Raw genomic sequence first — 121,896 nt, forward strand, 5'->3', positions numbered from 1 at the left:
AGGAAGATGTGGTCCTGCCCCTCCTTCAGTCCCTAAAATCTGGCTCTCCATCTGACCCATGTCCGGCCTGGGTGCTGTCGGAGGTGGCAGATTTGGTCTGTGATGAGACCACGCAGATAGTGAATCTCTCCCTGGCTTCGGGCGTTGTTCCTTCTGTTTGGAAACGGGCCAAACTTCTGCCGCTCCTAAAGAAGCCCGGACTGGATGTGGCGACTCCGGGGAATTATCGCCCGATTTCCTTGCTACCGGCACTTACCAAAATTTGTGAAAAGGTAGTATTCCAACAACTGGAGAGCTTTGTGGAAACCTCTAAAGCTCTCCATCCCGCTCAATCGGGCTTCAGGGCTGCTTACAGCACCGAGACGGCCTTGGTGGAAATGACTGAGGCTATTCGGGACTGTTTAGACGGGGGTGGCAGAGCGGTCCTAATTTTATTGGACCTCTCTGCTGCCTTCGATACTGTCCCTCATGACCTCCTCCTCTGCCGACTGTCGGCTATAGGCATTGGGGGTGTAGTCCTGGACTGGCTGTCCTCTTTTCTATCTAACAGGACCCAGCAGGTCTGGCTGCCTCCCCATGCCTCGCAGCCTAAACCTCTGTGCACAGGTGTCCCGCAGGGGTCAACTCTTAGCCCCTTACTGTTCAATATTTATATCACTCCCTTGGTTTATCTAGCGGAACAGTTTGGGGCTAAGATCATAGGGTATGCAGACGATACCCAATTGCTGTTTACCTGGCCCGATGCCGATCTGGATACATCCACGGTCCACCTGTGTCTGTCCTCTGTTTTTCGCTGGTTTACGGAGGCCCAGCTGAAGTGCAACGAGGACAAGTCAGAGGTGCTCTTTTATGGTACCTTCCCCCCTTCGTTCAGGAGCTCACTGTGGCCTTCTAACATTCCTGGCCCTAGTGAGATGGGGAGACCTGCCAAAAATCTTGGCATTTGGTTTGCGGAGGACCTGAAATTTGAGCATCACGTTAAGAAGCTGACAGGCACCTGCTTCGCCACCTTGAGAATGCTACGCAAATTCTTCCCCCTACTTCCTAGGGAGGCGAGGGAGTCGGTTGCTAGGGCGCTCATCTTGGCTAGGTTGGACTATGCCAATGCACTGTTTAGTGGCATACCCGCCTACTTAGTGCAGCGTCTGCAAATTATTCAGAATGCTGCCGTCCGTCTACTTTTTAACATACCTAGATGGAAGAGCGTTCGCGTGGAGATGCGCACGCTTCATTGGCTCCCGGTCAAGCAGCGCATTATGTTTAAATCTTTGGTGCTGGCTTTCCGGGCAACCCATGATCAAGGCCCCAGCTACTTGAGAAAGAGATTTGTCAGATATGTTCCTACACGTACCCTGAGATCCTCTACTCTATTTAAATTGACTCTTCCACGTTTTAATCGGTTCAGACTTGGTGGTCAGTCGATTTCTGTGATTGTGGCCCGGGCCTGGAACGCTCTCCCTTTCCATCTGCGTTCCATGCCAACAGTGGCTGCATTCAAAAAACATCTGAAAACCCACCTCTTTAAGAGTACAAGCTGACATGCTTTTTTTCACTCCCTAAAGTCTTGATGTCTGTTTCTTTTTCCCTCGTTTCGCGCCAGGATACTCCCCAGTAATTGAGCGCGTTATAAAATGGTTTAAAGTAAAGTAAAGTAAAGTAGACTCTCCTAACCCCCTGGAACCTCCTCTCCCACAATTACTGCCGAGTCTTATCGAGGGGGGAGTCCCCACCGGGGAGGACTGATCGTACACACTGTCGACACACCACACTTATGAGCGGACACCACACCGTGATTCTTTATCAAGAAAGACTTTATCAAGATTAAGTAAAGAGCAATACACAGTGATCGAGGGATCGCGAAAGTCTCGTAACGAGGGGTTGGGGAAGCGGGACAGTCTTAGGAGGCCAGCTGGCACGCCACGTACCCGGCGCACAGTTCTCAATCCTCGAACTGGGGGGTACGGGGGCTGGTGATGGGACTTGCTGTCCTACTCACTTCTGGTTCAAGCTGTTCGTGAGGGTAGTGTCGATGGTCCAGCCGGACCAGAGTGTTCGTCAAGCCGCGACGAGGTCAGCAGGGTTTGGGCAGGAGTACTCCGTCGTACTCGTAAGTAGATGGGGCCGCGACAGCGTCAGCAGGGCTCCGATGTTCAGGTCTTGTGCTTCAAGAGGGAGCCGCGACAGCGTCAGCAGGGCCCCGATGGTTCAGTTCCGTAGGTTCTAGGGTGAGCCGCGACGGCGTCAGCAGGGCTCGGTGGGTCAGAGTCTGTTCTCCTCGAAGTCCGCCGCGATCAGAGCAGCAGGGCTTTCTTGACCAAGATACAACTGCCGATTAGGTGGAAGGCAGGCTGTCTTATAGTCGTCAAGCTCTTTGATGTCTGGACCCTCATAGGCAGGAGGCCGGAGGTCCGAGGGCCAGGCGCCTGATCGTCTGGGCGGTTGGTTCTTTGATGCTTTGGACCATGCGCCCATGGAATCCCAGACGCCCATCAGGGCCTGGAGCCAGCTTACTAGGAGGCCCAAGGTGCCATCGAAACCAGCCCCCAGGGATAGTTCAGAGGTGTGAGGGAAACCAGTTCCTCGGAAGGGGGCCGGAGGTGTGATGGAAGTCTTGGTTTCGGGTACTTGGTGAGTCGTTCACCCCCCGGGTGGATCTGGGCGCGCCGGACGCGCAGGCTTAGCGGCCGTCAGGAGCGGCCAGGGCTGCCGAAAGGAAAGAAGGCGGCCGGCCGGCGTGGCCAAACATGGAGTCCGATGGTTACGTGCACGGGTGCAGGCACGCGGTCTGGGGATCGTCTCAGGTCCAGTGTAGGAGGGTCATGTACAGTTCCGGGTGGACGGGAATCAGTTCCACCCGTAGATCTGGGGCTGCGGAGATCAGCGAGGACCACGCCACGAGGCCGGGTCCAACACTAATAGTAAAAGAAAACTACCCTCTTACATGGTCAGATCATTCTATAATCTTATTTGATGATACGATTCCAAAAGTCCACTTGGGTGGGGCAGCCAAAATCCATCAAATAGCTTATAAAGCCTGGAACAAGGTTGACAAGGCTATGCTCCAGTCCCAATTGGCTTGACGCGGCCACTTTTAAATGTACATACAGGCCAGGCAGTCAGCAAATACACGGAATGGGTAAACAAAGCCTTTAGGGCTACGGTACCCATCTGTAAAAATTCAGGGAATCGCAACTTACCATCGGTCTCCTAATTTATAGAGGTCTTGCGACAGGAAAAACAAAAATGCTGCTGTGGCCGGGCATGCCCACCTCAGAGGCCCCGTGAAGAAGAATGGTGGACCGTGTCACCCCCGTCACCCTCTCTCTCTCGTTCCCAACAGGACAACTGGTCATGGGACATTGAGCATGAAGAAAAAGAGCAGGGAGCCTTTAACTGGGCTTACTTCTGTGACGAGGCTCCGCCTACGACGAACGTCAGCAGGGAGTCACTGGATATAATCCCGGAAGCCTAACAGATGGTGTGCGACTTCCCCGACGCGGAGAAGGAGGAGAGTAGCGGAGCCGCGGGAGAATCGACAACAGCCAGTATGTACAGTCCGGGGAAGAACGAAGGGCAGCATACAGAGTAGGCGGAAGCAGAGCCCGGAGGGCAACGTCCCCACTCATCCCCGAGCCACGCTCACAGGAGAGCGTGGCTACTCCAGGTACGAGACCGTCTTTCGGGTTGAGCAGGGAGGCAGGGTCGCCCTTAGTTCGACTAGGAGCACGCCGCTCCGACTCACACGGCTAACCCCTCCCGACTCCATCACCTACCTTAACCGTGTCCCGCCACCTCACCCCCCCCACCAAATGCCACTGTAAATACAAGTGCACGGGTGTTGCAGGTCTCCTCACCCCCGGTCCTTAGTAGTGGGAAACGCTGACAGCCAACTGACACCTATTTTTGTCTTGCTTGTATTGCTCGGGAGATGACACCGCCCTCGCTGAAGTGGTCCAGAAGAGGTTGCCCCAGTCCAGAAACCATCAGGAAGACCCGAACACTACACACCACCACGGATCCAGCACAGTTTGCCGCTGAAAGACTCACCAGCAGACACAAATGTGTATTGAAGAAAATAAAACCATACTTACCTCGAGCCAGTTTCCGTCCTGTTCCTTCCACGCCCCCACAGCTGCAGACTCGAAAGAGGCTGGAGAGCAAAATATGATAAAGCAGACAAAAGCAACTATAAATCCACATTGGTTCAATATAAAACCATGCTGATTACACAAAAAATTGCCTTTTTTATCAGGCAGATTGAGAGAGCCAAGAACTTGCCCAAAGAATGGTTTGGGGTACTAAAGAAACTCTCCTCCTTACCTAAGAAAAAATCCACTAAGAACATTCAACGCTTCTGTGATGACATTGCTGATGCCTTTAGAAATAAATGTAAAGACATTTATGTCTCCTTTGAAGCCACCTTCACACATGTACCTATTGAGGTACTCCCGAGTTTAGATACCAAAGGAAAGATTTTTCATAGCTTTTCACAGATATCTACTGAATTTTTTGAAAAACACATCAGAGAAATTAAATCTGGATCCCTGTTGGATGCTTGTCCCCACGCATTTCTGAAAGATATAGCAAAGGAAGGGAGTCCTTTGATCACAGTAATATATAACAGCATGTTCACGTCTGGTATCTTTCCGGCTCAATGGAAGGATGCGTCAATACTTTCATTGATAAAAGAAAAACAATCTGGACGCATCAAACCCAAACAACTATTGCTCAATAGCCAGGCTGCCTGCCACTCCCAGCCAAGATAGTGGAGAACATCATGAACAAACAGTTAGCTCATTTTATCCAAGAAAATTATTTACTTGATTCCTTCCAATTCGGCTTCGACCTGAACACAGTACGGAAACTGCATTGATCAAGGCCACCGAGGAGATTAGGACTGTGATGGACAGAGGGGGTGCTGCCACCCTCATCCTCCTCGATTTGTCGGCAGCTTTCGACACTGTTGACCATTACTTACTGCAATTGCGTCTGGAAAAATTAGGGGTTAAGGGTATGGCACTGGTCCTGCTATCCTCCTTTTTGAAGGAAAGAAGACAAACAGTCACTTTGGATCAGTTTAAATAAACCCAGTATGTGCTTCCATGTCCCACAGGGCTCATCACTTAGCCCATCCCTTTTTAACATCTATGTATCAGAACTGGCCCCTTTGATCCAGCATTTCGGCTTCAGTCTTACTTCATATGCAGACGACACCCAGATTTTGGTTGACGCGTATAAAGATCAAGCCTCTCCAACACTGTAGTTTAAAAACTGTATGATGGAAATAAACAGATGGATGGGCAAGCACAGTCTCAAACTTAACTCTGAGAAAACCGAAGAAGTGGTCTTTGGGAACCTACAATCAAGATGGGATGGCCTATGGTGGCCCGCTGAGATGGGTGAACTGCCATAACCAGTACAAAAGGCAAAAAATCTCAGGGTACTGATTGATAACAAACTAACCTTATCTCAGCAGACCAATGCTATTGTGTCGGCCTCCCATCATTTGATTAAGAAACTGAAGAAGATTCTGCCTTATATCCCTATCGATTCCAGGAGGACGGTAGTGACTCCACTTGTGCTGTCAAAGTTAGACTATTGCAATGGACTCTACCTGAATATGCAGAAACAATATAAACAAGCATTAGGAATGCATTAGGGCTCGGATTGTTTGAGTTTGAGATAATGGCATTGTATATGGTAATGTGCACTGACAGCTGCTGATGATTGTGCCAATTGAAAGAGTGGCTGGTGTACTGTCAGCTGTTGGTGTGTGTGTGTGTTTAATAAAAGTTGCACTGACATTGTTTGTTGTGTGCGTGGGTGTTTAGCGGCACGGATGCATGGTGGAGTTTTTTTTGGTGAAAGCGTACATTGATGGTTGTTGGTGTTTGTGCATGTTGAAAGCATTCATTGACGGCTGGGGGTGTGGTGTTGTGTGTGTTGTTTTCTGTGTACTGGTGAGTGTGTGGTGGTGAGTCTGTGGGGGTGAGCCTGGGGAGAAAGTGTGGTGGTGAGTGTGTTGTGGTGAGTGGTGACGAGTGTGTGGTGTTGAGAGAGTGAGGTGTGTGGTTTGTGTGTGTGCTATGTGTGTGTGGTGTGTGTATGGTATGTGTGTGTGTAGTGTTTTCTGCACACTCACACACTGCCCCTACACATTCACACACTGCTCACCCACACACTCCCAATGTCACCCTGCATAGTCACACACTGTTTATACTGCACACTCGTTCTGCACACTCACACAATGTGCACCCTGCACCCTTACACACTGTCTCTGCAGTCACTCTGCACGCACTCTGCACTCATTCACTCTGAATCTGCACCCTGCACTCTGAATTCTGCACTCACTGCACTCTGAATCTGCACTCTGCATTCTCAATCTGCACTCTGCATTCTCAATCTGCACTCTGCACTCGCATTCTGCACTCTGAATCTGCACTCTGAATCTGCACTCTGAATCTGCACTCAGAATCTGCACTCTGCACTCTGATTCTGCACTCTGAATTTGCACTCTGAATCTGCACTCTGCATTCTCAATCTGCACTCTCAATCTGCACTCTGCACTCGCACTCTGAATCTGCACTCTGCATTCTCAATCTGCACACTGCATTCTCAATCTGCACTCTAAATCTGCACTCTGCCTTCGCACTCTGCACTCTGAATCTGCACTCTATAGTCTCAATCTGCACTCTGCACTCTCAATCTGCACTCTGCATTCTTAATCCGGACTCTAGATTCTCAATCTGCACTCTGCATTCTCAATCTGCATTCTGCACTCTGAATCTGCACTCTGAATCTGCACTCTGAATCTGCACTCTGCATTCTCAATCTGCACTCTGCATTCTCAATCTGCACTCTGAATCTGCACTCTGAATCTGCACTCTGATTGTGCACTCTGAAACTGCATTCTGAATCTGCACTCAGAATCTGCACTCTGAATCTGCACTCAGAATCTGCACTCTGAATCTGCAATCTGCACTCGCACTCTGCATTCTCAATCTGCACTCTGCATTCTCAATCTGCACTCTGCACTCGCACTCTGAATCTGCACTCTGCATTCTCAATCTGCACTCTGCACTCTGAAACTGCACTCTGCACTCGCACTCTGCATTCTCAATCTGCACTCTGCATTCTCAATCTGCACTCTGCACTCGCACTCTGAATCTGCACTCTGCATTCTCAATCTGCACTCTGCACTCTGAAACTGCACTCTGAATCTGCACTCTGCACTCTGAATCTGCACTCACAATCTGCACTCTGCATTCTCAATCTGCCCTTCTGCACTCTGAATCTGCACTCTGAATCTGCACTCTGATTCTGCACTCTGAATCTGCACTCTGAATCTGCACTCTGATTGTGCACTCTGAAACTGCACTCTGAATCTGCACTCTGAATCTGCACTCTGAATCTGCACTCTGCATTCTGATTCTGCACTCTGAATCTGCACTCTTATTTATTTTATTTATTTATTTATTTTATGGAGCTTATAGAGCGAGCAGCTACCTCCAATGGAGGTGTCCCGGCGCTAAGATTACATGACTGTCCCCATGAGGAGTAATCAAAATCATATCTCACAAAGGAAATGGGAAAAAGCGAGGAGCTGACAGTTCCAAGTCCTACCGCTTAGTGAACAGCCAGGTCTTGAGTTTGCGGCGAAAGGCTGGCTCAGATTCGCAAAACCTGAGGTCAAGGGGGAGGCTGTTCCAGAGCTTGGCGGCAGTGACGGTGAAAGATCTGCCGCCAGTCCGAGAAAGCCTGAATCTAGGAACCAACAGAAGACGAAGGTTATTGGATCTGAGATGTCTAGCTGAAACAGAGATTTTGAGACACTTTTTCAGGTAAAGCGGGCCAGTACCATGAATAGCCCGAAATGTCAGGATCAGAATTTTGAAGTCTATGCGTCGTGAAATGGGAAGCCAATGAAGTTCTTCTCGGTAGGCTCTGACTGAAGTGCGGGCAGGGATGTTACCAATGAGCCGGGCTGCCGCGTTTTGGACTATTTGCAGGCGGTCAATAAGATAGTGCGGGGCACCTGCATATAGACTATTAGCATAGTCTAGATGGGTGGTGATAAGGGCCTGGACTACAGTTTTGCGTGAGGATTGAGGGAGGAAGGGGAAGATTTTTCTGATCATGCGAAGTTTGGAGAAACAGGCCCCTACCACTTTGTTGACTTGGGCATTTCCGGACAAAGAGTTGTCAAAAATGAAGCCCAGGTTACGAGCTGCCTTCACGGGAGAGGGTGGGGGATTCAGGATGGTAGGCCACCAGAGGGTTGCAGGGGGGGGGATTTTTTACTGAAAAAAAGAACCTCGGTTTTGTCGGTGTTAAGGGCAAGGTGATTGGCTGACATCCAGGAGCATATGTTACCAAGGCAGTTTCTAAAGTTGGAAAAGAGGGAGTCAGAATGGTCTCGAAAGGAAAAGATAAGCTGAGTATCGTCAGCGTAGGAGACCACCCTGACACCCCAGGATTCAACTACCTTGGCCAGAGGAGCCACATAAGCATTAAACAGTAGAGGGCTCAAGGCAGAGCCCTGGGGCACTCCGCACAGGAGGGGTTTGTCCTCAGATTCAAAAGGGTGCATCGTAACCCTTTGAGAACGGCTAGACAGGAAAGAAATAATCCAGGCCAGCACTGTCCCACCGACCCCTAGCTGCTGTAGGCGGGTGGTAAGTATTTTGTGGGAGACAGTATCAAAAGCAGCGGATAGGTCGAGGAGGACCAACATGGCCTCTTCGCCCCTATCCACTGATTCCCTGATAATTTCAGAGACTTCAAGCAGCGCAGTCTCGGTGCTATAGCCGGATCTAAAACCGGACTGAGAGTCGTGTAGCAGCTGATTTGACTCTAAGTACAGTGCCACTTGTTTCTGTACCACCTTCTCCAGTATCTTGGCAGGTTTAGGAAGGAGAGAAATAGGTCAATAGTTGCTAAAAAGCAGAGGGTCTGCACCAGGTTTTTTCAGTATGGGGACCAGCCTGGCCTGTTTCCAAACTGAGGGGAATTGACCTCGCGACAAAGAGGCATTCCAGATGGAAAGAAACGGGTTCACAAGGATAGGGGCGAGATTGCCCATGACTTTGGCAGGAACTGGGTCCAGGGGGGAACCAGACTTAACGTTGCGTAATAAGGCTAACGCAAGATCAGGAGTTAGCTCGCTAAAAGAGTTAAAAGAACAAGAGGGGAGGCAAGGGCGATCATCAGGGAGATCAGGAGTCGTTGCTGCAAAGGAGGAGGAGAGTTTAACTATCTTCTCTTGAAAAAAATCAGACAATCCATTGCAGAGATCTTGAGTGGGAGTAAAGAGGGATTTCAAAGCAGGAGGGTTTACGAAGTCTTTCACTATGGAAAAAAGAGTTTTGGAGGAATTCTGCGCCTGTTGAATCAAATTAGAAAAGTAATCTCTCATAGACGAGCGTATTAGTTTGTGGAATTTACTCAGGGCAGATTTGTAGGCCAATTTGGCTACAGGATCATAGTTCAATCTCCATTTACGTTCCGGCTGCTTACACTTGCTCTTTTCCTCACGCATCAGAGGGGAGAACCAAGGGGCAGAAGGGCGGGATCTGGAGGAAGTGACGGGGGCCAGAGGGGAAACCGAGTCAAGTGCATCGGAGAGAGCCGAATTGAATCTCAATGTTTCTAAATTGAGGTCATTTAGCTGGTTAAGATGAAAATGTAGATGAGCTTCCAGGGAGTTACATGTAACTTTGGTCCATTTACGTCCTTTAACTCGATTAAGGGGGATAGGGGGAGGAGGGGTGGGGGCCGTGAAAGAAAAAGGGATGAGATAATGATCGGTCCATGTCAAAGGAGTGGGGGGGAGGGTGGAGAGGGAAGGAAGATTGGAAAAAATGAGGTCAAGAGTATGGCCTGCTATATGAGTAGGGCCTGTCACTAGTTGGGGCAGGGTGAGTCCTTGTAAGGTTTCTAACAGAGAGGAGGCTAGTGTGCAGGAGGGATTATCAATGTGAATATTAAAATCTCCTAAAACAGTAAAATGGGGGTGTTTGAGAGAAAAATCGGCGATGGAGTGAATCAGAGTAATAAGGGAGGAAGAGGTGACTGCCGGGGGGTTATAGACCAGTATGCCTGCACAGATGGAACAAGCGGGGTCCATAATTGAAAAGTGAGCGGCTTCGATGATGCCAAGGTTGGGAATTTTCGTGAGGTTTAATTTGAGATGGGATTTAGCAATAATCGCAAGACCTCCTCCGGTCTTAGAGTTGTCTCGATTGATGCCAGTGAAGTGATAACCAGGGGGAGTAGCAAGAGTGATGTCCGGTTTGGAGGAGTCTTTTATCCAAGTTTCAGTAAGAAACAATAGGTCCCAATTGTGGGTTTCAAGAGATAGCCATATGTCATGAGCGTGGGCTGGGAGAGATCTGCAATTGACTAATGCGGCCTTTAAGATGGTGGATGGCTGATCATTGATTTTTGAGGATAGTCGCGGTGCTCTAGGTACCATAGGAAGAGAAAAGTTACAGTGAGGGCAAGAATAAGCAGTAGTATCTAGGCTTGCAGTGTTACAGCAAGTAAAGGGGGCACAAGTATCAGGACGGAGGTGAAGAAGTTGATCAGAGGACCAACGAATTTTTGGGGCAAGTGGAGCAGGGGTTCCGGCGCTGGGCGCGGGTCCGGCGCGGACGGGCTTGCCTTAGGCGCGCCTTCAGCGCGCCATCGGCGCGCCCGCCCGCTGCGCGGACGGGAAAGCCTCTTACTTATATCCATAACTTGCTGGGGGTGGGAGGAGGGTGGGAGGCGTCCAGGAGCTGGAACGCTACCCTGCCTCCCCCAAGATGGCGGTTCCGTTTTACCCAGCCGGCGAGAGCGCTGTGCTCGGCTGCACCGGTAAATGAATGAAGTTCGGGACCCCTGAGACGACTAGATCTCGTCACAACATGCAGGCGGTCAGTGTCCGCTAATTAAAATATCGCCATTAAAATATGTACAATTTTTAAAAAGTGCCGGTCAGCGTGACTGTAAAGGTCGTTAAATCACCATACATACAGTTTAAGGCTTAGAATGCATACACTCTCACACAGAAAAGGTTTAAATCAGGTTAGCAATGAGAAATGCCCCCGGCTTCCGCCTCAGGGGAAAACAAGTAATCTGAGTGAAGTAATACCAGGACTCCTTAAGTAGTGAGGGAGGGCGGGAGGCGTCCAGGAGCTGGAACGCTACCCTGCCTCCCCCAAAATGGCGGTTCCGTTTTACCCAGCCGGCGAGAGCGCTGTGCTCGGCTGCACCGGTAAATGAATGAAGATCGGGACCCCTGAGACGACTAGATCTCGTCACAACATGCAGGCGGTCAGTGTCCGCTAATTAAAATATCGCCATTAAAATATGTACAATTTTTAAAAAGTGCCGGTCAGCGTGACTGTAAAGGTCGTTAAATCACCATACATACAGTTTAAGGCTTAGAATGCATACACTCTCACACAGAAAAGGTTTAAATCAGGTTAGCAATGAGAAATGCCCCCGGCTTCCGCCTCAGGGGAAAACAAGTAACTCTGAATCTGCACTCTGCATTCTCAATCTGCACTCTGCACTCTCAATATGCACTCTGCACTCGCACTCTGAATCTGCACTCTGCATTCTCAATCTGCACTCTGAATCTGCACTCTGCATTCTCAATCTGCACTCTGCACTCTCAATCTGCACTCTGCACTCTGAATCTGCACTCACAATCTGCACTCACAATCTGCACTCTGCATTCTCAATCTGCACTCTGCATTCTCAATCTGCACTCTGCATTCTCAATCTGTATTCTGCACTCTGAATCTGCATTCTGCACTCTGATTCTGCACTCTGATTCTGCACTCTGATTCTGCACTCTGCATTCTCAATCTGCACTCTGCATTCTCAATCTGCACTCTGAATCTGCACTCTGCATTCTCAATCTGCACTCTGCGCTCTGAATCTGCACTCTGAATCTGCATTCTGCACTCTGAATCTGCACTCTGATTCTGCACTCTGATTCTGCACTCTGATTCTGCACTTTGAATCTGCACTCTGAATCCGCACTCTGCATTCTCAATCTGCACTCTGCATTCTCAATCTGCACTCTGCATTCGCAATCTGCATTCTGCACTCTGAATCTGCATTCTGCACTCTGAATCTGAATCTGCACTCTGATTCTGCACTCTGATTCTGCACTCTGATTCTGCACTTTGAATCTGCACTCTGAATCTGCACTCTGCATTCTCAATCTGCACTCTGCATTCTCAATCTGCACTCTGCATTCTCAATCTGCACTCTGAATCTCCACTCTGAATCTCCACTCTGAATCTGCACTCTGAATCTGCACTCTGCATTCTCAATCTGCACTCTGCACTCGCACTCTGCACTCTGAATCTGCACTCTGATTCTGCACTCTGAATCTGCACTCTCAATCTGCACTTTGAATCTGCACTCTGAATCTGCACTCTGCATTCTCAATCTGCACTCTGCACTCTGAATCTGCACTCTGATTCTGCACTCTAAATCTGCACTCTGCATTCTCAATCTGCACTCTCAATCTGCACTCTGCACTCGCCACTCTGAATCTGCACTCTGCATTCTCAATTTGCACTCTGCACTCTCAATCTGCACTCTGCACTCGCACTCTGAATCTGCATTCTGAATCTGCACTCTGCATTCTTAATCTGCACTCTGCACTCTGAATCTGCACTCTGCATTCTCAATCTGCACTCTCAATCTGCACTCCGCACTCGCACTCTCAATCTGCACTCTGCACTCTGAATCTGCACTCTGCATTCTCAATCTGCACTCTGCATTCTCAATCTGCACTCTGAATCTGCACTCTGAATCTGCACTCTGATTGTGCACTCTGAAACTGCATTCTGAATCTGCACTCTGAATCTGCTCTGTTGCTGCTGCTGCCTTGGCACAGTACCTGCTGTGAGTGTGTAAGGGAAGCTTGCACCACTGCTGCTTGTGATCTCCTTCTTGTGAGTGTGATAAGCTTGCACCGCTGCTGCCAGTGATCTCCTTCTTGTGAGTGTGAGAAGCTTGCACCGCTGCTGCCTGTGATGTTCTTCTTGTGAGTGTGAGAAGCTTGCACCGCTGCTCCCTGTGATGTCCTTCTTGTGAGTTATGTCCTTCTTGTGGGTGTGAGAAGCGTGCACCGCTGCTGCCTGTGATGTCCTTCTTGTGAGTGTGATAAGCTTGCACCGCTGCTCCCTGTGATGTCCTTCTTGTGAGTGATGTCCTTGTTGTGACTGTGAGAAGCTTGCACCGCTGCTGCCTGTGAGTATGAGAAGATTGCATTGCGCATCTCTGTGCTGTGCCTGTTCTTTGTAAGGGACTCTTGCTCTGTTGCTGCTGCTGCCTTGGCACAGTACCTGCTGTGAGTGTGTAAGGGAAGCTTGCACCACTGCTGCTTGTGATCTCCTTCTTGTGAGTGTGATAAGCTTGCACCGCTGCTGCCAGTGATCTCCTTCTTATGAGTGTGAGAAGCTTGCACCGCTGCTGCCTGTGCACCCGAGCGGCAGAAAAGGGAAAGAAGGGACTGCTTGCGCTGTGCAAGGTGCTGTTCGCCAAGATTGTACACCGCGGACAAGCATCTGTACTGTGCAATCACCGCAAACAGCATTTTTCTATGGAACTCCGCCACTTGTGGAGCTCCGCATAGCGCAGCAGAGTTTTTTTTGCCACTTTGCGGAGTTGCGCGTAGCGCAACTCCACAAACTCTGCCCAGGGTTAATATTTACCACATCTTGAAATCTGCCTGATCTTGGTATGCGTTTACTTGGGCAGGTTTTGCAATATACTCTGGGCGTGCACTTGCTGTCAAAAATATCTGAGTCATGCAGTGAAAGGCATGGGAGGCGAAATTGGTGAAAATCTGTAAGTACCTGTGACTCGATGTTCTAGGTCCTGCAGAGGAAATTGGATTATAAACTGATGGGCAAGCTGTGCATAATTTTTGTCCTGAATTTTGACCTCCTGTCCTGAATTTTTGTCCTGAATTTTGACCCTTTGTCCTGAATTTCTACTCTCACTGACCTGAATTTGCACCCATGCTAGTGTTGGTCACCCTATGTGTAATGCAAACGGTGCTCATGTTAAGCGCTCCAATACCTTCGAGTGGAGCTATATATATATATATATATAAAACTGCAATAGAAAATGTGAACCATTGATCAACATTTCTGATATAGATGTCAAATAAAAGTCCAGTAATGGAAAAAACATGTCTGTCCGAGTGACGTGAGGTCACCTGGTCACTCTAAGGAGGAAGGGGTCTCTTCCAGACCTTCAAGAGACAGACACACACTCTTCCACTCTTTCAACCTGTAACGACCGGATTCTTGGACCAGATGAGATCAGCTCCTCAGAGCACCTCCAACCCAGTCGGAACGTAATCACCTCCCTCCTTAGAACGTATTTACAATAGGTATATATATATATCTTGTACCTAAGGATGGGGAACTAGCAATATACATGCATAGGTTTTCTACAATATCCCACTCATACCAGTTAGTCTCACGGCGACTTAGGCCCAGACTAGTCTACCCTAGGGCAGTTCTGATCAGTTACCATTACACACTGACCACAGTCAGTGCTCGCTCGGCAAGTCGCAATCCTGCGTGCCTACACACTAGTCTGCAGCCCTAGTGCTCTCTTCCTCACAGCCCGGTCCACAATCCGGCGGACCTATGCACTAGTGTCCCCCCTAGTGTTCTCTCACTCACAGCCCGGTCCACAATCCGGCGGGCCTATGCACCAGTGTCCCACCTGGTGTTCTCATTAACGCCGCTTACCAACGACGATCGCTTTCCTATGAATACCTTTGGAAGGAATCTCTCATTGGCTACTCGGGATATAATACTACAATAATAGGAACTTACCAAATTAAAGCATGTACCATCTATTCTCCACATCAAGGGGTCCCTCTCTCCCTCATTGCTCAGTCACCTCTTACCTGACCGGGGATTACATCCGTTCATGAAAACAATGCCTGACTAGAAGACCAGGTTACCCTGATTGAACAAGAATACGAGGCACATGTTGGTTCACTAAGAACTGGGGTATTTTATTACAATGATCATAAAAACACAATACTACACTATAACATATATCCTGCAAAGAAAAGTGAAAGGTTAGAATGTGCACATTATAGGTTATGGACAGACGTCACCTTATGGACACGAAGTCGGGGTTCGGCAGTCATCTAGGTTCCCTTCTCGTCTGTGCCTTGGCTCGTCTTAGAATCACACATCAGCAGTCACGAGTACACGTCTGCACCGCTATGCTCTGTCTTCTCTGCTTTCCTCCAAGTCACTGGAACCTTCCTTTTATTAGCTGCTGTCTCTCTCTCGCTGGCCGTTCTGCACTACTTCTCTCTCCTCTTCAATCTTTCTCAGAGAGTATCAGCTTCATGATCTTTCTCGGACTTCAAAATGGCGACTGTCTGCCTGGAAATAATTAATGGCATTGATGCTAACGGCTAGCTGCCGCCTACAGACTGACTGACTCACTGCCTCATGCTTTCGCTAATATGGAAGCTTGTCCTTTCATGGAAGGTTACGGCCAGTAACCTGCCGCCCACCAAATTCTTGTACCTCCCCGTACCAAGGACACGTTCCCAGCCGGCCGGCCTGATATTGTGTCTTCGGAGTGGAGAAAAATACAGTCTTTCGATAAGGGCCAGCCTGAGCCGGTTCTCTCCAAGCGAACAACACTTCGAAACTAAAACATTACACTTGACCTAGAAGCATCTCAAGCTGCCAGGGCAGAAAGCAAGATGAAGTCTCTCCCGTTTGAGGCCTACAAGGCCCAAAATAAGCATAACTCCATAGAAGGTATACTAACACTCTTGCAAAAGGACGGATTATCACTAATACTAATGAATCTATCCCCTAACATAAGTTTATAAGCCCTGATCTAAGGAAAAGGGTACGAAAGTGCATTACTGTGCCTTATGAATAGGCCCTGTCTATAGTTCTAATCCTTGCACTAGAATGATAATAGACTAGAGTCACATCCAATCATCCTCCCTCAAAGGAGGGCCGAAAAAGTCGGGCAGAACACAACCACAATACGGGAAGTGGAGGTTGACTTGAGAAAGCAGCACGTGATCCACCGCAGGGCATTGTGGGAATGTTATCAGCTTTGCCCGCATGTTTACTGGTAGAGGCCAACTGGCAGGAATTAAAGCCTCCTGCTATAAATATTCATGAAGGGGAGGGGAGGGCGGACATCTGCACGCTGTGTCCCATCATAGAGGAATGTACCATGTAACATGGGCCGTACCAATGCAAGGGGGAGCTCCCTGGCTACCAGATCCGCACTTACATTGAGCTAATTAGCCCCATAGTAGTTACTATCGTGACACCCAGTTCCTTTTCTTTCGACCATGTCCGCGCGGAAGTAGCAATTGTGTCCTCAACCATTGACATAAAGTCTGGAAAACTGCATTGTGGGAGCTGTAGTCTAGTCGCACTTCCATTAGACCGATTCCGCGGAAGGCAATGATCTGTAGTGGAAAATCCCCGGGCTAGACACGCTGCTCCCAAATCCTGTCTAACAGAGCTTGCCACAGCAGAGCGCCTCGATACGGTTTAGAGTAGGCGCTTGACAAACACATTAAACTCTACATTGGAGTGGCTGTGCCAGATTCTTTTGTACTGATAGGGAGTTTGCAGAGGCATCTCTCGTGCCTTTATATGACAGCCCACTCATCCCAGGTTAGCAGAGGGCACGACAAGGTCTTCAGTCCTTGCTAGGGCATGTGGAAATGTTTATTTTATTCGTGTTTGCTGATTGGAAGAGAAGAACGCGCGCACACAATGGGCACGTGACGACTTTGTGGTGGTTGGTGACACACGGCCGGGTGCCTAGAAGCGCTGTTAGCTGCATGTGGCGCTTTACACAGACAACGGGATACACACTAACTAGTGCTTGTTTGGGAGAGTGCCAACAGCAGCACATGATGGCTGCTATATTGCGCGTGAAATTCGATTTCCTTGCACACCCCGAAAATATTCAACGGGGTGTTCTGTACCTAGCATTCCCATCGAGTGCAGAAGGGAGGCGTCTGGGCTGAATTTGTATGAAACCTCCGACAATGTTAGTGAGAAGTCCGGGCAGGTGATCGGCGCTCTGTACACCGCTCCCCACGCGGCTCCAGTGACAAAGAAACGTGGCCGAGGCGGATTGGGCAACACGGAGTCCTGCATGTGTGTTCTTGCGCTTCTGAAGGGGCGGACAGTTAAATGCCACGTGATGGCACATCCAGCCAATGATGCAACTACCTGTCACATTTAGCGGATGATGTCACAAAGGGTCCCATCCAGACAGTATACATTTCCTCCGGCGGGTGATGTTGAACTCGGTCTCGAATGTATCTCATTAATCGAATGACGTCACAATGCGCCTATTCCACCGAATGATGTCACAAGCGTCTTTATCGGCTGTCACAATGGACATCGGTCTCACCCAGCAGGTGTCGGTGTCGCTACCTCACTGAAAGACGTCACAGTGTGTCTCATCACCGAATTATGTCACAGTATGCACTAGGCAGCGGTTGTCTCAGCGGATATGGGTCTCATCCAGGGGAAGGTGTCCGTACATCTAATTCAACATGTGCATTAGACTGCGGGTGTCTCATTAGACCTCCAAACAGATCTCTTCACAGCCCGTTTTATCTAGCCCATGATGTGTCGTCCAGGAGCTGTCACAGTACATCGGGACACATCGGTCTCACCAATTGAAATACGTCGTCGCGTGTCACGTTCAGAGAATTAAGTCACAGTAGGTCTAATCCAGGAACCTCGTAATCTGTTTTTATCAAGGGGGTGTCAAATGGGTTTGAAAACCAAAAAGAGGTCATCAAACAGGAAATATTTATCATTACAGACTGATTGTGACGCAGGACTACGTGAGATGCATCTCCGTTGATCCCCGCACCCCCCTCCAAAATAAAGAAGCATATCAAACTCTACCGAGCATAGATAAATGATGTCTCTGACCTAATTATGTCCCTTATTCCGACTGTGTGTGTGTGCGGGGGGGGGAGGTGGTGGGGGGGGTGTTATTGGTAGCACAAGAGCAATTAGCAAACATTTATATTTTCGACCTCTGACGGTTTCTATTTTTGGATGTACTTTTTAGAGAACAAAAAGCTTCGGTGTTTTGTTATCATGTCTTTCAGTAACTGGGGTTCGACAGATAGATTGCTGTCCACACAATTTCCTACATGAAGGAGCGGCTCCTCGTCGACGGGTGAGGTTGAGACATAAGGCTTACATTGTATAGGTCGTCGGTCCTCGTGTTTTCTCCGCTTTGCCAAACCGTGTGATCTTTGGCGCGGCAGCGAATGCCCCTGTTTCTATTGTCGTATCTGCTGGGCTACAACTGTCGGTGCTTAGAATGAAGGCGAACATCTTATTGGGTGCTAAGTGCCAAAGCTGCTTTAAATGACACTTCGCTGAGAGCTTCCACTGGCCCTTCTTTTCTATTTTATTTTAAATGCACGGTGTTGTGTAAATAAAGTTGACCGTGTGTCTCCATCGCTGGACACGTAATTTACAGATGGGTGTTTCTTACAACGGTAATTTTTAACTAAAATGCACATTTCTGCCGAGTGACCGCAAAGTCCAGATGTGCTTCATATGCCCTTGTAAAAGCTTCACTTTAATCAACTTGTAACTGTCCACGGATAAATAAAAAAATAGAAGAATAAAGAAACATTTACGTTTATAAACACCATATTTGCTGGGTTCTCGCACGCCCCCGCAAAACTCACTGCTGAATGGTGAACGCGCCCCGGCCATCTGGATTCACTTACCGAGGCACCCTGACAGCTCCTAGTTGATATTTATGGACTGCCGCGCTCGTAACCGCACACAAAATGCAGGAAATGCCCAACTGGAAATATATATGGCCTATTGCGTTAAGGGTATTACAAACACGGCACCGCGAGGACCAATCACCATAAAGATGGTAACATAAAGCACTGAAAATGCTCGCGCATTGAGGAATTTTTCCTGCACGATTCAGAAACCCCTTAACAATACGGCTTGCAGCTCCTCCCCACTTCTGACGAAGTGGTGACGTCGCCGAGCGCTAAAAAACTACAGATGGTACAAAATGCAGCTGCAAGACTCCTACTTAATATAACCTAAATATGAGTCAGTAGCTAAGGAAATTCGTAGACTCCACTGGCTTCCTGTGGCACACTGTATCAAGTTCACATAGCTATGCTTCGCATATAAGGCCCTGAATAACACCGGACCAGTGATTCTTAAAAATCTCATCTCTTGGTACCATCCTGCCAGACAGTTATGCACCACTGGAGCCAGACTTGTGATGGTTCCGAGGATCCGGACCTCCAGCTGGGGAGGCCGAAGCATTTCTTATGGTACAGCGAAATTATGGAATACGCTTCCAATTGATATCAGAGGTGCGAGCTCACTTACCTCTTTTGGAAAGGGTCTCAAAACATGGTTATTTCAGAATTAGGTACTCCTGCTAAGGGCTTACTAAAGTCACAGCACCAAGACACCTCCGGGTATTAGTGCGCTCACGTTTTTTAAAACTTATTATAACATGCAGCTGTTGATTGGGAGCCCCCAGGGAACCAGGGAAGGCAGACAGGCCCACAGCACCGCCTCCGCTCTAAAGTTGTCCGCTCTGCAGCAGGGCACTTTGGACAGCAGTTAATCCACTGGCCAGGCCACTCCAGGGCAGTGGCAATCAGAATATCAAATCACCTTCACAGGGCATCGGGAGCTCACCTGGCCCCGATCATCAGCTGAGGCACATGGCGGTCACCGTAATCAGCAGGACTGTGCGGGTTCGGAACCACTACAGGAATCTGCTGCACTCGCCGCTCTGGGCTATAATAAGCCCACCAGATGCCTCTTCTCTCCACGCATGTGCAACACATTCGGGGCACAGCTGCAAGGTGCAATGCGATGCACTGTATTTCTGCTAATTCCACAAGGCCTCTAATACCCAAGATAAGCTGCTCCCAACAATAGACTGGTGCAGCACCGTGGTCTTGTCTGGTCGTTTCTCCTCATGCACTGGCCGCAATGTTGTGCCCCTTGCAACATTCCACTCCAGCGTTCTCCTCTGGCCTCTGCGCTGCTCAGCCCTGAGTATTGACTCTGGCCAAGAGCTTGTTGGAGCCACACGTTAGTTACTTAGAGCAGTCTAAACCCACATGCTGCAAACTTGTTTATTTAAAATTACGATGTACACACCACATCCAGCTTTTGCACTGCACGTGAGTACTTATCTAATTTACAATGACCTCATAGGTCCTCCATCATGTCTGAAGAGCGCACTTCCGCTTGGACGAAGATTCGCTGTCAAAATATGTGGAAATCACAAGCAGTAGACTAATGTATTTGAAGTTTATTGGTTTATTCAGGTAAAGCTCTTCATCAACGCGGTGCTCCACTCATCAGCCAGCGACAGCTACTGGTTTGAGTCGAGCACCATGATGACAGAACCCCAGACACAAAAGGCTCTAAATGTTATGTCTGTGATAGGCTACAATGGTTCGAGGGACACAGGGTCGCCCCATTGTAGCCATACTAAATGTTATGAAAAATAGACGGAAGAGGACAACGCAGGGCAGGTCCGTGACATTCCCCCTGAACAAGACGACTGCGGACCAGGAGGAGAAGCAGATGACCTCTCACTGCGTGCCTTTAAATTACTGACACTTGCAAAAAGTGCCTAGGAACTTGCACAAAGAAAAATATTTGTTGGACACTTACGGCTGGTATCACAACAGCCTGCTGATATAATATTGATCTCATCAAGATGTATCAATGTGACATAATAACCAGTACCCAAAACAATAATTGAAACAAGTCAAATGGGGAGTCCTCTCTATGCTCCATCGCATAGCCCATTCCTACTCGTGCACTCAGGTTATATTGAGCTGTTATGTTTGTACTAGTTGATTCAATGCCCATTAGAGTTTAGACTAATGTTCTGATGTGTTACCTTTGCCTCAAATTGTAAAGCGCTCTGATATCCTTCGGGATCAAGTTTGCGCTATATAAAACTTTATAAATAAATTAAATATGTGGGCAGCCTTCGTGACAAGATTACAACAGATCTCCTTGAGTTAGTATAATCGTGTTGAAAGCTCGAAGGCCCAAGCAGGCAAAATAGTAGGTTGTCAACGTACGCCTGGAGTCTGAAGGCTATTTGAGAGCGAAAGAGAATGGAGGCCCAGCACGTGTCAGCTGAATCCCCGGAGCATGGTAATGGGTATGAGTGAAAACTTGAGCCTTGCATTGACGTATGCCTCGCTCTACTGCCGCGTCCTGGTGACTGATAGACTCAGCCTGGGATCCTTCAGTTGGGCGGCTTTCATCGAAGGTTTTCTCTCTCAACCCTCCATGAAGAGTATGGGGCCCCGAAAGCTCCTGAACTATAATAGACTCTCAGCACCAGCAGTACATTCTGGCAAATGTTAACAAAACAACCGATATATTTATCAAATACAATAAAATTTAAAAAAGCTCGTGTACAGTTTACCACCGGGCTCTTTCTTTTTAATACTTATCTGCGCCCTTTAAAGCCCCTTTCACTCTCGCTTCAAAAGATGAATTTCGGAATGCACCACTTCCGCTTCTGCCAGTAACACTGACGACGGACCGGAAGCGCCGCAGGATTTGCTTGCTGGTGCTGTATATTACCGAGTGCTCTAGCTGTCGGCCAGCGCCGCGCGCTGCCTGTCCCTGGAAGGTTCAAGTTCACCTTCTCTCAAAAAATTGGTAAGGCGTCCCTCGCTTCCTCTTGATGCAATTGTCCTGCGGGCCTTGACTTTTTCATATTGGAACTTTGAATTTTTAAACAGTTCTTGTTGGTTTATAAATGTAATTTTGCATAGTTCACAGCGAGTCGCAACTTAGGCAATAACATCAGATCTTTGACATTGTGTATACGAGGGTGACCTGATATTCTAAACTAGGCATTGTCATGTTTACACGCGCCTTCTCACGTGCTTTTCATTATGTTTTCATTCAAGTGTTTATTTCTTGTGCTATTTCTCGTGCTTACTTGTCAACTATAGTATGTTGATATTCAAGGGTCTATGTCTCATGCCACGGCACGATCTGTGATCGGGCCGTTCACCTGGAGACATACGGTTAAGTCAGTTGTTGTGCGCTGACCGGTACTGCAAGTCGTGTAGCCGGTTTTCTTTTAATAAACTTATAATTATTTCTACAAATTGAGTGCGTTTATACTCTACAGGCATGCTTCAGTAGTAGCCGCTCAGGTTCTGAGTGCTGAATCTGCTAATGGGACTTGGGTTCCCACTAATATATATATATATATATATATATATATATATATATATATCCATGGTTTGGCAATACCTGTCACGTTGTTTGCGGTCCGAATTTACGCGAGGTTCGCGCGTTCCAAGTCTTCTTCTTTCACAAAGACTAGATGCGAAAGAGTGATCAGCATTTCCCATGGGGAATGGGATATCGAAGGCATATAAGGCTGCATTTCAAATCCATCTTTGATGTCCCATACATTGAGCCCCCAAGCGTCATAACAGTCAAGGCAGAATATATATTTTACTTGATGAAAAGATGCCTCATTTAAATGCACCAAGCAAGTGCACTTCTTGTATGGAATGTCGCGTTGACACATTTATAAGGTTAACGCCTCACTGTGTGAACAAATGTGCATGTAATCCACAATAGTAAAATAACTTACATTTTCTTTTCACATTTCCAGTTGGGCTAATATCCATTGTATTTTGCTGTGGTGCAGCCTCTACAGAGTACCAGTAAAAATAGAACGTGATCAGAAAGCTCTTAGACCTCTGTAAGTGGATTATATATGAAAAAATGCATTGTGAATCGTATATTTAAATTCATATTACAAACATATTTCTACGTTTTTGATGGCAATTCTTTTGATCAATTGACGTTGACGCATATCAACTACACTATTTCCCCCCCCAGCTATTATATTCTTCAAACTTGGTATCTACTTTTGGGATTCAAGGATGGCAACAAGCTTCCAGCACTGATTGCTTATTGTAGTTCAAACGAAGGCAGAACCGGAAGTAGAGAGATCTTATGTTCCTTAGAGGGGCTCTTTATCCCGCCTATAATTTTGGCTCTCTCCCATTGGCTCGCTTCCTAAATGGAGCCAGCCATTGGAGGGGAGAGCCGTCACTCCAAATAGGCTCCGTCCTTTTCGGATTTGGAGGTGTGTTTTTTCGTTTCTTTCTATTTACTTTCTCTCCTCTTCCCATTGGCTGGAATTTTACCCTCCAGCCAATAGGAAGAGGAGAGAACGAAAACACGCCCCTCAATCCGAAAAATGACCCTGGTTTCACCGAGGCATTTCTGCTTTGCCTCGGAGAAATGTGGTCGCAGTCGTGATCAGGCGCTGCTCCCGCACCACCGTCCGACCTATGGTGTCCATCTGGACTTTGCACCCACCAAACCACGGAGGACCGAACTTCACTGCTGCCTTTCTCCATTCAGCAGAGCTGTGCAAGGGGCTGGGACAAGACAAGCTGCGCCGGGGCTGCGGGACTCCCTTCCTCCTCGCCCGGTCTGCTAAGTCACGTCCCCAATCCAGCACTCACCGGGTTCTGTGGGAAGCAGGCAACGTGTTTAGCACAGTCCGACCCCCGAGCCTGGGGCGTCCAAGGTCAGTCTCGCAGCAGTCCTAGGGACAGTGATGCCACCATGCAGCCACTGAACGTCCTGGTGAGAAATCAAGGCCCCGGCGGAGTTTCCACTCTCCGGCGGCCTCCAAAACCATCCGAGGGATCCATCGTGCATTCGGGTCTCCACTCACCCCTCCAAGCCAGAAGCCTCCTTGGATCAAGCATCGGGCCGCTCACTGCAGACGACGTCCCCTGTAATGTGGTCTGTTTGTCAGGGGTCGCCAGCAGCCCAGCATAGCAATACGGTATACCCAGTCCCACTCACAATCTGTTGTGATTATAATTAGGGCTCCCGGTTTTGTGGTATTTATTTTTTTGCCATTTCCGTCTGTATTTATCCACATTTATTTTTGCCACAAGCAAAAGACTATGCTACAGCTAGTATTTTTCCACATTTATTTAAAATGACAATGCACACATGCGCTCACTTAAACTAGCGATTTGTTGTGGCTTTAGCAGTGCTTTAAATGGTCCGGTACTGAGTAATTTGAAAAGGAGAGAACCTGTGCTTCTCAGTTCTGCTATAAAAACACCTTAGGATAGAGTACAAGCACTTATCAGGAGCAAACATGTGCCAGCGCTTCTGTATTTCCATCTAAAGTCAGGTAGAAATCTGCCTTCAAATGTCTATGGTTTGCACACAGAAAGTACGTACGGTTACCTGTATTGGTGGTGGTGTGTTTATGTGTAGATAGACAGACAGATTCCAAGCTACACGCCATGTGCCCTGAAAGTTACTATCTCAGTCTAAGGTTCACCAACTGAAAATAGATGCTAAACCACTCTAGGGTGATCCCAGCAAGCAGAATAAATTGTCGTATTCCACTCCATCCATGTTTTCTCACACCCACAGCAAAGTTCGAAGGGCATGAACATATGAAGCTGTGCCAAAAAATTATCATTCTCAACTACAGAATGCTGTGTGAAATTGGTATTCCACAGCAGATGGCCATTTTTTGACAAATTGTACTAGTCATACTTTGTAGATGGCAGAAGAACTGCATTTGATCTGCCTCATGAAATGCTTCATCACATCAAGCTTTCCCTTCAAATTTAATATATGGACAGAACTCCTCCGGTGAAAAATTACCTGATGCTTGTTAACAGAACAGATGCGCTATCCAAGGTCCCTGGGCTAAAATAGAACACCCTCCTAGTATCAAAATAGATTGAAAAGAAAAGGCATCATTTTTTAGTATTGGGGTCAAAGGGTGTTGGATTTCATCAAGTGAAGTAAAAGGGCACCACTCCTGATTAAATGGAGAAAAAAAATAAAGAAATGCAAAATGCCTCTCACCGTGATTAAGGTAAAATGATAACGTTAACTTTCTAAGGAATAGTCGTTTTCCTTATGTTTTTTACATTTTAAGTGACGATGATAACTGAATGTTTTTGCATCTTAATAATTGCAGAACAGGTCTTACGGCAGCAGTTATGTGGCACACTGTGTTTTAATTGTCCTTAAACTGTGTCTGTTTTTTCGTCGTCAAGTCGAGGGTGCCATCCTGTTTACTTTTCATAAAACGGTAGTTAAGAAAACATTTTACAGACTTGCACCTAAGATTTACCTGTGCAAGACATATTTTTTACTGAAAGCAATACTCCCGAGCCCCTGACATCTCGCGGGTTGAACGTGAAGTCAAAGGATATGGTTTATCTGTGAAATAGCCCTGATGTCTCTCAACTTTCTTCAGGCTATCAACATTCTGGGGAGTTGGAGTAGAAACACCATGCCCTATGGATGCAACCATACACCGCAGGGTTTGTGTGGAACAGTACTAGACATCCATATTTAAGATTTCAATTGTACCCATAGTGTTGCTTCAGTTGGAGGCTAGCCAAGTGTTAAAACTGCCATGTACCTAGAGAAACAAGCAATTCATACAAGAAGAAATACTAATAAGAAATAACGCGAGGTAACACCTAATGCCCCTCTAGTAACATATATGGACTATTAGCCCTCATGACTAATCGGGTAATAGGGCCATTAAGCATAGCCAATGTTTTATTATCCATGTGTACCCAGATAAAACAGTCGAACATACTATTAGTCTAGACTCTTTATAGGAAAGTGAAATCCCATTTAGCAGTACGTTTTGAGATCTCGGACTTAATTTCACCAAAAGCTTACACCTCAGACGTTTGGGAAACACTTAAAGGATCGCACAGTTTTAAAGTTTATTTTAACTTCGATTTTTAAGCTCCATCTCAGTACGAGCATCATCGTCTAAGCCTTTAGACAAAAATCCACAGATGTGAAAGCATTTTGAGAAAAATAAACACTTTAAAATAGTTTAAATCTAATCCATAGTTCGGTAGAGTGCAATAGTTCTTTAATACGCCACAAAGCCATTACCAAAGCAAGTACAGTTACTAACCAGCCACTTCAAGTAGCATTTGTTAATGTAGCAGAAAATGTTTATTTTAGAGGAAAAAGCTTTCATTTGAAGATGGTTTTGCATTTAACAATTAGTCCCCACCTAAAGCTGTAGTTTAAAAAAAAAAAGCGGAGTGCCAAGATGCACTGATGCTGCTTAAAACGTGCACTGTGTGGGGCCTTGGACAGGAGGAGTCAGGGGCGTTGGGGGAGGCTACGGCGTGGGGTGAACAATAAAGCCTCATTAACAACTAAATGGTCTGTCAAAAGACCTGTGAAGTACTTTGGCGCGGCTGTGTGTGCCCGGGAAGGAATTTCCAGCAGCAGGAAGGGGGCCTGGAGAGAACTCTGGATTCGAGCATGGCAAAGTTTTCTAGTATTTTGCCGTTTCTAAATATAAATACAGACAAAGGAAATATAAATTTCCGTCTATATTTATATGTAGAAATCCGGAAAACCGGGAGCCCTAATTATAATACAGGAGTTCTTAACACAATCCATCCGCATCGGGGGCGCTGAGGGATTTTCTTTCTCTTGTGCACAGCACCTATCTGATAGTTTTATATCTCAGTGATTCATGTGTCTAGTGCTCTTATTTCCAGCGATTTTCGAGCCCTTCTGCTGATTGCTGTGGAGCCCTCGTGGATCATGTCCACACGGCCATCTTGTTGGCCATGCAGCGCCCAAGGCCCAGGAGAACCGAACTTCACTGCTGCCTTTTCCATTCAGCAGAGCTGTGTGAGGGGCTGGGTCAAGACGAGCTGCGCCGGGGCTGCGGGACTCACTTCCTCCTCGCCCAGGCTGCCGGGCCCTATTCCGCCTCCCTCAGATCTAACGCGGGTCTGTAGCGCAGGGGACACTGACACCCCGGTGCCCTCTCCTTCAGGTGCCCTGCTGATCTCTGCCGGGCCCCGGGCAGCTGCGGCGGGAGCGTCAGCCACTCTCTGCCATTTTCGGCGAAGAATAAAAGCTTTCCTGAGGAGCTGGAGTGGAGTGTGAGCGCCGGACCCTCCTCCTTCCTCAGACAGCAGGCCGGGCAGAGCCGAGCTCAGTCTGTCCGAGGTGCTGCGGGACCGGAGAGCGCGATTCGGGGCTGCGAGGAGCTAGGGACGAGGGATCCGTGCGGCGGCCGGAGGACGGGACTTTGTGCGCCCGGGATTCCCGGCCCTGTCTGGCCATTGTTCACCCGCAGCGCTGTCCCCCGGCCACCAGGGAGACGGGACTGTCCCGTAGAGTGAGGTGAGTGATCGAGGCCCAGCCGCCTCCAGGGGTCTGGGGTACAGATCCGAGTGTTCACCCTTTGTTGGTGAAGCTTCCCTGACTCCTCTCTCCTTGTCCGGTGTTGGCCGAAGCTTACACCACGGTCCCTTGGACACCCCCACCCACTGTTGTGGGGCCTCCCGGGGCAGAGCAGGGCTGCATCTGCCTGGCACCACCACCAGCAGGAACCACAGAAATGGCTGCAGGCTCGGAGCTTTAGGAGCTGTGACTGAGACACGACCACATTTCAGTGCACATAATTGAACGAAAACTGAGGAAACAAAGTTCTGAAACAGGGCTTTGCTGGCTAGATTTGTTCAAAGGTGTAAACTATGCCGGACGCGTAAAGTTGGTTGGCAGGCAGGACCTTGTTTGTGTGTTCTTATAAGTGGAGACCTGCCAGCACGTTTCGTCCCCTGCGTTATTTCCCATCTGGACACTCTTCCCTCACACTGTATTCTCCTTTTAGTATAACGTGGGCCTCCTACATGTTTCCTTTGACTATCATACCTTAATTATCTTCCTTCGTTATCAATTCCTATTCTGCTGAGCTTACCCTTTCAGCATTCGCCTGTCCTCTTCTGGCTCCAAAGCTGCTCTTACCTCCTGGACTTTCCGCTGCCCTTACCGTCTTCTTGCCCTTTCTGCTGACGTTATCCTCTGTGTATTCTACTGCACTTACCTTGTGTCTTCTGCTGCCTTCGCCCTTTGTGCCTTCTGGTGCCCTTACCCTGTTTGTCTTTGCTGCCCTTACCCTGTTTGTCTTTGCTGCCCTTGCCCTGTTTGTCTTTGCTGCCCTTGCCCTGTTTGTCTTTCCCCAGTGAGATCGGGTGTCAGTCTGGCGACACAGAGCTGAAGGTGAGTCTGTACCCGGGCAGGGGGCTATCTCCTCCCTGCTGATACCGGTCCACTGTGTGTACAAGAGGGCGGGGTGAGTGCATGGCTCATACCTGGGAAGTAATGTGGTCTGACGCAGAGTACGTGGCCTTTGTACAGAAATGGGGCTTTGGCGACGGACAGCCTGACCCCTGACCTAGGTTATGTGCGCATTTGTGGGGGAGATGGGGGAGGGAGAACCTAATTCTACAATTGAAGGTAGTAATGGCTCACACCTTCGCTGTCTGTCAGCCAGGGTATTCTTGAAGCACATGTACTGACTTCCTACGCACCATGCTTGCTCCAGTGGGTGGCATAACTGCCCAGGCCAGTCAGAAGCTTCTATTGGACACAGGCCAAGACAAGTAGCGTGGCTCTGTCTTTGTGTGTGGGTGGCTCTGTCTTTATGTGTGCGTGGCTCTGTCTTTGTGTGTGGGTGGCTCTGTCTTTGTGTGTGGGTGGCTCTGTCTTTGTGTGTGCGTGGCTCTGTCTTTGTGTGTGCGTGGCTCTGTCTTTGTGTGTGCGTGGCTCTGTCTTTGTGTGTGCGTGGCTCTCTGTATGTGGGGGGCTCTGTGTGTGTGTGTGTGGCTCTGTGTGTGTGTGTGTGTGGCTTTCTGTGTGTGTGGCTCTGTGTCCGCGAACTACTCTCTACTACTCTCTAATGCTCACCTATTGCCATCGTAAAAGACAATACCATTTATTTGTTTTTTAAAAAAATGAAAAAAAGTCATGAGCAATGCCAATAGCTCTACCTTTAATAATGCCGAGACCATTGCATTGTAAATGCTTGTTTTTAGTGCTAGACAGTTGTCCTAGCTACTGGCCCAACCTGGAGAGGGTTTTAAGGCCTGAATTGACGCACTAAATGTAGCCAATGTCCTGCAGCTAACGGAATGCAGTATTGTGCCATGCATCGCTCACACACAATGTTATGCTGATGATATTGCGTTTGTTGACCACACAGGCCTAGACAAATCAGACATTTTTTACCAGACCTATAGATTTAGTGACTTGAATAATCTACTCGATCTAATGCACTTGACCCGTAATCTTGTCTCAAATTGTGTGATCCTTGGCAAATATTTGATTTCACTGTTGTCTTTTTCTTCATGATCACATACAAGAACATCTAAAACTAATGAGTACATCCTGTATGCTGTTCTAAAAACTCTTTCATTTGGTTTAATAGACTAAAATGTTGCCTCACGTATAATATAATATAATAAAAATATAGCCCACAAATTGGGGAACACATGACCTCTCAGTTGTCTTTTAGTTCAATATTGCACTGTCATCAGGGTGGGGCGGTAATGTTTCTCATTTCATATTTAAAAATTCTCTCTTTTAATAACTATGTCACTAAAACAAGATGTGGTAGTGCCATTTACAGATCGATATTTTCAATTTAAAGGGTTACAAACTTCCCCACTCACATGCCCTTTACAGATAAAAGTAAATAGCAAACTGACAAGTGTGGAAATCGGGTTTCAGCAAATATGTACCATTTGCACATCACCAAGTAAAGTATTCTGATTTGTTTTGATCCTATTTAAAGCTTTGTTTCTATCTCAATTCAGAATTACAAAAGAGGTGATTTCCGAAATACTGAAATCAATTTAGAAATATTTGCATAGCTCATTTACCAGCTATTTAAAAGTAGTAAAAGAAAATGAGGTACAGTGGACCATAGCAAGATGCCGCTCCCACACAGTTATGTCCCCAAAGTCATTTAAGGAGATGTATATCATATAGTATGCACTCCCAGTAAACACTCATGACGAACTTAGCAAACACAAAAAGTGAGTAAGACTGAAGCAGCAGATGAGCGGTTGCAGCTGCTGAGACAAAAGGCAAAAGGTGGCTGAAACGAAAAGCCTTGAAAAACGAAAAACCTGAAAGGCAGTGGCATTGCTCAGCTAGTCAGCCCTCAAGCCCTTTGCTGAAAACGGAGCAGAAAGGTGGGGGGAAACAGGGAGAAAGTGAGCCTGGCTGAGTGCGAGCCCGGTAAGTCCGCGGAAGCGGCCCAACTAGGTTGGGCGCAGCTTGCGGTTCACCAGTGTGCCCTGCTCACTTGCCCACTCACCATTCGCCCCCCCCCCCCTTTCCTCTCAACAGCACCTGAACAGCCCCTCATTGCCAATCCTCAGGTAAAAGTGGCAACAGGGAGCAGTAGGTGCTGGGAGCTGAGGTTTGGGCTGCACAGGGAAGGCAACCCACCCACCCCAACTGATTACACCCCTTATACCTTTCTGGCCTCTCTGTGCAAGTATCGCAAAGGAATTTCTTGTAAATTGCAGCACATCCATTTGAAGCATGGGAAGGGGGCAACAAAAAAGAGAAATGGGGCAAGTTTACAACTTCACGGAGAGAGTTTTTTGCTGCCCCAATTAAATCAAGAGAGCAGCCCAGCTATTGCAATGTAACCAACATCACAAAGACGCAAAAAGTAGAGATAAGATCTATAAAAAATACAATCAATAGTACGCTGCGGTACTTCCGACTAAATCCAAATGACATTACATATTCGGCCGCATTGCACCAGCAGAAAGTTAGGCTAAAGCAAGCAACATGGGCAGCCAAGAGAGCAGCAGAAGACGCGTTCTGGGCAAAACTACACACAGATATTAGACAGAGTGACAGGGCAAGATTCTGGGGGACAATAAATTGATTCATCCGACCTGCACACGAGGGATTATCATCCAACATATCAGAAGACGATTGGGCAACATATCTTGGAAAACACTTTCAATAAGATGCCATCCCACCACCTAACAGAGCAAGGGCGACTGCAACCCTGACAAAAATCCCGCTAGAGACCAGACTGGAGCACTGTAGCACTGCATGGGGAAGAAGGCACAACGTGGGGAGCCTTCCCAGCATTCACTACAAAGCAATTAAACAACAAATGGGGAAGGGAAGAAGAGACACCCGGCTCAAATGGAGCCAGCGCTTTACAAACAAGATACAGAAAATTGGGCAAAAGCACTCACCCCTCGCCTCACTAAAATACAGCAAACCGGCCAACACCACCCTCCTGGAGGGCCTCGATAATTGCACCAAATTTTAAGTCACAAGACAAAGCCCTGCCAAGAAGCTACCGCTTAGTTGCCCTTTTGGACAACCGGGCAACATTTTTTGCAGGTACTCTCCTTAAGGAACTCCAGCTATGGGCCGAAGGCAATTCAATCATTCCTCTAAATTAGACTGGCTTCTCTAAGTCTGTTGGTACAGTAACAAATATAATGGCCATGGCTCTGCTGATCGATAAGGCAGAAAAAACAGAGAGGCCACTATACCTATGTTTCATCGACTATAGGGCTACCTTCGACCATGTAAACCGTTACGGATTATGGGCAATATTTGGCAATTGGGGCATATCACAGACATTGCTTAACTTGTTAATAAACTATCATTCTGACACCTGGATCCAAATAAAGCTGTGAGACCGATCAACCCTCTCAAGACGGATACCAACAACTAAAGGACTTACACAAGGTTACATGCTGGCACCAACTCTTTTCAATCTGTTCCTTGCGGGCCTTGTTGCGCTATTAAATGCCAGCAATTCACACGCTCCAAGGCTAGGGAAGTCGGCACCACCATGCCTACTCTAAGCAGACCTAGTCTTAATTAGCCAGACGAAAGTGGGTTTACAGAACCTCCTTAACACCACATTCGAATATTCTAAAGCCAACAGTTTGAACATCAACCTGGAGAAACTAAGACTATGGTAATCAAAAAGAATCTAAATAAATCACCTGCCTGGTTCTGGGGACATATCTGCATTGACTTTGTATCGGAATATAAATACCTAGGGGTGGTTATTGACTAAGGCGGCCACTTCACTGCTCAAAGGGACTCAATTAGGAGAAAGGGCACAATTCCTTATTGAGAACTTGCAGTCTCAATAAGGAATCTCAACTCTAAACTAAATGGCCCACCATCACTCCTCCCATTAGTCGAAGTCATATAGGTAAAACTCTTACCGACAATAACCTAAGTCAATGAGGCACAAAGGGGTAAGGACTACCAACCACTGCCTTTTAAAAAAATTAGTATGAAAAACGTAAATTGTTATCATGGGTCGAAGATGAAGCATTCCTATCAAGAAGGTTAAAACACAGCTGGATGACTCTGAGCACCTCTATCACTCCCGCTGCTAAAAAATATCTAGCCCTGGGGTATGCTAGATCTACCAAAAAACAATTTTTAAAGTTCCCACTAGGTCTGGTACCCTGCACAAAGCACTTTCCACATTGGCTGAAGGCCCAAACTGACTGCACCTGCCGTTTATGTGGCACAGCACAGGAGGACATGTTGCACCTACTTTGCACTTGTAAAGAATTGAATGCTGAACAGAAACCGCTTCTAAAACCATTTTTCCACCAAAGAGGTATTCGTACACAGAGACAAGCTGTGCTGTCCTGCTTTGCACCAGGGGACCCACAGCTGAAATGCCGCCTGGTGAAATTTTTGAGACCGTGGGGAATAAAGCGCTATAATTACGGGACGGTCATTCAGCAAATTAACTGCTCATTACAAACTTCAATGGACATGATTGTGCAACTGTTTTAACCAAACTTCTTTTAATTGTTACCTATAACATACCTCACAATGAAATTTGTTTTAATTGATACATTTTGTAGCAATGGTTTTAAGTAACCACGCTAATAAAAATAAACTTGAAACCAGTAAGCACCTTCTGCTATTTAAATGTTGTGTGCCCAGCACCATTTCCGGACAGTTCACTTTACAAAATCCTTTAACTTTGCAGTTAGAGAAAGAAAAGTAAACACCAATGTTCTGGTGAAAATTAGCAGCATTTGTAAGAAGACCTAAGATGATATTTGACCTCTGTCTTTGAAAGCACAGTATAAGTTACAAGAATGAATAGAATACCTGTTCTTTGCCAGCTCGAGCTCTGTCCAGAGCGGACTAGTAGCCCCGAAAAAAAAGTTCACCTTGATCAAATCTGAACATCATAGCAAAGTGGGAGAGTAGATTTCACAAAACCTCCAATGCTAGGAGAAATAAGAGGACACCACACTAAACGAGGCACAGCTAAATGCATTGGCTTTAAAGATGGGCATGTTTTGAAGGGAGCCACTCTAATCTCTTAAACTGACATAGTTTGACTCGCCTTTAGGCCTAATGTGTGATCCTACAAAATCTGAAATCTTGGATAAAGAACCTAGCAGAAAAATATCGCTCAGTTATAGGTGAAAAATCTAGCTAAGAGGGAAAAATGTCCTTTCTTGATTCCCCTCACTCACCAGGGTTTCCCCACGGTGACCTGCTTCATCATAGGGGCCATCTCAACCCGCTGCGGGTTGAGGCGTGCTACGACTTGCGGAGATATGTAGGAGCACTATTTTTGAGGAATTATTATTATTATTATTATTTTAAACCGTTTTTATTACAGCTCCAAATCATACTTACATCATACACTTATGAGCACCTTACATGGTTATTATCAAAGCTCAGTCCTTGTATGGGTGATTCGTTTACACGGCCTATAAGCCCACAACCCGGGGGTCAGGCGGCGTCAATCAGTGAATCACCCCATCTAACAACCCCAGAGCACTTTCAAGTCCGCATGCAAGGATTCCTTCAGGCTGCTTTTACATTTTTTCACCCCTCCCCTCCCCTCAAACCCCTTCTCCCCCTGTAACGGCGGGACTAAGAATAGGCAGTAGGCGGGTCTTTGTTATGCCAGGTTTTATTTTCTCTAGTAAAGCGTCAGTACAGGTCTTTCTTGTTGCTCCTCTGCTTGGGGATCTACTACGTTCCTGGCGAGTTTTCCGGAGTACTCCCTCCTCCCTTCTCCGGACGGGGCTCCTCCTTCTGCTGGGCTCCGGAGGCTCCGTTGTCCGTGCTCGCCCGACACCCAAAAGGAAACAGAAGAGAGGCTCGTATCAGAACGGAAGCGGAAGAATTACCAACTCTCAGGGTAGGGTAGGGGTAGGGGAAGTGAGGGAAACACCAGGTGCAAATCCTAGCAAGACGGGAGTGAGCGTGAGGGGTATGTAGGACAGGGGTCCGAGGATTCTCAGGGAAAGTTGCTATTCTCTAAGTTAGGCGTCTGCCTTTCCTTTTCCACCACCCCAGGAAGCGATTACGCACCTCTGTTAGCCATACCCCTCCTGGAGTACGGCTGGGCGGCTCGTGGTGTTGGCCTCCGGTCCGATCTCTTCTCGTCCTCCCGCCGTCTCGTAGGTCCCCGCTGGTATTTGGGATGATAGATCGGTTCCCGCTGCCTTGATCTCCGGCTCCGCCAAGCTCTCCTCGCTGATCCACCTTATTCCGCTCTTCCACTCCACGCTGAACCGCCGTACTCCGCTCCTCTGCTCCTCCTCGCTGCTTCCCTCCACTCTGCTTCTCACTGTCCGCTCCTCCGGTGTAGTAACACACCTGGGGGTCATCGGCGCCACCCTTTATCGCAGTCCGGGGCTCCTCCTCCTCCATAAGGCCATCGGTCCATTTAAAGGGCCCCCACTCTTCTTCTTCATCGCAGCTGTATGTTTCCATTCCGGACCATCCTGACTGCTGCGGGGGCTGTGGAGATAAGAGGGGGTCACAAATGGTCAGTGCACGCCCATCCTCTGGGCCAAGCGGAGGGCCCTGGTTACACCCCCCTAACTTCTTAACTCCCCGGCTCCAGCCCCCACCCATCTCCCAGTGCCTACGCCTACGCCTGGACTTGCAGTCAGTGTGTGTGTGTGTTTGTGTGAACGATGTCAGGAGTGAGTTGATATTCACAGAGAAAGTGCACCTGGTGTGTCAGTGGGATTCTCATTTCCTGAGTCGGATAGTCCTTCCTCCTCCCCTAGCATGCTATCTCGTAGTACTTGCACTAGTGCCTCCCATGCTGCTGCTGCCTCCAGCGCCCTTTCGTCAGAAGTGCGGCGAGCCAGTTGATACCTGAGCGTACTTTCGCTCGCTGCCCATTTGAGACATTCATTAAGCCATCTTTTGTGCGTAGGACCCGTTTTTGATTTCCAGTTCCTAGTGATTTCCCTCTTAGCTAGTATTAGCCCCATATCTATAAACTTGCTCGTGATCCTATTCTTGGGTGTGTGCGGGAACCAATGCAGCACTCCAACCGCCTTAGTGTATTGTAGCCCTCTATCCGTTGCGTTGTTCAATGTCTTGCCAATCTCCCGCCAATAGTCTCGTAGATGTGAGCAGTCCCATAGCATATGGCCTAAATCCGCCCCCACTGTATTACACCAGGGGCAAGCTGCATTTTCTACTCAAATATTTTCCTATTTTCCCCGGTGTGAGGTAGGCTCTATGGAGGATGTAAAAATGTATCAATTGGAAGCGTGCATTCCTCGTGCTCTTCCTCGCCTGCCTAAGGAGCTGCGCCCATGTCGTGTCCGGGATATCCAGCTGAAGATCCAGCTCCCATTTAGCCTTCAGTGTAGTCATTGGTTTTAAGGGTTCTCGCAGCATTCTGGAATAGAGGCATGTTACTGCCTTATAAGTACCAGCTGCCATCATTGCGTACTGGCAGGCCATGGACGTGGTGGGCTTCAACAGCCCTCCCCCCCCCCCCCCCGCACCCCCCCCAGTGCGCCTGCATGGCTCTGGTCACAGCGGCGTGCATCAGATAGTCTCCTCTCGGGAGGTCGAATCTATCCTGCAGGGATTGGTACGGGAGTAAAACCCCATCTTCGTACAAATCTCCCAGCACTTGTAGGCCTGCATCTTCCCAACCCTGCAATCGCGACCAGTCACCGCCGTGGGGGAGAGATGTCACCATTCCCAACGGTATCTCGAGTGCATACATATCCTGCACTCCCGCTCTTCGCCGTGTTCTATTCCAGCAAAGCCTAAACGTCTGCTCCTCTAGGTATTGGTCTGTGAGGATGAGCCTCTGCTGCAGGGTAATGTATGCAAGCACATGTCGGGGGGGTACCCTCGTCCCTCCTCTGCTCCGGGCCTCGAAAGACCCTTGCCACTTCCTGCGTGAAGACTTGCAATTGAGCCGCCAGGTAGTAGAGCTCGAAATCTGGCACTGCCATTCCTCCCTCGTCCTTTGGTGGAGTCAACGTGTCTAATGCTGTTCTCCGTCTACCCGTACCCCATAGGAATGAGATCAATAGCGATCTCAACTGCCGGAAGATAGAGCCAGGTATCCACACCGGCAGCGTTCGGAAGTAGTAGAGGAGGCTCGGTAGGGCTACCATCTTTATTAGGGAGATGCAGCCTGTTACCGAGAGTGGTAGAAAGGCCCAAAAGTACATACTTCCTTTCAATGCCCGGATACACCGGCTCACATTGCCTTCTAGCATATCTGCCGCCTTGTTGTATACATACACTCCCAAATATTTCAAACAAGTAGGTTCCCAGTTGAGTAGCGGGTAAGTGGTAGGTCGCCTCTCTCCATGTCGCAGCGGGAATAAACGGGATTTGGACCAGTTAACCTTTAATCCTGATAATTTCCTGAAAAGTTCGAGAAGTCTTTCTGCACCCTCCAGTTCCTCGCTTGCATCACCTAGGAACAATAAGAGGTCGTCCACATATAGCGATATAGCCTGCAGGTTCCCCCGGTAAACTATCGACCCGTCCGTGCTTCCGCTGCAAATGGCTCAATCGCTAAGACAAACAGTAGGGGGGACAGCGAGCACCCTTGCCTGGTGCCACGGCACACTTGGTACTGGTGCGATATTAGGGTGCCTATCCGGACTCGCGCTTTCGCCGATGTGTACAGCACTTTGGTCCAGCCTATATAGCCATCGCCAAGGCCAAAGTGTCTCATGACCCTGTATAGATAGTCCCATTCTAGACTATCAAACACCTTTTCGATATCAATTGACAACACTAAAGGCGTTCTCACTTCCGGCATCGGGTCACCCATTAGCCGCATCAGCCCGCGTACATTAATGGTAGTGTTCCACGTGGGTATGAATCCGGACTGATCGCTGTGGACTAACTCCGTCATGTGGGCCAACAGCCTAGTGGCCAGTATAGTACTCAGGATCTTATAGTCCGTTGTTAGCATGGACAGCGGGCGATAAGAGGCCAGTTAATTATTCTCTCTCCCCGGCTTCAGCAAAGGGATCATCAGGGCTTCGCTCATAGATTGAGGCAGTCTTCCCCTAGCCTTAGCTTCATTGTAGACCGCCTGGAGCCGCGGAGCTAGCTGCTCTAGGTATTTACTGTAGAAATCTATAGGCAAGCCATCCAGGCCCGGGGTTTTGTTTCGAGCCATCTGCTTCACCGCGCTTCCTATCTCCCCCAGTGTGATGTCTCTACCCAGGCCATCTGATTGTTCCTGATCTAGCTGTGGCAATTGCAGTCCCTCCAAGAAGGTGTCGATCTCGCTCTCTTGACCTGCCAGTCCGCTTTCGTATAGCGTTTCGTAATACGTTCGGAAGTTGTCCAAGATTTCTGTTTGGGTGTTGCATATGTGTCCCCCTTCCTCCTCAATGGTCAAGGTCGGGTGGCTACGTCTAGTTGGGTTAGCCAACCAAGCGAGCATCGTCCCCGCCTTATCCCCCTCAGCGGGCGCTCTCGTCAAATAAGCCTTATAATCAAAGCTCCGGAGCCGCTCCATTTCAACCGCCACAGCTTCCTTGGCCTCACTAACCACTTCCTGTAGCTCGGGATGGTTAGACCGCGCCAACTCGGCCCTCCGCAATGCCCCTCTGCCTTATCCAAATCGTCTAAAAGCGTCTTGCGGACTCCTGCATGTCTCCCGATACAGTGGCCGCTGATGACAACCTTGAAGGCATTCCACTCCATCGCTCAGGAGGCCGTGGTGCCATTATTTTACTCAAAGTATTGCGTGCTTCTCTCCCCTAGTGCCTCCCTAATCAGTGGGTCGTCCAGAGTAGCCAGGCGTAGTTGCCACGTCGGGACCCGTGAGGTCTCAGTCATCCATGACAGCGTCAGCAATAGGGGATTATGGTCGGACAGCGTGCAAGTTAAGTACTCAGCGTTTGCCACCGTAGAGACCACGAGCGGGGAGCACAAAACCACGTCTAGTCGGACGTGAAGATCATGCAGACTAGAGTAGTACGAATAGTCCCTCAAGGTCGGATGTAGCGCCCTCCAAGCGTCTATCAATTCCCATCTCTCCTGCCATTCGAGCCTTCGGTTCGCTAGCCGACGAACCGGCGACGTTCCCGGCGGTGGAATGAGACCTGTCCAAATCAATGTCTACCACTGAATTAAAGTCCCCTCCCATGACAATGGGGCCCGCCAGGTAGCTTGCCAGCGCGCCAGAGAGCTTTGTTAAAAAGGCCGGGTGATCAACATTGGGTGCGTACACACTGCATAGCACTATATCACGGCCCCTAAGTTTCCCCTCTATGGCAACAAATCTGCCCTCTGGGTCTAATACTTGCTTAGACACCCGGAAGGGGACCCCCGTTCGGATCCAGATCATCGCCCCCCTCGCAAATGCAGAGTATGTGGTGTTGAACAGTTGTCCTTGCCACCTTTACTGTAACGCAATGCCCTCCTGTTTCGTCAGATGTGTTTCCTGTAATAATGCTATCTGAACGCCCCTGCGGACTAAATGAGCATGCACCTTGTGTCTTCTCGCCATGGTGTGTAGTGTCCGCACATTCCAGGTCACACATTTCAGAACTCCAGAGTTAGCCATGATCCCAGGTTAACCAATATGAAATAGCATAATTCCGCTGCCAGGCGCATGTGGCGGCATCCTCCCACCCCAGTCCCCCCCAAACAACAACAGTCCCCCACACCCCATGTTCCTCACCTCGAGTCACCCCAACTACTCTCGGTATCCTCCCCACCCAGAACAGGATCTAACTTCGCAAAAGCAGCTCCCATCCAAACTTCAGCAAAAGGGCAAGCTAATCCAGCCGCTATTCCCTTAATCCGCAGTCTTCACTACGGTGGCCTTATGGGCCTACGGGGCGTGACGCGTCCCCGAGGGTGGTTACCACAATCCCTCCCCCCTGCCCCACAATCCCCTCATAGTCCCTCACGAGTTCCCGGACTTCTGAGTTGTATACATTTGTGTCGGAGGGCTCCGGTCGCCCCGGCAATTTTATGTAGACAATTCTGTACATCTCCCCACTCAGGCTTCTATGATTTCCTCCGACGTTTGAGGCGTCACCACTGGACCTTTGGCGCCCCCAAGTTCCGAAAGGTCAGTTTCCGAGCCCGTAGCATGGCCCTCCGAGTTTGAGCCCCTATATGATCGGCTGCTCACTGTCCCCGACAAGTCGACCACCGCTTGTAGTGCCGCCCTTCTCTCCTCCTCCGTTTGCGATTCCGTCGGCATTTTAGTTCTTTGTCGATGCCTGCGGAGCCTCTGCGACTTCCGGACCGGCTGTTTACGCTTCTCCTCCTCGGCTCTGAATTTGGCTGCGTCCGTCCCGGCTTTGTAGGTGTCCCACCACGCCCAGGCCTCCGCTGATGTAGGGAAGAAAAGTGCTTTGTCGTCCACCACCACCCTGAGCTTAGCTGGGAAGAGGAGTGAGTACTTTATACCTTCCACACGTAGTTCATGCTTGAGTGACAGGAAGGAGGCTCGCAGTTTCTGTGTTTCAAATGTGAAGTCAGGGAACAGTGTCACGTTGTGATTATCCACTTGGAATGGGCCCTTTTCTCTGGCCCTTTGCAATAACCAGTCCCTGTCCTTATAATGCAGCAGTTTTATCACCACTGGACGGGGTGGTAGGCCCGGTTTCGGTGGTCTGGCCGGACCTCGGTGCGTGCGTTCCAACGTAAAGAAAAGTGAGAGTCCCTCTGGCGCCACTTCTGTCCGTAACCATGTGTCCAGGAAACCCACCATGTCGTCACCTTCTTCTCCGGCAGACCTACCAAGCGTACATTATTGCGCCTGCTATGGTTTTCGGCATCCTCTGCTCGCCGCTCCAGTACCAGTATTCGTTCTAGAGCATCCCCTAAGCGTCCCTCCATGGATTTATGCCCTGGTACCAACTCTTTGTAGGGTATCTTCTGTGTTCTTGACCCTGGCCTTCATATTCTGTCCAACACGTAATAATTACGCCATATTCAAGAAATACATGACGTTGGCGAGTGTATCTACACTTCGAGTCATACTGTTTGGTAGAACGTTATTACGTAGTGCGCATGACTGTGGTGCACTACATATTGTCAAACACGTAATAATAATGCCGTATTCAAGAAATACATGACGATGACCAAATGGTGCACGTGACTGAAATTTACCACAATTAGTTTCAGCATTGACGGAAAAACACACCTCACAAACAAAATCATTGTAAACACTGAAAAAACATACTGGTTAAAAATAGTCCTTCCTCCTCCCCTAGCATGCTATCTCGTAGTACTTGCACTAGTGCCTCCCATGCTGCTGCTGCCTCCAGCGCCCTTTCGTCAGAAGTGCGGCGAGCCAGTTGATACCTGAGCGTACTTTCGCTCGCTGCCCATTTGAGACATTCATTAAGCCATCTTTTGTGCGTAGGACCCGTTTTTGATTTCCAGTTCCTAGTGATTTCCCTCTTAGCTAGTATTAGCCCCATATCTATAAACTTGCTCGTGATCCTATTCTTGGGTGTGTGCGGGAACCAATGCAGCACTCCAACCGCCTTAGTGTATTGTAGCCCTCTATCCGTTGCGTTGTTCAATGTCTTGCCAATCTCCCGCCAATAGTCTCGTAGATGTGAGCAGTCCCATAGCATATGGCCTAAATCCGCCCCCACTGTATTACACCAGGGGCAAGCTGCATTTTCTACTCAAATATTTTCCTATTTTCCCCGGTGTGAGGTAGGCTCTATGGAGGATGTAAAAATGTATCAATTGGAAGCGTGCATTCCTCGTGCTCTTCCTCGCCTGCCTAAGGAGCTGCGCCCATGTCGTGTCCGGGATATCCAGCTGAAGATCCAGCTCCCATTTAGCCTTCAGTGTAGTCATTGGTTTTAAGGGTTCTCGCAGCATTCTGGAATAGAGGCATGTTACTGCCTTATAAGTACCAGCTGCCATCATTGCGTACTGGCAGGCCATGGACGTGGTGGGCTTCAACAGCCCTCCCCCCCCCCCCCGCACCCCCCCCCAGTGCGCCTGCATGGCTCTGGTCACAGCGGCATGCATCAGATAGTCTCCTCTCGGGAGGTCGAATCTATCCTGCAGGGATTGGTACGGGAGTAAAACCCCATCTTCGTACAAATCTCCCAGCACTTGTAGGCCTGCATCTTCCCAACCCTGCAATCGCGACCAGTCACCGCCGTGGGGGAGAGATGTCACCATTCCCAACGGTATCTCGAGTGCATACATATCCTGCACTCCCGCTCTTCGCCGTGTTCTATTCCAGCAAAGCCTAAACGTCTGCTCCTCTAGGTATTGGTCTGTGAGGATGAGCCTCTGCTGCAGGGTAATGTATGCAAGCACATGTCGGGGGGGTACCCTCGTCCCTCCTCTGCTCCGGGCCTCGAAACACCCTTGCCACTTCCTGCGTGAAGACTTGCAATTGAGCCGCCAGGTAGTAGAGCTCGAAATCTGGCACTGCCATTCCTCCCTCGTCCTTTGGTGGAGTCAACGTGTCTAATTCTGTTCTCCGTCTACCCGTACCCCATAGGAATGAGATCAATAGCGATCTCAACTGCCGGAAGATAGAGCCAGGTATCCACACCGGCAGCGTTCGGAAGTAGTAGAGGAGGCTCGGTAGGGCTACCATCTTTATTAGGGAGATGCAGCCTGTTACCGAGAGTGGTAGAAAGGCCCAAAAGTACATACTTCCTTTCAATGCCCGGATACACCGGCTCACATTGCCTTCTAGCATATCTGCCGCCTTGTTGTATACATACACTCCCAAATATTTCAAACAAGTAGGTTCCCAGTTGAGTAGCGGGTAAGTGGTAGGTCGCCTCTCTCCATGTCGCAGCGGGAATAAACGGGATTTGGACCAGTTAACCTTTAATCCTGATAATTTCCTGAAAAGTTCGAGAAGTCTTTCTGCACCCTCCAGTTCCTCGCTTGCATCACCTAGGAACAATAAGAGGTCGTCCACATATAGCGATATAGCCTGCAGGTTCCCCCGGTAAACTATCGACCCGTCCGTGCTTCCGCTGCAAATGGCTCAATCGCTAAGACAAACAGTAGGGGGGACAGCGAGCACCCTTGCCTGGTGCCACGGCACACTTGGTACTGGTGCGATATTAGGGTGCCTATCCGGACTCGCGCTTTCGCCGATGTGTACAGCACTTTGGTCCAGCCTATATAGCCATCGCCAAGGCCAAAGTGTCTCATGACCCTGTATAGATAGTCCCATTCTAGACTATCAAACACCTTTTCGATATCAATTGACAACACTAAAGGCGTTCTCACTTCCGGCATCGGGTCACCCATTAGCCGCATCAGCCCGCGTACATTAATGGTAGTGTTCCACGTGGGTATGAATCCGGACTGATCGCTGTGGACTAACTCCGTCATGTGGGCCAACAGCCTAGTGGCCAGTATAGTACTCAGGATCTTATAGTCCGTTGTTAGCATGGACAGCGGGCGATAAGAGGCCAGTTAATTATTCTCTCTCCCCGGCTTCAGCAAAGGGATCATCAGGGCTTCGCTCATAGATTGAGGCAGTCTTCCCCTAGCCTTAGCTTCATTGTAGACCGCCTGGAGCCGCGGAGCTAGCTGCTCTAGGTATTTACTGTAGAAATCTATAGGCAAGCCATCCAGGCCCGGGGTTTTGTTTCGAGCCATCTGCTTCACCGCGCTTCCTATCTCCCCCAGTGTGATGTCTCTACCCAGGCCATCTGATTGTTCCTGATCTAGCTGTGGCAATTGCAGTCCCTCCAAGAAGGTGTCGATCTCGCTCTCTTGACCTGCCAGTCCGCTTTCGTATAGCGTTTCGTAATACGTTCGGAAGTTGTCCAAGATTTCTGTTTGGGTGTTGCATATGTGTCCCCCTTCCTCCTCAATGGTCAAGGTCGGGTGGCTACGTCTAGTTGGGTTAGCCAACCAAGCGAGCATCGTCCCCGCCTTATCCCCCTCAGCGGGCGCTCTCGTCAAATAAGCCTTATAATCAAAGCTCCGGAGCCGCTCCATTTCAACCGCCACAGCTTCCTTGGCCTCACTAACCACTTCCTGTAGCTCGGGATGGTTAGACCGCGCCAACTCGGCCCTCCGCAATGCCCCTCTGCCTTATCCAAATCGTCTAAAAGCGTCTTGCGGACTCCTGCATGTCTCCCGATACAGTGGCCGCTGATGACAACCTTGAAGGCATTCCACTCCATCGCTCAGGAGGCCGTGGTGCCATTATTTTACTCAAAGTATTGCGTGCTTCTCTCCCCTAGTGCCTCCCTAATCAGTGGGTCGTCCAGAGTAGCCAGGCGTAGTTGCCACGTCGGGACCCGTGAGGTCTCAGTCATCCATGACAGCGTCAGCAATAGGGGATTATGGTCGGACAGCGTGCAAGTTAAGTACTCAGCGTTTGCCACCGTAGAGACCACGAGCGGGGAGCACAAAACCACGTCTAGTCGGACGTGAAGATCATGCAGACTAGAGTAGTACGAATAGTCCCTCAAGGTCGGATGTAGCGCCCTCCAAGCGTCTATCAATTCCCATCTCTCCTGCCATTCGAGCCTTCGGTTCGCTAGCCGACGAACCGGCGACGTTCCCGGCGGTGGAATGAGACCTGTCCAAATCAATGTCTACCACTGAATTAAAGTCCCCTCCCATGACAATGGGGCCCGCCAGGTAGCTTGCCAGCGCGCCAGAGAGCTTTGTTAAAAAGGCCGGGTGATCAACATTGGGTGCGTACACACTGCATAGCACTATATCACGGCCCCTAAGTTTCCCCTCTATGGCCACAAATCTGCCCTCTGGGTCTAATACTTGCTTAGACACCCGGAAGGGGACCCCCGTTCGGATCCAGATCATCGCCCCCCTCGCAAATGCAGAGTATGTGGTGTTGAACAGTTGTCCTTGCCACCTTTACTGTAACGCAATGCCCTCCTGTTTCGTCAGATGTGTTTCCTGTAATAATGCTATCTGAACGCCCCTGCGGACTAAATGAGCATGCACCTTGTGTCTTCTCGCCATGGTGTGTAATGTCCGCACATTCCAGGTCACACATTTCAGAACTCCAGAGTTAGCCATGATCCCAGGTTAACCAATATGAAATAGCATAATTCCGCTGCCAGGCGCATGTGGCGGCATCCTCCCACCCCAGTCCCCCCCAAACAACAACAGTCCCCCACACCCCATGTTCCTCACCTCGAGTCACCCCAACTACTCTCGGTATCCTCCCCACCCAGAACAGGATCTAACTTCGCAAAAGCAGCTCCCATCCAAACTTCAGCAAAAGGGCAAGCTAATCCAGCCGCTATTCCCTTAATCCGCAGTCTTCACTACGGTGGCCTTATGGGCCTACGGGGCGTGACGCGTCCCCGAGGGTGGTTACCACAATCCCTCCCCCCTGCCCCACAATCCCCTCATAGTCCCTCACGAGTTCCCGGACTTCTGAGTTGTATACATTTGTGTCGGAGGGCTCCGGTCGCCCCGGCAATTTTATGTAGACAATTCTGTACATCTCCCCACTCAGGCTTCTATGATTTCCTCCGACGTTTGAGGCGCCACCACTGGACCTTTGGCGCCCCCAAGTTCCGAAAGGTCAGTTTCCGAGCCCGTAGCATGGCCCTCCGAGTTTGAGCCCCTATATGATCGGCTGCTCACTGTCCCCGACAAGTCGACCACCGCTTGTAGTGCCGCCCTTCTCTCCTCCTCCGTTTGCGATTCCGTCGGCATTTTAGTTCTTTGTCGATGCCTGCGGAGCCTCTGCGACTTCCGGACCGGCTGTTTACGCTTCTCCTCCTCGGCTCTGAATTTGGCTGCGTCCGTCCCGGCTTTGTAGGTGTCCCACCACGCCCAGGCCTCCGCTGATGTAGGGAAGAAAAGTGCTTTGTCGTCCACCACCACCCTGAGCTTAGCTGGGAAGAGGAGTGAGTACTTTATACCTTCCACACGTAGTTCATGCTTGAGTGACAGGAAGGAGGCTCGCAGTTTCTGTGTTTCAAATGTGAAGTCAGGGAACAGTGTCACGTTGTGATTATCCACTTGGAATGGGCCCTTTTCTCTGGCCCTTTGCAATAACCAGTCCCTGTCCTTATAATGCAGCAGTTTTATCACCACTGGACGGGGTGGTAGGCCCGGTTTCGGTGGTCTGGCCGGACCTCGGTGCGTGCGTTCCAACGTAAAGAAAAGTGAGAGTCCCTCTGGCGCCACTTCTGTCCGTAACCATGTGTCCAGGAAACCCACCATGTCGTCACCTTCTTCTCCGGCAGACCTACCAAGCGTACATTATTGCGCCTGCTATGGTTTTCGGCATCCTCTGCTCGCCGCTCCAGTACCAGTATTCGTTCTAGAGCATCCCCTAAGCGTCCCTCCATGGATTTATGCCCTGGTACCAACTCTTTGTAGGGTATCTTCTGTGTTCTTGACCCTGGCCTTCATATTCTGTCCAACACGTAATAATTACGCCATATTCAAGAAATACATGACGTTGGCGAGTGTATCTACACTTCGAGTCATACTGTTTGGTAGAACGTTATTACGTAGTGCGCATGACTGTGGTGCACTACATATTGTCAAACACGTAATAATAATGCCGTATTCAAGAAATACATGACGATGACCAAATGGTGCACGTGACTGAAATTTACCACAATTAGTTTCAGCATTGACGGAAAAACACACCTCACAAACAAAATCATTGTAAACACTGAAAAAACATACTGGTTAAAAAGCATCAATGTGCTTCATGGTCTTGGAGGGGCTGGGAGGTTCTTGAGCGCTAGAAAGAGGACCATGAGTGGTCAATTGCCTCCATGCTAAAAAAAAGGAAAAACTGGTGACTTGAGGAAGCGTCCGCAGGCTGCCCGGTTCTGCAAAGAAAATAATTACTTATGGGAGAAATCCTCTCTGGCTTGTTCACCTGGTGTGTCCCACTAGACCGCATTTTGGCGAGTCTCTAACCGGCACTGGCTTAAGAAGGAAGTATTTTCACCTAGTCATACTAAAAAGACTAGACCGAGACCATCCGAAAATGGCAGCTGCACTTTGGCTAAACGGGAGGCCCTCTTGGGAGGGAAAACGGGTGGCGGTTCGAAACTGCAACTACGGATATAGTATGGAAATAGTATTTAAGAAAAGTATTAATATCCAAAGTATTTATCGGAAAGGATGAAAAATACGGTGAAAAAAGGGGGGGGGGGGAGAGGGGAACAGATGATGTTTCCTCCAAAAATGTTTAAATCAAAAAGAGGCTAGCTAGGATGAAAAGGAAGGGGGTTGTTTAAATAGTATTCTTATTTAAAGGTATGCGTGACTCAGTATTGTTTTGTCAGACGGTTATGGCACCTGGTAGGTGTGCTCATGAAGCCCTCGCCCACCAACCTAGTTGGTGGCATGCTTAATCATCGGGCCCACCCAGTGACACCTAACGTGTCCCGGGTGTGCTACGACGCCTGGAGACAGCGGAGCAGGTATATCACTGTGTGTGCGGTGAAGAATGTTTTGAATGTGAGTTTAAAATGGCTTTGCGGGGGTCCCAGTACCCGAGGGTAGGACAGACTTTAATACCTGGGCCTCCGTCAGCGGTTAAAAATAAGGCAGGTGGACGTTAGAGGCGAGTTACGACCTCCCACGTCCTTGGTACGTCAACATGTTTCAGCCAGTGCCTTATGGATATGCTGGCTTTCTTCAGGACGATTAAAAAGTGTGTGTGATTAAAACTAGTGGACGTGTGATACAAACTATGTGTCTACACGCCCTAAAGTGTATCTATGTGTGAGAGGGGGGATTCCCTTCTCAAGACCACCTGTACAAATAACAAGTAGGACAAAGACAAAACATACAGGGAGAAAAAGAGTCACTAGGAAGGTATGCATGAATACTCATGACAGCCGACTTTATATCGAAGGAGTGCGGGCTATAAGCGGCTAGGGTGTAATGGTATTGGTGGTACCATTATTGTGAGAGTCGCACCAGAACAACGTAGGTGGGGTGGTTAAAACAGCGGTTTTCACAGTTGTGAGAATGGTGAAAAGGTGAGAGAGCGTAAGTGATTCTCTTACGCTAGTTTTAAGGAATTGTTCTTCAAGGTTATTGAAGAGGCAAAGTAGATGATCCTATTGGGAGAAAAAGGAGGTAGTTCCACTGAGATTAGGAGACATGTAGGGAGAAAAATGACAACGCTTACCTATGGTAGGTGGTGGTTGTTCGATCCTACTCACAGGATTACTGACCAGAGCTTGCTGTGGACCTGTAGTGCCTTCTTCGCAGAACCGGTGAGTAGTGGCCGGTTCCATCTGGGTTTTATACTGTGGTTGATTGAAGGCGTGTACATGTGTAGTGGTAGAGATGGTAGATAGACTCGGAATGCCGAGTCATGATGCTACTCAGGTGAGTCAAATGGGCTATGCGCATGCTCAGAGTGTGCTCGCCAGGCTCGGCAAAAGTAGCGCATGCGCAGGTGGTGGTGGGGTTGTGCATGCGCGTGGTGACAAGCATGTTTGGGTCTATCAAGCTAGAGTTTTAAATAGGTACACTAAGCGGTCATTTATTGTGTAATCAATACACCATGGGTGTTTTTGCCGGAGCAAGTGTTCCTGGTGGTTCATGGGGTGCCATGTCCCCTCACTCAGAACTAATGAATTGTTGTCAAGGGGTTTGGGATGACAGGCTGATGATTATACTGTAGACAGGGAGTTTGTAATGGCTGCCCTTTTCTGGCTCCTCTAAGGGGAAGAATGATGGAGAGTGACTCCAGCCTATCACCCCCATAGCATAGGGATTAGGACTATAAGACAGGGTCCCTGCCTTCCATATATTAGAGTATTTTCGTGTCACTTTCCTTAATGTAGGGCTTATGAATTTAAGTTAGGGGATAGATACATAAGTACTAGTCATGATTTGCCCATTTGCTAACATGTTAGGATATTTTCCATGGAGTTACGCATATTGTGGGCCCTGTAGGCCTTAAACGAGAGACTCCATTTTGCTTTCTGCCCGGTAGCTCGAGAAGGCTTTTTAGGTGAAGTGTAATGTTTTAGTTTTAAGCTGTTGTTCGCTTGGAGAGAACCGGCTCAGGCTGGCCCTTATCGAAGGAATGTATTTTTCTCCACACCGAAGACACAACTTCAGGCCGGCCGGCTGGGAACGTGTCCTTGGTACGGGGAGGTACAAGAATTTGGTGGGCGGCAGGTTACTGGCCGTAGCTTTCCATGAAGGAACGGGCTTTGATATTAGCGAAGGTGTTAGTCAGTTGTCAGTTAGTCCGTAGGCGGCATCTAGCCGTTAGCATCTCTGCCATTAATTATTTCATGGCGGACAGTCGCCATCTTTGAAGTCCGAGAAAGATTTAAGACCGAAACTCTCTGAGACAAGACTGAAGGAGAATTAGCGCGGAGCGCACTGATACAGAGAGAGAGAGAGACGGTAGCTAATAACCAGCAAGGTTCCGGTGCCCTGGAGGGAAGCAGACGAGGTTGAGCCTAGCGGTGCAGACGTGTACTTGTGACGGCTGGGGTGTGACTGCGAGGCGAGCCAGGACACAGAGACGAGAAGGGAACCTAGATGACTGCCGAGCCCAGACTTCATATCAACCAGGTGACCTCCGCCCTTTTCCCATTTAGCGTGCACTCTAATCTTTACCTTTTCTTTGCAGAAATTATGTTGCATAGTAATGTGATATGTGTGTATTGCCAATAAATATCCTAGTTCTTATAGAACTATTGTGTGCCTTGTGTTCCTGTTCAGTCGTGGTAAATGCATCTCCTAGTCGAGAATTGTTTATGCGAGCGGATGTGAAATCCCGATCAGGTAAATAGTGATCGAACAAAGAGGGAGTGAGTGGACCTTTGATGCCAAGAATAGGAGGTACATCATATAATTTGGGAACCGTATTAAAAGTCATTATTATAGTTTTATCCCGAGTAGATAACTGAGACCTTGTCCTGATGACTGTTCATAGGAATGTGGTCGTCGTTGATATGCGGCGTTAGTGAGAACGCTGGGGAGGATTACCAGCGCGGATACCCACAGGATTGTGGCTTGCATAAGTGAGAGCGCCAGGGGGGACACTGGCGTGGAGATCTACAGGATTGTGGATCGTTTGGAAAAGGGAGCATCGGGTTCTGCAGGCCCATGTGTAGTCGCACCGGATTGTGCGCCATATCTGCCCTAGGGTAGACCGGTCTGGGTCAGGGTGGCCGCGAGACCAACTGATGTGAATAAGATATTGTAGAAAATCTATGCATGTGTATTGCTATTCCCCATCCTTAGGTGTGATTTGTATATATACCTGTATATCTATCCATTGTGAATACGTTCTAAGGAGGGAATGTGAGTACGTTTTGGCTGGGTCATAAGGGGCCCCTGGGGGCTGATCCCATCTAAGCGGAAAATCCAGCCATAACCGAGTTCCATGGGATGGCGGCATTCAGGCCGTCATTTGCTGTGGAAAGGCGATATATCCATCGCTGTTCCTTATTGAGGAGTTTTTTGTCATTGTTGATGGGGCTTTCAGGGATCTGTTCAATGACTGTCCAACTGAAGTCATTGGGAGTGTGGCAGTGAGTGATGAAATGGTTGGTCAGTTTGCTAATGTTTTTCTTGCACCGTATCGTGCTTCGGTGTTCAGTAATTCTGGTTCTGACTTTCCGTGTTGTCATTCCCACGCACCGCAGGCCACACGTGCATGTGAGCATGTATATCACATTACGTGAATTACAATTGGTGTGGTTCCGTTGGGTCCAGGTTTTGTGTGGTTCCAGATTGAGAGTTTTGGTATGGGTAGTGAGATGACACACACTGCAGTCATTGCACGGGTAATGTCCTGTGACTTTCGGCAGGCCCCAAGCATTCAAGATCGTGTTGTCTTGGGGTCTGGGTGGTGGTCTTGGTCGGGTGCTTACCAGCTGGTCTTTCAAATTGCTGTTCCTTTTGTAGGCAAACCTGGGAGCTTCCCAGTTCCTCTGTCCGGAATTGATTATTCTCCAATGCTTTTTGATGATCTTAGCTACCTCGTTGGATGCTTTGTTGTAGGTTGTGACGCAAGTTATAGGTGGTTCCTCGTCTTCCTTTTGGATGGTTTCAAGGAGTGCGTCACGATTTTGATTTCGGGCTCTCTTGCTAGTCTTCCGAATGATGGACTTGGGGTAACCACGGTTTTCCAATTTGGTTGCTAGATCTGCCGATTGGGATTTATAATCACTGATGTTGGTGCAGTTTCTCCGAATGCGGAGAAACTGCCCGAATGGCAAGTTTTCTCTGAGTGGTCGAGGGTGAAAACTTGTATAGAGGAGCAGTGAATTCCTTGCAGTCGGTTTGTAATAGGTTGTGGTAATGAGGATTCCATCTTTGGCAGTGATTGCCCGGTCTAGGAAGGGGAGTTGTTGGTTGTTAGCAGTGCAGGTAAACTTCAAGTATTGGTCTCTGGTGTTGAGCCAGGTCATGAAGTTGTTCAAGTCAGTATGAGAGCCTTGCCAGATGACCAGGATGTCATCTATATACCTGTGCCACTTCAGGATATGATGGCTAAACGGGTTGGTTTCAGTGGAGATGTTGGTGCTTTCAAAATGGTGTACGTATAGTCCCGCCACACTAGGGGCGAAAACACTGCCCATCGAAGTCCCGTTTGTCTGGAGGTAGAAGGTGCCCTCATACTCCAAAATAGTTTTCTTTGAGGGCCAATGTGGCACACGCTAGAATGAAACTCCTCGGGTTGTGGTAAGGCCAGGGCGATTCTTCCAAGATGTCATGGAGAACTCGTAGGGTGGCATCTTGTGGAAGACTGGTATACAGGCTTTCCACGTCTAAACCTACGAGTAACTGGGTGTTGGGGTCAAACTCCATGTTGTTTATGACCTGTAATAGGTGTTTGGTGTCCTTTTATATACGTGGGTGTTTTTTGCACCAAGGGATTCAGGAAGAAATCGCAATATCGGGACAATGGCTCTAGTAGAGAGTTTATGCCGGATACTATGGGTCTGCCAGGTGGTGGGATGGTGCCTTTGTGTACTTTAGGTACGGTGTAAAAGTACGGTGTCCTGGTATGTTCAGGGCAAAGGTATTCCGCTTCTTGCTTGGAGATGTGCTCCGCATCCGCTGCCCTCTTAACGAGTGCGTGGATGGTGGTGCGCAGTTGGTCCGTCGGATCATGATCCAGCCTGCGGTAGTTCCTGTTGTCACTTAGAAGTCTCCGGCATTCGGTGTCGTAATCCACTTTGTCAAGGAGAACAATGCCTCCTCCCTTGTCTGTTGGTTTGATGATCAAGGTGGGGTTATTTTGTAGGCGTTGGATCGTCTGTCTATCGTTCCAAGACAAGTTGTTGAACTGGTTGGTCGGTTGGAGGTTCTCAATGTCGTTGTAGACTGCCTGTTCAAACGCGGTGATTTCGACAGGGACAGTGGAGGGTGGTGGGACAAAGGTTGACTTGGTCCTTAGGCCCGAGATGTTTGGATTGTCCTGAGGTAGGTCATTCTCTGGGGTGGGTCTTTCAAAGAACGACTTCAGTTTTAGTTTTCTGAAAAATTGTGCCAGTTCAGTGTGGAGTTTGAATTTATCCAATCTTGTGGTGGGCACAAATGACAGTCCTTTTTCCAGGACTGATTGCTCTTGTTGCGACAATGGTGTACTGGATAGGTTGAAGACCAATGAAGGCTGAGCAGCGGTGTTCGTTATTTGCTCGGTCCCGGTGTTGCTTCTTTTGCCTTTTGGCGCGTGTTCGCGCTGACTGGGTTCTCTTCTTCGGCCCAGTGAACCTGTGTGTTGTTGTGTTGGGTTGGTCTTCTGCGGCCCCGCGCTCTCCTGCCCCGTCCTAAAAAAGGCATGTTGGGGCCCTGGTTGCCCGCAAACAGAGGCATTGGTCCTGGGGGGAACATGGTTGGGAAGCCGTAGTACGGGTGCTGCATGTGGCCGAAGTTGGGTGGGAATCCGTAAAACTGGTTTTGTTGTCCTCTTTGCCAAGTGTTTGGCCAAAGTTGTCCTCTTCGTCCTCTGCCGCCTCCTCCTCGTTTCTGTGATCCATTGCTGGAGTCACTCTAGATAGAGCTGTCGTCTCCTGAGGAGTTAGACATGTTGCTCTCTTTGGTTGGTGGTGTGTAGCTTTCTTCCGAATATGGGTACACCTTTGCATAGCTGAACTTCTTTAAATCTTTTTCAAATTTTTTGATTTTGGCCTGGGTCAGATAGTCCTTGTATTCGTGAATCTCTCTGTTTTGGTCATCTAGCTTCTTTTTGTATGAGGTGATAGTGGCTTTAAAATGGCTCTTAGTGGCTTGAATTTCGACCATTATGGCATCCGAAAGGCGTTTAGCTGTTTTCAGTATGAGTAGCATCCAGTCCCTGGTACAGTGCCAGGCAATCTGGGCCCAGTCCTTCCTGAACGTGGGGTCATCGAGGAAGATCCTGGGTGCATTGCTCACAAGGAGGCCCCTTGGGGCTGTGTTAGGTCTGAGATATTGGGCCAGGATGGTCCCGTGAAGGATGGTACGTATTCTGTTTCGCTTTTTCTCTGTGAGGGTCTCCCAATCAGTGGTCTGTGCGATAGTGCTGGAAATGTTAAAATCCACTTGGAACGACGGGTCAGAGAGAATGTCTGCCGCGTCACTTTCAGTGAAGGTTAAGCCATGGTTTTCCTCCATGGTTGGGATATTCTCTCGCAGCTGTGCGCTGCCTGTATAGTCGTGTATCAAGAGGGAGAGAGAGGACCATATAGCTAGCCCGTATCCCCTTATTATATATATGTTTAAATCAAAAAGAGGCTAGCTAGGATGAAAAGGAAGGGGGTTGTTTAAATAGTATTCTTATTTAAAGGTATGCGTGACTCAGTATTGTTTTGTCAGACGGTTATGGCACCTGGTAGGTGTGCTCATGAAGCCCTCACCCACCAACCTAGTTGGTGGCATGCTTCATCATCGGGCCCACCCAGTGACACCTAACGTGTCCCGGGTGTGCTACGACGCCTGGAGACAGCGGAGCAGGTATATCACTGTGTGTGCGGTGAAGAATGTTTTAAATGTGAGTTTAAAACGGCTTGGCGGGGGTCCCAGTACCCGAGGGTAGGACAGACTTTAATACCTGGGCCTCCGTCAGCGGTTAAAAATAAGGCAGGTGGACGTTAGAGGCGAGTTACGACCTCCCACGTCCTTGGTACGTCAACATGTTTCAGCCAGTGCCTTATGGATATGCTGGCTTTCTTCAGGACGATTAAAAAGTGTGTGTGATTAAAACTAGTGGACGTGTGATACAGACTATGTGTCTACACGCCCTAAAGTGTATCTATGTGTGAGAGGGTGGATTCCCTTCTCAAGACCACCTGTACAAATAACAAGTAGGACAAAGACAAAACATACAGGGAGAAAAAGAGTCACTAGGAAGGTATGCATGAATACTCATGACAGCAGACTTTATAGCAAAGGAGTGCGGGCTATAAGCGGCTAGGGTGTAATGGTATTGGTGGTACCATTATTGTGAGAGTCGCACTGGGGTGGGGTTTGCTGGGTCAGTAACGGATTCAGAAGACTTGAATAGTGCTTTTAGAGAGGGTTTTATTTTCAAGTATGATTTCTTTCTACGAGAAGTTAGTCTTATTCGGGCAAACTCGTCGGGCTCCGTTCTGACGCCCCGAGGAAAAGCAGGCAGTTCCAGGGTGTTCCGGCGTCGTCCGGGTGGTGTTGCAGCCAGAGTGGAAAACGTCAGCTTCGGTCTCCAGGTGAAGTCCGGGAGAGTGCCGCCCAAAAAGAAGGAAACAGAGAGACAATATTAGGGAGACGCTCAAAAACGCTCCACACAGGGACCGGGAGTGAGGGAAACCAGGTGCAAGTAGTTAACAAACGAGTGGTCGAAGTGTACGTGAGGGAAGGGTGCAGGGAATCGACTAGGCGGTTTACACAGTGGTCTAACCACTCCAACCCGCCCACCCCGCAACTTTGCCCCGTACCTTCGAAAGCCACGCTCCTCCCGCGGGAACGTGGCGGGGCGCTTCGCAGGAACGTTGGCCTCCTGGCTTGTTGTCTTCAACTCGTCTACTTGCGTTCTCCTCCGTGCTCGGTCTCCACTCCACGCCAGTCTCGTCCTCCGGGGGAAAGGGATCCGGCGTCTTCCGGGATCCGCCTTCTTTTAACGTGGCTACGTTCGAAGTGGGCGGAGTCTCGTCATCCAAGCAACCGGACTGAAAGTAACGTTGTCCAATGTCCGGCTCGCAGTCCCAGGGACTCAGAGTCATGGCGGTTCCAGTCCTCCCCAAGTAACGGTTCCTGCTGCTGGAGGGAAAAAGGCGAGAGAGGTACAGCTGACCACCAATCATGTACAACAGAGTCCTCAGTATTCACACCCTGCCGACCAGCCGCCCCGTCACATGCACCAACATCAGTGATTATAAATCCCAATCGGCAGATCTAGCAACCAAATTGGAAAACCGTGGTTACCCCAAGTCCATCATTCGGAAGACTAGCAAGAGAGCCCGAAATCAAAATCGTGACGCACTTCTTGAAACCATCCAAAAGGAGGACGAGGAACCACCTATAACTTGCGTGACAACCTACAACAAAGCATCCAACGAGGTAGCTAAGATTATCAAAAAGCATTGGAGAATAATCAATTCCGGACAGAGGAACTGGGAAGCTCCCAGGCTTGCCTACAAAAGGAACAGCAATTTGAAAGACCAGCTGGTAAGCACCCGACCAAGACCACCACCCAGACCCCAAGACAACACGATCTTGAATGCTTGGGGCCTGCCGAAAGTCACAGGACATTACATTAGCAAACTGACCAACCATTTCATCACTCACTGCCACACTCCCAATGACTTCAGTTGGACAGTCATTGAACAGATCCCTGAAAGCCCCATCAACAATGACAAAAAACTCCTCAATAAGGAACAGCGATGGATATATCGCCTTTCCACAGCAAATGACGGCCTGAATGATGCCATCCCATGGAACTCCCTGTCTACAGTATAATCATCAGCCTGTCATCCCAAACCCCTTGACAACAATTCATTAGTTCTGAGTGAGGGGACATGGCACCCCATGAACCACCAGGAACACTTGCTCCGGCAAAAACACCCATGGTGTATTGATTACACAATAAATGACCGCTTAGTGTACCTATTTAAAACTCTAGCTTGATAGACCCAAGCATGCTTGTCACCACGCGCATGCACAACCCCACCACCACCTGCGCATGCGCTACTTTTGCCGAGCCTGGCGAGCACCCTTTGAGCATGCGCATAGCCCACTTGACTCACCTGAGTAGCATCATGACTCGGCATTCCGAGTCTATCTACCATCTCTACCACTACACAGGTACACGCCTTCAATCAACCACAGTATAAAACCCAGATGGAACCGGCCACTACTCACCGGTTCTGCGAAGAAGGCACTACAGGTCCACAGCAAGCTCTGGTCAGTAATCCTGTGAGTAGGATCGAACAACCACCACCTACCATAGGTAAGCGTTGTCATTTTTCTCCCTATAGGTCTCCTAATCTCAGTGGAACTACCTCCTTTTTCTCCCAATAGGATCATCTACTTTGCCTCTTCAATAACCTTGAAGAACAATTCCTTAAAACTAGCGTAAGAGAATCACTTACGCTCTCTCACCTTTTCACCATTCTCACAACTGTGAAAACCGCTGTTTTAACCACCCCACCTACGTTGTTCTAGTGCGACTCTCACAATAATGGTACCACCAATACCATTACACCCTAGCCGCTTATAGCCCGCACTCCTTCGCTATAAAGTCGGCTGTCATGAGTATTCATGCATACCTTTCTAGTGACTCTTTTTCTCCCTGTATGTTTTGTCTTTGTCCTACTTGTTATTTGTACAGGTGGTCTTGAGAAGGGAATCCCCCCTCTCACACATAGATACACTTTAGGGCGTGTAGACACATAGTCTGTATCACACGTCCACTAGTTTTAATCACACACACTTTTTAATCGTCCTGAAGAAAGCCAGCATATCCATAAGGCACTGGCTGAAACATGTTGACGTACCAAGGACGTGGGAGGTCGTAACTCGCCTCTAACGTCCACCTGCCTTATTTTTAACCGCTGACGGAGGCCCAGGTATTAAAGTCTGTCCTACCCTCGGGTACTGGGACCCCCGCCAAGCCGTTTTAAACTCACATTCAAAACATTCTTCACCGCACACACAGTGATATACCTGCTCCGCTGTCTCCAGGCGTCGTAGCACACCCGGGACACGTTAGGTGTCACTGGGTGGGCCCGATGATGAAGCATGCCACCAACTAGGTTGGTGGGTGAGGGCTTCATGAGCACACCTACCAGGTGCCATAACCGTCTGACAAAACAATACTGAGTCACGCATACCTTTAAATAAGAATACTATTTAAACAACCCCCTTCCTTTTCATCCTAGCTAGCCTCTTTTTGATTTAAACATATATAATAAGGGGATACGGGCTAGCTATCTGGTCCTCTCTCTCCCTCTTGATACACGACTCCTCCAAAAATGTGTCATTGGTAACAGAGAGACAACATATATACATAGACATACATTTAGTAGTTGCCTATAGCTTCAATGTCAATTCAAGATGTAAGGTATTAGAGGGCTGCTGTTACCTCTATTCAAAAGTATGTGTAGTATGTAATTTGTTCATTAATGAAAAAAGGGGGTTCTAGTCTGTTGGTTTAGGCGCGCCCTCATTGTGGTGTCATAGGTTGTGTGGGTTTCCCAGTTGTTCATGTATGATCTTATCTAAGGAACTGACCCCACAGGATGTTGTAATTCAGACCTTGTCTATCGCTGCGTAATTTGAATACCCAACGCTGCTCCTTCTCTGTGTTCAAGATTGTCACTGCTACTGATATGTTCCAGAACTACCCATTGGATTTCGTTGGGGGGGTGTGTTGTTGCTCAATAAAGTGTGACGTCATTTTTTGTGGTTGCCCGCTTGCACCTGATGTTACTGCGGTGTTTAACATTTCTGGTGCTCACCTTCCTGGTAGTCATCCCTATGTAATGTAAGTTGCAGATGATCATGTACACAACTCCTGATGTGTTGCAATTGGTGAAGTTCCGAATTTCCCAGGTCATACCATTGTTGAATTGTACCTTTTTGGTGGCTGGGTCAGTTGGCATATACTGAAGTTACTGCACGGATAATGTCCACTGAGAAATGTGTGTAAGTTTGTTTGACCATCAGTTTTGGCTGTGTTCTTTCGCCGAGTGTGGATCAAATAATTTCGAAGATTCTTCCCTTTCCTGTTGCTAAACATGGGACACGGAATGTCTAGGTTGCCACTATTGAGTCTGCCAGTGTTTTTTGATGATCTTCGTCACTTTGTCTGATGCAATGTTGTAGGTGGTTATGCAAATTTGTATTGTGTCCTGTGCAGTGCTTTCCTTGGGTCTGGTTTCCAATTGTGCTTCCCTGTGGTTGTTTGCTGCTGTTTTTTTGGCTGTTGAGATTAGATGTTTAGGGAAGTGTCTTGCTTTTTAATTTTGCTGACAGGTCTTTTGCTTGAGTGATGTAGTCTTCCTTTTCGGTGCAGATTCATCTCAGTCGCAAAAATTGTCCAAAAGGTAGGTTGTCTTTCAGTTGCCTGGGATGAAAACTGTCATAGATCACATACATGGCTGTAGGTTTGTAATGTGTTGTTGTGGTCCGCTTTCCTTAATTTTCCTTAATGTTTAGGTCCGACAAGACCAGTTGAGACCCACTCATGGTGTGAGTGAACTTCAAGAAAGGGTCCTGAAGGTTCAGCCAATTGACGAAATCCTTGGCTTCTGACTCATTCCCATCCCAGATCACCAAAACATCATCAATGTAACGTTTCCAGAGTTTTAGGTGTCCGGTGTGGGGGTTGGAGTTGTTGAGTATTTTCTCTCTCTCAAGGTGATGGACGTACAACCCGGCTACGCTCGGCATGAAAGTGCTTCCCATGGTGGTACCGTGCACTTGACGGAACAGTTTGTTTTTGAACTTAAAATAATTCTCAGTTAGGGCCAGCCGGCAGCATTCTAGGACTACGTGTCTGGGTGTATGGTAAACCCATGGGTTTTCAAAGAGTACTTCTTCGAGGATTTGTAAGGTTTCCATGTGCGGTAGACTAGTATAAAGGCTTTCCACATCAAGACCAATCAGGATGTTGGTTGTTGGATCAAATTGTAAGTCTTGGAGGAGGCACAGCACCGCTTTGGTGTCCTGTAGGTACGTGCTCGTACTTTGAATAATCAGGCACAAGAAAGCGTCTGCAAATTTTGACAGTGGTTGTAGGATTGAACCAATGTCTGACACTATTGGTTTTCCTGGTGGTTTTTCCGTTGATTTGTGGATTTTTGGTATAGTATAAAAATATGGAATGGTAGGGTTGTTGTTTTCTAGAATATCGGCTTCCTTTTTGGTAATTCAATTGTTAGCTGTCGACTCCTCTGCCAGATAAGCAATTTCAATGCGTAGACGTTCTGTTGGGACCTCCTTGATTTTAGTGTAGTTTCTTTCATCCGCCAAAAGTAGTAGGCACACTTCTTGGTATGCAGTAGTGTTTTGTAGTACTATGGCACTGCCTTTGTCAGCAGGTTTTATAGCGATCTTTTTCGCTTTTTCCAGTTGTTGTATGTCCTCATGCTCCTTTTTGCTGGTATTGTGGAAAATGTTAACGGCTCTGGGGTCTATTTCAGATACTTCCTTCAGGACTGCTTTTTCAAAATCTAGTAATTCAACAGGGAGACTTGCCGCTGGTGGTGTAAAGTTAGACTTTTTATGGAGACCGGTGTCACTTGCTGTAGATGTGGTAGGTGGTCTCTCCTTGAAGTAAACTTAGAGTTTAATTTTTCAGCTGAACTCGTTGAGTTCCCAGCAGAGTCTGAATTTGTCCATGCTCGGGGTTGGCCCAAAACCAAGTCCTTTTTCCAGAACTGATTTTTGTGTCGAGGTCAGGGTGATGTCTGATAGGTTTACTACTAAACTAGTGGGTTGCTGGTTGATGGGTAGTTTGGTGGATCCATACTCTTGGTGTGGCTCCTCGAAGTCTCCAGGGGTTGTGCCCATTGTACTTGCTGGCTTCTTCCGGATTTTCCCCTCTAGGGTCCCTTGCCCCGTCCGAAAAAAGAATGGGTCTGTGGTGCGTGTGGTTGGAAAAGCGGTGTGCCATAGAAGAAACTCGGGATGTAACACAGACGGTTCAGATACTGGCTCACACCACTCAGATGGCAGCTACAATAATAACAACAGAAGCAGGACCAGACGACCCCGTGGAGGATGCTTCAGGAAAAGAGGCGCACAAAACTTTGGCTGGCCAGGATACCAGGGACCACCACCATACGGGGCCCACCACCTTTCTTCTGTGGCACACCCCTTTCATCTATTGTTCTCAGAACCGTGCTCCCATCTATATCTATGAGGAGCTTCATAGAATGTGACTTTTATCCTAAAATTATGTTTTTTGGTGCCATCCTAAAGAACCTCGTTATCACAGGACACCTGACATGTAGCGCTCTACAAGACACCTCAGAGTGAGGGTGAGAGAGCACAGCTGCTTTGGCCCCAAGAGATCTTTGGTGTCTCTTTTATTCTGGTTATGAGAGAGAGGGGACGGATGGTAAAGCAACTTTTGTTGACTGGTGCAAACATGTGAAGATTTTGGAATACCTGAGAGAGAAGCTAAAGTGAGATCATTTTTGGCATAACAAATAAAAATCTGCTTGCATCTGGATGCTGTCATTTAAATTTGTTTATTAGTAATTGTACATAGAGTAGATCAGACGTGTGTGGGGGGATTGCTTTACAGAATGCTGGTTAAATTTTGAGCAAGATCCATGCAAGTAGTACAGCATTTAAGTAACGTAAAATAGGGTGAATAGTATATTAGCAAATGTAAGGAAGTAGATTAAGAGCGGGAACACTACATACAATACAGAAATACAAGCAAGTGCTGCAAATAATGTTGCGATAAAGATGAACAAAAACCAGGCAAAGGCAGATCCTCTTCGGTTAATGGGAAATTATGCCCTAGAAATGTTTCCATGTGATGGTATATAAAAGTCAGACCTGCTGGCTTTGCTTACACTTTAAGTATTCCAGTTGCTATGTTATTCAAAGTCGAGATTCAACACGATGGGTACGATTGTAAACCTAGGATACTTCAGAATCAAACACAAGAAGGAACTCTTATTTGTTGGGAATGTGTAGCTTGCAGGTGCTCTACACAATGTCCTGGTGGTGGTATGGAAAACTGAGCCAAACCCAAGACCTGTATTATTGGCAACTTAGGGACAGGTAGACCAATTTTGCTCACATAAGTTCACCTGAGCATTGCATTATTACAGGGAGTGGGGCAAGATCCTGCAGTGAGGAAGATTGCTGCCTGGTGTAATAAATTCCAGGTGTATGACGAACAGGAAGGAAAAAACAGAGGTAGAGTGTGGTACTTGAGAAACCGAGGTGCACAAAAAACAGAAGACACCGTAAAGAAACTGGACACGAGGATAATAGTGTGATCCAAGGGCATGCTCAGGGCATTCCGAAAATGTAATAATTTAGACGCCAACACTGAAAAGGAGGAAAATCTCCGTAGGACCTCAGGTTCTCTGTCTGCTTGATCTGTGTGGGACAGGATTGTGCACGGAAACGGAAAGTGCTATGTAGTTAGAGCAACTTTTCCGAGTACATTTTTTTTTTTTCAACAAATTTAATTTTTTTTTCGTTGGAAAAATGGGCGAAAGCCCTACAATGACCTGTAGGAGAAAATGATTTAAGATCTCTATAATTCCAACATTTTGACCAAAATCCAACACCTGCCCAACATGCAGGAGGTAAAAACTCGAACATAGTGCAGACATTGCTAGATCTCAGGACGTGTCCATATAAGTTTTTAAATGTTAACTAAATATTTTATACCAAAAAGGGGAACATATATGTCTTTGCCACATTAGATATAAAAGTAACCTGCTTGTGTTTTGTTAGAAAGCCTGCCTTCAGAGTTGGGTTTGCTTTAGCTGATGTAGACTAGGATGAGGAAGAGGGCAAACGTGGTAATCCATTACTTTGCACTTTGGCATAGCTGAATATATGATATTCAAGGCTAATTAAATTTCTCCTTATTTTTCACCTACCTCAGAGGAATCTATTTGGTTGTATCCTGTGGTGCTCTTTTGAAACTGGCATATTGGTTTGCACTCTGCCTAAAAGGAGAACACCAATGGTAAGTCTGGGCGACCACTTTAAAATCGTAAATTGTATTGTTCAGGATATCTGTGCACACCTGATTTTAAGAGGTGTGTAGAGACTCCCTTGCGCTTCGTGGCGACTTAGACTCTTTTCACCCCCTCCCTTCAGCTCCGGACCTGCTCTCGGCTGAGTGTTGACGCCGAGGGCAGGGCTCCGGTTTCGGCGGCCATCTTGGGTCGGGTTGGGCTGGTGACGCGATTGGCAGCGCTATAAAAACAGACGTTGATGACGCCGCGGACGCGAACAGCGGACGCGCCGGACCTGCGCCGGAGTCCTGCCCGTCTGCGCCCGATCGGGCTCAGGGACCAGGCACTCTGGCACATGCATTTCCTACACTGCAAATGATCTTCTAGCACTGAACTATGACCGGTATAGTGTAAACTCCATCACACGCTCCATCCTTAAGGAATGTAACATCTTTCGATCCCCTAGCCACAGGGATACTGGCCTTCTACCCCCACTAAAGCTAGCTACCCTAAACACTAGGTCACTACAGAAACATCACCTGGAAATTTTCACCCTTTTACAGGACGAGACCATTGACATATTGACACTCACCAAAACCTGGCTGAGCGATATCTCCTCCCCCGACATCATAGCCGCCCTCCCTAGCGGATATGATTTGATTTGGCATAATCGGCCAGACGGTGTCCGGGGCGGTGGCGTTGCAACGATCTTTAAAAAAACAGCTCACAGTGACAAAAATTTTAACCGAGACTACAAATTCTGTTGATCTACTTGGGATAAAAATCACCATGAACAATTCCTGCCTTATCATCTTAATGATTTATTGTCCACCACAATGTACATCAATATTTAACGATCTCTTTTTTGCCATAATATCGGATTTATGCACAAGATATAAAAATATCTTGGTGACAGGTGACTTTAATGTTCATTGGGATAAGACAGATAAAGATCTACCAACACGTCAGCTACAGACTTTCATGACCGCTTTAGGCCTGGTACAACTAGTGGAAGCTCCAACCCACATAAAAGGCCACACTCTCGATCTCATTTGGTCTTCTATGCCAGAAGTGGCCCTCACAAGTATTATACCTTGTATTTGGTCTGACCACCACCTAATTCTGTGTGATATGCCACAAAATAATCCTCAGGTAAAACTCCCGCTAAAAACCAAAAAAGTGCGCCAATGGAAAAAAGTCGACTCAGTAACCCTAACAGAAGCCCTGTCCAAACATATACATAAACCAATGACCTCATCAGACGGCGTAGACCTAGATTTAAACTATGACACTATAGTAGCTACTCTCAGGCAATCAATCGATCAGATAGCCCGGGAAAAGATACAAAAAATAAAGGCTGCGGAAAAAGGGGCTCCCTGGTTTACTCAAAACCTGAGATCAAAAAAGAAATCTCTGTTATCTTGAAAGATGTTGGAGGAAATCTAAAAATGATACAGATCGCGAACTGTATAGAACATCCTTTCAACTGTATAAAAAGCTCATTGTATCAACCAAAAAGGACTACTATGAAACCCGCATGAATAACGCCGTAAATGTCCAGAAAGAAAACTTCCAAATTTTAAAAGAATTAAGCAAAAAGGAAGAAAAGGTAGATACACTGATAGACTGTAACACCTTTCAAGGATACTTTCTTGAAAAAGTAGCGACCATTCTGTCAGACATCAAGAAAGACAGCTCAACTATGTCCACCACGTCATTGCCCCCTCAAAAGCCCTCGGCCCCCATTATTTCTACATTTCCTAACATCGACTCCACTTCCCTCAGACAACTTGCTATATCAACCAAGTCAGGCTCCCCTGCTGACCCCTGCCCTCCTGAAATTTTTCGGTTAGCAATTCCCATTCTGGAGGACCAGATCCGAGACCTCCTAAATAACTCACTAGCTACAGGATCATTACCAACTAGCTTTAAAGAGGCACGTGTTAGACCCCTGATAAAAAAACCTGGGGCTGATCCAACTAGCCTGAAGAACTACAGGCCAATTTCCCAGCTGCCGTTTCTGTCAAAAATTCTAGAACAGCATGTATTAAAATCATTGTCACCCCTCCTGGAATCACATCACCTACTCCAGGAGCGGCAGGCTGGTTTTCGTGCCCACCATAGCACCGAACTAGTAATGCTGTTGGTGCTGGACGAGCTTAGATGCATGGCTGACAGTAAAAAACCAAGCGCCCTGATACTGTTAGATCTTTCAGCGGCGTTTGATACTGTCAGCCATGCACTGCTCCTGCACAGACTAGCCATGTCCGGGATAAAAGAACAAGCTCTCCAATGGCTAACGTCTTTTCTGTTAGGGAGGACGCAGAGGATCCAACTAGCAGATCAGGTATCTGACGTTGGCGCCTTGGAATGTGGAGTCCCGCAAGGGTCCGTACTTTCACCACTCTTATTTAATTTATACCTGCAGCCACTGATCGACTCTTTGGCAAAAATGGGCTGTAAAGTTTTCAACTACGCCAATGATACTCAGCTGCTGCTGAGTATCGAAAACACAACATCGGCTCAGTCCATGGCCCAAAAGATATTGCGGTTCACAGTAAACTGGCTGACATCCAACCTATTAAAAATCAATCCAGATAAAACGGAGGTCCTTGTAGTCTCAACCTCTGCCTCCCCCTGGAATGATCTGTTCTGGCCCCAAGAACTCGGACCTACCCCAAAGCCATGCCCCAGTGTAAAGAGTCTCGGTATTAAAATCGATCAGGAGCTCTCGATGACCAACCAAGTATCCGCTGTGGTTGGATCATGTACCAACTTGATTAGGCAGCTGCGAAAGCTTGTCCCTCTGCTTTCGACGGACATGCTTCGAACCATAGTTTCAGCTACAATAGTTTCCAGAATCGATTACGGGAACGCATTATACCTAGGTCTTCCAAAAAACTCAATCAATCGCCTACAAGTCATCCTGAACGACGCAGCACGGCTAATTTCCGGTTTACCTATACGGACCCATGCCTCCCCTCTACTTTATAGGTTACACTGGCTCCCTATAAAGCAAAGGGTTGAATTCAAGAGCCTGTGCATTGCCCATAAAGCAATTTATAGGCAGGCGCAGGCCTATAGGCTTGAAGTGTATAAACCCATGCGAGTTCTACGATCCTCCAACTCCCTTCTGCTATCTTGTCCACGTTTTAAAATGGCAACTAAAGGTGGCAGATCCTTTTCAGTCCAAGCCCCCACCATTTGGAATAAGCTACCGGAGGTGCTTCGTAGAGAATCTAATCTTCTCCGCTTTAGGAAATCCCTGAAGACTTTGCTCTTCAGGGACGCGTTTACATCCCTGTAAGATAGGCCGGCAATCCGCATCCCATCCACCCTTCTTCTTGTTGCTGTACTTGGTCAGAAGCGCCTTGAGACCTGTCGGTGATTTGGCGCGATATAAAACCCAGATACAAATACAAATACTGCCGTCAGGTCCATTAGAGCTCCCATGATTTATCTCTAATTAGGCCTTGGTTAGCGGTGCAGCGCATGCGCTGCTCGCTTTGCGAGACATGCAGTATACACTATAGGTGAGGGAAGCCCCGCCCACTTTTTCTTTGGTTTGTGGCTTTGTTGTTTCTAAATGCTGCCTTCTGATTGGTTTAGAGGCGGCTAGTCCCTCCTTATGACAGCCATTTCTCCTTCCACGGCTCTTGGCCCCTTTACTGCATGTTTCCTAAGCACTACTTTTGTGCCAACCCTCCCGATGTATGTGCCTTCTCTCCCGCCCCTCCCACTCCCGTTTTTCATGCCTTAATCACACCCGTCTGCAATGCATTAGGTCTTGCATAAATGAGAGTCCTCTTACATTGCAAATGCTTATTATATCAAGGAAGGTAAGGCAATTTGGTGTACTAGGCTCTTTGCAAGACAGGAGTGTAATCCTCTATTTGGTTAATTCCAATATCGTAGTACTCTTTCTACTGTGCCTGTGAAAAGGCAACCATTTCGTTGTCCTACCTTTATGGCTATGACAACAACAGCAAACTCCGTCCTGGTGCCCCTTGTCTATTTCTATGACCGGTCCTGTAAAATTGACGCCCGGTGCAGTACGCTCTCTATTTTATTTATTTATGCAATTTTATATAGCGCGGACTTTACCCGAAGGCGTCCGAGCGCTTCACAATAGGAACAGAAATGATACAAACTGAGAACATTACACGTACAACAGATTGCAAAAACAAACGTTACGTTACATACGGTAAAGTGATAATTGTGAGCAACCAAAAATACATGAGGTAGTGAAAAGTGCACAGGAGGAAAAAGTGACGAGTGTGCAGGCTACAAGAGAAAATAAAGTATAATTTGAGGTATAATACTTCAATATATGCTAGACACTCAGGCACAAGAACAAACGTTACATAGGCAAAGGTGGCACTTGTGCAAGTATCAAAGGTAAAAAACATGTGAGAGGAAGCAAACCGTGTGTTACGGGGCAAAGTGGTGAGTGCAAGAGGGTACCAAACACAAGTACATGGATAATACTGCAATAAAAGGCAAACACTCTAACCACAAGAACACACTGGGAAGGCAGTTCCATGGTCATGGAAAGTAGTAATTTTCAGTAGTGGGAGGTCGTCCTTCAGATGAAAGAGAGGACGTGAGTTACTTTTGGAGGTGTCTCTGGAGGAGGAGAACTTTGAGGTCCCTTTTAAAGGCCTGGGAGGAGGCGGTGGTCCGGAGCTTAGGCGGAAATGAGTTTCAGATTCTCACTGCGTTGCCTGAAAAGGATTGGGCCATCGTTCTTTCCTTCTTGAAAGTGGGAGGTTCAAGCAGTAGATTCTCCGCATTGCGTGAAGGTCTAGAGCCTCCAGAGAGTTTCAGTTTATTCGCCAGGTAGCGAGGAGAGGAGAAGTGCAGGGCTTTGTGGGTGATACAAGCGGTCTTGTAGATAGCTCTAGCCTCAAAGGGAAGCCAGCGGAGGGTAGATAACATCGATGTGATGTGATCGCTTCTTTTGGCCCCATAAATGAAACGAGCTGCTAAGTGGAAAACAGACTTAAGTGGGGACAAGTGGGATTTGGGGAGGCCAGTAAGAAGAGAATTGCAGTAGTCGAGTCTGGAGAGGACAGTGATTGCACCAGGGTTATAAGGTCCCGCTCCGGGAAGAAGCGACGGATTCCCCAAAGAAGGCGCAGTTGGTATCGAGCAGATTTTGCAATGGAATTGATGTGGGGAATTAGATTGAGTTTTTTGTCTAGTATGACACCAAGGGATTTGGCGCTGTCGACAATGATAGGTTTATTGTTTAGTAGATTCATCTGATCCATCCATGATTGAACCGGGGGAGGAGAGAGAGAGGAGGAATTCAGTTTTGGAGGGATTCAGAATCAGTTGATGAGTTGCCATCCAGTTTTGAATGGAGTCGAGAGTGGAGCTTAGGATGGAGAGATCGTGAGTAGAGGCAATCTTGAGATAGAGTTGAGTGTCGTCAGCATAGAGATGATAGTGAATCCCGGATTTACTTAGGAGATTTCCCAGTGGTTCTGAATAGAGATTGAACAATGTGGGTGCAAGTATAGAGCCTTGGGGAACACCTTGACCTACCGCCACAGGGGGTGAAAGACTGTTCGCTATTTTGATCATTTGGGATCTGCCAGAAAGGAAGGATGCAAACCATTTAGGCACAGTGCCCTACATGCCCATTCTCTGTTGAAGAATATTGAGGAGGGTGTTGTGATTAACAGTGTCAAAGGCTGCGGAAAGGTCAAGGAGAATTAGAAGACAGGACCCCCTTGAATCGAGTATCCTCAATGCGTCATCAACCACTTGCAGTAGGGCTGTTTCAGTGCTGCAGTTTTGGATGAAGCCGGACTGACAGTTGTCAAGAAGATCATTGTCCTTGATATGACGAGAGAGTTGTTTTGCTACACATCTTTCTGTGATCTTCTCAAGAAAGGGAAGGTTGGTGATGGGGCGGAAGTTGTTGAGGTCATTCGCATCAGGAGTGGGTTTTTTAAGAAGAGGGGTGACCTGCCCAGTTTTGAAGGAGGCAGGAAGGGAGCCTTGCCAGAGGGAGAGGTTGATCAGAGTGGTCCAATAGGAGAGGAAATGGGTATAGAAGTCCATGGCAATGGCACTGGGGATAGGGTCAAGAGAATGGTTGGAGGGCTTCGTTTCTCGTATGCACTTGAGAAGGGCATCTTCATATATGGGGTCAAAGCTCTGCCAAATGGCTAAGGATTTGCGCTTCTCTGGAGGGGTAGGATGAGCGACCTGATCCACAAGTGATTTCACTTTTTCATAGAAGAAAATAGCGAAATCCGCTGCTCTTTGTAGAATCATCCACCTTGGAGGTTGGGGGAGAGCAGTTAGGCATTTTGATGAGATCGAATAGCTTTTTGGGTCTATTTTTGGCGGAGACAAGGAGGGTTTTGAAGTGCGCCGCTTTCCCAAGGAAGATGTGCTTGTGGTACTTGGATCTTACAGAGCGAAGCATGGCCAAATTGTCGGTGGAGGGCACTTGCCTCCATTGTTTCTCCAGGAATCTTAGCTGCTTCCTTTCCTCATAAAAGGATTTGTTGAACCAAGGTGCTGAGGGAGTGGGCCATAACCTATTGCTTTTGAGAGGAGCGACGTTATTAATTTCAGCTGCAAGAACTATGAGGCATTGGGAGGTGAGTTAGTCAACATCTAGATTCGGGTCTGGCCTTGGAAGTGATAACAAAGCTGATTCACAGAGGGTACCTTCATCAATATTTGTGGCATCACGGAACCATGAGATGGCCCTCTTGGGTTGGCCAAGAGTTATAGAGTGTGAAATTTGAAGAGAGAATGGGGTGAGGAGGTGGTCAGACCAATCTAAATGAATTAGGGTAGTGGTAGAAAGCATGCCTGCTTTAGAAATAACAAGGTCCAGGATTGCGCCCTTAGAGTGTGTTGATTCAGTGCAGTGTTGGATAAGATCTTTTACAGAGAAGAAAGTGGCCAGTGAGTTCGCAGAGGAGTCTTGCGGTACACCCCAGTGGAGATTGAAGTCACCAACAAAGGTCTGATTGTCACTTCGCGAGTATTGGTCGCTGATGAAGTCGGTGAGTTCATCCATAAACGAAGGGCCACTACGAGGCGGGTGGTAAATGACATGGAATTTGAGGGGTGAGCGGTGGTGCAATTGAAGCTCAAGAGAAAGGCATTCAAAGGTTTTGGAGGAGCTGTTAGGAGAGGCCTTAAGTTGGAGGGTGTTTCTAAAGATGACTGCAACACCTCCCCCCGTGTTGTCAGTACTGCCATTCCTAAATAAAGAATAGCCTGTGGGTAATAGGAGATCAAATATAGAGTGAGATGTATCTTTAAACCAGGTCTGTGTGAGGAAGAGCATGTCAATATTGTGAAGGGTGATGGTATCGGAGATTTCAAGTTTGTGTTTTACTGCAGATTTGCAGTTGTGCAGCATGCAGCGCAGCTCTGTCAAAACTGTTTTGGTGACGGGGGCACTAGGGCTCTGAAGGGTGATCGGGATATTGTACTTATGTGGGGGAGCTCGGGAGGGTTTAGGTGGATGCTTTGTTCTGACAGAGGTGATGGTCGGAATGATGTAGATAGTGGGGTTGCTAGGGTATGCCGGTTGAGGAAGGGTGGCGTTCAAGGGCTTGAGTGAGTTAACAGAGTTTTCAGATGACAGGTTGAGCTTGGCTGTACTGGGGTGAGGGGGCGAGGTGCATCTCGTGGGAAGTTGGAAGGAGTAGCGGTGCAAGAAGGGGTGGCAATCTTAGAGCATAAAAGTGAAATGGCAGCTGTAAGCTGGGAGATGGAGGTGATAAGAGAGCCTAGCGTGTTTTCCAGTGAGAATGAGGCAGAGCACGGAAGGTTGGGTGGCTCGATTGAGACAAGCGGGGGTGGAATTGGTGGTGGAAGGCAGGGAGAGGTGGCAGGATAGGAGGTAATTTGGGGTGTGGGGTTCATAAGTGGGGAAGGGTGGAGGTTGAGAGCGGGAGTTAGTGAATCGGAGGTTAAGGGAGAGTTGTCGTTGTTGTTGCAAGAGGGAGAGGAATTAAGGACAAATTTAGGGGGAGAGGGGTGCGGAACACGGCGGTAGGGTAGAAGGAGAGGGGAGGCCTGTGTGGAGTCATGAGAATATAGGAGGTTTGGGAGGAAAAGAGGTGCGGTGGTTGTGGAGGACCTGTCAGCTAGGAGAGATGGCTATGAGGGAACGGGCATCTGGCAGAGTGAGGGGGGTTGGGAGAAAGGGAAGTTGAGGAAAGGAAGTGGTTCTGCTGGGCCCGAGGGAGGGAAGTGGAAGGGGTTACTGGGCGGGGAGGGGGGAGTAGTGCAGCATTACTGGAGGAGTAGGAGGGAGGAGAGAGATGCAGTGGGATTGAGGAGAAAACGGGGTGAATAACGAGGGGAGGAGGGGGTGGGGAGGAGGGATGGAAGGGATAAGGGGAGCATAGGGAAAGTTCACTGGGGGAGAGGGATGGAGGAGAGGTGGACTAAAAAGGGGGGTGATGGGAGGAATATGGGGGAGGAGAAGAGATTGGAGAATCAGGATGGTGCAGATGGGACGAGGAGCATATTGGCTAGTGGTAAGGCTGAAGTGATGTGTGAAGGGACATACTGTGAGGGGGGAGGAATAGGAGGTGAGGTCACAATGGAGGGGGAGGGAAGGGGGCCGACCTGTGCTTCTCGAGAGAGCAGCCAATTGGAGTGAGGTGGGGTCGGCGGAGAAGAAAGGGAGTAATAGGTGGAACTGGAAGGAGAGTCATGGGGAAATCCGGTTGCAGTGTAGGGGAGTAAGGAGGGGAAGAGGCGGTCAAAGAGCGAGAGGCAGTTGTCTTTGCCTTGGATCAAGACAGTACCGTTGTTATAGAGTGAGATAGTGAGGTTACCTTTGAAGCACGCAGAGGGGGAAATTTTTTGTTTTATCCCATGGGGGATAGAGGAGGAGGAGGAGGTGACGTTAAGGGAATAGTAAAAACTGTTGGACCAAGAGGGGATGTCGTGAGTGAAGAAAATGAAATCCTTTTTAGGTTTAAAGCATTTTTATTAAGACAAAAGAAACATGGGGAAGGGGATTGGGAGGTTAAGATGACCTACAGTACAGTGAGGGAAAAAAAAAGTGTGTTTCAGAAGCATTGGTCCAAAGGGAGGTCGGTGGTCCAGAAGGGAAGACATCAAATGTAAGGCAATAAGGCAGTTCACATAACCTACTCATGTACCCCAACCCCCCACCCGAAGCTGAGCGCGAGTAGCTAACAGCGATCCATCAAAGCACAACCCAGTCCCTCCGAGCCCCCACCCCCAAGAAAGAAAAAGGAAAAGGAAACAACACCCCAACTCCCCCGTCCAATGGCCCGTATTAGAATAATCCGCCCACACCCCATCTCCCAAGATCTTATCCCCTATTCATTCTGATCCGCCGGGGTCGCCGGTGGCGTCAGCCTAAGAAGACGAAGGTACCTCGGGCAGGTGAGTTCCCGGAATTCCGTGGACAGTAGCGCCAGGAAAGGTTGCCATAGCTCCTCGAACTGATCTACATTCCCAGCCACTGTAAGCGACATCTTCTCCATACCCAATACCTGCCAGAGTCTATGTAGCCAACCAGTAATGGAGGGGACAGTGGCGGTGCGCCAGTGGACCAGAATATTCTGGACCGCTGAGCCTAGCGCAATAGCAATCTGTCTACCCCTGCGAGATTTCAACGGGTACATTAGGGCATTGGGAAGGCCTAACAAAACATACGCTGGGAAGCGCGGCAGCTCAATCTCAAAGTGCCTATCCACCTCGTCCAAGACCTCCTTCCAATAAGCAGTCAGCACCTGGCAAGCCCAAAGAATGTGCGTAAGGGTACCCTCTTGGCCGCAACCCCGCCAGCACCCCTTGTCGGTATGTTTATGCATTTCAAATAGCCTCTCCGGGGTGTAATACCAATAAGTAGACACCTTAGTAAGGGTCTCCGTAAGCCCAGTGTAGTATGCAGAATGCCTCGCCCGATATGCAATGTTGTCCCATTCCTTGTGGCTTAATGTCCTGCCCAATTCTCTGTGCCAGCGCTCCCTCCCCGGGTTGTGATAGTGGAACGTCTGGGGCTGAAGGAATTTGCACAAATCGGTAATGAGCTTGGCGTCCGAGGCCCGGGTCACCAGCCACCGCTCATATGGTGTGATTTGGCGGGCTGCGACATCGTGTACCTGGGGTTGAAGAGCCCAGTGTCGGACCTGCATATAGCGCAGTCTGTCCATCTCCGTCAGGCCGAATTCCTGTCGGAGTTGTTGGAAAGGAATCACGCCCTCCGGCCCGTAAATCTGGAAAAGTGCTCTGCAGCCCGCGCTCACCCAATGGGAAAAGGCTCCCGGCTCTAAGCCTGGGGTAAAGTCCGGGTTACCCACTATGGGCGTGAACGGCGAGGGGAAGGTAGTCAGTTCGCGGGCCTCGCAAACCGCATCCCACACCCGCAGGGGGACCCGCGTAACACAAGAGGCGTAAAGATTAGCCGGGCGATGCGCGCGGCGCAGGAACGGAACCTCCTGGAGGGTACGGCCCGCCACCGCCTGGTCTTGAAAAAGCCAGTGTTTGTCGGATTCCCACCTGCTCCACTCCACCAAGTATCGCAGTTGCGCCGCCTGAAAGTACTTCCGGAGGTCCGGGATACCAAGACCCCCCGCTTCCGGAGCGAGCGTGGAGAGGGCCCTCTTCATCCGCGGCCTGCGGCCTTGCCAAACGAAGCGGGAGATGTCAGCCTGCGCTTGTTGTATCCAACCCACAGGGGGCTGGAGAGGTAGAGCGCGAAAGAGGTACAGGATCTGGGGCAGCACCGTCATCTTCACCGCCGCGATACGGCCCAGCCACGAAAGCAGGCCCTTGCTCCATCTGCCGAGTTCCTCCTTGATCTTCCTGCCGAGGGAAGTGTAGTTGGCTGTCACCATCTCAGGCAGCGAGGGCGCCAGCAAGATCCCCAGGTATGGCACCGTAGACGAGGACCACTGCATGGGGAAAAGACGCTGAAGGTCTCTCCTGGTGTCCGTGGCTAGTGACACGTCCAATGCCGCCGACTTGGCCATATTCATTTTAAAGCCGGCCACACGTGCAAAGGCGTCTAGCTCCTGGACGCAAGCAGGGAGTGACCTCCTGGGGCCGTCCAGGGTCAGCAGGACATCGTCCGCGTAAAGGCTAACAGTATGGACATATTGGCCCATCTTAACCCCAATAGTGTCAGGATTAGTGCGAATCCTCTGGGCAAACGGCTCCATGTAGAGGGCGAACAAAAGCGGCGAGAGGGGGCAACCTTGTCTCGTACCGCGTTCTATGGCAAAACTACCGGAGCTACACCCATTGACCCGCACCGACGCAGATGGTCTTATGTAACAATTGAAGACCATGGTGCGGAACTTCTCGCCGATTCCCAGTTTCCTGAGCACCAGCTCAAGGTACGGCCAATGAACTCTGTCAAAGGCCTTCTCCGCATCAACTGATAGCAACATCTGCTCCCCCGGGATACGTGAGGCCTTTTCCAGTACGTGCGTCACTCTCTTGGTGTTGTCCACCGTCTGTCTACCGGGTACGAAGCCAGCCTGGTCCGCCTCCACCAGTCCCGGCAGGTGTAGACCAAGCCTGGACGCTAGAATCCCCGTATATAGCTTGAGGTCCACATTTAAGAGTGAAATGGGCCTGTACGAACCACACAAGGTCCGATCCTTCCTGGGTTTCGGAATGACCGACACCGTCGCGTTAAGAAGGTCCGGTGGGATAGCGCCAGGCTCGGAGGAGTTGAACAGTCGAGCCAGGATTGGTGCCACAGCGGAGCAGAAGATCTTATAAAACAAGGCCGTGTAGCCATCTGGGCCCGGGGCCTTACCGTGCTTCAGTCGCGCTATAGCGGAGATGACTTCCTCCACATGGATGTCCCTCTCTAGGTGGTCCGCCTGGGCGGCTCTAGCACCGGGAGGGCCACTGACTCCAAATAGTCCTCGGCGTCCCGCGGCGAGGAGGGCTCCGCAGCATACAATGCTTCGTAGAAGCTACGAAAGGATTCTGCCACCTCCGCGTCACCAGAAACAGTAACCCCGTCCGCACCCATCAATTCCTTCACAACGTTACGTTGCTGTGCAACCCTGAGCCGATGGGCCAGGAGCTTACCACACCTGTCCCCCCTGAGTAAAAAGCATGCTTCAGGCGCAAAGCGGCATACTCCGCCCTATCCAGGTCTAGTGCCGACAGGAGCTTCCTCGCCGCCTTCAGTTGTCTCCAAACTGGAGGAGCCCCTGTGCGGCGGTGAACCTGCTCAAGCTCCCTGACCTGCGCAGTCAGTTCGTCCCTCTTACGCTGCCGTTCCCTATTCTCGGCTGAGGAGATGGAAATAAATTCCCCCCGGAGGACCGCTTTCAAGGCAGCCCACTGCGTTGCTTGAGACGTGTCGGAGTTGCCATTGTGGACCAAATAATCCTGAATGACCTCTCCTACGCGCTTCACAACAGACTTCTTATGTAAAAGGGTATCACAAAGCTGCCAAGTCCCTCGAGAGGGAGAGGCCGCTGGCCATTTGAAAACTCCGGAAACCGGCGCATGGTCGGACAGGGACAGGACCCCGATGTCTGCCGCCGTGGCGGCAGTGCGTAGCGGGCCACTCACCAGGAGGTAGTCCAGCCGCGAGTACGTGCGGTGCGCATGGGAGAAATAGGAATAGTCCCTATCGGTGGGGTGCATAGCGCGCCAGAGGTCGTGCAAATCCATCTCCACGATCCGGTCCTTCACCGCGCGGGAAAGTTCCCCCGTCTGCGGGGAGCGTTGCGCCGACCTGTCCATAGCTGAGTCGAAGACGATGTTAAGGTCTCCCCCCAGGACAACATGGCGATCGGGCGAGGCAGTGACGTCCACCAACACTGAATCCAGGAAGCGATCCTGGTGGTCATTCGGGCTATAAACGGAGCCAACCGTAAAAGCTATTCCCCCTAGTCGCATGCGATATGCAAGAAGCCTCCCCTTTTGTTCGGCATATTTATACAGAACCTCGCCTCTAAAGGAGCTAGCTAAAAGAATGGCTACGCCCGCAGTCTTGGTCGCTGCTGAGGAGAAGAACTGAGTGGGGAACTTGGCAGAGTGCAGCCTATGGCAATCCTTGGGTAGTAAGTGGGTCTCCTGCAGAAGGCATATATCCGCTTGCGTCCCCTCCAACAGGGATAGGATCGGTCTACGCTTCACGGGGTTATTCAGACCCTTAACATTAAGGGTCACTACCTTTAAGGACGGCATTCCACCCGGGGAACAGAAGCGCTATGCAGCAAGCAAGGGATCAGCGGGCGGGGCGCATGGGGCAGGCGCGCGGGAAAGGCCAGAGCAGGCCGAGCGTGAGCATGGACAACATCGGACGGGATCCCCTCAACAGCAAAACAACCCTTACACCCTCCCAAAACGTACTCATGGCAACTAGCCAAAAACAAAAACAAATGGAAACACCCCATTGTCTCAGTCAAGCCCGATCGGGCAAGTCCGTAGAAACCAACAAAGTGGATGTTCAGCCCCTCACCTCCAACCGCCCCCTCCCAGCCCCCGGTCCCAACTCAGCATCGTAAAGGCTAAGAATCTCTCCCCCCGGAGTGAAGTCAGGCCGTCATGGCCACGCCATTGGAGTCGGGCAAGTTCCTGGCCGCTGTTCTCAAAGCATCTGCCATATCCGCCCTGATGGTGGGGGAGTCAGGGCGACTCGCACTCGCCGGTGACTGTCTCCTCGTCGATCTCCGTCGGCTCTGTCTCTCTGGGCGCCTCCACGTCGGCGTAGCTCCGTCCTCCTCCGTGGCCGTGAGACCCAACACTCCGCAGATGTCTTGTAGGGAGCGCAGTTGATGTAGCGCTCCGTTCCATCTAAAGATCAGACGGAAAGGGTGTCCCCAGGAGTAGGGCGTCTCGTGTTCGCGCAGAAAGTCAGTGGCGATCCTGAAGGACCTGCGCTTCTGCAGCGTGATGGCAGACAGATCTTGATAGAGTGCCACAGGCCGCTCCCTGAAAGTTAGAGGCTGCTTCTTTCGGGCCTCCGCCATGATGCGCTCCTTCAAAGGAAAGTCGGGCAGGAACGCCAAAATGTCCGGAGGGGGCGCCGATGACTGGCGCTGTCGGCCCACTCTATGCGCTCTGTCGATGCGGACCGGGAAGTCTGTATCTTCCCCTAAGATCTCACGGAACAAGTCCTGTAGATAGGCCACCAAATCGGTCCCCTCGTCTGCGGACGGGACACCCCGCACCCGGATGTTGTTCCGTCTGGACCTGTTCTCGAGGTCTTCGGAGTGGGCCTGGAGCTCGACACATTGCTCCCGGAGGCGGAGAACGTCCTGTTGAAGATGGACTATCTCTTCATCTCGGCGCTGGGCCGCCGTCTCCACAGTTTCGACTCGCTCGCCAAGGCCCTCCACCTCCCTGCGCACTTCGCGGGCCACTTCCCTCTTCAATGTCTGAAAGTCTTCCTTGAGGGAACTAAATAATTCCTCCATAAAGGACCTCGTGACCGGTGGTTCGCCTCCAGCCGCATCCGCCGAGGCCCGGGAGGATCCCGGCGACGGTTGTGTTCTGTCCCGCAACTGCTGGGCCCTGCCAAGCATGTCCGGCAGAGTGCGGTCCCCCTTCTTCGAGCCGCCTCTCCCAGACATCGTGGCTGCTGCAGTGGACGAGGCCCAAGTCCGACCGCCTCAGGGGTGCCCAGTCGCCCGTAGGCGCCAGACGTGGAGACTGCACTGAAAGCAGGGGTGTTGCGTCACAAGCGACAAAATGGCGGTCCGGCCCGGGCACAGCCAGTCGCGACACCCGACCAGGGTGGCGACCGGGAGCCAAAGGAAGGGTCTCTCCGCAGCTCGCCCCTCGGGAAGTTAGACCAGTAGCAGAGGCGAGAGCAAGCACCCGCCAGCCAGAGGCGCGGACGGAGGTCACCAGCGCCAGCTCTTCAGGGGCAAGATGGCGGCAGGGCGGGGCCAGGGAGAGCGGCCTGGGCTGGCAGGACCACCAGCGGCCCCGGGATACAGCGATCAGAGAAAGTCCGCAGCCAATGTCCCACAGTTCCACCGAGGGGCCCATATAGGCCGGCCCCTGTGTTGAGGCCTTCGGCCGTCGCCTCCGGGGCCGGGGTCCGCACCACACCGTGTATCGCCGTCGCTCGCGGAGGGCCAAAGCGCCAACTCAAATCCAAAGTCGACTGTGCCACCAAGACACCGGCCACCAAGACACCGGCCGGCGGGCTCTGTTATTCCCTGGAGCGCGGCGGGTCCGATCCCCTCCGGATCGTCAGCTTTCAGCACCAGGCCCAGCCGAGGCACCTGGACAGCACTGCAGTTCGCTCCGCCCCCTAGGCTCTCCTCCGTGCTTCGACTTTGAACAAACTTTCGAAGTGCTTCCTCCGAGGCGATGAGAGCCAAAGTGGTATCAATGTGTGCACCAGGAACTCCGGCACATTCCTCTCGGACGCTGAGCAGCAGCGGGGGTAGAGAAGCGCAGAAAACGGGGCTCGAGCTGAGCCGGGCGGAGGAGCTACGGGAGGAAGCGTCCGCTCACCCCGCCATCTTGGCCACGCCCCCCAATGAAATAATTTTTAAGCCTCCCAAAACGACTATTGTAAAATTGATCAACAAAAAGGGAATCTGGGAAACGTTCAATAGTGTTATGTTTCCATCGTTTAGTTGCAGCTTTAGACAGGCTCGGAGGATAAATGATTTTGTAGCAATTAGTTCCTGCCTTAACTTGAGGATTGGCCATGATGGTAAAATGTTACGAAGAAGTGTGGGGGGGATAAGAGGAAGGTGTTACTGGGAAAGCGGTGGAGAAGAGAAATAGAAGGGCATAAAGGGGGCACATAATCCGGACGTTAAGGTGAGGATATCAGAGCTAATGTGCTGTTTGGGACTAGCAAAGACTAGGTATGCACAACAGCCTCAACATCTTAAGACTATCAGTAGAGGTGCTCAGAGCAGGGTGCGGAGAACATACTACATGAAAAGCAATTTCTAGCACCAACATATATCTACTGGCCTGGCGCCCTATAAGTCTTGCAGACTCCTTGTCCAACTGGCCATCTCGGAAGGGGACTCAAATGCCCTAAAACCATAGTGTCAATGGTGCTGTCCCTGCAGTAGGATTCCATCTTAATCAGATCTGACCCCAAGGAGAAGTATCTAAAAATGGGTGCAGATGGGCTAATAGCCGCACAGCTGAAAGGGTCTAAAACAGTGCAGCTGTAAACAGCTCTGCTTGCTGCACACCTGTTAACGGCCTAAACAAAGCAGCTGGCACTACTTGCTGCGCAGCTGAACAAGCTGAAAAAGGCCTAAACGGTGCAGCTGGCACTACTTGCTGCACAGCTGTGAAAGGCCTAAACGACACAGCTGGCACTGCTTGCTACGCAGCTGTAAAAGGCCTAAACTGGGCAGCTGGCACTACTTGCTGCGCAGCTGTAGAAGGCAAAATTGGTGCATCTGACACTGGAATGAAATCTGTTTCTGACAGCCATTTGGCTAAGCTTGTCCAAAGCAGTAGATTGGCAGCGAGGATTTTATCACTCAAGCGCTGTGCCCAACAAGTTCACCAGGACTTCATCGCCGATCCGACGCTCAAGAAACAATGCTCACCTCGGTTTCGGTCTTATTTGGCGGCCATGACGGGGTCAGGCATAGATAGTAGATTGAGAGCAACAGCTGGGTCTGGTCTCTGTTTCAACCTCTGCGCTCAGCCGCCCATTACAATCACAACAAATCAGCTGGTTATGCGCTTACCCAAGACACTCGGTTAATTTTACTTGTTGTTTAACCGACGGACAACTCTCATCCTCAGATTGCAGCCGCTATTTTAGGATCAAAGCGCCGGCACCTCAGTTCCACGCGTGTCAATCTGGCAAAGGTTGTTGTCCTTTAAATTACTTTTCCCCGCGTTTCTGCTACTTTAAGTAAGTTTGGGGCAGGGTGAACGCTTCGTAGCGCTCCTGTGCGCTCCGAACGGGAGAAAATGATGGCCCCTACCAAAGCTCACGCATCTCGCGAGAGCAGCCGTGCGTAGCACTAGTGTGGTTCTGTACCGTGCACTTATTTCCCATATGCACTAATGCGCTAATGCTATGGCACTGCTCTGCCGTTGTGCGTTCCGGTGACCCGGTGGTTTGAGTTGGGGGTAAGACCTAGAAGATGGCGAAGAAGGAATGGTTACGCCGATAGATCGAGCTGCTGCAGGGTGAGTAGGGGACGGAGCCAGGGAGAGGATGGAGCTAGACCTGGGGGCAGAGGCAGCACAATCACAGGCTCCGTAGTTAGTGTCAGCTTCAGCTTGCTTGTTCCGTTACAATTGACACTTCCAACGCTTGCCACATGCTTGTTCTGCCACATTATCTGCCTGCTCCAACCCACTCTTTTTGCCTGTTCGGTACATATTTTATCCAATGTTATGTCTGGTCCATTCCTCCTTGTGCCTCATCTCACCCTAGTTGCTTCATCCTTCTTTTTTGCTCCGTGGCTGGCTGAAGCACAGGATATGGCAGCCACTAACGTGCCTATGGCTTCTTCTCACTACTGCTTGCGCCACTGCCTCTTCAACCATCTTCCCTACAGTTACTCAATCTCTTCCTGCTTCATCAATCCCTCCCCAATCAGAGCTACTTTAACTATCCGAACGACTGCTAGCTCCTTATCACCTACCTTCCCCAAACACGTCATGTCTGATTAATCCACATTTTTTAGTGAGAGCAAGCGGGCGGCGTTTGCCCCAGCCCCCAAATCAATTGAGACCGTTGCTAACGTACGTTGCCTCGCATGGCCCCAGACTTGTCCAGGAGAAGATCCGAGATGCAGGCCATCTCACTAGGCGAGACCCCGAGACAAGATCTTGGTGCACACGCGGTTCGTGCCCATTTATGCACAAATCCCTGGTAAAAGCTGTAAGCAGTTATACCAAGGCGTTTGCAGCACTTCATGAGTACGCTCCAAATTTAGGAGGGGAGCTCCAGATTTTTAGAAGCTATCCGTCTTCCGGGTCCTAATCTCGTCCGAAAGCAGATGACGTGCACACTGACATACCTTCATCTCAGTCTCCGTTCGTGCTAATGCGATGGCAAACTGAACAAGGATGCGCTTCAATTGCAACTGCATCAACAGATGAACCTTATATGTCTGGCATGTGTGAAGTGCATTCACAGCTGGATGTGCAAGTCTGTCACATGTGTTTGGTGCCATACGCAGCTGCGTGTACAATCTGATTGTATTAGTAGCGCAAGGCACCTGAAGTTCTCGCTGCCAGACTTTCATTGTAAAATATAAATGCAGAAAGGGAGGCATAGGTTTCACCGGAAAGAAGGAAGTCTTCGCAGCAATTCTGGGAATCAGACTCGCTCCCACCTGGGAAATACTGGCCTTGGGGACATAATGTAATCAAAAACTCATTGACAACTGCCCCATTTCATTATTTAATAGGAGGACACACAGCTGCACTACCGGAGAGGTGTCCCTGTACTTTCATCGCACTATCCTGCTAATATTAACACAGAATTGCACCAAACATGTAAAAAAAAATATGACTGCAGTGTGGGATTAGTTAGTGGTGATGGTGGTAGGAAGTGACTTCAGCAGGAGAGACAGTTGGCCTAATGTTTTGTGGGAGATGCAGTGGTGAGGTGGACAATAATATATTAATTACACTGTGCGATTACTTAAAATCTTTACAGTATAAAACACAAAGACCATCACCCCCCCCAATGTGCCCGTCGCACAGTAAAACCATATGTACAACTTTAAAATAGAATAATGTCTAATTTTGACCCTTTTTGTCCAATCGAAGTTCTATTAGAAGAAGGAAAGTTTTTGTCTGTTCCTTAGCTTCACGCCAATTAGAGTCTTTGGAAAGTGTGGAGGTTTGACATGAACGTTTTCACTGCGCATCACCAAGGATGGGTTCTTCATTGGACCCTTGTCCGATCCTGGTATAGTTTCTGGGTCCAGTTGTTCCAGTTACTTAGCGGGAGCTCCCTAAGTTAGCTGTAGACAGACACTCGTTTGTGCTCCAGATGGTGCTCCTTACACAGTGTCGAGACTCTTAGGATCTATGGCCTTTTGATGGAGGTCAAGTACCATTTTGACTTGGTAGGTGAACTTACTGACCCTGGCTAATAGGCAGGTCGTAGTTTCTGAGAAGCACCAGTCCGAGGCCTCTCTGCATGTTCTATGGCCTAGATTCCGTAAGACGATGACGATCGCTGGCCAATTTTCTCATTTCATTGAGAGAGGCCACACACCAACCGATATGTTTTGGACCATCATTGAGCAAGTGACCCCTGGACCAAACATACAAAAACGTTTGTATGAAAAAGAACAAAGATGGGTATACAGATTATCAACACACGTGAACGGCCTGAACTATAATATACCCTGGGCGAGTGTACTCTCCTAAATACCTTTGTCAGACCCCGTATTGGTATACATCCCATTATACCATGCTGAATGGCTATCTCCTCCCTTGTTTCATTTCCGTGTATGTTATCACGTTCCCTTGACTACCTCCCTTGAGTCTGAACGCTCCTCCCATTGAAGCTCTTTTCTAAATCTGTGTTCCGTTTCTATGGCAACCTCTGACCTGAAGGGCCTCCATAGATTCCCCTGTTACCGCAAGACGTCTTTACGTCGCGGTAACCACGCCCACTCCGACTTCAATGGCGGCTACCTTTAAATACAACTCCACATTTGGCGCTCAACGGGCGGATGGAGGGGCGAAATAGGTATACGGCTGTAATCAGACCACTGAAACTGTAAGTAGACTCCGACTGCACTAAAAAGAAACACGTCCGTTTCTAGTTACCCTACCAAAGAAGCATTGTGGTGCCGACTAGCACTTCACCCAGCCCTTTGCTGATCTCCTAAAATTTTCCTTTTGCAGAATACGTTTCCTGTATTGTGGCCTCCCTTCCCTCTAATCCCGTGCAGCATTCTAAACCCCAAAAGAGGAGTGAGCACGTTTTATTTACAATATGTGTTGTGTTATGTCTGTTTTGTTCTGTCTATTTTGGATCAAGTTGTACTCTTAGCACGTCGGTATTCCCTGGCACCATTAAAATATGAGTAATACCTAGGCAAGCACTAGTTAGCCGAAACAAACTTGCAGTGAATAGACTATGCTCGTTCTCTTCCACGCTTATATTGATAGGTGTGTCTACAATCAACCCTAAACTTCACTGTTAAACAACACTCAACCACCGCACCTTAGTAGTTCGTTTTAAAATGGATGTGGGATGATTCACAGAAAGAGCAGATCCGTCACTTCACTACGTTGCAGGCATGTAACTAGTTTTGTTGACTTAAAATGAAATTTCTTTTTCTCCACAGGTTTTTTCTGCTTTTAATGCAACCACTTTTGGGTTGCTTTTTTATTTGCCCTAAAACAACCTCCTTGTTATTTGGGAACAAAGGGTTGCAGCTATGGCAGGGTGTTAGAGTACCCTGACCACCCAACACCTTTATTTTGGTCCTGAAGAAAAACCGGTAAGTTCCCAACGGTTTGAAACATGTAGACCTCACACATATTTCACAGATACATTTGGTCAGAATAAAACCTTCACTGTATCGACACGCACTGTTTTTATTATTGTCCAGTAGTCTTAGAATAAAATCATTGTATAAGCCATACCAGGACCATTTTTAACTCGCTGATTTCTTTTTTTCTACATTCATCACTCACATACCCACTCCACTGTATCCCAGGTGTTGCAGCACACCTTGATGGCACTCGGCTGTCAAGGTGGCCCCGATGATGAAGCATGTCACTGACCATGTCGGTGAGTGAGGGGTTTATTAAAAACAAAGAAGGACTTCTTCTTTTTTCTCATTAGAATTCCATCCCACCGATATCGCTCTCCAGCCTTATCTATGGTGGTACTCCTCCTTTTTGTTATATAGTCAACTTTGTACAGCAACATAGCAGGTGTAACCATGACTCTCTGCGGTAGTTGCATAATCGACAGGCGATGGCACCGTCCGTTCGTGCCCATTTTGGATTAAAGTCCGTAATCATGAGAGCCAGGAGGCGCAGATACAGGATTTTCTTTCTCGCGTGAGTTGTTAGTGAGTCTTACAGGTATGGTTGGGGTTTCCCGAGAGTATAAGACTTATCCAGGGCCAACGTTAATGGGTTGTGCTGTAGCGATAGAAGATCAAGCTCGAACGAGATGGACTGGACTTGATGCTTTACGGCTTGTGCCCAGGCTGAGTATGGTATTTCATTGAGGTGCAAGTGATAGAGCGCGCAGTTCACCCGGGTCACTGGTGTACCAAATTTCCACGCACTGGGCCCTGGCGTGCATACAGATGAGACTGTTTTGCGTGAACCGGGTGATTTTTCCACACGCTACTATGAGTAATTCGGGGGGTGACTCTCACACCACTTACTATTCATGTACCTGACTTACCACAGGCACATTACTCCTGATGGATCAGGAGCTAGCAGTGGACAGGCGACAAGTTTCCTAAAAGGAGTAGAATTTTTATACACTTAGTACATTTATCCACACTTTATACTGTATAATAACCACAGACACCTGATGGGTTTTCAAAATTTATATGAGAAATTTTAGAATGAATATGCCAGGATAATGAAGCAGATACAAATCAGTACATCAATGATTAGGATTAAGGCCACAATGTAACTATGGATTAGGGCAAGTACCATTAGAGTATATGGGGAACACTACAGAGTATAAGTATTACGGAACATGTTATTCAGCACAGGCTTAAACTAAGGCAGGGGACGTGAGAAGGACCTATCCTGTGCACTTATTCTTAAACTTTATGCTATTCTTACTAAGTTCACTGCAAACATACTAAAGGGAAGGGAAAATGGAACACACTAATATAATATGACACTTTAATAATATCCTACAGGTAGGGAGAGAAGTGGAACATCACTAATAAACAACTACATATAAATCACTTAAAGGTGATAGGGCAATATCACAGGCAAGAGTGCTTTATTAAGAAGAGGAAAAGTAAGAGTATAGTCAGACGGACACCCACATAAAATATTTACCTAGGACGGAAATGAAGACTAACCTCTGCCACGGGTCAGTTGGGACAAGTTCGGGGACAAGGACCCTCAAGGATTCAGGAATACCAAAGGTGAGCAGGTACAGCTCACGGACGGTCAGGACAGGATACCCCTCAGGATTTGGGTCAGGACTGGGCTCACCAAATGGCACGACCAACACCTGCAGCCTCGGATGCAACGCCTGCGTTACCCCCTCTTCTGCACAGAATCCGCCAGTAACCCCGATTGGGTTTTTCGAATTTCCCAGCAAAGTGCTTCGCCAGCACTTAAGACTATTTCCACCCCTTGGAGTTTGTGGAAAGTGTGGACAGAGTGCTCCGCAGCGCTCTGTATCAATCACCTATAGAGTTCGTAGGGTCAGTGACAGGTCTGCTACTCGGACAAGTCGGACAATTTCTCTGAGCTAAACTAGACTAGTTATACTCTTTTGAGACCCCTAGACCACCCACAAATGTTGCAAGTGACAAGTTCTCAACTTATGATTGGTCAGGAAAGGTGGTTATGTCATGGTTACCACCTATAATTCTGTGTTCACACAATGAATATTTAATTTTTCATACCCGCCCCTTGCGTTTACATTCCCAGGCATAGGAATGTGGAAAACAATGAGAGTGTACAGCATATAGAAACAATGTATCACCAGTTAGGTAGATATCAGCATCTTCTCCCATGGCCTAGGTAGGTTCCCAGGCGAATCTTGCTTCAGGAGCCAGCTGGCTGAGTTTTGCTTCTGCGCAGTTGGGTTTTTCCCTCATCACGTGTGCGGGGAGTTTACAGGCTTCAAAATGGATTCCATCTCCCGACCCCAGCCCATGGATGCGTAATACATGAAAAGTAAGCGAAAACAAATTAGAAACACAGACAAAATGAATACACTGTATACCAGGTAATGCTTCTCTGCCCCCTTACTTTATGGGCATGGTTAAAGACAAGTGGCCATTTTAGCAACAATGCGCATGAGCAACAAAATCCCTCCAAAATGCGAGTGCGTCACATCACGTGGGTATGACCGACGCATGCGCAGACTGGATTTTCTGCGAAGCGGCCATTCTGTAGTGCAAGCTTTGTTATTACGGAAAAACACATAGGCAAGCCTCCTAGGGACACCCGCGTGTTAGGGAAAAAGGCGACATAAATGACGGACAGGTTGAATTAATATTATTACAAGGTAGGCGAGGTTCGTGAGTAAGAGCTAGTCGCTTTGCGTGCGAATCCTTGCTCCATCACAAGCTCTTACCCTCAATTTTCAATAGATCAATGCCTTGTGCCAGCTCAGAGTGCCATGGAGAGCCCACTTCACCAAATGTCGATTTTAAGAAATGCTTTAGGGTGTTTTCGGGCACTTTCAGTACTCTGATGTAGTATTTTATCAGGTCCCCCAGTAATGCCAACTCCGGTGGTTTTAGGCCTATTTCTAGCCTTATCCTGTTATTCCTAGCCTGTCTAGGGGCCTGTAGCACCAACTTATACGCTTTCGCCTGGGCCGCGTTGACCACTTTCTCGAATGCACCTGGGTAGGCAATGTGGCCAAACGTAATGGAGGGACTCAGTTCTGCCCTGAGTACTGTCAACATTGGTTCTGCTGAGGGGCTGGCCAGGCGATAGCTTAGACGTCTTAAAAACAGAATTGTTTTATCAATTCTTGGTTTTAGCTCCTTTAGATGTTTAGCTGCAGTGGCCCTCTCTGACACCCAAACTCCCAGATAGTTATACGATGGGGCAGTAGCGATTAGGTTCTCCCCCAGGATCCATGTTGCTTCTTTTTTGCACCGATATTTGCCAAAGATTACTATCTTGGTCTTACTAACGTTTATCCGTAGGTCATTTTCTTTGTTGTACGACGCCATGCTATTTAAAGCTCTTTGAAGTCCCACCCTGGTGTGGTCCATGACCACCGTGTCATCAGCGTACTGGAGCGTTCCCAGGACCAGCTTCCCCAATCTTGGCGGTACTAAGTTGGCGTCTTTCAGGGCTTGCCCCATGTCAGCTGTATACAGGTTAAAAAGTAGGGGGGCCAGAACCCAACCCTGCTTAAGTCCAGAGTTGGTCTCGATTCTTGCTGTTGTGATTGTTAGACTTAATTTCACCTGGACCTATGACCACTTATAGAGTGCTTTTATAGCTTTTAGCAGGACTTGTGGAAGCCCCCAGGTCTCAAGTTTTGCCCCTAGTCGGCTTCTGATCACTCGATCGAAGGCCGTAGAATAGTCTATAAAACAACAAAACAGTGTCAGCTTACCCCTCGTTTTGTTCTTCTTAGCCAGGTAGGAGAGCGCTATGATGTTGTCTAGAGTGGAACTGTTGGCCCTGAAGCCAGTCTGTGTGGGCGGGAGAATGCAATTTTTGTCCACCCAGGCCTCCAAGTCCCTTAAAAGAAGACGGGCGTAAAACTTGGCTTCTATGTCTAAAAGGGCTATAAGCCTGTAGTTGGCCGGGTTTGAGTGATCGCCCTTCTTGTAAATGGGAAATAGGACTGAGCCTTTCCAGGAAGTTGGCAGGGTCGCTGTAGCGAATGAATGATTAAATAGAGGAGTGAGTGTTGTTGCAAAGAAGGCTGAGGCAGTTTTAAAAACCTGGGCAGGGATTCCATTTGGGCCAGGAGCTCCTTCGGTTCTGGTTGCTTTAATGTACTTTAAAACCTCCTCCTCTGTGTACTTTGCATGTCGACTCTGTCTTGGGGCTACAGACGGCAAGCTTTGAGTTTTGATGGTTGCGGCAGCCGCCTTGGACCACTCTAGACTTCCAGGGTTAGCCCGGTTTGGCTCACAGGTGTAGAGCCGCTTTGCATACTGTTCCCACACATTCCCTGCGACACTGTTTTCCTTTTGCACTCTGCTAGAAGTCAGGCTGTTGATGTAGCGCCATAGCTTGCGGTTATCTTTTTCTTTAATTAAAGAGAACACTGTGAGCCAGTTTTGTTCTGCGGGCTGCCTTTTTAACTCCCAGACTTTCTTTTTATAGTTGGCTTGTAGGGCGGAGGTGGAAACCCTCCCTTGCAGATAATCGTCCTTCTTTTTTGTTGCCCTGATTGCCATGTTAAGTGAGCGCTTGCTCTCTGTTAAACTCCGCGATTTTAATTGTCTTGGCCTGGTATTATTTTGGCGGTATCTTAGTTGGTTGGTGTTACCCAGGCGCTTCATTAAATCCTTGGTCAGTTTTTCCCAGAAGTGTGTGATGTTCTCTATATCTTGTGACCTGAATTCAGCCTCCCTACTGGTTACAAAATCAGACAGTCTGTGGCCAAAATTGGACGTCCATTTGATTCTTTTGAGAACTAGATGATGTTCTTCACCTGTGGTTACCCCGATTGTTACCCGAGTCTCCACCTGTTCCCGTGCCAGGTTAAATGTGGCTAGGAGATGCCTGTGGTCGCTTTCATCTCTGTCATCTACAGTGAAGTCACAAAGTTTGTGGGCCACTTCTTCATTCGTGAAGATATAGTCTATAGTGGAAACATTCCTGAAAGTGGGTTTAGCAGTCCATGCGGGATTGCTCATTTTTTGTGTTCCGTGTGTTGATTGCAAATTGAAGTTTGAGAGAAATTCAATCAGGGGGGCTAACTTCTTGCTGGGAGGTGTAATGGTGGTCAGACCCAGGTCTCTTATGTTGAAGTCGCCCGCAATTATTACATCGTGATACACATGATTTATGAGTAGATCTTCCAGGGTGGTGGTGAGTGGTTCCATAGCCTGGGGTGTTTGATATTAGTTGGATTGACGTAGCAATTGATTAATAAAAGAGGGCGGGGCTTTTGACCCGATTTCAACCCCTCTACAGTGATGGCCTGGAGGTCAGGAGTCACCAAGTTTAGTTCAGTGGTCTTTAATTTTCAGGCACGGCTTACGAAGATCGAAAGGCCCCCAGACGGGCGCCCAAAGATCGTCCTTTTGGTTGCTGGTTTAAAATGTTCGTAAAAGCCGCCAATTGGGGTGGTAGTCCTCGCACAGGTCTCCTGAATGCACAATATGTCCCCCTGTGCGAGGTAGTCGCGGGTGGCCATGTCCCTAAAAATGTTACTTAGCCCAGCTATATTCCATGAAATAATGGTTAAGTTGCGATCTTGACCCCTAGGTGGGTTTAGGCGTGCTCTGTTTCCATGTATGTCTGTTTGGTTAGGGACCCTGTCTCCATGTGTCCATCCTGTGGTCCAGTTCTTGCTGAGGCCACTGCACTCTCCGCTGCCTATCTTTTAGCAGGATGTTAATTTTTAGTGGGGTTCTTCATCTCCCTGCTTTCGTCCCCTCATCTGGGCTGGTGGATCTTGTGCCTTTGAGGACAGATTTAGGTTCTTGAGGACAATGAGTGGGTGTCAGGACATGTGGATATTTTGGTGCCCTGAGGGCGGTGACTTCAATACCCCATTCTGCGAGTTGTGTCTCTTCCTTGAGGACCGCCTGTTGGACTTGCTGTTTTACAAACCCAACTAAAGTGGAGTCACCGTGGGTGTCTGTCTCCAGGCTCTTGAACATCACCCACTCGATCTTCTCAGAGGTAATTTGTGCCAGGGAATCAATGTGACCGAAAAGGCGGACCATGTTAGACCTGTTTAGAATGTCATAGGAGCCTTTTGCTAGGTATCTGGGAGTAAGCAGCTCCTCGTAAGTTTCTAATTGATTTTTATATTGAGTGGAACGTCGAGTCTGCTCTTCTCCCAAGAAGATGTGCCTCTGATAGTTTGAATTTAAAGGATTTATGTGGGTGACTCCTTGCTGCTGTCTAGCTGGCGCCTCATTCGGTGGTCCTTCCTCAGTTTGTAGTTCTTGCCGCTCGCCCTGGATTGAGTTTAAATTTAGGAGATTGTTGTGTGTATCTCCTAGCTGCTGTCTGCCTGACACCTCGTTTGGTGTTCCTTCCGCTCTTGGCAGTCCTTGCTGTTCGCCCTAGTTTATGTTAGGGTTTGTTTCTGTCCTTTGTTGGCGCACTGGGCCTGAGGCGCTAGGTTGTGCACCGGCTTCCTTCTGTGATGTCCTCAGTTGGGCCTCCTCATTGATTTGACCCTCCAGGAGGAAAAACTGATGTCTTTGGGCCTCACCTAGGACAGGGGGTGCCTCTATGGGCTTCCTGGCCTTGGTGTCCTGTTTAGGAAGGAAGATGGGAAAGAGTGGTTTAGGGCTGCTTTTGGTTTCTGTGGCTCCAGAGGTTTGTGTTACTGGTGGTATGTCTGCTTTTAGCTTTGGATTTCTTCAGTTGTTTCTTTAATCTTTTTTTGGCCCTCCTTGACAGGGGAGCTTTTTCGCTTACCGAAGCACCTTCAGCCGTTGACACCAGAGGAACAGCGACGAATGAGTCGTCACTTGTAGTATCAAGGTCCAAGGCCTCACGGTCCCCATTCCCTTGATCTGCCGGTGTGGTGTTGTTGCAGGGCTCTACCAGTAGCTCTTTTGTTGGGCTGCTAACCGCAATGCAATGGTTGGTCATTTCGACATGCACTGTCTTCAGGGCATGTCGGTCGTGTACTTGAGGGGTCGTCTCTCTTTGTCCCTTGATTAAAGCCAGCATGTCCTTTAGAACGTCAGGTAAGCTTGCCCATTTTTCTATTATGGCAGCACAGGAGTTGGTGTTAGCCGCATTGGTGTTGTGGGCGTCAAATAGGGCCTCTAGTTTTGCCAACTTGTCGTCTTGGCGCGCCAGATGCTGGGCAGTTGAGTACAGCACATCGATTTGTACTTCCATCTTCGTGGACTGCCATAACAGCGCTCTGGCCATTGTGTCCTGAACTTCTCTTATGGTAGACAGGTTTAATTCTTTGAGGATGGCTTCTTCGGTTACATTTTGCTGAGGTGTACGGCCCAACGAACTCCATTCCTTGGTTTGTGGTGTTCTCAAGACGTCAATTTTTCCTGAATTTATTGGTGTTGCTTCGAGTGTTCGTTCAATGGACTGTTCTAATTTATGCAGAAATGATGTTGTTAGTGTGGCCATTTCAGGTGAGGTTGTCTTCTGTTCTACCCGAGGTATCTCCAATATGTGCAATTGCTTGCCTATGCTCTTTGGAGAAGTGGCTGCAAGTGCCTAGTTTTGTTCCTCGGTGTCTTCCTCTGTGTTTGCCCCCACTGTGGGTCTCACGTGAATATCGGCTGTAATCCTGATCGGGCTCTTCGCCCCGACGGCGGGCTGAAGACATGCTTCGGGACTCCCGATTTTCTCTGTGATGGCAAACTCGCAAGAATTATGGCCCCTCTGGTCCTGATAGGTCTTTAGTGGCCCCGGTGTAGAGGCGCTCTCTCGTTGTCTCTCGTCCCAGGCGGTTAAGCCACTAGAAGCCTGAAAGAAATGTGTAATGAGTCCTTGGGGAAGGGAGTTGCAATTGACTGTTTCCTGGGTTTTTTGAGAGCTTATGCTCCTTGTTATCCTTCTTTGTGCTGGGCATTCAAGGTTCACCTCCGCCTCCTCCATGCTAGACTGAGTCTTTTTAGTTTTAAATGGTTTTTTATTGGGCCAAAGTAAAGCATAGTAAAGCATCGTAGTACAGAGTGCATGCAGCCCGCAAACCAGTTGCAGTTCGTAACTAACGTCCATTTAGTGCTAAGACAGAATTGGCATAAGAAACAGGCATTAGCAGTAGCATGGTGATGCAAATGAGGCTCATGACATGCTTTCGTGGCCAACAATTTAGAATTAACCAACCCCGCAAAAGCCCCCTCCCCCCCCAACCAATCTCCCGCCCTGCACCCCAACCAGTGTGCCATATGTTCGAGGTCCAGTGACTATGAATCAGAGAGAGACCCGTACCGCAAACCCTTGAGGTAATTAGGTGTCTACCGCCGTGTCTGTGAGACGCAACAGCCGTTAGTACTTTGGACATGTTATTTCATTAAATTCTTTGGACAGCAGCGAGATGAAAGGTTGCCAGACTTTTTGAAATGTGGCTGCAGAGTGAGAGAGAGTAGCCTGGATACGCTCCATGCCCAGGGTGAACCAAAGTTTGTGTAGCCACCCTGTGTGGGTGGGTTTGGATGCGGACCCCCAGAGTGAGAGGATATGTTGCGTGGCGGCTTGCATGGCAATGCCCATTTGTCGGCCACGGACCGATTTCAGGGGTAAGGTGAGTGCATTGGGAAGCCCCAAGATGGCATATGCGGGGAAGCGAGGTATCTCTGTGTCAAAGGTCGCGTCAATGTAATCTAAAACGGAGTCCCAATAGTCTCTGACCTCCCAGCAGTCCCAGAGGATGTGAGTCATAGTAACAAACAAACAAGTGTGGAGGGTCGGGGGGAATATTTAACGACCTGTCTGCTCACTCCCCAATGATCAGAACAACACACAAGAGAGCAGAACCGGTCTAAAAGTGGTGTGTGACCATAGCAGTGTCTCAGGGGCAGTAGGCTACATATGTGAACCAATGTTGCTAGTGGTTATGGGAAACACTAGGCTAGTACAAAACCCATCAGACCACCCATGAGGTGGCGTTTACGTCACGTGGGAATTTGCAGATCAATCCATATCAAAAAGCGGCCATATAGTGCCGGTATAGAGATGGAAGTCGGAAAACTAGCAACGTGTTTACCATGTGGTGGACTAGATAGTGTGCAGTGCTAAGGATAAAGTGATAAATAAAATTGACTACACAGACTCTGAGCAAACCTTTAAACAGAAGTCGGTGTGTCAAGAGTTAAAAACTGCGCCAGGTAGAACGACTACCATATGGCGCTGTGTGCAGTACGGTCAACATGTTTCTGCCAAAAAGGGGATTTTGCCCCGGCATTCTTCAGGACCTAATATAAATCAGCTACTGCAAACATGACTGTGATTGTTGTGTACAAAGATAAGATTACTAGTAGAAAAATACATATCTACCAGGACCTTTAACGGTTAGATGTCCACTTGAGGGAAAGAAGGATGTCTTCTTCCTGTCAATAAACAAGGGAGTTATTGTATAACAACATTAAATAGAACATACACACACCCCTGCATCCAGAGAGACTGCATTTACCGCGTCAGCCTAATTAATTAAGGGTTAAACGGTTACTTAAAGAGCAGAGAGCGACCCTGCGAGCGCCTCCACTTCCGCTTGGTCTGCAACCAGAGGCACCGACGGACAGGTGAGTGCTCTCTTAGACTTTCCTCCTTGTCAGTCTGTGCAGAATAGAGTAGTCTAGGCGTGCTTGGTTGAAGTAAAAGAACATTAGCAGTTTGCTAAGCCTCATATGCTTTCAATATGACTAGGACACCTAAGAGGTCACTGCATGACGCTGTGAGGGCTCCAAATTAAGAATAGCCAATCCACTCTTCTTTCCTGTCCCTCCCACTAGTACCACTGGTTGTGACTGGTTTTTATGAAGTCCCCAAAATACTTCATTACATGAGGGGTCTATATACTATCATAAGACTCTTCTAAGCCATCCTTAGAGGTCGGTATTACGCTATCTTTTTGAGTAGGGGTGACATGTGTGAACCAGGTTTGACAGTTGGGTACATATCACACGTTCGTTGGGTTTGTGTGTAGAGCAATTGGCCTGGGCACTTTAGTACTTTGTGTTTACTGTGTCCTCTTTCTACACCACAGAGCGAGGCCTCATACTCCCGAGCAGTTGCCGGGTGAGGTGAGGTCTTCACCCACACAATGCTGGTTGAGTATCACTTTGAGGAAATGCCTCGAAATGATCAAGCTAATATGCTTTTTTTCAAATATGCTGAATGCAAATTATTCATGCAGGTGTGTGTTGTCTATGCAGTCTCTCTGGATGCAGGGGTGTGTGTATGTTCTATTTAATGTTGTTACACAATAACTCCCTTGTTTATTGATAGGAAGAAGACATCCTTCTTTCCCTCAAGTGGACATCTAACCGTTAAAGGTCCTGGTAGATATGTATTTTTCTACTAGTAATCTTATCTTTGTACACAACAATCACAGTCATGTTTGCAGTAGCTGATTTATATTAGGTCCTGAAGAATGCCGGGGCAAAATCCCCTTTTTGGCAGAAACATGTTGACCGTACTGCACACAGCGCCATATGGTAGTCGTTCTACCTGGCGCAGTTTTTAACTCTTGACACACCGACTTCTGTTTTAAAGGTTTGCTCAGAGTCTGTGTAGTCAATTTTATTTATCACTTTATCCTTAGCACTGCACATTATCTAGTCCACCACATGGTAAACACGTTGCTAGTTTTCCGACTTCCATCTCTATACCGGCACTATATGGCCGCTTTTTGATATGGATTGATCTGCAAATTCCCACTTGACGTAAACTCCACCTCATGGGTGGTCTGATGGGTTTTGTACTAGCCTAGTGTTTCCCATAACCACTAGCAACATTGGTTCACATATGTAGCCTACTGCCCCTGAGACACTGCTATGGTCACACACCACTTTTAGACCTGTTCTGCTCTCTTATGTGTTGATGTGAGTCATAGTGCCTTTTTCCCCACACCCCCTCCAACACAGGTCGCTTCTAGAGGGGTTATCTTTATTAAGTCTGACTGGGGTGAGGTGCCAATAGGTTGCCAATTTCACGGCCGTCTCTGTGCCCGCCGTGTTGCGTGTGGTGTGGGATGCTCTGTAGTATACCTGGCACCATTCCTTAAATGACAATGGTCTGCCTAACTCGGATTCCCATCTTTTCTGTCCAGCTGACTTGTGCGAATCTATTGGAGGTGTAAGCATTTTGTATATGTCTGAGATGAGGCGGCGATCTGTGTCTCTAGTCAGGAGCCATTTCTCGAAAGGAGTCATGGGGCGTCCCACCAAAGTGATAGTCGCCGGGTCAGTGAGCCAGTGTCGCAATTGAAAGTATTGGAAAAGATGGGGGTCGGTGACGTCATAGTTTAGTTTAATGGCGGAGAAGGGGAGGAAGCCCTGTAAATCAAAAAGATCTCCTGCGCATCTGCATGTCGTGCCTCGCCATTGCGTGAAAGCTCGGGGATCGTTACCCGGAGGGAAGTCCGGGATGTCTAGTAGTGGGGTAAATGGAGTGGGAAAAGTGGTGAGGCCGCGTCTAGTGGCCACCGCCTCCCACACCTTGGTGACTGTGCGAGTTATGGGGGAGTTGGTGAGGTAAAACGGTCTGTGCTTTGTAGGCAAAAAGGGGACCGCCCACAGGGAGCGTTGGGCCATAGCTCTGTCCTGAAATAGCCATCTCTTCTCTGACTCCGGCCTGTACCACTCCACTAGATAGCGGAGCTGTGTGGCGTGAAAATACTGTAGTAAATTGGGGATGCCCAGGCCTCCCTCGTCCGTGCCCCGGTGAGCTAGCTGTTTGTTAAGTTGCGCCCGTTTTCCCTCCCAGATAAAGTGGTGCAGTGCTGCTTGAAGGTCGGGGATGGTGCCTTTCGGGGGGATTATTGGGAGAGTCTGGAAGACATACAGGATTTTGGGCAATGCTGACATTTTCACCGCCGCCACTCTGCCCAGGAGAGACAGAGGCTGCTTAGACCAGCGCGTGAGATCTGCTTTGATCTGGGCGGCGAGAGATTTGTAGTTCAGAGCCGCGATCAAAGCGGTCGAGTGGGTAAGGGTGACCCCAAGGTAAGGGAGCTCCGAAGTGACCCGGAGGTCACAGCCGAAGTCAGAGGTTGGAGAATTCGCGTGGGCGTTGCCTCCTAGCGGCAAAATGAGGGACTTACCCCTATTGATCTTGAAACCTGCGACTGTGCCGAATGCGTCCAGCTCTCCTAAGAAGGCTGGTATTGAGTGGGTGGGCTGGGCAAGTGCAGCTATGACATCATCAGCGTACAGGCTGATGGTGTGTGGTTCACCCCCGAACGTGATTCCGGTAATGTCAGGATTATCTCGGACTTTCTGCGCCAATGGTTCGATGTAAAGGGGGAATAAAAGAGGGGATAGCGGGCAGCCCTGTCTCGTCCCACGCTGGATCTCGAAGGGGTCCGAGCGAGTATCACCCAGTCGGACCCGGGCCTGCGGTCGGTGGTAGCAGCTGGCTATCCAGGATTGAAGGCGGTCTCCAAGACCGAAGCAAAGTAATACCTGCTGTAAATAAGCCCAGTCGACGCGGCCGAAGGCTTTCTCCGCATCGATGGCCACAAGTGCCGCGTCGGCATCCTGGAAGTGTGTTTTATCTATTAGATGTAGCATTCGCTTGGTGTTGTCGCTACATTGTCGGTTGGGCACGAAGCCCGATTGGTCCGGTTCCAGGATACCGGGTAGTAGTGGGCCCAACCGGGCTGCCAGCACCCCAGTGAAGAGCTTGAGATCCAAATTCAGTAAGGAAATCGGACGGAATGCCGAGCAGTGAGTCGGTGCTTTGCCCGGCTTGGGCAGAACGATCACCTCAGCTGCCAGCATGTCCGGGGGGGATAGAGCCTGGGCCCTCAAAGGAATTGAAGAGTCGAGTAAGGACCGGGGCCACGAGGTGACCAAACGTCTTATAAAAACCCGCTGAGAAGCCATCCGGGCCCGGGGATTTCAATGGGCGAAGCTTGGATATGGCTGCAGCAACCTCGTCCAATCTGATGGGGGCATCCAACATGTTCGCGCTGGATTGGGACAGTTCTGTGATGGCCGCCGAGTACAGGTACGAATCCACCTCCCTGAGGGGCGGTGTATCAGCCTTGTACAGTGAGGCGTAGTAGGTGCGGAATTCGTTAGCTATCTGGGAGTCCTCAGTGAGAGCGTTCCCCGCCCCCTCAGTGAGGTCTGTGATGTTGGCGCGGTGGGTTTTGGCTTTAAGGGCGCTGGCTAGTAAGCGCCCAGTCTTGTTGCCCCCGACGTAGTATGTATGTCGGAGGCGAAGTGCAGCAAACTCCGCCCTATCCGTGTCAAGGGAGGCCATTTGGGCCCTGGCCGCCTTCAGCTGTCGCCAGACGCGGGGGCGCCTGTGCGACTGTGGACCCTCTCAAGTTCCTCGACCTGAGTAGTGAGTTCGGACCTTTTTTCCTTACGATCCCTAGCTTCCCCTGCGGCAATAGCGATGAGCTCCCCACGGACCACTGATTTCAGGGCGCCCCATAGGGAGGGCAAGGATACCTCGGGCGTGTCGTTATTTGTTAGATAATCAGTGATGCAAGTGTTGAGGCGCTCGCGGACCGCTGGTCTCTGCAGCTTGGTTTCCCGAAGTCGCCATGTGCCCCGGGGACGGGGGGTGGCAGGGACAGTAAGAGTCAGCTCCACAGCATCATGGTCTGAGAGCGCTGCGGGGACAATGTCAACACTGGATACCCTGGGCAGCAGCTCAGACGAGCCTACGAAATGGTCCAGTCTGGCGTAGGTGTGGTGGACGTGGGAGTAGAAGGTATATTGTGTCGTGTTTGGGTGAATGGTGCGCCCTAAGTCTACTAGGCCCCGTTCCTGCATCCAGTCCGCCCCAGCAGTGGTGATAGCGCCTGTATCCCCGTATCGGTGTCCAGATCTGTCTTTGGCGGTGTCCATGACTAGATTAAGGTCCCCCCGATAAGTATGAGTGAGTCAGGTGATTGAAGGGATTCAGAAAGAGCATTTCTCAAAAAGGTAGTGTGGCTCACTGGTTAGAGGCGGCAGACCCGAGAGCAGAGGACGGCCCGGGACCAGGGTTCGATTCCCGGCGCGGCAGGTTTCTGGACCAGGGTCAGCGGACTCGATAATTCTCTCGCCTCGGTGCCCACTCTGATCAGCGATCACACTCGGCAACTCTGGGCATTAGCTTGCCTCATCTTCACTAACGGCCCCACCAGACCGCCGGGGCTGCCTGGTCTCACCCTGGAGATACCCATTAAGGGACCATCTCTCAGGGAAGCCAGGAAGGGTTTCGCAGCGGTCGAAGCGCTTTGGGACCCTCCGGGTAAGTAGTGCGCTATATAAATGCCTATACATATACATACATACATACAGTATTGGGAGCGTAAGCTGACCCGACCGTGAGGTGTAGGTCTCCAAGTTGAAAGTAGTGTGCGAGAAGACGGCCCTTAACTTCCCCTGACTTGGTCCCCACCTTCCCCCTGAAGTGCCTGGCGATCAGGATGGCAACCCCCGCTTTCTTGGTAGGGAGGGAAGAGAAAAACTGCTGGGGAAAGGCACGTGAGCGTAGCCTATGCCAGTCCTTGGGTAGCAGGTGGGTCTCCTGGAGTAGGCACAGATCCGCTTCGGAGTGTTCCAGATAGGAAAGTATCGCTCGCCTCTTAATAGGGTTATTTAGGCCTTTGACATTAAGTGTCAGTATCTTTAGTGTGGGATTAGCCATTATTGAAGAGGACGGGTGTAGAAGCGTTGACACGAGTTTGTGTACATGGCTTGGATGCATAGTGTTGTGAAGACGGCGCTTGGCTGAGCCCAAGCAGTAGGGCAACAAAGTCGGGTCTCAACAGTTCAGCAACAGTTAAACCCCCCTGGCACACTGGTTCCCCCCTCAAATCCCCCCCAAACCATCCTCCCTCCCCCCCCCCCGTCATGTCCAAAACTGTTCTCCATGAGGTAAGGATGTAAGCAACTGTTCCCCCCCCCGCCCAACTCCCGCTCCCGCCCAATGCCCCAACTCCCACAGATTGGTGGGTATAGTCCCAGTCCTGCAGGTTCGCACAGGGCTGTGGTGAAGTCTTCCATTCGGGTCGTGGTTTGTGGCGGACACTTCGGCCACCTGCCCGAAACCCAACCCTCATCCAGGAGGGAATAAAACTAAAGGTGATCTCCCGAGCTTTGCCATCGTCAGCCTGAGGAAGAAGTTTCTTTGGCTACCTCCGCCACAGCCGTGGCGCGCTCCTGAGTGATAGAGGCATCCGGTTTTTGGGGCCGGGAGGGCGATCGTCTTCGACACACCGTCTGCCATCCATTGTCTCGGGGTCTGTTGTTCGGGCTCAGGGTCTGGTCATCTACTTCGTGCTCAAGGCCCAGGAGGGCACATGTGTCCTTGAGCGAGCGCAGCTGGTATAGTTTCCCTTCCCATTTGAAAATGAGGCGAAACGGGTGTCCCCAAGAATATGGAGTCTCGTGCTGCCGCAGGAAATCAGTCACTTTACGGAATTCCTTGCGCTTCTGCAGGGTGATGGCTGACAGGTCTTGGTAGAGAGCAATGGGGTGGCCTTGGAATTGAAGAGGTTGGGCTCGCCTCGCCTCCCTGAGGATTCGCTACTTTAGGGGAAAGTCGGGTAGAAAGGCCAATATGTCCGGTGGGGTGCCGAGGACCGCCTGGGTAGGCCCACCCTGTGGGCTCTGTCAATGCGTATCTCGAAGTCCGCCGGTTCGCCCAGAATTGACCGGAAGAGAGTCTGCAGATAGCCCATGATGTCAGACCCCTCTGATTTTTGAGGGAACCCCCGGACCCGATGTTGTTCCGGCGGGAACGGTTCTCGAGATCCTCCGTGTGGGCCTGGAGGTCCATTTGCTGGTCAGTGAGACGCACAAGTTCCTGCTGGAGGAGGGTAATTTCCATGCTCCTGGACTGGTCAGCTTCCCCCACCGCGGCCACTCGCTCCCCTATGCCCTCCACTTCTCGTCGGAGCTCCCGGACCTCCCCCGCCATTTCTTGTTTCAGAGATCGGAAATCATCTCTCAAGGAGTTAAAGAGGCTTTCTAGGAAAGTCTTGGTGATGGGTGAGTGGTCTTCCGTAGGCGCAGTTGTCGGTTTCGAGGTCTGGGGGGAAGGAGGGTCCTTTCCGGGCTTGGACTGGGTTTTGGCCAGAAGTTCCGGGAGAGTCTGCGACCCTTTCTTCGATCTTTGCCCCGCCATGTCGCCTGTGTGGACGTAACAAGTCCTGGTGTAGGGGTGCGGGAGATGAAGCGTATTCGTGCCACCTGTGGGTTTCGGCAGCTGGTGCTGGGGGAGGAATGATGCGCACTTTGTCTCGTCGGGCAGGCAGGGTTCCCGAATGTCCAGTCAGGGAGGCAGTCGGCCGAGGGGCTATGTGGCAGTTAGCGTCTCAAGGAGGCAGTGAAGATGTCGGGGGTCAACCCTCACGGCGGCCCCACCCGGTGACGATCAGGGCACATATGAGGATAGGGGCTTAGTAGAGTCAATCGCCGGGGGCCGAGCGTGCCCCCGAGGTTCGGTACTGTGTCCCCTCCTCGCTCCTCACCTGCGTGGATTCCCGTGGTCCGCGACGGTGTGCTGGTCTGCGCTCTCTCCGACCGCCTGGTCCTTTCCTGCAGGGTGCGACCCCCGTGGGTCAGGGTCTCGGCAGGTCACTGTGGCTGCGCTGGTTTAGGTGCCCCTGTGTCTCGCAGCCCGTCTCCTGGGTTGACCCGGTAGGCCCGAAGCCGGGGGGTCGAGTTTGAGGATGCCTGGCTGGCACTTGCTGCACCGCCAGCCAAGTCGCTGAGTCGGGGACCCTCCACAGGCGTCTTCGGTGTGGGCCCGTGGGCACTGCAGGAGGGCACAGAAGCCGTGACCAGGCAGGATGCCGGAGCAGCGCCGGCCGCGAGAGTAGGGTGCACCGGCTCTTATCGGACCCCCGCAGCTGCCACAGTTCGGGTGCGTGGTGTCCACCCAGCTGGGACCTTGGTGGATGGGCCCCCACGAGGACCAGTCGGTGTGCGGTGGGGGAGTCGTCCCAGTGGGAGGCCACTGCTGTGTTCAGCGGCGCGGGGCCCCAGGTGGGTAGGTCTCTCAGGGCGCGTGTAGGCCCAAAAGCCGGGGGGTCGATTTCCGCGACTCCCGGCTATCACCCGGCCCCGTCGCCGAACGCTCCGCCGGGCAGGGGGCGCTCCGCAAGCAGGAGTCGGGGGCCGCCCAGATGCTCACAGGTGTTCTGAAGCCTCGGCAGGTCGCGGGTCCCCCCTGGGACTCCGGTGGCAATGCGCGCTGGAACCTAATGGGCCGCGGCAGGCGCCATGTTGCGGCCGCTGCTTGCAATCTTCGGCCCTGTCTAACTCCAGCACCTCTCCAGCGGCGGGATGCGAGCACCGGACGGCTCAGGGGGAAGCTAGTCGCCGTGCCAGCCGGTGTGGGCGCTGTAGGGAGATCAGGCTGATGAAAAGGGCGAAGTGTGGCGGGATCGGGCAGGGAGCCTCCGGGACCTGCGACCGATCACGCCGCCATCTTAGCCACGCCCCCCAGACTGAGTCTTTTTGAGCGACATACTTGGGTGCCGTTAACTGGGGGTCGGCACGATGTAGTTCGAGCCAGTGAGCCTCTTTATTTGATTGTCACCTGTACTTGACTTGTGAGACTTGTGTATGTGTCTAAGTCTACACGCACACACGAATAACAGGGGGGGCTACAGCACTGGGTATTTATCTCTTTCTAACGGCACCTCGTCGCCTGTCTCTGGGGTGGTTGCACAGGCTTTGTGCTTTGCTCAATGTGAACACCCAACTATTCACTTGGCAGAGGAAGTTCGGATGCTTCAGGAGGCTTCAGGGGTCTCTTTTAAGGGCAGCAGTAACCAGACCTGAAAGGGATGTCTGCATGGGTGGCGGAGGCTCCGTTTGACAATGCTGGTGGGCCACCAGAATAGCAAAGAGTTTCACTGTGGGACTGTGGTTTGATAGTTTTTCTGTGGTTGTTTGCGCGTCTTGGGGGCTGGGGGGGCAGGCAAGCGGGGCGCACGGGGGAACCGCAGGCTGAGAGACCTAGTCGGGCAGCCCCTCGGTCCGCACCCCGGGCTCTTACTTCGCAGCTGCCTCTATCGGCGGCCGCGCTTGCCTCCACAGCTTACCTTCATGCGCTGTGCTGCTCCAGGTGCTAATTGATGAACAATTCCAGACTCAGTGAGACACGGGGAGCCGGGGACTCGGTTGCCGCCCTGCACGCTGCCCTTGATCTCACTGCTTACACAGCTCGGTGCTCTCTGGCTCTCTGGCGCTCCCTGGTGTGGGATTCATGCACTGCACGTTTGTATGAGGAAGTCTTCGAGTAACTGTTCCCAGGCCAAGTTCATCCAGCAGTTACAGTTCCTTCACTGTGATCATCACGTCTCATTCCGCGTGTCTTACTGAAAATAATCGGCAACTCGGGCCGTTTTCTTCCACCATTAGCGGTGGCCTGGATGAGTGTTTCCCTGGTGGTATTGGCCGTGGAATTCCTAACGGCGGTTGCCGTGTATCCTAAACGGCATCAACCGCCTTCAAGTTATTGTGGTGTGTGCCGCGATACACAGGCGGCTTCAGCCACATTAGAATCCTGGTGGCGGGTGCCGCGGTCAGTACCTGGCGGCGGTTCCCGTTGTGCACCGGCGCCGACAGCCGCGTTCCAATCCAGTCGGCGTCTTGCAATTAGCATGCAGCTGGCCAGGAAGGACCTGACTGGGCAGTTCAGAGTGGACGTTTCCTATCAAGCATGGGCCAGAGTCTGAGTCTTTGTCTGAGTGGTGCAGGTGTTGTGGTTGAGGTGGACAATAGTAGCAATAGGTTGGCCCGACGGCCGGAGTTAGTGCTTCACAAGACTGGGTGTTTGATAGCTATAGGCTTTAACTAAAAAGGGAGTGCAGATGGTCCCAGGGATAATATGGTGCATAGCTAAATACTTAGAAGGTCACAAAGGTGAGATCTTTGCATTGCAAATGCTTGTTTTATAGATGCGCCCTCTTTTATTTGGAAGTTGGTAAAGTTTAGCAGCAGTACTGTTTATAAAATAGTAAGTTCAAAGGTTAGGAGTCTGTTGCATTGGTGAACCAATCAGTGGAATGGAAAGATTTTCTTCACATAAAAGGTACAACCGTCCAATGCGATGCAACCGATGTCGCACCTAGAATACTTTCTACTCCTGGTGCACCTTGTGGGGCGCTGTGATGAGGTTAAATATCTTCCAAGGGGCATTTCAGATCAAACACAGCTGATCCTACGGTTGGCACAGTCCAGTCCCCGAACAGCCCCTGGCTGGCAACTGGATTCCTGAGTGCGGACTTACTGGTCCACCCAAAAGTTTGCCCAGGAGTTATCAGAATTATACTTTCAGGATAATGAGGTTCCATGGTGACTAGGGTTTGCCTGTGGAAAGTGTATAAAGCGGTAATAACTAGTGACCTCATTGCCCTTGTAACTAGGAAGAGGAAGGATAGGGATAGACAGAGAGCAGAGCTGGAGGCAAAACTAGAAATCTGGGATGCCCAATACGTCCAGCAACCAGACTCCCACTTAGGCTCCAGAAAAGAAACTCCCAAAGAAGAGTAAAACGGCTTGCTACAACAGGAGGTGTGGGTGCTCTACCGAGCCCAACAGTACAAACTGTATGAGGTGGGGAACAAAGCAGGAAAGTTGACATGGTTTTCTCATCAGGAGGAGGGGCAGAGTTGGATCCATAAAATCCAAACATGGGAGGTGCGCAAAGAAACCATGGTGGCTGCAATAGCAGAAGTTTTTGCTGATTTCTGAGATACTTGTACTCCTTGTGAATGGACAAGAGGCCGGCACATGACTTGGACCGGTTTCTCCACGATATCCTTGTCCCACAACTGGATAGAAAGATGGTTAGGTCCCTCGAGAAGACATCCAGGAGGTTGAGTTTGCTGACTGACTGACCCAACTGAAATCAAGAAATACCCCGGGCCTGAATGGACTACACCCGAGTTCTTTAAATTTGTCCAAAAGCAAGTGATTAAACCGAACTGTGATCTGCTCCACAAGGCCTGATAGACAGGCACACATTGTCCTAATGCACAAATTAGGAAAAAACCCTAAATGCTGCTCCTCTTACAGGCCCATCTCTCTTCTTAACATTGAGAAGAAAATACTTGTAAAGGTTTTGACGACCTGGCTGCTTCAGGCAATTCACATGATTGTACCACTGAACCAATCCAGATTTAGGCCCTACAGATCCACCAGGCATAACCTACAGTGCTTGTTTGGTTGCCTAGTTCTTAGGGGGCATATACAGGAGTCGGCCATAAGCCTGGCGTTTGATGCCGCTAAGGGGCATTTAACTCGCTCGAATGGCCCTACCTGATGGCCCTCTTAAAGCGCATAGGCTTTGGTCCTTCCTTCCGCTGTTTGGTACGACTCCTCTACACCTGGAACACTGCAAGAGTGAGGATCAGTGACACTTTATCAGTTGAGTGCGTGCTGGGGAGAGGGACGAGACAGGGATGCCCCCTCCACTTCGCGATTGCACTGGAACCACTGGATAATTGAATCTGTAGAAATGCACTTGTAGGGGACTATGCTGGGATCCCGATTAGAAACCTGTGGTCTCGCTGTATGCAGACGACAGATGATATGATATGCTATGGTACCTCCAGAACCGTAGGACTCAATTAAATGGATCCTGGAGATTATAGGAGTCTTCGGTCAGTTTTCTGGCCATTGTACTAACTGTGGAAAATCGTGTCAGTTCCCGCTTGCGGGATGGCAACCACGAGAGAGCTGGAGCTGTCTGATACTCACTTAAGAGACCGGGTTTCGCTATCCGGAGAACAACGTCACTAGGGATCAGCATCTTTTCTTAGATTCCAATCTGGCCAGAATGCTAGAGAGATTACAAACAAGAAGTGAAACGCTGGAGTAGGATTTTCAAATCCCTACTGTGCCGGGCAGCCCTATACAAAATGATATGCCTCCCTAAATTCACATTTGCACTTCAGAACTCTCTTTTCCCGGTCCCCGAAATGCTTTTTTCTGCAGGTAGATGCTGTCACTAGGCTCCTTTTGTGGGACATGGGGGGAGCTCTTCGGATCGCTCTTATCACACGGACCCGGACAACATTTGAGGGCGGTGTAACTCTACTAAACTTATGCCTCTATTACTGGGCAACCCAACTAATGATGATAAACGACTGGTCATTGGCGTAACCGGGTGAACCCAGTCTGTTAGTGGACCAGTGGGTTATAAATCCCCTGGGATACAGCCGGCAGTTGTACAGCAGGGGGTGGCTGGGTTCTTTAACTTCTTCCACAGCTATGGTGATCCAAGCTTGAAGAGATGCCAAATGAAGATGGTGTGGAGTAGCAAAATTATACTGGAAAAGCCTTTGCAGGACGCAACTACTTTAGCTCTGCTACATCAGGTGGAGGGCCGTCGGAAGTGGGACTTCCTATGGATATCGAAATTGTGGGACGTTTGGACAGAAACCGGAATGTTGCCCTTTGAGGAACTACAAACACAGTATGAACTTGTGAGTGCCCAATATTTGCGATACCTACAGGTTAGCTGCATAAACAAACCAGAGGACGTACTGGAGGTAAGGCCCTTAGAATACAGAGTACTGGGGTCCCCATTACACCACCATGCAATTTATACTACTATTATAAAGAGAAAACTTGCACCTTTTGGCCAGGTAAACTCGGGAACCACAGCACCAATCACAACACCCAATACAGCGTTGGAAAGGGCAGTTGCAGCAGAAGGACATAGGCTATGCAGGCGCCCACCATATACGTTTTAAATGTAAAAGAACCGTGCCAGCAAAGTAGTCCCTTGTGGGCGTGTCTCCATTGTGCTGTGGGTGTGTGCTGGGGGCGTGACAATCGCTGGGGGCATTCCGTCACGAGTGTTGTTTTTTCTTTCCAGGTTCTATACATTCCTGCTCCCTTTAAATAGTAATTCAGTGGAGGTCCCATTCTCTTAGAACCACCCCAAGCACAGTTATGGGCAAAAATACAATTAAAAGGCCCTGCAAAGCATTATGGGATAAGCTTAGCATAATTTTTAGCATTCATGAAAGGGTTTCAATGTTTTTGAATTTTACTCATCAGGGACATCTTGGGACGACGAGGTGAACTGCAGCTTGATGTATAATATTTTAAATGCTATTGCATTTGCCTCATCAGGGACATCTAGGGACCATGAGGTGAACTGCAGCTTGATGTATAATATTTTAAATGCTATTGCATTTGCCTCTTGGGGACAACTGGGGAGAACGAGGTGAACTGCAGCTCTTTGTAGAATTACTATAATATTCACTTCCCACTGCTAATCTGGTCCCATAATGGTTTGCAGGGGCTTGATCTCAAAATCATCACCTCTCTCACTGCTTGCTGGAAGCTAATTTCACTTTTGTGAAATGACTATATGCATTTTAGCATGTAGAAATACTTGTTATTTTACCTTGAATCTATGAGGTTTCAGTTTTAATAATTGGAAATCTGACGAACGAAATATTGCGGATTTATTGTACCAAGTTCGCGCCAATTCCGCCCACCCCTACTTTAAATACCCCTGCACCCCATAATCATAACCCACCCTTACTCTATAAAATACCCCAACACCCTTAAACACTAACCTATCTTAACCCTATAAATATACCCTGTACCCCAAAACCCAAACCTATCCCTAAACCCTAAAAATACCCCTGAACCCCAAAACCAAAACCTAGCCCTGAACCCTATAAATACCCCTGTACCTCAAAACCTAAACCTACCCCTGAACCCTAAAATACCCCTGTACCCCAAAACCCAAACCTAGCCCTTAACCCTTAAAATACCCCTGTACCTCAAAACCCAAACCTACCCCATAACCCTAAAAATACCCCATGTACCCCAAAACACAAACCTAGCCCTGAACCCTAAAATACCCCTGCACCCCAGAACCCAAAACTATATCTGAACCCTTAATATACTCAAACACCCCAAAACATATACCTCAGTACCCAAAAAAATATGCTTGCCTTATCCAAACATTAAAAAAAAACATGCTTTTATCATTCATGTATTTACAACGAACTTCGTTGAAAATGTATGCGTGGTAAAAGCATATCAAATGTATTGCCACGCGTTATAATGGCATTGCGGAGTCATGGTACTTTCGTAATGAAAGTATGCGGAGTGATGGTATGCGGAAAGAAAGTTGCGGAATAATGGGTGTTTACCCTCCCCCGTAAGTACATTGGTGGCACGGCGGCCTACATCTCCAGCAACATACTCCTATTTTTTCACCACCAATTGGAAAAATGTACAGGTCTCTCTCATTGATGCCCAGCACCGACATACACTTTTAGACACACCTCCCACCACAAGTTCTAGAATTACGAACTTTAGAGATGGGGAGCTACGTTCAAATCTCGGCATCAGCTCAACATCCGGTGATTCCAGACAAATCGCTTTGTCTCCCCGTGCCTACCACAAATGAATGTGTTCTTCTGTAATGTAAATTGTGCTCATGCCATGTTGTCGGGTTTGCGCTATATAATATTGCAAGGAAAACAAAGTAGGTAAACTCGAGTTCACACACTAATGAATGCGCACTCTTAAGTGCATCAGCAGTGCACTGTGAATCGGAGCATTTCACAGGCCTGTCACAGATATAATAATAATAATAATAATACAGCGTTTTGTAGAGCGCGAACAGCTACCTCACGTGGAGGTGTCCCGGCGCTATCAGAATACGGTTGACCTGGGGGTGAGGCGTGATAGGATTAGCGGGGTAGAGTGAAGAGCCAGGTTTTTAGCAGCTTCCTGAAACAAGGTTCGGAGGGAGCTTGCTGGATTGCTGGTGGTAGGGTGTTCCAAAGTGTGGCAACATTTGCCGAAAAAGTTCGACCACCTAATCGAGCCCTTTTTACTCGTGGGACAGCCAGTTGAACACGGCAGTTGGATTGCAGCGTGCGAGCTTGGGAGTATCTTGGGAGCCGGGTTTTCAAGTATTCAGGGCAGGAACCAAACAGATCTAAAGGCTAGCGTGAGCGCCTTAAATTTGATTCTGCTGGCGACTGGAAGCAAGTGCAGTGATCTTAAATGCGGAGAGACTGAGTGCTTGAAAGGAATTCGCAACAGCAGTCTCGCAGCCGCATTTTGGACCCCTTGAAGTTTTTGAGTCTGGTATTTTGGTTGTCCCAGATAGAGTCCGTTGGCGTAATCCAGCCTAGATGTAACAGGCTGAAATTCTATCAAAACGAAATCCTACGAAATAATATACTACTGGCCGGCAGCAATTCATACACTTCACCTCGCCTCCACCCCCGAGGGTGCTGTGGCACAGGTGGGTAGGAGATGTAATGGTCATAGAAGAGGATTAATGGAGAGATGCCTGCAAGTATCCCTGCGAGGTTGCCATTAGGGCTAGGTTCTGACTTGGCCAGTTGAAAATCCTTCATAGACCATATAACACCCCGGCGTGTCTATACGCGATGGGTAAGGCTGCATCGGTTCGGTGTCTGAGGGGATGTAAACAGGGGTCACTCTGAGGCTCACGCTGCAGGACTGCCCAAATTTGAGACACTTTTGGAGGGGTGTCAAACCGAATTGAACAGCCACTGGAATAGTCCCTAAAGCGGTACGGTTGGGAATCTGGGGGAGCAAACATGGGACAGATACACTCATATTTTGCAACATCGCCTTAATGGTGGCTAGGCAGGATGTGGTCCAGCTATGAGGGACAGCCACTGTACCAACGGTAGACAGATAGGAAGCAAATATGTATTGCTGCATGAGAGCGGAGGGACAAATTTACAAGGCCAGTGCATGCCCAAGTAAATTCACCAAGATATGGGGGCCCTGGAAGGGACTAATGGAGGACATAGAATAAGGGGTCTACCCCTGAAACCAGAGAACTGATCCATTTTGCAGAGTAGGCACCCACTGGATGGACAGCAGTTGTGTGTGGAGAACACAGAGTATCTGCTTGAATCCACAGGTCCCAGAGGGAGTCCAAAGGCACTCTTCAACAAACGCACTTTTCTTCTGACTCCATTAGCCGGCATCTTATTAAAGGGGGGGGGGTGGGGAGTGAGTGCACGGGGTATACATATGGTGCTACTATGTTTCTGTATGTACTATCGAATGGAAATACTTTGAATAAAAAGAGTCTGGGGGGGTAAAAAGGCACAACCGCAGCAATAATGTTTATATTTCTGTGGTTGTGTCCCTACCATTACTGAACATGTGTTATTGTGTGGAGCTCTCTCTACAATATCCTTTTCTAAGGTATTCTTCGTATTTTGTCCACAGTTGAGGTGTATCTTACTTGTCTATGGTTTGCAACATTTGCTGTGCCTCCCAGGTGTTGGAAAGGCGGTAATCCTCTCAATGTCGCCAGCAGAACCACTACTTTTACGTGCACCTCATGGTTCATTCCACGTGTACCTGTTAGCCAGGCCAGTTTTTTTTCTGCTCAGACGTTTCTTCAGGGGCTTCCTTCCTTAGACTGTGTCGTACCCTATTGTTCTTCCTCCCTTTGAGCACCCTCCTGGCTTTCTGTAGTCCTTCAATTTGTATTTTATGTGGTGCCCCCCCCCAGCTAATGGGGGCTTTAATGTTTTTCTTCCCCTTTTCAAATGACATCCATCCAAAATCGGCATATAATGAGTTGCCATGCAGGAAGTAAAGGTGTGTGGTAAATTGCAAACCACTTGAGGGTGGTTTAGTGCACAGTTCCATTGTGATGTGGTGAACCAGCAGTTACAGATGGTTTTCTATATCTGGGCCAGATCACTGAAATCAATCCTGGGGATTCCAATCTTGGTGGCATGGCCGGGCATCTTGCTTTTCTTGACTGCAGGACTCTGCCGTCTGGATGCCTGATGTTTGGCATTGTAAACCGTCCGACAGTCTAACCAGCTTGCCATTGAGTTCACACATCTTTTTTTTTTTTCTCGAAGTTTTATATAGCACGAACTTGACCCGACATCAGGTATCGGAGCGCTCTACATGAGCATCAGTTGCGTTACAGGAGGACACATACATTTTTGTTAGGCACTGTGAGATTAAGTGATTTTCCCAGAATCACAGGATTTTGAGCGTTGTTGCCGAGACTCGAACCCGGTTCCCCAAATTTGAAGTCCACCGCCCTAACCGTTAGGCTACATCCTCTCCCCCATCTTTACCTCTTCTGCCTCTGAGAGCCCACCTCTCACCAGCTTGAAATACCATAATCAGCAGGTTCAGAGACACTGGTGTTTCTAGTCTACAACTCCTGTGTATCCCTCGCTGTTGCCGTGATCTTGGGCAGCCCACACTAACTCTTGTCCCTCACTCCCAACAGCAGTGATTCTGAGCCACTAGAAGCTTTCCATTCCTGCAGGAGACAGACCACGTATTAGGATATCCTTAAACATCTTCCAACTAAGTAATGTCATTCCATACATTGATACTGTACCTTCACCTTACAGAACATTTTCTTCATCCCCCTTACATTATATATTTCTATTTCAGGGGGTTTTGCGGATTAAAACGAGAAAATGATTCATTTCTTCGCACGAAGAAGCTTTCAAACAGGCCTCCAGGTATGATTTTTCTTTCGATCATGAATCGCAGCCCATACCCTGCTCTCTGTGTGCAGCAGTGCGGGACCAGAGCAGAGTGGGTGGGCTGGTCTGTGGAGATGCAATGGGGCGGTCTGGGCACAGTCATAGCCCTGCTGATTTGTGCACAGGTTCCATCTGACCCACCCCTTGGTGTTTACTGCTTCTCACACATACACACTCCTTTGTAGCCTAGTGTCAATCAGATGTAATTCCTCTTCTTCACCTAAACTGTCTACATTAACAGTTTATTTGCTCACACTTATTGACTGACGTACCTACTGACTTTGCCCTCCGAGTTAAAGGGAGACCCTCACACCCCAATGATCGCCTACCCCGGGGGTTTATCACTCTTCGTTCCCCCTGCTGAGATTCCAAACGTGAGTTAGGTGAGGTGGGCTGTCAAACCATGGTGAGAAACACAACTGAGTAGGAGCAACATTGGCAGGTTTGATAAAAAAAATGAAGCTTTATAGCTAGAATGTAACCGCTCCAGTTTAATGCATCAGGCCCTATTGTACAGAATGCATTTCTCGTGCATGACTTGTTTTTTCCTGAGATGTTTTATTTTCTTACCCCCGCAGGCACAAAGGCATGGAGGTCACCTGCTTCGTCTCCTAGGAAACCCTGCCGCAGCTCAGTTTCCTAGACCTTCCCACCAGGGTGTCCTTTTCCAATGTCTAAGGCCTTCATTGATGTTCCACTGCCAGCAACACCTATCCACCTTGAGCCTGTCCAGCGGGCACATGCTGGCCACAGACCAGTCCAGGGCACTGCACATCTCGCCACATTGCTTCAAGAAGAGGAAAGAGGAAGAGCCCGAGCCGAGAGAGCTGGACTTGCTACGATATGACATGAAGGAAATTAAATCTAGCCCCAAACCTGCTGTCTACTTGGGAATGGCTGGGCTCATCCCTTTTGTCTCTGTGCCGCTCATCATGGGTATCACTGAGGCCTACTACCCTGAGCTGGCCTTTGCCCAGATGGCATACAGTGCTTCTATCCTCTCCTTCCTTGGGGGAGCCAGGTGGGGATTTGCCATTCCTGAAGGGAGTCCAGCCAAGCCAGACTGGATGAACCTGGGAAATAGCGTGGTACCCGCCCTGCTGGCCTGGGGAGCACTCCTGTTCCGCGATAACCTGACTGAAGCCACCATACTAGTGATCATGGGCCTTGGCATTGCATTGCACTACGACCTTGCCCTTCTCCCAACCTACCCTTCTTGGTTTAAGGCTCTTAGAACTGTCCTCACCCTGGTTGCTGTTTTTTCTCTAGTCGGTACATTAGTGGCATCAGGTGCGTATCCAGAGAAGTCGCTACTGAGCAGCTAAACCGCCAGGCATCATTGTGCATAGTGGCAGGAGACAGTACCATTCCGATAAAGGTGTTTCTGTGGTTCGTCCAGGCTCAAAACATTGGTGCGGTGATGTGGTCTCATTTTGAACAAATGCAATAGCAACGTTGGAAGAGCCTTATTCGTCTCCAGATCAGGGGTGATTGCAAATGATGAAACTTAAATGGTTCTGTGAGAGGTGTACTCAATGAGAGGTCTGTGCGAGAGGGCTAGAAGGCTCCAGTTCGGTTTCATAGAGTTAAGTGCACGTATTAGGATTCACAGTTCTTGGGATCTCAGAGGATCAAGTGGATCGAGTTGGAGTCAATAGCCAGTGCTGTGCTAGTAAATACCGCAAAGCAACTCGGCCTCATAGTGCTCTTATTCAATTTCTGATGGAGGGCGCAGTAAGGCACAGTTGCCATTGGAATCGTGTCAGTCGACAAGGGGATAGAGTGTGGACCGCGCTTCCCTCCTCGTCGGCTTTCACCTTCCTTTTAAATCATCCACGCTAATAAAGCTCATGAACCGGTCTGCTGCTTGTTAAAGGATGTTTTCTTTCTCCAATTTACGGAGTGCTCTTAAATAAATATTAACTATATTTAAATAGTGGCTGTTCTTTGACTTGGAGGGCTTTCTTCTGGCTTGGATGCATTGTGACTGTTAAACATAGTTTGTTTTAGAGCTGTACTTTACAATACAAACCTATCCAGTGCTTTTATATTGTGTTCACCGCCTCATGCCCAGCCCTCTACAAGATCTTAGGCCTTTTAGAGGTAACTGGGCTGTTATCAGATAGCTGCTATCTACCACTTACTGGTAGGAGTAACTCAGAAAGGTGCTAAAATACAGTTAACATTGTAGCTTATCGACTGTGGACCAAAGAGGGCGAGCCACTCCAAGCTCTGGAAGTCCTTGCGTCTTAGTATTTTACTATAAATGATGTTTTTCTGTGAGACTTAATGCCAAAATGTGTTATTGGGTGATCTATCGGCTAATTATCGTAGTTTTATAGGACGCTTGTGTGCATGAGTTGGTACAACATCTGCAGGATTAAGCCCAGATAGATGAAAAGTAGTGAAAGCAAACCCCAAAGGGCCCTTAGTTGGTTGTATTAATTAGCTAGTCCCATAAAAAAACTGGGAAGCAGAAAACAGGTGACATAGGTCCTGGGAGAGAAGTTATACCAGAGGTTTTCAAACTGGGGGGCCTTGATGGATCCTTGGGCAGGCTCTGGCTAAGAGAAGCCTCCTGCTGATAACCGTGCTTTGTTTTTATGTGAGAAAATGAGTGTCAGTAAGTCACTCTGTAATGGGCCATCACTGAAATCTTTTGTAATTTATGTCCTGCCTGGGAGTAAGTGTAACAGAGAAGGGTCAATCCAATATGCCTCAATCCCCCCCCCTTGCGCCCCCCCTTCTCCCTCCCCCGTCATCCCCCATTTCTGATGATCCCACTGTGGATACCTATTAAGGGCTGGCTGGCCAGAATAGTGCGTTTGGCAATCAGGTATTTGATTGCATTTTTAAAAGAAGTAATGGAACTTAACTGCAATGTTTAAATATGTTTAGACATATTTAAACATTGACAATTTATTAGAATAATTGTCAAAAATTCTGGTGGGGCGATTTATTTTATTTATTTATTACACTGGGTGTGGGGAGGGAGTGGAAGGCGTGGCATTAAAAAGATTGAAGACCATGGCGTTATACCTGGGGCTGGCCCCCTCAGATGTAGCACATTTTCCAGGCCTATACATTGCGAACAGAAGGTCACGGCTGGGATTTTGTTTTTAAAACGGGCACCTAAGATACTTGGAGGATACAGTAAGGCAGCGCCTTACCTTCAACTCTAGAACTGCAGGTCAAAAAGAGAATTCGTTTTGGAAAACAAGTTAGCAAGCCTTAGCCAATGGGGGAAACTGAAGTACCTACTGTCAAAGGCAAATGGCTATACACACTCCCATAAAGTAGTGCAGGCCAAAGGGTGTTGCAGACTGATCGACAGAGAATTTGATGCTGCTACATGTTCTCAAATCTAACGTTTTGTGGATTCTGAAAAGGCCAGGTAAGTTCTTTCCCACAAGTAGTTCTCCATAAAGGCTTCGTTAAGCTGTTCTTTGTCTTCCTTGCATTCAGTCAGCTCATCTGAAGCAAAATATATTTTTATTCTTCTGTGTAGAGCACCGATGCACGCTTGGTCATGGACACATTGGGGAAAGGGCGGGAAGACATACCAGCAATTAAGTGTCCTGATCAGATGATCACTTCGACATCGACTGCAGAGCTGGTACAAGATTCTAAAGAAAACAAATAACTTTGTGGTGTAGTTTTTACCAAGTTCTGGTGCACTAGTGAGAAACCAGTCCTGAAGAGAAGTTGTGCCACCTTTGAAATTCTAATTCCAACCAAAATGTTATGAACACTTTTCTGAGCATTTTCAGGCTAGGCAAGAGAGGTGCAGTCTCTTTTCATGTGAGACAGCTCCGAAACACAAAAGAGAAGGAGAAGCACACAGATGTCCAAGGGGATGTGGATTTTAGGGGTCAGAGTGTAGATATCCCTAGCTGCTGTAGAGGGTTTCTGGCAAAGAGTTGCACTGCTCCGCTCCGGGCATGAATGAGGAGACCCCCAGACACCACAGTAGATTGGAGGGAGGAGCGGACTCTTATATCTTCCCCCTCTCCCCAGAAACAGAGGTACAGTTGGTGGCAGGGGGGAGACGGCAGGAGAATCCTGGGGTCGCGGCCCCCGGAAAGCGAGAGAGGGGGTTGGACCGGCCGTAACCTGCGGGCAGCAGAGGCCACCCATAAGCCGATTCCACCCAGCGTGATTGAAGGAAAGGAAGCCCGAGCCATGAAGAGCCTGATCGCCTGACATTCGGGAATAGCAGAGTAACGTACCGCTTGAGAAAAAGTGTGAGACTGGGTAGACGGTAGGCAGCTCTGGATCAGAGCAATGAACAAGGATAAAACATTGCCTCAGAGAAAGTGGCAGGAGGCAACAGTGCCCAGTGGGACTCCCTTGTGCCCCATCCATTGCATACAGGAGTGTCAACCACAAGACGCTAGGATAAAGATACTTACTAGACGGAAAACGGAGCAGAAACGACGGGAGGAAATCTCGACGGGCAAAGCACGAATGGCGAAAATCCATACAGAGGTCCTATAGAGGTGAGAAGCTGTATTTAAAAATCAAACACAAGGCAGCAGTTGGCAGACATACCTAGCATACATCATCACACAGAGGGCCAGAAATGGTGCCAGTGAGGGGGTGAAAGAGTAAAAAAGGCTTGGAAGACTGATAAGAAAGGAGACCGGCACTGGAGAAGTGAAGGAGGTCAGGACCTGGGGTGGCCACAAGATACAGAGATTTGGATAGGTGACAGGACGCATAGGCACCTAACTGAACTCCCGCAGGTCAATCTCGAGAGGTAACAGGCAAGAAGGAAGGGCCTAGGATAGACCACCTATGCCCCTCATACTGCACCCTCCCTCCACAAGACTGAAGAACACAAGAAGGCGGGACCCAAAGAGCCCTGGTGAGTCCCAGCCAGATAAACCAGAAACGAAAGGGCCTGGTGTCCCAGCCTCAAGAGGTAAACAACAGGGGTAGCTATCCAGGATGATGGCCAATGATAAAGAGTTCAAAAACTCGAAGCAAGGGAAAAAGGATCGATACACGAAACCACTGCCACTGCAAGTTGAATCAGCGGAGCAGACGCAGTCCCTATCGGACACATTAGCCCTCCTCTAAGCCATACAAAACTCCAGAGAAGTCCTCGAGGGTAAGATTGGGGAAGTTTGCTCCGAAGTGCCACTTCTTCACCCGGACCTACGCAAAGTCTCCGAAAGAGTGACGGAGGCAAAGATTCAAGTCTCAGAAGTTGAAGACACAGTGAAAGACCTCCAGGAAAGGATGAAAGAAATGCGCAACGCAACAGTGGAAATGATGTGGCGAATTGATGCAGAAAACCGAGCCCGGAGAAACAACCTCCGCTTCGTGGGATTTCCGGAAGGAACAGAAGGGGCGAACACAATAGTATTCGTGTCAGCCTGGCTCAGAGATATCATCCCGGCAGAACATTTCTCTACCTGTTTTGTAATAGAGAGAGTGCACCACGCACAGAGTGCCAAACCCCCTTGGAGCGGCACCAAGACCGATCATCGCAAAACTACTTAACTTCATGGGACTGAGACCTGATCCTACGCAAAATACGCAGCAAGGGAGAGGTTAGATATGAAAATGTGAAGCTAATGACCATTCTGGACTATAGCTGCGAAGTGCAAAGGCAGCGAAGAACGTTTGACCCAGTTAAAGCGAAACTCAGGGTCCTTCAAATCCAGTATATGCTTCTTTTCCCCGCCAAGCTCAAAATGAACTACCTTGGAAAATCCGCCTTCTTTTAAACCCCTGATGAGTTATGGGCCTGGATAGAAGAGAGACCAAATCTCTGGACTACCGGAGGAGACACACTGGACAAGCCCAAAAGATGGAATACAGAGGAGAGACACCAGACACCGTACCGTAAGACATACAAGACTGGAAACCGAGCGAGAAGAATCAGAGGTGAAACTCCATACGCCCATAGAAAAGCAACACAAGACCAAAGACGTCAAACCCAAACAGAATACAGGAGGCCCAGTATGGAAACCGAGACAAAGCTAAGAACCAAATCTTCGGATCCACATTTAGACTGATGACACTGAGGTGTCCTCTGGAACAGAACCCTTGCACCTGGTGGCAGCAGAAATACAGGTCTTGGAGAGCGAAGAAGAGTGTGACAGTCAGTTGAACCCTTGCACCTGGTGGCAGCAGAAATACAGGTCTTGGAGAGAGAAAAAGAGTGTGACAGGCATTTGAAAGAACACACATCGCCTGGCTCGGAACTGATGAATGTGGGAACTGGCACTTGAACTCTGGGGGGAGGGCACCCATGAGCCACTCTGCCAGAAGTACCTTTTTGCACGTGACTAATATCGCAAATTGAATTCAAAGTTACTAAAGTTGGGGAGTTAAATCATTACATAAAGTTGTGGGGGGTGGAGGACAGACTACCCGGTCTTCTCTGGCTGAGAGCCACTTCTATTTATGAAACGGGCTAGTTATATGTTTTATTGTTCATTGGTCACTGAAACCACCAGGAAATGGAACCGAAATAGTATACCTAAAATCGTAGAAAGTCCCACTCTATCCTGAGGAGGAAAACAAATATTCCCTAGAATCAGATTAATGACAGATAAACACCCAGATTTCATGATTCTGACGTGGAACATCAATGGACTGGGAGATATAATAACAAGGGGATTAGTGACTCACTTCATAAAACGACTTCACTCAGATATTGTGATGCTTCAGAGACACCTTAAGGTCACACAATGCAAATTCATAGGCAGAGGAGCATAAACAGTACTAGCACACGCAGGTATACACCACAGGGGCAATGGGGGCGGCGGGGGGAGGTTGCATTAATAAGCAAGAAAACTATCCTCTTCCAAACCACAAGACTCTGGCAAGAGATTATGGGAAGGTATGTGGGGTTGACCTGCTACTGGGGGTGGAAAGAGGTGACCCTGATTCGTGTCTATGCACTGCCCAGGCTTCAGGAACCCACAATGAGCATAGTAGTACATGTCCTACTCGAAACTCCCTCTGCCTTACATTTAGTTGGGGGGAGGGGAGGGTTAACGACTTACTCGACCCCCGCAATGGACCGTTAAGAAGGAGGAGTTAAACCCACAACCCCCCCCCCCCTATCGAGGTTCGCTAACACAATGGGGCTGGTGGATGCTTGGAACACAAGCATCCACACACTAAACAATTCTCTCACTACTCTGGGGGACATAACACATATTCTAGATTATGTTTTGATCCCTGGCAACAAACTGAATGAGATAGAATGAGCGGACTATGTGGCGAGATGTCTCCTTGACCACTCGCCGCTTCTCAGCAAATGAGGAGTGAGAAGACCGGGCAATGACGGGGTGGCGACTTAATGCATGGGACCTACAGACAAACCGAGTGCTGATGGGTGTTTTGGCCGACATAGAAATATACGTCTAAAAAGCACAAACTCTGTCTCATCCGGGGTGACGGTATGAGAGGCATACAAAGTGGAATTACAAGATAGAGCCCAGAGCCGTATAGCCTGGGAAAAGAATGAGAGAAGTAAATACCTAGAAGAAATGGAACAGCTAGAGAACTAAGTCACTCGAGGGAAAGACCCCATATTAACCCATACGCTGAATGCATTGCGACAAGAATATATGTTTATGGCCATAGACACCGCTAAAAAACAAAAACCGGCCACACACCACCACCTCTACGGGGCTGGAGACAAGGCGGGTAAACTATTAGCCTGGATAAGCAAGAAAGCTACAGGCCAGATGGGTAAAAGATAGTGGACAAACGGGGTTACTCACAGCATGGTCGACTAAGTGGCAATGGCATTTGCGGACTATTGTAGAGAATCCTACACTGTCCGCTTTTCAAGATCTGACACAGAGATACAGGAATACTTGCCTGCCCCTTCTTTAGGGAGGGAAGAATCGAAGCATCTAGAAGCTGACTTGTCCTTGACAGAAATCCAGGAGGCAGTGGCGAAGCTGCGTCCAGGAAAGACCCCAGGCGCTAAGGGACTGCTGGCGGAATTATATAAGCGATGCACTGAAATGACTCCCCACCTGCTCCGGCTTTTTATAGATGCACATTAGGAATGTATACTGCCCCCCTAACCGAAGAATGGCAAATATAGTGGTCACACATAAGGAGGGAAAGCCACATGACCTATGTAGTTCATAAGACCCATTTCACTATTAAACACCAAAGTGAAAATACTGCCCACAATCTTGACAACCTGACTTCTCAAACTCATAATAATGTTAATAGATGATGACCAGTCAGGGTTCATGCCAAGCCACCCGCACAAATCTCCGATGGGCACACGATTGGCTGATGAAGGTACAAGAGTGAGATGAACCCCACATTTTTTGTCACTGGATGTAGAGAAGGATTTCAATGCGTAGCATTAGCCTTTTCTAGACTGTACGTTGACTACATTTGGGGTAGGGCCCAAGTTCCGCAGCTGGGGAGCACTCCTCTACAACCAACCCATAGCTACAGTGCGAGTAAATGGGACAAGTTTGGCACCATTCCCTATAGGGAGGGGGACGAGGCAGGGGTGCCCCCTACCCCACTACTTTTCGCATTAACCCTTGAATCCTTCCTATGTAAAATCCGAGAACACCCTGGAATCAAGGGTTTCCAAATAAGCACCACAGACAAAGAAGAAGAAAAGATTTCCTTCTATGCTGATGACCTTCTCCTTTATGTCTCAAGCACTGACACGACAATTCCAATACTATTTGACACCATAATGGACTGTGGCAGTCACTCCCGGTGAAAAATAAACTGGAACAAATCTACACTTCATTGTCCCAATGCCACACAGATAAATTGGCCGATGCCTGGAGAACTGAAAACTGTCCAGGAGGGATTTCAATATTGAGGGATCTTCATAACTCCGCACTGGGAGAAATGTAGAGACAAAAACCTAGGAAAGGTCCTACTAAATGTTAAGACTGATGCAAAGTGATAGAAAGACTTCCATCTCACACTGTTCAGAAGAGCAGGCATGTTTAAAATGATTACACTGCCCCAACTGCTATAAGCCCTACAAAATACATGCCACCCCTCCCAAGGTTAATTTTTACTGACTTGGAAAGTGAAATCAGATCTTTACTATGGCAAGGAGGTCACCCCCGAATAGCACTTAAACACTACAGCGGAACCCTTATAATGGGGGATTGCTTCACCAGATGTGAAAGCACATTATTGGGCCTCCCACCTTGTCTCTGTAAACGAATTGATACACAGGGCCGGAGACCATTCGACATACCGACTAGAAAGAGAAACTATGACACCACGCACACACACACCTACACTATCTCAATGGGGGGGGGGGGGGGGGGGATGGGATGGGTTTTGCTGAAAACATGGGAAAAATATATAGGAGCCCTAGAAGACATTGATTGGGAAGCAGCATTAATGCACCCCAGAGAAGTTGCCATCAAGGCGAGATTACACCTCGTACAATACAGGGAATTTACTACGATAAAGACAAATTGCATTACATGGGGAGGTTGGCATCGCCACACTGCCCATCCTGTAACACCGCTAAAGGTAATTTTTTTTCCACACACTGTGGACATGTCCTGAAAATACAGATTTACTGGGAGACTATAATAGGGACCCTGGGGTCAATACTGGGAACGACGCTGCCAGTTGACGCGAAATTTGCCTTTTTGGGGAACCCGAGTGAGGTGGACATAACAAGGAAACAATTGATCTTTGCCTCACTAGGATTAGTGGTGGCTAAGAGTGATGTGGCTACTAGATGGGGAGTGACAGAGAACCCAACAGTTCAGGAGTGGACAAATGGAATGGACCTCTGCATGAAAGCTGAACACACTACATATCAAAGAAGGGGCAGAGAGATTATTGTGAAGATGAATCCTTGATCTTTAAAAATGGAGATGAATACAGCACATTCTGTGAACAATTAACATCAATACTGGGAGGAGTAAGAGACTTATGTGTCCTCACATTATAAACTCTGTGGTCTACAAAAAATATAAATTTTCGAACAACTCGTTATTTTCAACATGGTTGACAATTCTGTATTAGCATAGCAGTGTGCTTAAAAAAATCAAAGTCTATATTCAACTCCGTCAGCTCATGGGTCAAAACGCGGGAAGTACGATATAATGTCCAGAGATAGACATATCTATACTATGGAGATCAAATGGGGGTGGCACACTTCACAGATTGGCTTTGCCCCTTGATTCTCCAGTGGCCATCACCGACCTAAGCCTCAGATAACAAATCAAGGATGCGAGAATGAAAGTCCTGAGTTAGCTGGGGGATTGAAACCAGAGGCGCAACCAGACCTGAACTTCAGGGGGGCTACCACTCTACTCTCTGCCAGGGCAGGGCCTAGCACTTTTCGAACACGGTGCAAGTCTTTTTGGTGCCCCCTCCTCCATTTCCGTGAATTCCCTCACTACCACTCACCAACAATGCACCTCATCTCACTATAGCACCTTTCTGACAAACGTTTCATTTTTTTTATAGCGCTACTCACACTCAGTTCTGTGATCTGCATGGCACACGTTTTTTGTAGCAGGCACATTAACCCTCTGCTCTTTGTGGGTGGCAGGAGTGCCCATGTGAGTGTACAGTGAGCGATGCAGCAGTGTGAGAGTAGGGTAAGAGGCGTGACTGCAGGGCGAGTGAGTTGACCATATGAATTTGAGTGCGGATGTAAGTTCAGAGTGATACGAAATAATGCATAGTTAGTGATGGGGTTGTTTGAATGAGATTGCAAATTGAACAGGGAGGGGGACAGGTGGGTGAAGGGTGAGGTGTATGCTTATGTGACTGCAGATTGTGGTACAGGTGAACAGCACAAGTGCATTTTGAGTGCAGAGTGATCACTGTGAGTGCAGGGTGAGTGAGTGATTGGTGTGAGTGCATGGTGATCAGTGTGAGTCCATTGTGATCGCTGTGAGTGCAGGGTGAGTGTAAAAGTGAATGGCAAGAATGAGGAGTGAGTTGTCTGAATGCAGGGTGCATTCCCAGACACTTGAAGTAACGCAGCATGTTATTGACTGTGGCATAGGGTTTCAGATATAAGTTAAACTATTGCTATTATGGCATTATAGGGATAGCGGGGTTAGGAAATAAATAATGTGCTGATACCGCGACAAACATCCAGTCTTATGATTAGGGTTGCCAGCCCATTTTTTTGATGTCCCAGACTGACTTATCTGTGCATACTTCGAACAGTAAATATAAATAGAAAGCACTTTTAATTGTTTTCTAGGGCTGCCTGAATGATCCATAACTGATAATTAAAGGGAACAAAGACAGAAAAGCCACATTACAAATGAATACATTTTTATATATAACCAGGGCACAAGTCCTAATTATTTTTTTTTATAAGTGGGGTGGACTAACCTGTTTAATTGGTATGCAAGTGACATCATGGCGTGTGACAACACAGGACCGTGACAGTACAGGAAGTGGCATCATAAGAAGTGACATCAGATCTTAAGCACTCACATGTATGTTTAAACATGTCTATCATGAGTACATTAAGGCACATTTTCCAGTATACAGGAAATCCCTCCTGATTTAGGCAGAAGATTTGCACTTTTGTAAGCTACACAAGTGTTGCCTTTTGTCAGCGTAAACTTATTCTACCCATACTGCTTTACTAAATTATTACAACGCCTCCTGAGGGGTAATACGCACTATATAAATGCTATTTATTTTAAGTAAATACTGGAAAGGACCAACACATCTGGCAATCTTACAGCTCATGCATATCTCCTAAACAGAGCCTGAACAAAGTGAAACGCTGCCTCTTTAACCCCTCCCCTGCTGATGACGGAACCGCTCCGTCATCAGCTACGGTTGGGCTGTGCTGATGACGGAGCGGTTCCGTCATGGCCCGGCCGCCGCGCCTGCGCGGCACTGATTTCGCGCCTGCGCGGCAGTTTTAATGAGCGGGGCGGGTCATGGCGGAACCGCTCCGTCACCAGCACAGCTCAACCACGGCTGGTGACGGAGCGGTTCTGTCACCAGCATGCGGCCGCCCCGCCTACTTAGCGCTGCAGCGGAATAGCCGCCGCAGCGAAAGGGTTAAAGTATGTGTGAAGTGCTTTCAAGGTGTGAGCCTTTGTTTCCCCTCTGCTGAATTTACCTTTTGGTGTGAGGCTTCTGACTGCTGCTTGCCAGGAAAATCCAACTTCAGGAGGCCTGATGACCCCTCAGAGTGGATCTTTGTTGTGGGCCCAGCAGGAGTCTGAACTAAGAAAGCCCTGACCCACCTGCACGTTATTGCGATCGTAAACTGAGAACAACGTGCAGAATGTGTCCCGGGTGGTGTTTTCAAATTACACTGGGACACATTCCACCTATTTTTCATTGGAGCCCAAGTTCTAGGCAGGGTGGAAGGCGTCCACCTTGTGAAAATAGTGGGTGGACGCTGGTAATGGTAAGTGTGCTTGCAAATTAGTCGGCATACCCAGGCGTGGTCACTGAAGCCCCAATATCGTGCCTAGTAGATGGCCTGCAGCTGAGGTTTCTTGGATTTTCTTATCAAGAGCCCAGCTGCAGTAATAAGCCATGCCTCGTTGCCAGCAAGGCTTTGTGTGGGACGGAAATGAAAATCGGCTTCTGGATGGATTGATGTAAAAGGTACGTGCCTGGATTTTCACACCTCTAAACCTTTTCACTCAATCGCAACCTCCATAAATATTTTGGAGCACAGAGAAATAAGTCAACCATTCTTTTTTACAAGTGCTAACTTAGTGGCTGTTATTTGGTGCCTTCATCGCATTCCTCCTCTCCCCCCCCCCCACCCCCCTGTTATTGTCGACCAAGGTATGAACGAAAGGTTTGTTATTGCCAGTTATGAGTGCCTTACCTACGTAAGCAGTTTAAATAAATGGCAGGGTACTAGAAAGCTACGAGGCTGTTGGTAGTTTCAGCTTTCCGTACTTTGTGCACCACTAGCACAGTGCTGGTACACGGTTGCAATATTGTCAAAAAACTATAATTATGCGATTCTGCCAAGTTTTAAACATAAATATTTAATCACTACACTTGCCATATATCCACCATCTGTTGGGTAATTTACAGATTGAAAAAAAAGTATCTCAAACAGATCAAAAAATACAAATGAAAAGTGCCACATTACGCCTATTATTATGATGCACAAGTTAGTGATTCTCCACTGTCGAATAATTTCTTGGGCCCTGAATGTAGTACGCACACTGCATCATTTTACTGCTGAGAGGGAAAGAAAGCCGAACACTTAGCACTTCAGCATCCGTGAGAATAGTGATGCACGCTTTATGTTAATGTAAAAGCACTGGCAGTTCATCCTCGCTTTGATGTTAATCAGCTTCCCTCTTAGGGTTGCTTTGAGAGCATCCCAGATGGTGCTCTTCCCTACTTCACCATTGTCGTTATATTTGAGGTAGTCCTTTAAAGCGTCCTCGATTTCCTTCACGTTTTCTTTGTTCTGCAGGATGTCTTCGTTCAGTCTCCATCTTCTCGTTGGACTTTCATTGTGTCTCCCGCTTAGTGAGAGTGAGATGTGAGCGTGGTCGGAGATGGTTATTGGTGCGATTTCGGTTTCTTCGATTAGGTGTGTGTGCGTGTTGGACATCAGTATGTAGTCAATCCTACTGTAGGAGTTGTGTGGGTGCGAGTA

At 48.8% G+C, this 121,896-nt stretch overlaps 1 protein-coding gene across 3 annotated transcripts; it reads left to right on the forward strand.

Moving 5' to 3' along the window:
- Positions 1 to 21,585: 21,585 nt before the first annotated feature.
- Positions 21,586 to 110,221, forward strand: TMEM69 (transmembrane protein 69). Of its 3 annotated transcripts, none has more exons than XM_086953156.1 (3): positions 21,586 to 21,755; positions 108,193 to 108,263; positions 108,866 to 110,221. In XM_086953156.1, the coding sequence occupies exons 2-3, from the start codon at positions 108,219 to 108,221 to the stop codon at positions 109,610 to 109,612; spliced, it is 792 nt and encodes a 263-aa protein (XP_086809282.1). In that variant the 5' UTR covers positions 21,586 to 21,755; positions 108,193 to 108,218; the 3' UTR covers positions 109,613 to 110,221. The 3 variants fall into 3 exon arrangements, with proteins under 3 accessions (XP_086809282.1, XP_086809284.1, XP_086809283.1); XM_086953158.1 differs by lacking the exon at positions 21,586 to 21,755 and adding an exon at positions 22,732 to 22,821; XM_086953157.1 differs by lacking the exon at positions 21,586 to 21,755 and adding an exon at positions 61,256 to 61,332.
- Positions 110,222 to 121,896: the final 11,675 nt, after the last annotated feature.

Source organism: Lissotriton vulgaris, chromosome 1_2 (genome assembly GCF_964263255.1).
Source record: "Lissotriton vulgaris chromosome 1_2, aLisVul1.2, whole genome shotgun sequence".
In the NCBI taxonomy this organism is placed as follows: Eukaryota; Metazoa; Chordata; class Amphibia; order Caudata; family Salamandridae; genus Lissotriton; species Lissotriton vulgaris.

Excerpts from the sequence above, each read along its gene's own strand:
- TMEM69 (XM_086953156.1), top strand. The coding sequence starts at position 108,219 with ATGATTCATTTCTTCGCACGAAGAAGCTTTCAAACAGGCCTCCAG. Across the intron at positions 108,264-108,865 it reads GCTTTCAAACAGGCCTCCAG|GCACAAAGGCATGGAGGTCA; the intron begins GTATGATTTTTC and ends TTACCCCCGCAG.